This window comes from Lissotriton vulgaris, chromosome 12 (genome assembly GCF_964263255.1).
Source record: "Lissotriton vulgaris chromosome 12, aLisVul1.2, whole genome shotgun sequence".
In the NCBI taxonomy this organism is placed as follows: Eukaryota; Metazoa; Chordata; class Amphibia; order Caudata; family Salamandridae; genus Lissotriton; species Lissotriton vulgaris.
Genome location: NC_141700.1, coordinates 146128856 through 146262915, shown reverse-complemented (window position 1 = coordinate 146262915; position 134060 = coordinate 146128856). Strand labels below are relative to the sequence as shown.

Here is a 134060-nt window from a genome sequence, read left to right as displayed (position 1 = left end):
GTAGGCCCATTGGTCCCAGTTTGTGTCCATGATTGTTTTGAGATGATGCACTTCCTGTCTGTGTTGGGGTATGTTGTCTGTGCACTTTCCTGGGTGATGATGTTGTGTATTCCTGTTCTGTCTGAGCTCCCATTGCCTTTCCACTGTTTTACTGCACAGGTCTGGTCTTGTTGTCCTTCTGTGTATGTTGTTTGTGTGGTTTGTGTTTGGCTATTGTTTTTGTGCCAGCATTGGTTTAGGCATCCCTGAGTGTGTGTGTGATGTTTGTGTATGCCCCCCAGGGAGTGTGATTGTTTGTCAGTGTATTTACTGGACATTATTGTCACCCTTCTGTTTGTTTGACACTGGTGTTGTGTGCTGCAGGTGTGAGGTTGGTGGGGATGTGTGAAGGATCCTATGCATGTTTGACAGTCGTGGCGTATGTTCATGGACTCTGTGTGTTGTGCTGCTGACATACACCTGTCCAGATGTGTGGCTGCTCACTGTTTGACTTCATAGACTTCCTTTCATCCCTGTGCCTATACATGGTTTGCCTTGCTGCATCCCTGAGTTGTTGCACAGAAGTTAGTGTGGTTTAATTTTACTCTCTGTGCCAGCCAAGTGTGATTTGATGTGCTAATGGTGATGTTATATATTCCTTCTCTTGCATGTGATGTACACATGTTTAGTGGTTGTCTCCTTGACCATCCATTTGTGTGCACCTCACTTTAGGTTTGTTGTCCTCAATTGCTGCTGGCATCTGGTCTGAGTATGTGGTTGTGTGTCAGTGTGGGGTATGTGTGTGTGTCTTGACAGGCTGTGTGTCCAGTTGGATAGTTGTTCATATTCTCTGTGGATGTTCATTTTGTGCTTGGACTCTGCTTTCTGGCCATGTGTGTAGTGTGGGTGTGATGTGTCGGTTGCCCTGGCCCTGAGCTTCTGTACCGTGTGTTTCTCTGTAGCCCCCCCATCTGTTGAGACTGTCTCCCTGGTTGTTTGGTGTGTGGTGCAGGGTATGGGTTCACCTGGCTGGTTCTTGTGCATGGGGGTGCACATAGGGGCACATAGCATGTCCTTTTATGTTTGGGTGGGGGGCCTGGTGTGCGGAGGGTAGAGGTGTGGCCCTTTGTTCTTTGTGCACTGCCCATGTCTGGCACTGGCACTGGCCCTGCCTTCTGCATCGTGCCACGTCTTCACCACTGCAGTGACGTGACCGGGACATTGCATCAATATCGCAGTTGGTGGGTGACCTGGATGCGGAGGGGTGATTTGTAGGCAGGTAGACATGTGTGGGTACACTTGTGGAAGTGTTCTTGTCCCCACCAGGGTGTCTTGTGTGGACAGGAACCCTATATCTGCCCAGGTATTGTGTTGTTGTTATGTGCGGAGTTGTGTTATTGTGTACCTGCGGTGGCCGCCGCTATGGTGCATGAGTTGCTGGTAGTGTATCAGGTACAGCACCAGGAAGACGTGTGGAGCTGGATCCACTGCGGTCTGGACCGGGTGGTGTGGACAGGGACTCTGGTTTCGCGCTCCGCTGTAGTGGCAGGCGCTTTTTGATGGCGGTTCACGTCGCACCACGTCAGACGGGAAATAGGTTATGTTTAGCCATACTAATTTGGCGGGCGTCAGGACCACTGCTCATGTGTGGAAAATGGCATTTTCAGTCATCGCCAGCACCGCTGTGGTGCCTCCGCCCACCATCATAATAGGCCCCTAAGTCGTTTTTCAGCCAAAGGTAGGTAACATGTATTTTTCGTTGCAGGAAATTGAAGCTGGTGGTGACTCTGGTTCACTTGGATCTAGAGAGAAGGTATCAAAATCGATGATATACAGATGATATAGAATGACTATGAATATTAAATCAATTAGGAGTGAGGGGAGGGAGGACATTTGACTGACATGTATGACTTGTATTATTATCTTGTATGTTCTCAAAACAAAAAAATAAAAATTTCTTAAACTGAAAAAAAAAATCGATGATATAACCAGACACTGTTCGATCTATCTTTGGTAGCTCAGCAGGTCTTTGCAGAACTGGCAGATGACTCGTTTGAGACATATTTACATAGATTTTGGTATTAGGCCGAATTGAGATCTGAGTTTCATTTGTATTTTATTGCTGTTCAATTGCAACAGACAAGCGTTCCATTCCATTGTTGGTATTCACTTTGTAGAGAAGACTCCTCAAATGTTATGTAGAAATCAAAAATCCACTTCTCAGGGGTCTCACTGATATTTAGTCCATTCAAACCAATAATAAAGAATTTGGCACAGAAGCTGAAAATATAAAAGAAAATTTTTATTAAACTCAAATGAGTGAGACTACGTCACACAGAAGCCTTAGCAACTGAATGAGGCAGTCTGCCCGTATGCTCTCACTTCACATATTATATACTGGTTATCCTGCCCCAGGCATGTAAGGGAGTTGTACCAATTGCATTCCTAAACAAATGGAAAATCTGGAGTGTCAGCAGGTGAGTAGCCTTTGGGGTTTTAGCAGGATATCGGCAAAACATTATAATTACATAGTTCACAAAGGTTAATCTGATTTAGATGGCACTGCAGAGCATGGCATGATTACATGTACAGTATCCCAACCCAAAAGTTAATCATTAAGAATGTCCCAAATTCAACCTCCAAAAGCCGGACAAACCTATAATTGAAAGCATAACCCATGTAATGAAGAAACATATAAAGAAACAGTAACAGATGATGAACAAGATAATGCATGTGCAAGGAAACTAAAAGTTAACGATGTCCTGAACATTGATTGGCAATCTCAGACAAAGATCGATCAGGGAAATTGGCTTTGCGAGGTCAGTTTCAGGTGAAGAGGTCAGTTTCTTACAGTTCAGAGAGAGTGGAGAGAGAGAGGATTTCTTACTTCCCACGGTATGAAGATTCAGCATGGACAGTTGGTGAATGAACTTCTTGAGTCACTTACTTTGCCGACACAAGTTGCGATTGTAAAATGTAGTGCACATAAGAAGGTTACGGATGATGTTGGTCGTGGTAATACGTTTGCGGATGAAGTAGTGAGAGAAACAGCGAAGGATGTGACGAGTCGAATGTATGTTGCAGGCCCTGCTAGATGGGTTCCGGAAAGAGGAATGTGTGAAGATACAATAGAGAGTGTGAAATCGATTCAGGCTGAAGCCAATGAGAAAGAATTGAGTGTGTGGAGAGAGACTACGGGAATGTTGGATTCGACTGGCTGTTGGATTGAGTTGTCAGAACACCAGCGATGGTTGTTGCCTGATGCGTATGTGCTTCCAGTGGTTACGATGGCACATGGAATGGCACACATCAGTTCAAAAGGGATATGTAAGTTGTTGGCTCCAGTATGGCAAAATGCTGAAATTCCTAAATGTGCTGAGAATCTGGTGAAAAATTGCATGGTTTGTTTGGTGCTCAATCCTGGCAAGGGAACTCCAACTCCATCAGGTCATTTTGCTCCTCCAACGTATCCGTTTGAGGTTCTACAGTTGGACTTTATTCATATGGAGAGATGCAACAACCTAAAGTGCGTCCTTGTGGTTGTTTGCGCCTTTTCAAGATGGATAGAGGCTTATCCTCTTAAGGATAATACTGCCTTATCTACAGCCAAGGTTTGGTTGAAGGAGTTTTTCTCCTTCAACTAGGTTTGGATTGCCGAGAATCGTATGGAGTGACAACGGAAGTGAATTTGTCGGTCAGATTATGAAGAAAGTGTGTGCAGGTTTGGGAATAAGGCAGAAATTTCATGCTGCGAATCACCCCCAGTCAGCTGGTTTGGTTGAATGCTACAATGGCACCCTTAAGCTTAAATTGGCTAAGATACAAGCAAGCTCTGGCCTTTCATGGCCTGATGCTTTGCCGTTGGCACTTTTGTCCACAAGAATGACAGTACATTCTCGTGTGGGACTTAGCCCATACGAGATTGTTTTTGGACGCCCGACGAATGTTTGGGGTGTGCCGAGGCCAAACAAGTACAGCGACATCGAGTACCCTATGTTGGTTGACTATTTACATGATTTGACTGCTAAATTGCGTGTTCTTCACCAACAGGTGCACAATACCTTACCTTCAGCTTCTGTGGATGAAGGTCACTCGATTCAACCTGGGGATTGGGTCCTGATCAAGATATTTCAAAGGACGAAGAATCTCGAGCCGAGATGGAATGGTCCTTACAAGATTCTTCTGACGACTCGTACAGCTGTTAAGGTCTGCGGCAAGAAAAACTGGGTGCATGCCACCCATTGTAAGAAACTTCCACTTCCTTTACTGTATGACCGATGGATTGCTGATGGTCTTGCCGATTCAGAAAGCAAGAGAGTTGTGGAGTTTGTCCCCTTTAGTGATGCGCATTTGAAATGGACTCAGTCAGAACGTGAGGATGACAAAGTTTTACAAGAAGCTGTGCCTCCGCGGCTGAGACTCGATACTACAAATCCAGAGACACTTTTCCAGGATCATACTGTGTCTGATAAAGAACGTTATAATCTGCGAACCAGATTGGACAAATAAAGATTGCACATTTTTGGTGCATTATACTCTGTCAGACAAGAGACTTTCTTTTTTTTGTCTTTTTCTTTTTCGAACCGCCATCCGGGTTCAGCTGCAGGGTCACGGTATAAGTTCTTAAGGGGTGACCCACGTATTGACACAAGGTCTGCGGTTCTGGGATGTCTTGGACGCCTGGACGCACACTTAAGTGAAAAGGGAAAATTGCCTTGAGCAGCACGTTAGAGGATGGAGTCTTTTGTAACTGATAGAGTTGTTGAGAAAATGAATTTTAAGATGAGATTGTGTACATTGGTTCATAACAAATGTTTTATTATATTGTGTTCTTTTGTGTTTTTAAGTATCACATTAGCTCGTGTGGGTTGGATTGTATATGCTACACCATTGATTTCTGCACCCACTACCAAACCTATGTTCTCTTCTACTACTGTTTCTTTGCACCAATTCTATACGTTGCCTGAACATGAACAGACAAGAAGATCGGAATTCGTTAACAACTCATTTATACAGCTGTTGCATCAGCATCAGTTGGTAGTCAATACTACAAATTGCTGGGTATGTGGTCTTATGCCTCATATGACAGATAGAGGTATGCCATATCTGGTTTTGCCTTTTTCTTCCAATGGGTCTGTATGGGCTTTGCAGACTATGTTCATCTATGCGAATGAGGTATACCCTTTGCGTTCCATGAGAGACAACCCGAGCAATAGTGCCCTGATAAAGGGAATAGTAGATATGATCTGAGATATTGATGCATACAATGCTATCCCTAAGAATGATTCAGAAAAGGGGGTGGTGATGAACAGAGTGTCTGAATTAAGCAGACCACTCTTACCCAGTCCAAAGATCAGGGCTTGATCCATCACCGTTATTTATCTCCATGCACCATCCCAGCTCAGAACCTGGCTATATGCAAATCAGTCTGTCCCTGGCCCAGTGCATCATGGGAACAGGGCAGACTAAACTACCAAGCCAATTCTTCACCAGAAAGGAGACAAGCTACCGGGGACCGGTTTCTGGCATTTCAGCCTTCTTCGGCCCGGCTTGCTTGAATCCTGATGGTGCAGTGAGAAAGGGACTCATGTCTGAGTATACCCTGCCACACCTATAGTGGCCAAAAACGATTCAGAAAAGGGGGTGGTGATGAACAGAGTGTCTGAATTAAGCAGACCACTCTTACCCAGTCCAAAGATCAGGGCTTGATCCATCACCGTTATTTATCTCCATGCACCATCCCAGCTCAGAACCTGGCTATATGCAAATCAGTCTGTCCCTGGCCCAGTGCATCATGGGAACAGGGCAGACTAAACTTCCAAGCCAATTCTTCACCAGAAAGGAGACAAGCTACCGGGGACCGGTTTCTGGCATTTCAGCCTTCTTCGGCCCGGCTTGCTTGAATCCTGATGGTGCAGTGAGAAAGGGACTCATGTCTGAGTATACCCTGCCACACCTATAGTGGCCAAAAACGATTCAGAAAAGGGGGTGGTGATGAACAGAGTGTCTGAATTAAGCAGACCACTCTTACCCAGTCCAAAGATCAGGGCTTGATCCATCACCGTTATTTATCTCCATGCACCATCCCAGCTCAGAACCTGGCTATATGCAAATCAGTCTGTCCCTGGCCCAGTGCATCATGGGAACAGGGCAGACTAAACTACCAAGCCAATTCTTCACCAGAAAGGAGACAAGCTACCGGATCCCGAAACTGGGATGGTGCAGCGAGCTTCCCAGTGTAAGAATTGGCTTTTGTAGTTTGGTTTGCCCTGTTCCCATCATGCACTGGGACAGGAACAGACTAATTTGCATACAGCCAGGTTCTGAAACTGGGATGGTGCAGTGAGCTAAAAAACGGTGTTGGATCTAGCCCTGATCTCTTGACTGGGTGAGAGCTTTCTGCTTAATTCAGAGACTCTGTCCCTCACCACCCCTTGTTGTAAATAATTTTGTCCACCCTAAGCGTGGAAGGGTATTCTCAGATGTGAGACCCTTGCTCATTGCACCATCAGGATTCAAGCAAACCGGGCCGAAGACGGCTGTAATGCCAGAAACCGGTCCCCGGGAGCTTGTTTCCTTCCCAGTGTAAGAATTGGCTTTTGTAGTTTGGTTTGCCCTGTTCCCATCATGCACTGGGACAGGAACAGACTAATTTGCATACAGCCAGGTTCTGAAACTGAGATGGTGCAGTGAGCTAAAAAACCGTGTTGGATCTAGCCCTGATCTCTTGACTGGGTGAGAGCTTTCTGCTTAATTCAGAGACTCTGTCCCTCACCACCCCTTGTTGTAAATAATTTTGTCCACCCTAAGCGTGGAAGGGTATTCTCAGATGTGAGACCCTTGCTCATTGCACCATCAGGATTCAAGCAAACCGGGCCGAAGACGGCTGTAATGCCAGAAACCGGTCCCCGGGAGCTTGTTTCCTTCCCAGTGTAAGAATTGGCTTTTGTAGTTTGGTTTGCCCTGTTCCCATCATGCACTGGGACAGGAACAGACTAATTTGCATACAGCCAGGTTCTGAAACTGGGATGGTGCAGTGAGCTAAAAAACGGTGTTGGATCTAGCCCTGATCTCTTGACTGGGTGAGAGCTTTCTGCTTAATTCAGAGACTCTGTCCCTCACCACCCCTTGTTGTAAATAATTTTGTCCACCCTAAGCGTGGAAGGGTATTCTCAGATGTGAGACCCTTGCTCATTGCACCATCAGGATTCAAGCAAACCGGGCCGAAGACGGCTGTAATGCCAGAAACCGGTCCCCGGGAGCTTGTTTCCTTCCCAGTGTAAGAATTGGCTTTTGTAGTTTGGTTTGCCCTGTTCCCATCATGCACTGGGACAGGAACAGACTAATTTGCATACAGCCAGGTTCTGAAACTGGGATGGTGCAGTGAGCTAAAAAACGGTGTTGGATCTAGCCCTGATCTCTTGACTGGGTGAGAGCATTCTGCTTAATTCAGAGACTCTGTCCCTCACCACCCCTTGAGCTAAATAATCCCTAAGAATGAAGCGCAGGCATATATTGGTTGGAATGTCTCTGGGTACAGCACTAGTTTGACAGAGAAGGAGAGACGGAAGAGGTCTCCCCCGATTTGGATCGTACCCCATCGAGGCCACCTTTGTTTACGTGGTAATGGTCGAAATCCGAGAGCTCAGCTAGGTGAGAGTGTGTGTGCTCAAACCTATTGTTACATTCTCTGATGTTAGGTAGCCTTGTTCCTTTAATTATATGTTCCATGCACATGCTCTGGCATGAGCTTCTGCATGAGCCAAGTTATTCTTTGAATGTATTCTAAATTCTGATGCCATGGTCTGCAGTGCAAATTTGTACAGTTGTAACATTGGAAGTTAGTCCTTGCTTGGAGCTTGACCTATGTAACGTGCTGCAATAAAGAAAACTACTTAAAGGCTTTATTTCTTCATGAATTGAACATAATTTGGCGACGAGGGACACCACTCTGCAGCACGTTTAAGGAGTGGTGAAGAAGCTATTTTAAAATATTTTTACTATTTCTGTAAAACTTCGGTATGTACAACTTTCTTTATTGTTCTTTTGATTGAACCAGCGGCTGTAACTTTTACCTTAACGTACTTTTGATCGTACCAGCGGCTGCATTTCCTCCCATTTTCACTTATTTTGATTTTATTTCTAAACGTTTTGTTGCTACTCTTAACACCTATGTGTTTTTCCGCTTTGAACTTTCAGCTGTTCTTCAATTGTATCGTACCTCACTGCTTAAACGCTTACAGTTTTCTTCAACTTTTAAAAGAAAATACCACCAACCGCGTTTACATTTTCAGGCGGAATTGGAGGCACTCGACATCTTCGTTACCTGGAAACCATCTCCACGTTCGCAAGTTGGTAACCATTACTCTGTTCTTCTTCTGTCTTCTACGCCAGCTCTGAACGACGTCTCACGTCACACGCTCACGCCACAACGTGTTACATCACACGTACGTCGCGTCAAGCGCTACCATCCATTTTAAGGTTGTCTTGGCAACGCGTTTTTCATCGGAGGAATTTCTTTTTACGATAACTTACTGTAAGTTCATTTTAAACTGTTAACAATTAATCGCTATGATCTCCTGTTTATAAGCGGATTTTACAAAAACATTTTAATACAATTTAACATTTTAACTTTTGACTTTATTTCACTGCTACAAACCAGTTTTTCCAAAAAATGTATTTATTATTCAAAGGAAAGATTATACTTCTACAAAAGTTATATCAACTTACCATACCAATTAACTATGCAATTTGATCCACCGGCCAAGTTTCTTCAGTTAAAAGGTGATCCTCCCATGCCTTGGTCAAGGTGGAAAGAAGAGTTTGTCACATACATGAAAGCTATTGACAGAGAAAGGATGGGTTCAGAAAGAAAAAAAAGTATTCTACTCCATTGTTTGGGTTCTGAAGGGCAAGTTGTTTTTAGGTCTCTTCCCCAAATTGTTACTCCTAATGATGGATCAGGTGATGCTTTAAATGTGTATACAGAGGCACTTGCTAGACTTGAGAAGAGGTTTAAACCTAACGTCAGTATTGCTTTAAATCGTTTTAAATTCTATACAAGGAAACAAAAAGATGATGAGTCCTTTGATGACTTTCTAACATCACTTAGGTCTCTTAGCGTCCACTGTAGTTTTGGTACTATGACGGACGAAATGATAAGAGACCAGATCATTGTCCATGTCAAATGCAAAAAAATCCAGGACAAGTTATGGGTCATGGGTAATCCTAGTTTAAGTGAGACTATTGCCACTGCCAAAGCCCAAGAACAGTCGGATTTATGGATGGATACTATCAGGAAAGATCCTATCAAGAAATCTCAAGAGGAAGAAATTTGTGCCGTTGGGAAAAGATTTAATCCTAAAAAAGATTTTTCTCAAAAGTCTAATTTTAACAAGTCAAAATTCACTCCACATCAAGTTCCCATTTCTCAAGGTGTTTGATTTAGATGTGGAAATAGGTCACATTTTGCAAACTTTCCAGGATGTCTGGCTCTTCAGAGAGAGTGCAAAATCTGTAATAGAATTGGACATTTCAGTAATATGTGTATAGATAAACGTTCTTTCAATAAGGGTTCTGTTTCTTTCATTTCAGAGGAGAATAACAAGACATTTCCTGTGCTACATAATGTTCCTGATAATGGGTTTGTTGTGTCTATTGTAGACTCTCATGCTAAATCAATGTTCAGTTCACCTAAATGTACTTTTCAGGTGCTAGGCATTGATTTATTTTTAATGGTTGATTCAGGTTCACCATGGACCATTATAACTCTTGATTATTACAATGTCACCTTGTTAGATATTTTACCAATTATCAATATCAAAGAGTCTGATATTAATGCCAGTGGTTTCTCTGGTACCAAAATTGATTGTATTGGTTTTTTTAATGTTAACTTAACTTTTAGACACAGAAAGGCTGATATAAAACTCTACATTACTACAAAGGGCATCAATGTTTTGGGGTGGTTTGATCAGTGGAAACTTGGCATATTGCTTAATCCACGTGCTAAAGAACAGATATCATTATGTGATGACAGTTTAATGAATACTATTTCTACTATTGAAGATTCTGATGTTTCCATTGACTCTAAAAAGATCACCAATTTTACATCTTGTTTCAAAAATGTTTTTTGAGATAAGTTAGGTAAACTTAAGAATTTTTCACATAAGATAGTTTTAAAGGAGAATCATACACCTGTTGTACAGAAACTTAGAAGTGTTCCGTTAAACATCAGAGAAGAACTTAAGAGTATGTTGGATGATTTACTTAAAGAGGACATTATAGAGCCAATAGAATCATCTGAGTGGGTTTCGCCAATAGTTTTGGTACGCAAACCTGAAAAGAGTTTGAGAGTGTGTGTGGATTTGAGAGCGGTAAACTCGAATATTGTAATTGACTGTCATCCTTTGCCAAACATAAATGAATTAGTATCTCTGTTTGATGGGGCAAAAATCTTCTCTACCTTAGATCTCCGTTCCGCTTATCATCAAATAATGCTAACAGAGGATTCGAGAAAGTTAACTGCTTTCATAACTCCACAAGGTCTGTTTCAATACAAGAGAATGCCATTCGGTCTTGCTTCAGCTGCTTCTGTTTTTCAGAGGGTTATGTTTCAAATTTTTAGAGACGTAGACAGTTTTGTAAAATGTTTTCAGGATGACATTTTAGTTTTTTCAAAAGATACTATGGAGCATGAGAAACATTTGCAGATTGTTTGTTCAAGGTTAGAACAAAGTGGCCTGACACTCAAAGCACACAAGTGTAATCTGTTTAAGAAATCAGTTGAATACTTAGGGCACACCCTTTCGGGTGAGGGTGTGGTTCCAAAACAATCTAATGTTGAAGCAATTATTAAGGCGCCCGCTCCGGAAAATAAAGATCAGTTACTTTCTTTTGCTGGCCTATGCGAATATTATAGCAAGTTTGTTACAAACTTTGCCACAAAAATGGAACCTTTAAGAAGGTTACTTAGACAAGGAGAAAAATATGAATGGTCTGAGATACAACAACGCGCTTTTGAGGATATTAAACGTGACATTATACATGCTCCTACTCTTAAGCCTTTTCGTATGAACATGGAGTGCATAATTACGGTTGATGCAAGTTTATATGGTTTGGGTAGTGTTTTATCTCAAAAAGAGGGTAACAATGAGTGGAATGTCACTTTTGCATCAAGAACTCTTAGTGAATGTGAACGCAGATATGCTGTGATTGAAAGGGAGTTACTTGCTTGTGTTGGGCTATTGAGCATTTTAGATTATATGTCTGGGGGTCAAAGTTCACGCTTAGAACTGATCACAAGCCGTTAGTGAATATCTTGTCAGTAGCTGGAGGTTGGAATGCAACGGCTAGGATAGCTAGATTGACATCTAGACTGCAAGAATATAGTTTTACTACGATTTATGTTCCTGGAAAAAAAAACGTTACAGCGATTGTTTATCACGCTTACCTTGTGTGCAAGAGGAAGTTAATTCTATAAGTGATGCTGATTTTGTTCTGACAGTTCAAGATGTTGTTTGTGGTAAATTTCAGGATATTTCAGAGACGTTATGGGAAGAATGTGTGCAGAAAGATCAAAAGTGGAGAGAGTTAAGAGAATGTGTTAAGAATGGTTGGCCAAGAAAGGATTTAGTGCAACCAGAATTGATTTCTTTTTACAAGGTTCTTGAAGACTTAGAGTTAGATGGTGATTTCTTATTTAAATCAGGTAAATGTATTCCTCCAGAAGGAATGTATGAGGTAATCTTACGCATCGCACACAAAACACATCCTGGTATTTCTTCTATGAAGAGATTGGTCAGGGACTATTTTTGGTGGCCAGGAATTGATAGGTTTGTAGATAGGGTTGTCAGAGAGTGTAAAGAATGTTGTTCCAGTGAAAAGATGCTCAAGGTACATACACCTCCCATGAAAATTGTTAAATGGCCTTCTCAACCTTGGGAGAGAGTGGCTTTTGATATGTCTGGTCCGTTTCACATGCTGCCTGAAGCATCCCGGTATGCTTTTGTTTTGATTGATTATCATTCTAAGTGGCCAGAGGTAAAGTTTGTCCCAAAAGCAACTACTGAAGCTGTGATTAATTTCTTTAAGGACATTTTAACTAGGGAAGGTTGTCCTTTAGTTTTGGTTACGGATAATGGAGTTCAATTGACTTCAGTAGAAATGAGTGATTTTCTTAAAGAGTGCAATATTTCCCACAGGTTGACATCTGTGTATGAACCACATGAAAATGGTCATGTCGAAAGATTCAATCGGGTCTTGAAGAATTTTGTTGTTGATTCTATCAAGTTTGGTGTGAATTGGGTAAGTGCTTTAAGAGAACGTTTGTGGAATTATAGGATTACACCACATTCAACCACACAAGTAAGTCCTTTCAATTTGTTTAAAGGAAGAAATCCTGCCTCTAAGGTGCTACCTTGGTGGTTAAGAGAAAAATCTCATTATTTTGTTGGAGATAAAATCTGTGTTGATGATATTGCTAAACGTGTTGAATGTAAACAATTGAAAGTTAAGAAATGGTATGATGATAAGTGGAGTGTTAAGACACAATGCTTTCAAGTAGGAGAGTGGGTAAGAATTTGTTAGCCTGGTTTAATTAGTAAAGGTTCGAACAAGTGTAGTGAACCAGTGTTGATCAAAAAAGTTTTCACCAACAGTGCCATGACTCAAGATGGTAGGATATGGAATTTTAAAAGATTAGCCAAATGTCAAGCACCAGATGTTTTGCATAAAGATGTTTTGCATAAGAATGTACAACTTTGTAAAAATGATTCTGTTGCTTCTAGAGTCAAGGAAACCAAACGCACTATAAGTGTTCCAAAAAGGTTTTTACATTCAGATTAACTTCTGTTACCATGACCTTACACTGTAATGGCCACAAATTATCTAGAGTTTCCAGATTCCCTTATCTGGGTGTAGTGTTTGACGATCGCTCTACATGGCTTCCCCAAATGTCGGAGGAAAAAAAGGTCTTGGCACGCTCCATATCAGCAGTCCTTGGCTTCTCACGTAAAATTGGGGTGAAGCCCATAGAGGCCGTCATAAAAGTGTATGCTGCCAAATGCATAGCCATCGTTATGTATGGCGCAGACCTGTGGGGCTTTAGGCCTGTCAAACCTCTACAAGTGATCGAAGATAATTTTTTAAAATCCATTCTTTCCTTACCAAAATCCACGGCAAGCTTCATTGTACATCAGGAATGCGGGGTGGATTTCTTGGAGGATCGAGTCGCTATGGCTCCCCTCCTGAAATGGATATCTGTGTGGCTCAACCCAGAGCTTGAAGTTAATCATGAAATCTTGAAGGACTGCCTTAAATTAGATCATTGGAACAAGATCCCCTGGCTGAATTATGTTGAACAACTGTGTGTTAAGCTAGGAAGGCCTGAACTGTTCCATAACCCCTCTGCCCTTATGAAGGCAGACTTGAAGTGGACAAAGAACACCTTTTTGTTGTATAGTGGAATGGACAGGGAAAACAGGGAGTTGATAAAACCCTCTGTTAGGTTGCACCAATTGATTGTTTCTTCAGACCATGACCCGGAACTTTATTTGAAGGTCGTAAACAACCCAAGCCACAGGTACCTTCTCACTAAGTTCCGCTTGAACAAAGTCCATTTGTTAATTTGTGGCCGCCCTGGTTGGACCAGGGACTCGGAACTGAATATATGTAATTGCGATGGCCATTCAATCATGGACACTGCCCACTACCTGTTCTTTTGTACCCACTTCAAATCTATTAGGAAAAAAATTATTATTCCCCTGCTAAAAGGGAGAGGGTTTAGGCAGGTTAAACCAGCTTTACTATACCTTCAGATGCTAAATGATATCTGGGAAATCTATAATGTGGCCAAATTCTTAACTATTGCAGTCAGACTGGGTAAAAAGATCAATTGGGTGTAGAATACCGATCAACACTTTTGCTTATTGTAAAACTGAATCTAGTTCTTTTTTCCTTTTTTATTCTGTGATGTTTTTATCTGATTGTTAATTGTAACTTTTTAATGATGTACTGTGATTCTTGGACCATTTTTTATGTGTGTCTTCTACTTTTATGGTTTTGAAAATTCGAACCGAATAAAGTATTTCTTGACTTGACTTGAACTTCTGTTATTTTCATTGTCTCTTGCTTTTGCTTTTACATGACCTGTTTCATGTTTTGGGTTCCTGTGTACATATGTTTTGTTAATGGGGAGATGTGTTACATTCTCTGATGTTAGGTAGCCTTGTTCCTTTAATTATATGTTCCATGCACATGCTCTGGCATGAGCTTCTGCATGAGCCAAGTTATTCTTTGAATGTATTCTAAATTCTGATGCCATGGTCTGCAGTGCAAATTTGTACAGTTGTAACATTGGAAGTTATTCTCTGCTTGGAGCTTGACCTATGTAACGTGCTGCAATAAAGAAAACTACTTAAAGGCTTTATTTCTTCATGAATTCAACACCTATGTTTATGCATCCCAGACTTCTCCTCCGTTTGTCCCAGCTAAAGGTACATATTTTGTATGTCACGATAGAGCCTACGCATGGTTGCCACCTGATTTTTCAGGCACATGTTATGTGGCGTTTTTGCTTCCCCCTACATACACGGCTACTATGGATTATCACAGAACAAGATATGTTAGAGGTGTCTTCGATCAGGAAGATACCGCAGCACAGGAAGTAGGAGATTTTTTAAGGGTTTACTACCCTTTTGGGGTCCTATGGCCAATAGTAGACACATACAACAGCTTATGAGAGTGGTTGAGGCCACCATAAATGAAACTGCAGGTGCTCTCAGTAATGTTACAGCGGAGCTTCAGGCTGATCGTGTTATGACATTGCAGAATCGTATTGCGTTAGATGTCATACTTGCTGATCCAATCTATTTGCTGTGTTTACATACCAGATAATGCTCCGACAGTGTACCAAGCCATTTCCAGATTGCATAAGGTTTCTGAGTCTATTCATGTAGACGAAGGTAACTGGTCATTGATTGGATGGTTTTGGGGACTGTTGTCCAAATGGGGATGGAAAGTTCTGATTTTCCTTGGTATGGTTTTAGCTATTCTCTTCTCCTGTTGTCTTTGCATCCAGTGTGCCCCCGCCGTTTGTAGTATTTGTGCTACTACGTGTGTGTGGAGACCTGTCTCGAGAGAAGTAGAGAGTAATAGGATGATGCTCCAACAACACCTCGATGGTCTGTTGAAGATTGATCTAGACCTAGATTCAGATTAACGTGAGTTTAGGTTATTGCCTAAGTAATGGCAAAAGGAGGTCTGTGGTTCTGTGAAAACGGACCTTGTCATGTAAGGTTATGGTTCCGTCATGATTTTGGTGATGTCGAACCCTATTTAGTGAGTTCGGCTAATATGGAGTAAATTTGTCACGTTAACTAGCAAGTTCACCATGTATTTGGAGATTTCGTCTCGAACATGGGTTCCATTTTGTTTAAGTCTCCATTTTGTCCTGCCATCACGCAGGCCGACAAATATGGTCGAGCTAACGAAGCGGCCTGGCCTTCACATATTGGTATACATTAACAGGGTCTTTCTTGACTCCGAGGTGAATTGCAAGGATCTGATTCCTTCACCTGAATATGACCCTGCTGAGTCAATTTCCTTGGTTTGATCGTTGTCTGAGATTACCAATCACTGTTCAGGACATCATTAACTTTTAGTCTCCTTACACATGCCTTATCTTGCTCACTATCAGACATTGTTTCCTTTTTCTATGCTCTTTATTACATGCATTGTGCTTTTCAATTATGGGTTTGTCCGGCTTGTGGAGATTGGATTTGGGACAACTCCCAATGATTAACTTTGGGTTGGGATATTGCAAACTGAGCTTTTCGTCATGTGATACTTTGTTTGAGAATGTACCTCATTGGTTAGATTTTTGCGCATTGGGTGCATGTTTGTAAATGTGAATATTGTGTATAAAAGGAGATGTCTTGCTCTATGATTTGAGCAGTCTCCTGAGAAATACTCCATGCTGTGTTTCTGGGATCACTGTTACTGGCTGCAGCTAATACATTTGGTCTTTGACGCCACCCAGCAGTATTCCGTGTCTCTGTAAACCAAGACAGGTGAATCCGAAGACTTTGGGCGTGCCCCTGGCGCCGCTGGGTTCTATAAGCCTGGTTCTTCAGCACCAACTCAACAGCCATTATCAAGGTGTTTATCAGAAACAAACCAGGGATTGATTATGAAATTGATGCTACATAACCCTATAAATACAACAAGATTTTAAATACAAGAAAGTGTTACGTCCTGATGAAGGTGGAAACTACTGTACTCCGAAACGCTGCGTCAACTGTTTTTAACCTATTGCAACTGTATCACTAATTAAAGACATGATTTTTTATCTGTTTAGACTGTAACCACTATGGAGTCCCCAGGTTGATGATACATGAAAAACAATAAATTCTTTTTTAACTAATTTTTTCTTAGATGTAATTTCATAACGCATTGTGATAACTAGAATATTATTAGAATATTCTTCTGTTGCTAATTGTTGTTCTGCCTGTTTTAACATATTCTATGTAGATACCTGCAAGGAATATCCATTGCAATCGATAGGTTGCGTGTTTATGTAACACTGTGTGACAGGGTCTATGTCATTTTAGTTCTATACATACCCCTTCCCTGTAAATTTTATAGGGGTTCCTTCCTCCCTTTTGATGGTTTCTATTAAATCTCCATTACAATGTCTGAAGGTTAAAATATCCATTAAATACAACAATACCATTTTTAGAAGAGACAATTAATAAAAGACTGTGCTTACGGTTCCAAAAGACATAACAAACCCGTGAAGGACCAGTTTAAATGAGCAAAGAGGATGATGGCCCAATGAAAAATGAAAAGTAAATCACATCCATATAAATTCAAAATGATACCTCTAACCTAGCAAAGAGCTAGGTTGATGGTCAAATGCAGTATGTTTGTGATTGTGCACTGGGCACCTCCTAGGCTAACAGCCCTTCTGGACCTTAAGGCAGCCTGTAGGAAAGATGTAGTCACCAAACATTTATATGGCGATTCAGTTGTTGAATTACTGTAAGAGCTTGGATATGGGACCGCATGCTACATTTTTTCAGCAGTGAGATGATATATTTTTTCCTCTCTGCTTTATAAAACAAATAAAAGAATAAAATATGAGAGATAGATTGCTTAGAAATACCATCACATGGGCAAAAGAATAACCGATTTACCTGTGCCGGAAAACCCAGCATTAGGGTTATATCATTTAAACGAAATCTTATGAAAAGCAAACTATATTAGAAATAAAAGAGAGATAATATGTAGACCCTGGGCCCACCAGAGGGATTACCTGATACCTTCCCGAGAACGCCTTGCCAAATTGGATACATTGTTGCAGGAGTTAACTTTCGATCTGAAAGACCATACACATCTCCCCAAGCAATCGAATTGCTTTTGAATAATGCTTTGGACGAGTTAGACACTAAAAGAAAATATGCCAGAACATATGCATTTAGTATGCTGCGGTATACTCCGAGTGTATAGAACTAAGTTGCACCCATGCAAAGTTTTTGTAACAGCTTTTTAGGTTGAGCCTGTAACAGCGCGCATGCGCTGTTCTGGCAAAGACTTCATGTAGGAGCTTTCGAAAACTAACCTAAGAATCGCACACACTTGTGCGTGTGCTTTTTGCTTTGGCCCACGCTATTGGCCTTTGCGTGCGTCTTTTTAGCAAAGACAGCACGCAATTGGCCAAAGGCGGGCGCATTGCTCCGCCCATGGCCTATTGGTGTCGTTACCCCCACGGCCACCATGTGGTTTCAATTATTCCAGACACAGGTGCCATAATTAAAATCAGATGTCTCGCTGTGGCGCGTGCACACCACTCGCGTGCTTGTTGAAGTCCATAGGTTCGCACAGCGCATGAGGCATTCCAGCCCCTTCCACGCGACCTACATCGGGACACATGAGCAGAGAAATCTGAGAAGGGGGAGGTCGTCTTGTTTTCTTTTACAGGCACGCCTACCATTCTGTTGCACCTTCCTCTGTACATATACCCTAGAATGCCCTGGATGTGCGGCTGCATACTCTACTTTCCCAGAGTTTAGAGAATGCCATTATCAACCCTGGTGCGATGCTTGCCATGCTTGACCTGCTGCCCTCGGTGGACTCCCCTGTGCAGCCAGAGGTAATGTTGAAGAGGCTAACTGTATCACTGGGGCATAAAGAGATATCTTTGGCTTCCCAGGTGCCGTGTAAAATACAGATTATGATCACGCCAATATGTAACTATTTCTTCCTTATGTGTAGACATCTTGTAAGTTGAATATAAGGTATTACATCAGCACTACGAACATGTCATTTTGAAATCTACGCTTTGAATGGCCATTTCTCAGTTCGAAATAGGCAATGAAAAATAATTTTAAAAAGGGAAAGCAACAAAGACCAATGTCTATGGCTGGGAACAAACTACACAAAAGAGGGCCCAGAGAGGTAAAAAACAAGCATTTGCAATGCAACAGGTCTCGCATTTACGCGAGTGTGAGCTATTGGCATTGTAAATGACAATGCCTTTTATTTATGTTTTGGTATTTGAAACATAAATAAAACACATTGTTATTTACAATTCCAGTAGCTTAAACTTGCATAAATGCGAGACCTATTGCATTGCAAATGCTTGTTGAATAATGTGGACACGCCGATAGGCGCTGCTGGCCAATATTACAAGAAAATTAAGGCATCCTTGCCCAGTTGTGTTTTTTTTTTATTACAACACCGCAAGTGCTCTCCCCATTCCCACATAAGCATTCAACCATGTCCCGGTCCTGCAGAGAACCCTGAATTCGTATTGGGTTCTGATACTCGTCGACCTCACCAAGCTAGCAGTATCTACCACTTAACCCATAGCAAAATCGTGCATACAAACAGGACACTTAGGGGCATCCTGTTGTGTCTAGGGACCGCCCGCCATAAGGGTGGGGGTCCCGTTGGGGGCATTAGGATGCGCCCGCCACCGTGGTGGGAGCATCCTGTATCTTCAGCAATGCGGCGAGCGGTGCTGAATGCAACGCCCGCCGCAATGCTGAAGATACATGCAATACATTACAAAGCACAATGTGACAGGCACCGCACGGTGCCTCCCACGTTGTACTTTGTAATGCTGGGGGGTACCATAGGTACCCCCCCATGTGCACCCCCCCGGAGTCCCTGGGGCCCGCAGGGTGTCTCCGCATGCCTTTCCTTGGAGGCATTGCCGCCACAGAAAGCCATCTAACTAAGCCCATGCTAATGTGGCTGGGGGTGTCTCATAGACACCGCCACCATATTAAACCTTTTCCGCCCCGATCGCAAGGCGACCGGGGCGGAAAAGCGGCAGACGTTCTTTCCGTCCGCCGTGGTCCCACCCCCGCCATCCTAATATGGAGGGGGGAATTTAGGTGCGGATGGCGGGCGGATTCCCACGCCAGGCTGGCGGTGGCTACCTCCAGCCTGGCGGGGGCAATCCGCCCGCCATCCTAATGGGTCCCTTAGTCTAGTGTACTGTAGTGGTGTTTAGCTGTTCATGGCAGGTTGTTTTGGTTAAAAAAATTATGTGTACCACCATGCTTCCTTGTAAAAATTAAGGTCTGGTCTGCTATGTGTAATGATGTGATGTCATTAATGTTCTTTTTTGTAAAATTGTGATTGATGTTGTATCATTGAACTTTCATAAATGTGTATCTACTAATTGTCCTTTTCAAAGTCATGAGTTTAATGTTTTTGTGTATTGGTTATTGATACATTGAATCAAAAAAGGTGAAATAAAAACACCAAACCCGCCTTAGACTTCAAGGTGGTTGTTTCAACAGTTGTTGATTATTAATATACGTCCAAACATCTCTTTTGTACTTTTGGCCTAGTTTGGACCTTAATATAGCCCAACCCCTCTAGGTTAAACATATTACATGTTAGTACAGGCACACAAAGTCTTTAATGGCGCTGAGGAAGGGGCTGGCTGCTGCACTCAGCTGGTGTTTGGGGCAGAAGATTTACTGAGTATGACTGAAAAGGAGATGTTTCTTCTCCTGGAAGGTGATAAATCTGCTTCCTTGGCTACTGCAGAGGACCAAGTGGAAGAGCATTTGCTTCAGTTCTAAGGCCTGGGGAGTGAAAATGTGGCTGTGGCAATTGTTTCCGATGCTTTCCTATTCTTTTTAAATTCTGTTGAAAGTTCCTTGAGTGAAAAGAATTTGAAAAATAAACAAAGTCATTTATAAAGACGGAAAATAATGAATCAAATATACAGCTTTGAAGTACCTTATGGTATGTGTTTGCTTTTCCTACAGGGATCTAATTCTTCCCCCCTTTTTAAAAATAAAAAAGGTTTACTAACAAGCATTGGTAAAGTTATTAACGTGGCACTCTCATTATAAAAGCCCGACCTATTTAGTACTTGTTGTCTCCCTCATTCAAAGTGATCTCATTTGCGAAAAGAGATTCGTGACACAGAGATATGCCGAGGATCACACAATTAAGCCAAGTGATCACACCAGGATTCTAACACACTGGTATAATACACAATTCAGCCACTAGATTAGGATTTATTTATTTATTTATTTATTCCACCAAGCAGGACTATACAAAGAGCCTGAATAGATAAACATCTAATTTTATTTGCGCAGATAAAGTGCCTGTAGACACTACAGGATACGCCGAAGTTACAAAAGATACGCAAGTTTGAAAAAGTTAATTATTTGAAAGTAATCCACAGACAGACTTTCTGTGCTAATGAAAACCACACTCTGGCGAGGCTTGGCCGTTAAATATTAAGCAGCCGAGGCCTGCCGCTGACACGCTTGAAGCTCCCTGCTGATAGCGGGGTGAGGTCACGGCCAGGCCTCCCCTTTAAGAGGCAGGAGCGCCGCGGGCGCTCTGGTATGTGTTTGTTTTGGGTCTGAGGACGGGAAGTGGAGAGAGATGCCGTTTCGCCTGCGCCTTTAAGGCTTGCCACACCTGCTCTGGTTCAGCAGGTTTGGAGCCAAGGGGAAGGGAAGCAGGAAAACAGTCTGGAAGAGCGAGGCGTCGCGAGAGGAGAGAGGTAAGGGCAGGAAAAGGGGAGAGAGAGGCCGTGCACTCTGCCTAGTCCGCATGAGAGGGGCTAGTGCTTCGAATCTACTCTAGATCTGGAAATGCCCCTGTGAGGTATTAACAGGGGTCCCTACTGGCCCAGTTAGACATTCACACTAGCTCTTATCATGTGGTGTTTTCGAAAGTTCCAGGAGTAAGGTGCGGTCTTGTCGAAATCGTATTTTTTTAATATTCTTTTTAATTAGTAAAGTGTTTTTTTCGCCCGATTTGGGAAATTAGGTACCAGATAGTGTTATAATCAGGGTTCAAAACCTGATACGTTTATTGGTTTAAATTGTGTGTGTATATATATATATATATATATATATATAATCCTCTGGAATTATGCGGCAGCGTTAACTAAAAAATGTGGAAAGAAAATGCAATCTATGCGGCATTCTGTGGTAACATTGCATAATTTGTTTGATGCATAATTTGTTTGATGCATAATTTGTTTAATGCATAATTTGTTTAATTTAATTTTTGTTCGTGCTACCTGACACTGGGCTGAGATTTCATCTCATTGGTACATGTTTAACAACGAAATGCGACAACTTTTTAGAAGGGCCTTATATTTCCCGGACATAGGCTGCCACGCTTTTTTTGTTTAAGTCTTCAGATGGTAAATTATGTTGCAAATGCGGCAAATCAATAATTATGTGAAAAACGTCACATAATTCCAGTGAGAGAGAGATATTCACCAAAATAATCTTCAATGGATTTATGTGCTTCCTTACCTTTGGGTTAGTGTTGCTCCTTCTTTTCTTCAGAACTTGTTTTAAATCTGGATCATAAAGCAACGGTTTGAGTTCTGGTTCTAAAAAGCAAATCCTGAAAGTTTTTCTTCGAACGTTTAGCGTACACCAGCTTTATCTTTTCAGCTACTGATATGTAGAACTGTACACGCCCCTCCCCCCCACGTCATAGATCCTACATGTATCGATCCTGTTGGTATATTTTTTTTCCACTTTACTGTAAACGTACACATTTTGACATGTTTGATCTTTTCCAGTCAACAAGTGTGTTAACTGGAAAAGTAAGTTGACTCCTAATTAATTGAGAAATCATCCCAATTTGAGGTATGAGACGTTGCCTCTCTGTATGTTGTTAGTTGTTAGTAAAGGTTGATGCTCCTGCTGCAGAGGCCATTTTACAATATGCGGTGTAGCAAGGGTGCTATGGACTATAATATAAGCTTTAAAAATGGACACCCCTCCCCCCATGGGGAGTACAACAGTAGAAACCGGTGTCGGGAGTGTCCCTCGGAGCCCAGGGCCCTGGTGTCACTGCACCTGCTTCACCATTGATAGCTACGACCCTAGTTACTGTTGGTAACGTATTTGAGCACACTTTGAGTTGATGCCCCAAATGATTATAATATAGTTGAAAATATTTCACTATTTACAGTGCATTGAAGCTTCAAGGCTGTGAGAGCAGCGACATTTAAAATAAACAAGAGGTTCTTGCATTTGCAATGGATTTACGGTCTGTGTCCGGTTTGGAGGTCTTTGCCTGTCTGCTGTGACCTAGCTGCCAAGTGAACACAAGGAGATGATGGACGGCGCGCTGAAACTTGTCAGCCACTCGCCCACAGTCACAGATCTGGGTTGAATCCATCATCATTCTTTAGCTCTCTGCCACCCAAGTTCAGACCCAGCCGTATGCAAATCAGTCTTAACCCTGTACCTCATGGGAACAGTCCAGACCGAACTACCAAGCTGGGTGTTCCCTGGACATGAAACAATCCTAGGACCGGTTTCGGGGTAACAGCTGCCAAGTGGCCACACACAATATGCCACCTTTAGCCAATCCATGCTTTTTAGCCAACAGCAGTTGTCATGCAGAGATATGTGAGCCTGTATTTTCAAAGTTAACGGCAAAACTACATTTCCCAGAATGCAGGCTAAAATGGCAGCTCGGCCTTAAGTGGTCACACTCGACAGGGAGCCCTTTAGCTGCCGTGATGGTATATCCGGCCTCAAATCCATTGACGGGCAGATGAGCTCACCAGGGAGGCCTCCCCGTTTGGCTATGTTGGCTTCACATATTTTAATTTTCAAATCTGAATCCTTATAATTTAACAAAGGCATTACAAAACAGAGGGCGAATAATGTAGTGGAATATGTGTTTTTTTCCCCCCCTCAAAAGAATGTGATACTGGATCTACAGTGACCCCTCCTTGGTTTTCGAGAGATTTCTTTCCTTGAGTGCACGGTAGTGGAAATTAACCTTGGTATGTAATTCAACACTGCTTATCTGAGTATACTCCCTTGTGTTCAGGAATAGTTTTTTTCCTGTGTTCTCTTAATTGATTTTATTTCGGTCACTATTGCAATCTGAGGCATTAAAAAATGAGTTGTGTGTTGTAGTTGGAGGTGAGCGAGCCAACAAATTAACAGGGAGAGCCAAGACAGAGCCCTAAAGGTGCTTGGAGGAATTTTAGAGTGGGGGTGCAGCCCAATAGTGTCACCTCAATAAAGGCCTAGAGGATATTTGAGAGTTTATTTTATAACAAAAAAATACTACCATAAGAAAATATTTGAAGGACTTCTTCATTCATTCGCCATCTAAACTTTTGCAACTTTCATGGGGTGCCACAACCCCATAACCCACCCCTTTTCCAGCATGGTCCCAACCCCACTGCAAAGCCCCGGAACAGGTCTTAGCCTGTCCATGAGCTGAGCCCTGAAAAGAATTGACCTCTAAATCATGCATAAACATCATATGAAAATGTTATACTTCCTTTAAAATCAATAAAAAAGTGTTTCTTTAACATACAGAAGAGTTTCACCCAAATACATCAGGGATCTCCAACCCTCGCTGTAATTAGAGCTACCTATGTTAAATGAAACTCATTGAGAGCTACTATTATTATTAGTGTTGTAATAGTGATCACATATGGCAAAATTACATTAATGGTTCCATATGCAAGATTACTCCCAGCAATGCTCACCTCAGTTCATCATGCGTGGTTGCCAACCGTAATGTGAGAGGCTTTGCCAGTGCAGTGTGCTTTTACATGGGTGATATTATGCATTACCGCGATAGCATCAAGGCCTCTGGTATCAAGGTGTTAACATTTCCAGAAAGTCTCCCCCATGCCACATGATTTATCACTCAAATATCCAATATAAATATATTTTGGAAATTCAGCCCAAATTCTCCAAACACCAGCTCATGAGTTCTGATAATAAACATATTTTCGTCTGAAATATACACTTTCGATTTTGGTCCAGGTGTATTATTCAACAAAGCGAAAACTTCTAATTTAGTAGGCTGGCCTGCACAGAGGAGAGCCACTTGCAGATAGCTGGAGAGCTACCGGTAGCTCATGAGGTACTCGTTGGAGAAAGTATGCCATACTTCTCATTTTGTAAAATCAGTAGGACTTGGCTAAGGGCAGATCTTAAAACTAGCAACATTGTGGGAGGAAGCCAAGGATAAATAAAACGAAAGGCAGTTCTGCCTGCAACTTGCCCTAAATGTAATTCTGCAAAAACAACAATTGATGGACAGAATGCAGAACAATGTCATACATTCACCCCAGTCCAGAGATCTGGGCCTAAATCCATCTTTTTTTTTTTTTGCTCACCATGCCATTATAGTTTGAACCCAGCCATATGCAAATCAGTCTTGACCCTGTGCCTCCTGGGAACAGTTCAGCCCGAACTGCCAGGCCATGTCTTTCCTGGACCGGAAACAAGCTTCCAAGGACCAGTTTCTGGCTATCAGCCGTCTTCAGCCAGGATAGCTTGACTCCAGTGGTGTGGAGAGCCTGGGACTCACGTCTGAGCATACCCAGCCCACTCGGGGTGACAAATGCAAAAAGAACATTTGATGGACGTAATGCAGAACAATGTCATACACAGAGGAGAGCCACTTGCAGATAGCTTGAGAGCTACCGGTAGCTCAAGAGGTACTCGTTGGAGAAGTCTGCATCAGACTGTTTTTGTACAGAGCATTCCCTGAACTTGTATATTGGAAGGCATTCTCATAAGTGATAACGTAAGAAAAGGAGGCTCTATAAAGTAAAATATTTGCCTAGGATCACACAATTTAAATTAAGTGGGGAAGCCGGGATTAGTCCCTAGTTTTCTGGCCTCCCATTATGAAATTCATCTATCAGATGAGTGTCTTTCTCTCCTTTTTAACTCCACAGGTTTGCGCTTTGTTTTAACTTGTTGGCGCATGATGGTAGAGCATGGGTGGCAAGCAGAATCCGTATTAAAGCCAGACTCGAGGGTACAAGAGGACATAGATCTGACTCAGGGCCTTGGGCTCGACCTTTAAGTGGTTCGCCCACCTCTGGTTGCGCCAGGAAAACAAACAGTGGCAAGGCCAATAGGTCTGCCAGCCTTTCGACTTTCAGTGCTTTATCATGGTTTTTGAAAAAAAGTTACTGTTGAGGAAGCTGCTGAGTCCTCATCAATATAGGAAATATGGCTTGCATCAAAATTGTGTTTAGTCTCAAAGCACAGAAGGCAACTACTTTGTGCGCGGATGTGCTCCTTGTGAAAGGGCCGAATGCTTAGAGTGAAGTCAGCCATTGGCTGATCCAGTGTCCCATGCTGTGTGGTTGGTTTGGGCGGAAGAGGGATGTGCGCGAGACAACAAGAGATGAACGGGGCTAGGCCCTTTGAAGTAAGTATGCCATACTTCTCATTTTGTAAAATCAGTAGGACTTGGCTAATGCAAGACCTTAAAACTGGCAACATTGTGGGAGGAAGCCAAGGACAAATACAACGAAAGGCAGTTCCGCCTGCACCTTGCCCTAAATGTAATTCTGTGCACGGGTGACTGATAAGCGGTGTCCAGCAGCCCCGGCCTTTGTCATGTTAAAAACACTGATTGTGTTAATTCCCAGCTGACCACACAGATGCACCACACTCGTTTGTCCGCATGCACAGCGAGGCCAGGAGCCACAATGGAGAACCTTTCTTCGCTTCAACTGGTTTTATTTACGTGTCTTGGTAAAAAAATAGACGTAATGGGGTTGGCGGAGAGGTCTTGATGTATAAGAATGGACAAGGGCACTTTGGGGAAAGGGGGAGGCGCCGTCTGCGCTCACACTGACTTTGAATTGTACCGTGTAATGTTGACAGAATTGTATGGCACTTCCAGGCGCCTCTGGCCTGCTGAGACGCTCAGGGCGGTACTGTGCCTGCAAGGGTAACACAGTCAGGACGTTTCACCTAAGCAGCACCTCGTTTTTCTGCCACCACAACCTGTTGCCACTGTGTTCGCTGCCACGCGCACTGGTGTGGGGCGCGTTGTCTTTACCGCTCCCTGCTCCCCCTCTCACGCGCCCCCCGTTTACCATAGAAATATATGGAACAAAACATGGACGCTCGCTTTTCATTTATTCTGCAAATCGATTGTCCTAATGCGTCTGAGGTGAGTTATCGGGTCTTAGCCACGTGCAAGCGCCCACTGTCTTTCACGGCGAACTGTACAGCTGCACATGTTTTATTGTTTTAGCAAACCTGGTGTTTAGATTAGAGATTCAGCTGTTCTCAGTTTCCCAGAGTGATGGCGTCTTTTGTGGTCTGTTTACTGGAAAGCAGCATTCCGATTATGAACAGCACAGCAGTTGTGGATATTACATCCGATCCTTAGAGCGGAAGTGACGCGTTTGTAGGAAGAATGTATGTGTGTGTGTATATTTATGTGTGTGTCTTTATGAATGTGTATGTTTATATGTGTGTATGTATATTTGTGTATGTGTGTGTGTATGTATATGTATGTATTTATATATGTATGTATATATATATATATCATACACACACATCATACACACACATTTTGAATCCCACAGCGCTGCTTTACTGGAGACGGACACGGCCTCCACTTCCTATTGAATTACTTTATTGATAGTATGGCAGGATGACGCGTTTCGCCCACCTCACTGGGCTTGCTAATATATATATGTACTCTAAACAATTTTAACTAGTTCGGTAATCGGGGCTTTAAGTGGACGGGTCTGAGCACCTGCAGTTTTTTGGGGGGTCCCTCGAAACGGGTCTCTATTTTCGCGGCTGGCAAACGTGGTCCTTTCTTTTTTTTTTTTTTTCTTTTTTTTTTCGTTTGTTCTTTAGTCTCTTTTCGAGGGTCCCAAAATAAAACTGCAGGTGCTCAGGACTGGCCCATTTAAAGCCCTGGCGATTGCTTGCTGCGATGTTTTCTACTGAAGTGAGAGCTCAGTTTCCTCACTGAGTAGTGGAGGTCACGGCATGACCACGACGGCATGCCAGGTGAGCTTTGTTGGAGAAAGGGAAATCCTTTAAGAGAGCCATTTTCTCTCCGGATTTCCCTTCTCTCTTTCCAGCGCAGGAGCAACGTGGTCGTGGAGCCAGCGTAGGATGATGAAAAAATGAAGAGGCAGAGGACCCCAGGCAGCCTGCCCCAGCATGACCTACACGACCTTCATTTAATGAATTGGACGCCGTGTTTTGAATTTAAGAGGTCGGGGAAATTCGTTTTAGCATTTTATACCTGTGGAGCCCCATCCTTGATCGGTAAGTGCATTGGGTTATCCCCAAAGTTTGATTACGATCGTCCATCATTGTTATCTTGCTTAGAGGGCACAGATTATAATACGGAATTTTATAAAGCGTGAAAAGCTACCTCGCGAGGAGGTGTCCCGGCGCTACAAGAACAAGATATTTTGACCATGAGGACTAGGGGTGTTGGCGTCTAGCGCGGTTGGGCGAAAAGCCAGGTTTTCAGCATACGCTTGAAGCATAACTCGGAGGGGGCCTGCTAAAGAGCTGGGGGCAGGGTGTTCCAAAGTGTCGCCACATTGGCCGAAAAAGTCCGTCCTCCCAGCTGGGTTCTTTTTGCTCTAGGAACTGCAATCTGAACACGGTTGTTGGATCGGAGGGAGCGAGCTTGGGTGTATCTTGGCAGTCGGGCTTTCAGATAGTTTGGGCAGGTGCCATGCAGAGATCTGAAGGTCAGTGTAAGTGCCTTAAATGTTGTTCTACTTGCTACTGGTAACCAATGAAGTGAGAGAAGATGCAGAGAGACCGAGTGCTTGAAAGGGATCTGCATTAATAGTCTTGCAGCCCCATTTTGGACCAGTTGCAGTCGCTGTATAAGGTACTTTGGTAAGCCCAGATACAGGCCGTTAGCGTAATCCAGTCTAGATGTCACTGTGGCATGGATTACTGTTTTGCGGCAGCTTGCTGGTAAGAGTCGCAGAATCTTTCGGAGATTCCTCAGCTAAAACAGACAGCAGCCAACTATTTGCTGGATGTGCGATGCAAAGGACAAATTGTCATCCCACCGCATCCCCAAGTTTTTAGCCGAATGGCTAGGCGAGGGGACTTGTCCCATCTCTGCCGGCCACCAAAGATCAGATGGAGGAGGGGGGCCTTTGCCGAAAAAGATCACTTTCGTCTTGTTAGCGTTAAGTTTTAGTTTATTTGTGTTCATCCAGCAAGCCACATCTTGGAGACAGCCCTTGAAGCTCAAAAAGGACGCCTCCGACACTTCCGAAACCGGAAACACCAGTTGGGTGTCGTCGGCGTATGAAATTGCCTTGATCCCCCAGTTGGCAATCAGCGTGAAGAGTGGAGCCAGGTAAATATTGAATAAAAGTGGGCTAAGAGCCGATCCCTGAGGGACGCCGCAGCTGAGGGCCTTAGGTGTTGAAGAAACGGTTCCTAGCGCCACCTTCTGTGTTCCTGGGTCAGATACGACTGTATCCACCCCAGTGCCTGCTCCTGGATGCCTATCTCCGCCAGTCGTGACAGCAGTTTAGCGTGGTCAACCGTATCAAAAAGCAGCCGTCAGATCCAGGAGCACCAGCATCGCTGAGTCTCCTGAATCTATCGTCCACCTCACTGACACTGGCCCTGCTTTGTAGGGTACTCCCCTTATCCGTTTGTCTACCATTTGAGTAATGTTCTTTTTCTGTTGAGCTTTTCTTGACGACATAAATCAAATAGGCAAATAAGAAAAACAAGCATTTACAATGCAATGGTTTCGCCTTTGGAAAAGTTAGAGCTATTGGCATTGTAAATGACAAAATTTGTATTTATGTGTTGGTTTTGAAAACAGATAAATAAATGGCATTGTCATTTACATTGCCATTAGCTTAATCTCTCGCAAATGTGAGACCTATTGTACCCTACGGACGAGCTCAGCAGACAGCAATTACTGCCACACACACACACCCAGAGCCAGCCACACACACACACACACACCCAGAGCCAGCCACACACACACACACACATCCAGAGCCAGCCACACACACACCCAGAGCCAGCCACACACACACACCCAGAGCCAGCCACACACACACCCACACCCAGAGCCAGCCACACACACACACACACACACCCAGAGCCAGCCACACACACACACCCAGAGCCAGCCACACACACACACACACACCCAGAGCCAGCCACACACACGCACCCAGAGCCAGCCACACACACACACCCAGAGCCAGCCACACACACACACACCCAGAGCCAGCCACACACACACACCCAGAGCCAGCCACACACACACCCAGAGCCAGCCACACACACACACACCCAGAGCCAGCCACACACACACACACCCAGAGCCAGCCACACACACACACCCAGAGCCAGCCACACACACACACACACACACACACACCCAGAGCCAGCCACACACACACACCCAGAGCCAGCCACACACACCCAGAGCCAGCCACACACACCCAGAGCCACACACACACCCAGAGCCACACACACACCCAGAGCCACACACACTCCCAGAGCCACACACACACCCAGAGCCACACACACACCCAGAGCCACACACACACCCAGAGCCACACACACACCCAGAGCCACACACACACCCAGAGCCACACACACCCAGAGCCACACACACACCCAGAGCCACACACACACACCCAGAGCGCCACACACACACACCCAGAGCGCCACACACACACACCCAGAGCGCCACACACACACACCCAGAGCGCCACACACACACACCCAGAGCCAGCCACACACACACACCCAGAGCCAGCCACACACACACACACCCAGAGCCAGCCACACACACACACCCAGAGCCAGCCACACACACACCCAGAGCCAGCCACACACACACACACACACCCAGAGCCAGCCACACACACACACCCAGAGCCAGCCACACACACACACACACACACACACACCCAGAGCCAGCCACACACACACACCCAGAGCCAGCCACACACACCCAGAGCCAGCCACACACACCCAGAGCCACACACACACCCAGAGCCACACACACTCCCAGAGCCACACACACTCCCAGAGCCACACACACACCCAGAGCCACACACACACCCAGAGCCACACACACACCCAGAGCCACACACACACCCAGAGCCACACACACCCAGAGCCACACACACACCCAGAGCCACACACACACACCCAGAGCGCCACACACACACACCCAGAGCGCCACACACACACACCCAGAGCGCCACACACACACACCCAGAGCGCCACACACACACACCCAGAGCGCCACACACACACACCCAGAGCGCCACACACACACACCCAGAGCGCCACACACACACACCCAGAGCGCCACACACACACACCCAGAGCGCCACACACACACACCCAGAGCGCCACACACACACACCCAGAGCGCCACACACACACACCCAGAGCGCCACACCCACACACCCAGAGCGCCACACACAAACACACACAGAGTCACACACACAGAGTCACACACACAGTCACACCCAGAGCCACACACACACCCACCCACCCAGAGCCACACACACACACACCCAGAGCCACACACACACACCCAGAGCCCATGGGTTAGATGTGTTCTGTAGCAGCCTCTATTCGAGTAAGGCTTTGGCTGCCACACTACGTGTTTTTCCTGCAATGCTTACCTCTGTTCTCCGGGACATTTGTGGTTCGGAATGGGGTGGTTCAGTGAGTTAAACGGCTGTTGCTGACCTATGTGATAATCTGCAAGCCACAAGTTTAAATCCAGGCACTGTTGAATCCAACCACCACCTGAACTTACATCAGCCCACCAGAGTTCCTCCACTCCATGTCCCTTTCTCTGATCCTCACCCTGCATCCTATGTAGCAGAGGTTGCTGCTTCTCCTACCTAGCAGCGAAGACAAAATGAGCTACCCTTTCATCTGCAGACATCCCATCTCTTCCAGAGTTCCGAAAGTCCCTAAAGACATGGCCATTCGGCTAACCAACTGGACCCTGCCAGCGCCTGGATACCCTCACGGGTGACAAGTAGCACTCTACAAATCTACCAATTGATTGACTCAGTCTTCCATCGTCAGTTATAGCAGCATCTGGCATTAGCAGGCATGCAGTATTAAAGCGCTGAACAAAAAAAACCAAATAATTAGTATTACATTTCCGAAATTAGGGTGGGGTTGCTGCTGGTTTGGGACTGTGTTTTCTGTCTAGGTTCTATCTGTCTCGCGGCTTGCTTTCCGTGTCCCTGGGTTGATATTTCCACCACTCTTGCCCTTGATGGTGCGCTGAGCCCGGATGCGGTGCAGGGGAGGCCCTCCGCCCAGGCCGCGAGCTGGAGGGGTAGATCCGAGGGAGGCCTCTGATTAAAAACAGTCTTTGAAGGCGCTGCACGGTCAGCTACCTGTGGGTGCCAGGAGGGGAGTTGTCTCCTCTGGACCACGGCTGCTGTTGCTGGGGAGGCAGAGGAGAGGCTTTTAATGCTTTCACGGGGGGTGGAAGGAAGAGGTTGCCATGGAGAACGACACCTCATGCGGCAAACTGATGGGAGGGAGGGGAGAGAGGGCCAGCTCTCAAAGACATCTGCTTCCTGACAGCACCGGAGGGGAGGGGGAGGAGAGGTGGTATGTCATGTGCAGCCCCCCTCCGCTCCCACACCCGGGGGAGATACGCGTGCTTGTGCAGCTTGGGTGAGATCTGGGCTTTTGTGCAACAGGATCGAGTCCTGTGATCTATGAATGTGCACACTGCGGGAGGCCTGCGTCTATGCAACCTTGGGGGACAGCGCTCGTGCAGATGCAATTTACGCGCAAAATGTTAATCGGGGTGAGGGGAAGGGGGTTATGGGCATAACAAGAGAATTGAAGAGATGTGTGCCCATGCCCCCGGGGCTGGAATGTGTGCAGATGCAGACTGGGCGATGTCTGCATGAGCAGTAAAGAGACATCTGTGGAAATTCTTCTTGGGACGCAGCGGACCTGTGATGCCTGCAAAGAGAAGGCGCAGGCGCTGCCTCTGGGAGAAGCGTGCAAGTGCAGCCGGGGGTTGGCATTCCCCTCTCTCTCATATCCTCTCTCTGCTCGAGGAGGACGGAAAGCGAGCCTGGACATACTTCACCTGAGTATCACAATTTCTTATGAAAACGCCCCTTTCGTTACATCCCCACATGGAGGTGGCCTCGCCCGAGAGCTCCTTAGAGGCTTCTTTCAATTTAGAACAAGCAACAACATTGACGCCTTCGCATTAAAAACCGGGCGGGCCTTCCATCGACGAGGAGTTTCAAATGACGCCACACAGGGGGCAGGATCGCATACTACACCAATCACAACGCACTAAAGAAAAAACACACACGACTTTGGCTTACCAAAAAAAAAAGTCTTTAATCATTGGCCATTGACCAACGACGTCACAGGGGGGTAAACACGAACAAAAAAAGCCGTCATTTCTTAACGGAGAAACTCAATCGACTGCGCATTCACAAGACTTTCCTCACATCTTGCGGACAAGATAAAACGCTTACAATAAGACATACGAATAGCGAAAATAACACAACTGCCCATAATCACTCGAGCACTGCCAGGACTTCACCACACAATTGACAAAACGAAAGGGAAACTTCTTTGAAGGGATACAAAAACAAACACACGGAAAGAGCCTTCGAAAGAAAAAACAAGATCATTTTGGGATTCGGGGGAGTGTTGTCATGTTTTTTGTGCTCTTCCCTTCCCATTGGCTGGAAGGTAAAATTCCAGCCAATGGGAAGAGGAGAGGGCGCCCCCGAATCGCGTCTTGACGGGGAGAGAGTCATTGACAACCAATCTCTTCCAATGGCTAGCCTCCATTTATGGAGCTAGCCAATGGAAGAGAGAGGCGGGACAAAGCCCCACACTGTACATCAAAAGATTTCGCCTGCGCGAGCACTGCTGCGCAGTGCTACGGCCAGGCGAAACCTAAAAAGCATATTCTTAATGTTTTGTTCATGGAGGCTGGTATATTTTCGAATTCAGTATATTTCCTAATTTAGCACACTGTATGTTTCTGGTACGGCCTCTTGATGCTGAGGTCCATCAGAGAATCAAACTGGGCCGGATACTAGCAGGAAGCAGCATGGTAAATGCACCCCTCCTTTCCAACTACAGCACCCTGGCTCACAGGCAGGCCTTGTATAAACCTTTCACACCACTTGGCAACAGGTCAGACAAAAATGGAAATGTCTCAGGAATTATTTAAAGCTGCACACCAGCAAGGTGCACCGAAAATTCCAGGCACCGGAAATAGCTTCAATCGCAGTCCTAGATTACAGCATCAGGAGTTAAACTGTGTCCTGTCTTACACAATGTGTGCAACTCCACATCAAGGCAATGAGCCCATAATCCACTGCCCTGCATGAACGCCAGCACTGGTTTTCTTGAAACGCTGAGCTCCGCACACAGCACAGGGGGCGTATGCACCGGGCCGGGGAAGACAAACAATTAAATAACAAGCTCTAAGAAGCTTGAAGCGATCCCGGAGCTAGGGGAGGAGTCGATAGCCGTCATCAACGATCAAGCCCTAAGGGCATTGCAGCAATCCCAGTGGAAGAGGAGGAGTCGACAGCCCTAGTCACACGTTCAAGCCCTCTGTGCCTTGCAGCGATCCCAGAGCTAGGGGAGGAGTTGAGAGCCCTCATCACAAGATGCTAACAGCTCTTTTCAAGCACTTGTGCTTGCATCCTGTCAGGGGCACGAAGGGGATGTAACAAGACCACGCTAATGTACACTTAGGGATGTTTATTATGTTACAGTCTATGATTGAATCTGTGTTTTCGGGAATACAGGCTTCTTGATACTCCGTCTGGCTTCTTCTGGCGTCCCCGGGGTCTCTGGGCCTCGGAAGGGAGAAGAAAACCTGGGTTATAAACTGTCCTGGACTGTTTGTAATACCGTCAACAAGTTGTGTGGGAAAACGAAATAAAAAGGGGATCTCAGGGGTGCAGGGCTTTTTTGTGGGTTTCACCTTCCTGTGTGTGTGTGTGCCCGACCTCCCTCCTCCCTCTGGTTCTCTACCTACCCCCTCCCCACACGCCCCACCAGAATGCCCCTTGCAACGGTACTTGCCTCTGGCTACGGCCCGCCTCTCGGACCGCAGCGTAGGGACCCGGGGCGTCTTCTCCCTCCTTCAGCCCAACGGGTATGGAAGCAGTACACCGGACGCCTCGCCGCCTCTCCACGTTGTTCTCTCCGCACTCTGCTCTTCGGTCCACCTCCGCTCTCCAGTCTTCCTCCTCCTCTGATCTCCTCACGCTCTCCACTCTTCGGTCTTCCACCTCCTCCGATCTCCTCACGCTCTCCACTCTTCGGTCTTCCTCCTCCTCCGATCTCCTCACGCTCTCCACTCTTCGGTCTTCCTCCTCCTCCGATCTCCTCACGCTCTCCACTCTTCGGTCTTCCTCCTCCTCCGATCTCCTCACGCTCTCCACTCTTTGGTCCTCCTCCTCCTCCGATCTCCTCACGCTCTCCACTCTTTGGTCCTCCTCCTCCTCCGATCTCCTCACGCTCTCCACTCTTCGGTCTTCCTCCTCCTCCGATCTCCTCACGCTCTCCACTCTTTGGTCTTCCTCCTCCTCCGATCTCCTCACGCTCTCCACTCTTTGGTCCTCCTTCTCCGGGTGCTCTGCTTTCTCCCCGCTGTCACCGCACACCGTCCGTTCTCCTCCTATGCCTCTTATCCCCGCCTTCACTCCATCCACTTCCGCCCGATGACGCAACTCCTCCCCCTTCGGCCAGCCGAAGGCTAGAGCGCTGTGGCATGCTTCCGGGTTCGTCTGTGACGGCAACCAGGAAGTCCGGGTCCTTGCCACGGCAGTTGGGTTCCCCTGTTCCTCTTCCTCCCCACACATCCACATTGCGGGAGCGAGCAGCAGCACACGGGCCAACTGTTTTCAATTAGCGTACGTGCCACTGCTCGCTCCCGCAATGTGGATGCCAGCACAAGCTCGAGTACTTGAAAAAGACCTAAAAACTTGACAGCATAAGCTTGATAAAGCTTTATGCACCTTCACTTCCATTGAAAAGCCTTCCTATCTTTAAAGGGGTTTCTTCACCAAACAAAGAATGAGGGAGTGGGCAGGGATTAATGCTATGGGAGACCGTTTTTGGGGGGGGAGGGGCCTCCACAATATGGAGACTATGATGGAGGAGGATGGCTTACCCCAAACGCAATTCTGACTTATGCTAAGGAGAACGATATCTCAGATGTGCGGATGTCCCCCTTCTGAACCACAGACGGATGATTTATTACAGACACTGCTCACTTTTGGAGTGTGAAGTAGATTCATATATTTGCTTTACAAAATGGCTGTGTTTGTGGCTCTCCTTGAACTGACAATCCTCCGCGAAAGATGGGAGCGACAGCTCAAAAGGGAATTCCAGGTAAAAAAAAACTGGTAACAAACTTTAGAACAAGTACACAAGGTCCATCGGAACACCAGATACAAGTATACGCAGTTTAATTATTTACTCATAGCATACCTCCCCCCTCAGATTGAATATAATTAAACAAGCGGATACGATGTCCCGCTGTGCAGTTAGATGGCGATTTTGTGCCTCTCGTGTGAACCTGCCCAATGATAGAGAGATTTGGGTTCTAAGTGGTAGAGGAGGTAGAGTGAACACTCAACAGATAAAATGTACTCCAAGTGGAAATATGTCTGATGGCTTATGTGTGCACCGGCCAGAAAAAGCAAAAGAATGTGAGAAATACAATCTTGGCCCATGCTGTAGCCTGGAGGGATATAGCATTACATTGGAAGTCGACTGAGGACATGGAAAACCGGGCTGTTGTGGTAGGGGCAGCTCTGAGAAGGGGCAAAGGGGATTCCGCAAAAAGACCATTGCTGAACTCTAGTTGGAAGTATTGACAGCCTTCCTGAATAAAGAGACTGGGGAGGAGCCGAGGGTTTAGACCGCTATGTGGCCAAGGCAGGAAGGGTATAAGGGCCCAAGGGTGAATTACCCTGCTTCATCAGCACATCGTCTATGTCCCCTTATTAGCAACACTGGTAGTATTCGGCGTTGTACTAGAGTCTAAGGGAGGTGGAAGGAAAGAAGGACGAATAGCAAATGAGAACTATCTAGAAGCACGAAGGTGCAATACTTATCAAGGTTATGACAACTTGTTTACAAGCTATGATTATAAAGCTCTGAACGGACAAGCAGAGATGTATAAATGAATCGATGGCAAGCTCCCACAATGTGTACCACCACCAACATCTGGGCTGACAATGTACATTTGGAAATGTTGCAGTGCCAATGCTTGAAAAAAAATCAACAAATACAGTTTAAACAAAAACATGTCAGTGATTTGAGACTCTCTGAAGAGCACAACCCCTTCAACAGGCCTAGGTAATGTTTCACTCAGTTTCAATTTCAGAATTGAAACATTTTCGATATTATTTTGCAAGAAAATAATTGTTTCTAATTTATTGTAGACCGCTACAGCCACTGACAAAGACAATAGTCCTGGCAGGTTTTAGATTTATGTCAGTTATTGTGCTATACATCTGGTGCAGTAACAAAATGCTCAGAGGGGTACCAAAAATACCAGTTGGGTGAATGACACGCTATTGAAACCACAAAAAAAAGTCTAAAGAGAGACGCCCGGCACCACCTTTTTAGAGATCCAATCCACTTTTTCATCCCACTAGTATAAGAAGGGTAAAAGAGGAGGAAAGAGGGAGGAGAGGGAAGGGGGAGGAGTAAAGAGGGTGTTAAAGAGGAAGGGAAGAGAGAAAGGGAAGGAAGGGGAAAGGAGAAACAGGAAGGGGAAAGGAGAAACAGAAAGGGGAAATAAAGAATTTAGAAAGGAAGGAAGAGAAAGAGTCAAAGGTCAAGAAAGGAGGACACATTTCCACAGACTTTGGTTTTCACGAGTATGGGAGCTCGACGTCAGTGTCAATTACACAAAGCGACACTGATGCAAAAGAACGCAACCCGTCCCCTACTGTCAAACTTAGGGAAAATCCCATAAAAGCCACTCAGTATAATGTAGTATTAAAATGCGCAAGAGAGCTGAAGTGCTGGAGTTGAAATTCAACTATATAAAGAACATTCTGATAGTTGTGATGTGAATCAGCAAGTTTGGAAAACAGAAATGTTTCTGCGTCAAGGGGATCACGGCTGCACACAAACATTTAAATCGAAAACATACAAGTAATAAAAAGTAGTCACTAAGTTGATCACTGTTCATGTCTATCATACATTTCCATACATGTTAAGAAATAGTTGTGATAAACAAATTACATTTTTGCATCTATATCACTGCTGCTTATATTTTTGGGATTGGATTTTACTTTTTTCGTTCTACGCTATAACTCCGGTCGCTGTGCATTTCCTTGTGTGTATGTTAAGAAAGTGAACACCCCCTCCCCCGACAACCCTAGTGCGTTCCTCCTTTATGCTTTCACCTATTATGTCCCTTTTATTTTGTAGCTTTAATAATGGGGCGGTGAAGTATCCTTGCACCAGCCCCGTTCGCCTCAAATCACCATTCACGGTGGGCAGAGGCAACCTCACCGGCTAACGTGCAATGCGCTTGCCCGCTTTGACATGGCATTAAACTTTTCCCAACTCTAGCGCACCTCCCCTTCTCCCGTACCTCTTCTTACCACTTTCGTCGTCCAGCACTCTCATTCCATCGTACATTTTTCCTTCAGCCCCTCCTTTGCCGTTTTCACCTTTGCCTGCTGGGAAACATTTCGCTGTAACCATCGTAAAGCGCGGCAGCCATCTTTTAGTGTAGATGTTCTGCATTTTACAATGTGTTGATTACCAATGTAAATGTCCTAAGATTTACATTCTTATAAGTAACAGCTTTTTACATGTTCTGACACCACGACCTTTCACTAGACTGCCTTGCAGATTTTCGAGGAACGATTCTTTGTATAATGATTTTATTGTTCCGACTTTTTATTAATCCCAATTGGGATTCAGCTATCGGATATTCACCCAGGTTGGCTCTTTTCCAGTTAAAGAAGGTGGGATGACAAGAAGGGGTAAACAGTACAGGAAAGTACTATCTACGAAGCGGAAAATAACTTGGGATGGTCGAAGTAAATTACAGTGGGGCGGTTATTGGGGTCGCGTTCAAGCACGCAAGGAACTGTATTTCACGGCGCTCTCCCGTACAGCGATTAGTTGGCTGAGACGGTCACGTACAAAACAAGTCAGGTCCCGGGCCGCGCTGTGATTGGCTGACGTCACGGGGGTGTCCCGGGCCGGCAGCCAATCACAGCGCGACCCGGGAATGACGTCACGGGGGGTGTCCCGGGCCGGCAGCCAATCGCAGCGCGGCCCGGGACAAAGGGGCGGGGCTTAAAAAAAGCACCAGAAACTCCCCCGAATCGCGTTTTCAAGAGAGCGCGATTGACAGCCTCTGTCTCCCAATGGCTAGTCTCCATTTATGGAGCTAGCGAATTGGAAACAGAGGCTGTCCAAACATCCCTACTGAAAACAAAAGTTTTCAAACTGGGAGGGGCACTGCCCCTCGCCAGGTCGAAACCTAAAAACAATCAATATTGAGGCACACTTCAAGGTGTTCCTTTGCTGCCCATGCTACGGAAATGACCTAGATGTCAACCCTCTGCAAACTCACCTTCAACTTGTAAGATTCTGGGGCTACAGCCTCACATCTTTTATGGTTTTTACTACGCTCTGACAAGTGGTTCCACTTTTATGCCATCCACATCATTGCTTCCAGTAACTGATCAGCCTTAAAACGCTCTTTTTCCACAAGCCCCTTAAAGGCCTATCATTTTGAACATTCCAGATGCTAGCAAACCTACTCACGCTGGCGAGTGAGAACACTTGTGTTAATTGTATAAGAAAATGTCCCCATAGGAGGTGTGTGGCCAGGACTTTGAGTGGGTCGGGTCCCTCTGAGTCGGACATGAAATGGGTCCCTATCTGCCCCTAGATTAATTTCTTTAACTGTTCTGGCAAATAACACTGATGGAGTTTTGAACAATTTGTGTGAAAAAAATGTTAAAGTAATCCCTGTCACCGGTTTACTTCCTGTTCAAATTTTACACGGTGTGCGTAATCTTGCACTCCCCAAGAGTGTCAGCTATTTTCAGGACGTTGTTTTTCTATTTTTTTCTTTGGGTAGCTTATCATTCTTGTGTAGAACACATTTTGAACAGTCACTTCGAGAGTTTATAACGAGCACTGATTGAGAGCCCTAAAGTGGATGCTGAAGGCCTGTTCGTCTCAGTTTCGGACAGTGCCTGTCAGTGTGTCAGAATGATGTTCAGAATACATGGTCATCCAATCCTTGGCCTCTTTGATAGTGCATAGAGCAGTGATCACATATTACAGTTGCAACTGTGCGTGAAGGAGGTACACAGATGTCAAAGTATTGACAAGGGGAAAGTAAATGAAAATTTGTGTTTACACTGGCAGTTAGATTGCCCTGTAGTTTTTCGAATTTGATTTCCTCCCTGAGCCATGTCAGGTGGCGAGCTGTAGTGCACATTATCTTTCCAAGATCGTGCTTGTACTTGTAAAAATGCAGTTACTAATGCCTGTGGTTTGTCTACATTGGAACACGTGACTTTTGGGATTTCACGAATTTTCCTGCAGTAAAAAGGGGTTTTAGCATTGTACAAACTTCAGCAGAACTTAGATCAAGGTTTATGTTGAGACAGAGATCCCCTCTATATTTCCCAAAGATTCCTTAATGCTTTCATTTAATGGAGCACCATCCCACGCGGTCATTCCTTGCAACCCAGATGGTAATTAGGACGTTTTTGCGTTTCAATCTGCCATTGGCATAGTTAGTTGGTCTGACTGTTGAACCGACATGCTTGTTAGATAGCATGTTTGGTATATTTATGGCTTATACTTAATAAAGATAGCTTTTTGCCTATTTTATTATCCTTTGCTGGATGCGACTTCATGATTTTCTTAAGCATACAATGCTAGTTATCTTGATTTAGACCACGCCACTTTTGGATAGGCCACACCCCTTTAAGAGATTTATCACACCCCTTTTAGAGCACCCCCAGTTTTTTTCCCACTTAAAGCCCTGTCGCTAATGAAATTATTTGAATTTGTAGATGCTGGCCCTTTGATTTTCGACATTAAAGGACGCGCTAAATGGCTATCTTTATTTTTTTTAAAAAAAATTTTTATATTTTATTTTTTTGTCCTCATTTGCCACATTGGTTTTGTTTCCATGATGAAGTCCAGAGGTATACAAGCGGGAAGCTGTCTCAGCTAATGAATAACTGGTAGGGCCCAACTTAACACTCGATACTCGACCCTCAGCTCCTCCGCCTCAACCAACTGTAATCACCAAACAAAAACCAATCAAGAAAAAAGCCCTTTGATTTTCGACATTCAAGGACGCGCTAGATGGCTATCTTTATTACAAATACAGATAATTTTTAAAGTGTGTCAAATGTGAGTAAAAGAAGGCACTCATATCGCCAGGGACTCCTGTTCCAATTTCCAGCTTCCATACTTGCCAACTCACACGGTGCCACAGTGTGACATGTGATCTCTGAGCCGAACCCCTGTAAATTGTGGTTTCCAGCTCGTCTTCGAAAGGCTTTTAACTGCTGATGTCCTTAAGGGGTGTGAAAACACCCAGAACATCGATACCAGCCTCAGCAATATTATTTTTGTTGGGGGGAGGGGTCGAAGGGGGGCTTGGTGCGTGGTGGGGTGCAAAAGTGCCTGTTAGGTACTTCTCGGCACGAGGCCCCGCCCCCTCCTCACACTGTGACATTGTTCTACAAGTTGGCAGTATAAACCATTACACTAAAGTTGTCAGTTGATGTAAACTGGAACTACAGACCCCAGAATGCACCTTGTTACTAAATGAACTTCCAATGCTGAAACCTGATGACATGAAGTTTTCCGGCAGGAGTACTTGAGACCACTCACTCCTCCGGAAGTCGGACACTTAATTCGATCTGGCAGTTTCTTGAGTTTCTGTAGGCTTCAAGGTAAAGATCAGTGGGGTGCCCGAATTTCAATCCAGGGTCCCACCTTTTCTTGCAATAACGCTTTACTGCGTGTGGCTAATTGATTCAAACGAGGCTTGTCGGTGTCGTGGAGCAGGACTTGAAATTAGTTGTTCGAAGCGTAAAAATGGAGCAGGTAGGGAGCCTGGACACTTCAGCGAAGTTTGAGCGAAGAAACTAACAGAAGAAAGATGGCTTTAAAAAGGGAATAATAAATACAGGTAAGGGACAATATAAACAAGCCGAGACCAACCCGCTTTCAAAAGAAGCACAACACGAAAGCTTTTAAATTATGCCTTGGCGAAATTCCCTGTATACTGGCATAAGCGTGCATACTTTCAAGAATTTCGCGTTTATCTGTTTACCATAATTACGCCACGGAAACGACGGAAACGACTGAAAAAATCGAACGGCTGTTGGTCACAGCACTTGTGGGTGCTTTTTTTTTTTTTTTTTTTTTTTTAGGCTTCTTTGTAAAATGTTTTTTTAAACACGAAATGGGTGATCCCGTCATAATGGACCCGATTTCGCGGTGAGACATAGCACTAAATGTCAGTTTGGCTTAATTGTTGTGGAATTTGACTTCATTACGCAAAATCCATTTTCAGACCCCCTACAAATAATAAAAGGGAATAATATAATTATTTGGTGAGAAATTGGAATTGCATTAATGCATTGTTTTCAGTGTTTTATTTTTAAGACGAAGACCAGTGGCTTTGTAGGTTTTAATACATACTTACAGAGACCAGAAAAGAATCCTTTTGTAATGGGATATTAGTTTGCCTCGATTTCTTACTTCGAAAGGGCGAATCCTTTTCCCTGTGTAATAGAAGCACATGCACATATCACTGCCATCTTTATGAGGCCTTTAAGAATATTTGCAAAAGGTGTTTTCCATTCTCGTCATCTCCTGGTGTGTATATATACTTTAATGTATTAATCATTGCTCACTGGTGCAGTCAAAGTGGTAGTTTTAGGAAAGAACTATGGCCCCCATTAGGATGGCGGGCGGACTTTGCTCGCCCGCCATCCTCGCTGTACTAGGGACCGCCCGCCATAAGGGCGGGGGTCCCATTGGCAGCATTAGGATGCACCCGCCACAGTGGCGGGCGCAACCTGCATCCCTACCATTGTGGTGGGCGGTGCACTCAGCACCGCCCGCCACAATGGCAGGAAAGCATGCTGTGCACTTCCATGCACAGCATGGCAGGCATCGCGCGGTGCCTACCATGCTGTGCATGGAAGTGCTGGGGGGTACCATAGGTACCCCCCATGTGCACCCCCACTCCCCCCGGAGTCCCAGGGGGCCTGCATCTGGCCCGCAGGGATTCTCGCATGCCTTTCCGTGGCGGCATTGTCGCCATGGAAAGGCATTCGATTTTGCCCTCCATAACATGGCTGGTGGTGTTTGTTAGACACCGCCACAACATTATACATTTTCCGCCCTGGTCAAAAGCGGTGGACGGTCTTTCCGCCCGCCACGGCCCCCCCCCACCCCCGCCATACTAATATGGCGGGGGGCTTTAGAGCAAGGATGGCGGGTGGATTGCTCCCGCCAGGCCAGCGGTGGCTACAGCCAGACTGGCCGGGGCAATCCGCCCGCCATCCTAATGGGCCCCTATGTGTTCATCCGTTCCTCAAACTTGCGCCCACATCTTGTGCCAAGTTTGAGGAGCAGATGAACACGTTTGAAAAGGAGTTGTTTGTTGTAATTTTTTTAAATTCTTCCTACAAACTAGCTCACATCAATGACCGATGTAATTCTCTTGTATGTTTTCTCTCTTTTAAATTATTGATTCTGTGCATTTGCTATGCATTTTTAAAGAATTTTGTGTCTAGCTCTGATATTGAATTGATTTTTAAACATTTGAAAGTCTGCAATGATATTTGTTATATAGACTGTTTTTATTAAAGTTTCCGACATACATTTCTAGTTAACCTTGTAGTATTTGGCTCATTCAAGATTGGGGTTATTTTATGAGTGCTTGCTGTGTGGACGTCTGTGTGTAGAGCTGGTGGAAGACCAGTGGTCCCAAAGGGAAATATTTATAACTTCACAGAGCCCAGTCCCTATGCATTTATGGTCGCTAATATTATACTGGTGCTTCATACAGCATGGTCGGCGCTCAACAAATAATCCAAGTGGCCAGTCTGAAGCCCAATGCGTTTTTTTAGTTACCTCCTCCTTGGCTACTGTACTGAACACCATAATTTTACTCCCAGAACCACTGGACACTTTTTTAAGGAACATTGTGGCTTCACTGTCTAGTGAAACCCATGTGATGCCAACCTTCCTTCTTGGCCAATAAACATGCTCCCCTGCACCATCAGAACTGTATTTACCAATAGTAGGTAAAAGTAAGGCCTAACTGTATGTGGAACAAGAGACTGAAAACACAGAACTGTGCTATAAGAACTTGAGTCTTTTGCGTGGTGAACTTGAATTGGCCGTTAACTTTGGCCACACGAGGGGACTACCTGTCCCAAGATACAACAGGACAAGGAGGTGGAGCCCTGCATCATTGCCCACACCTGTTGCTAGCACAAATATGCATATTTGGAATCCTGTGGCGCAGGGGCCGCAAAATTTGCTCACAAGAGGGGACTATCTATCCCAAGACACAACAGGGCAAGGAGGAGGAGTCCTGCATGATTGCCCGCACCGTTCACCAGTGCTTATAAGGGCGTTTGGAGTCCCACATCGTGGAACGTGTGCAGGCCATGTCTGGGCGGGCCTGTCCTGCGCCAAGAAGAGGCATGGCATGGCATGGCAGGGCCACCCTCCTTGGCTCAGCGGTTGGACATAACCGGATCCTCCTTGTGCAAAGGTACTGTTATTTCTTCCATCACATCCCTGGCAAACCCCCCATTGGCTTTACAGCACTCGCTTAGCCACTGGGCCTGCCATTCCTACAGTATACCTATGGTGGGACAGGTCCTTTTATACTATCTATATCAATCAGGGGCTGCTCCATTGTCTACAATATCTGCCCCTCCCTAAGCCAGAGAGAAACCCTGACTACTTTCTGGTATTTGAAGGAATTATTGGTACTTACAAGGTACGATCTTCAGTAAGAGGCAGTTGTTTTTTGGACTGCAATTAACTATTTTACTGGGGCATGCACCATCCAACGTACTAGAGATCCACAAGGGGAGTGGGCCTTTACCCGACCATCGTGGTCCTGATCGCTCGAAGTGGCTACAGCATCATTGGGGAGAAGACCTTCGGTTTTGTTCAGTAGCCTCTTGGTCCTGCCACGTTTCTCCTTAGATTTGTACATATCTTTGTGGGATGGGGGCTGACCTGCTGAAATAAGTTACATTAGCTAAGATGGGTAAGGGGACAGCTATGGACAGTCACCCCGCCTATACGCCTGCGACCAAGACTACATCCATTGACTGGATGCTACACCGAGCATTCAGGGTTATTAGCACAGAGATCGAGCTCACTGAACTACTTCCAGAGACTGCAGCTGAGTTGAGATCTGAACAAGGTACACCCTCCCTCTCCGTGCTAGAGCCCTCGCCCATGCCACCATACCCATCTCCAGGAGAAGTTGAATCTGCAAGTGCTATTGGGCTATGTACAAATAGCGCTGGCCAACCCACAGGGAGAGACAAGAAAATTAGACAGCCTGCACGCCGTAGAAACCAAGAGGCATTTCGTTCCACAGCCCCACCTGGTCGTATCATGGGAAAGAGTCGCTCCATGCACCCCTGCAAACTTTTGAGGTGGAGCTTTGCCTTAATGCTTCGGGCAACTTATGGATGACTGTTTGTGGAAGGTTGGGGAGCTACTAGTGGAGCATCTAACCCCAATATTTTCCCGCCTAGCAGCTATAGAGAAGGACCTGGCTGCCAGTAGACAGGGCAGACTCCGCTCAATATAACTAACTCCAATGTGACTAGGGAGCCTAGAGATGTGCAGGGAGCTAGGAATAAGGAGTATCCTATACAGAGTGCTCAGTGGTCGCCCTCCTTTACATCGCACCTCAAGGTCAGAGCCGCCGGGGACCCCCTTGTCGAGCCCAGAGACGGCATGGTCCAGACTGTAACAACTCCAGCTCCTCTTCATGCACAGGCTGCAGCAAGGAGGAGCATATTGCTGATGGATCGATCCATCCTGGTACCTTTAGATCACATAACCCTAGGGGGAACACCAAGCTGCCGGTGATAGATCTTCCTCCGGCATCTTGCCCATATGTAGCTGTCCTAATCAGAGTCCCCCATTTGCGGGAAGGACAACGTGAGTCATATGATGAGCTCAAAAATAAAGCCTTGGGCGGCTTTTACGATTCAGAGGATTTCCTCTCACACAATCCAATAATGCTGTTGACAAGAAAAGTGGCTTTGATTGGGTGCGAAAGAGTGGACCGAGATGGCTATTATTATTATGATTATTATTATTAATTTCCATCCTTGGCCCAGAGCGTCTTATTTGGCCGCACCAGTACTCCACTAGTAGGGACCCATATGGAGCCCCAACCCCTAGGCGACTTCTATCCCGCCTCTATTTGACAACATCCTAAAACCTACCAGCAGTGCAAAGGGAATATATACCAGCTCTATCAACTATGTTCTGCCCCTACCAGAGAAAAAATGGTGACACCTTTTTTTTTATACTGACACACAATCGTTTTGACTGCTTGGCAGGGGTAGACAGTCGCTCTGTGGGGAGGCAGTGGACAGTCCCTGGCCCTAATGTTGTGGAATGTCTTAGTACAGAGAGACGGTTCACCAGGAACTCCACCCCCCATGTGAATAACATTAGGGGTGACCAAGGCCCACACACCAAGGCAGAGTGTAAGTTCCGCTTGGCAAGGGGCGGCACAAAGAAAGGCCCATGAACACTGACTTTTGTCATGATAGTAGCAACGACTGCCCCACAGCATACCCAACAGTGGCAGGGCAGCAGGTAGATGACTATGAGAGTCAGAAAACTTGCACAACTGGTCACAGTGCTAGACAAGTTGATTTTAACTCCAGGAGGCACAGTAATGCCATCAATCTGCCAATTAACATAGCAGAAATTGACAGGGCTTTCTGCCCCACCACACCAAAGGACCGGTGTATTTATTTTGAAAGTTTTATAGAGCGCGAACAAGATCCTTACGGATATCAGAGCGCTTTACAAACAGAGTGTGAAAAAAGCATGCAAATGAATAATAAATAAACAAAAACATTTGAGAAGATTTTTGTCTCTTCCAAGAGACATGGCCTCTGCAACCCCAGTACCATGCAGGCTATGCCAACTTCTCAAAGGAACATGTAACAGCAGGAAAGGGTAGGCCTTCGGAGGGGGGGGACTCACAATTTGGGCGAGGACGACAGTGTGGTGTGTGTAGGTGGATTCCCCAGATTTACTCTCCGTATGCCTATCAGTTCCCCATGGCGAAACCTACTACGTCTATAATGTGTATTGTAGTTCTTCTGGGTACAACAAGGAACCCGTTGTATTAGAACAACTAAACGGGTGCTGCGCTTCACTGCCAACCAACGCAGGGAGAATTGTTGAGGTGACTTTAATTGCCAGCTTGAACCATTGAGCTATGATATTCCATCCCTCTCAACAGATGAGGACGACTTATGGTCAGTCACAGTTCTTGAGATTCCTTTCATCAAGAAATGGACACCTACTGCAGTAAAAATGAACACATTCCCTCTAAACCAGGAGTTACGAGCCTGTACCGGCAGAACCAACTCCAATCAGTCAAGGTCTCGCACATTTAATCACACAAACTCCACTAGCCTAATCGATTACATCCTGCTGGATTTTAAGCTATGGCCATGCCTGGAGGATATGGTAGTGATGCCTCGCCAAGATAGTGACCATAATGCCCGCCCTCTCAAGCTTTGTTTAAATGTTAAAGGCCAACTTGATAACGCAGGAGAGCCATTGAGCAGAAGACTGAGAGTTGCCAGTAACAGACGTAGGGTCAAATGGAGTAACATTCAGTCGGATCTATTGTCTGGTGGCCAATGTATAGAGGGAGTGGTGTCCCTGTCTTCGGCAGGGGTCACCATAATATCACTGTGGGCCAATCTCTGAGATTCATAATGGGTTTTTTGAAAAACGTTGTTTTCTTTTGCTGAGACCAAGCGAGTGTCCACTAACCCGGTACAATAAATACTGCAGAGATGTGAAGACCAAGTTGGTCGAAGTGATAAAAAAACAAGTCAAGGCCCTGATCCCGGCAGCAAGGGGCACCCAGAACAAGGTTCTCTCTACTGCTAAAAAAGAGTAAGAGCGGGGAAGGTGGGAGAGCCTCCTAGCTGCCGCTAAGCAGTAAGACCACTGTGCTTTCTGGAACCTGGTGTCCTCTGGCAGCAGGGAAGGGTTTAGCTCCATTGAAACTAACATCTTAGCCAGTGATTGGGTAACCCACTTTTCCAGCTTATACATTCAGGTAGGAGAATTGACCACTGTTAGCGATCTGATGAGCCAGAGGGACTTTGCAACAAGCAATTAAGGGTACAAGGGAGGTGGCGGATAGCGTTTAGGATGCCCCACTTGAAATTCCTGCCGCTGGGCGTGATTTCAATGAACAGGAAATCACAGCTCAGGAAATAAGTATAGCCATCAATGGGACTTGTACCAAATAAAGCGCTGGGACTAAATTAAATTCAAGGGGATTTATTCCGAGTGAGGCCGACATTTGGAGTGCCTATCTTTGCACCTTTGCCAGTCAACTGTAGACCCATAAGTCTCCTCGACAGCTCACAAAAGCTGTTTAGCAGGGTTACTCCTAGGTTATTCTCACTTTGTGTCAACAGCCGTATACATTTTTTTTAGGACAGAGCGATAACAAAGCCCCTAGGTTGACAAACATGAGGATCTCCGCCCTCATGTTTGCAGACAATACCCTCCTACTTTCCAAGTCTCCCATGGGCCTACAAAGACTCTTTGGTCATTTCGAGTACTTCTGTAAGGTGTGGGCCTAGAAATAAAAGTGGGCCAGACAAAGTATATGATTTTGAACCCAGGCTACTCAACTAGGGGCAATAAGACACTAGCAGAGACTCTCCTTGAGAGAGAGTGCACACTTTTTTATGTATCTGGACATCACTTTAACTGAACATCTGGATGGCATGCTCACGTTGTGCAGCGCGGGCTAAAGCTAGAGCAAGTTATGGGAGGCATAATTAAGTTATCGCACAGCTCACTGTTTCGACCTGCACAGCCGGCTCTACTGGTTTAACAACATCAAGCCGTAGGGTCCGCTTCCTTAAGAGCAGAGCTGTGGGGTCATTTGGATGTATCCACATTAGATTTAGTAGAAAATGTATTTATGCATCATCTATTAGGCGTTCCTATAAGCACTCCCCTCCTCCGCCTCAGATGTGATCTCGGGTTGTGAGCCCTATCTGACAAAAATTGTCCTACACCTTATCCTGTGTTTTTTTGGGAGGATGATCTGGGCTACCCCAAAGCTACCCTCATATCGGGAAGCCGTTTAGAAGAAAGACCCAGTCTAGTGGGATTCCTCAATATACCCTGGATGAAGAGTGTCGAAACCACCTTGGGATGACAATTCTGTGGAGCGCCCGGGTGAGGCCGGGGCAGTCTCCCAAGACCAGCAATAAATGAGTCTGTTGTTAGCATAGAGATTCTTTACAGCACAGCCAGACAAGCCAAGGCACCTTGATCGATGCCTTTCTCTTAGTCAGAGACTCTTTCATTGGAGGAGACTTCCTGAATGAGTTAGAGCGCCCCTAGCTAGGCGCCTGTGTTCGTCTTTTCAATATAGGACCTTACCCCTCCACTCGTTCACTGCTAAGTGGGAAAAAATCCCCAGGGCTGACAATTGGTGGTGCTGTAGAGCATGCAATTTTTCTGCCCAGCCTATATGTACAGCAGGCATTGCTGGATACTTCTGCTATGCCAGATTTGGCACAGAGAGCATAAAGTTGCCCTATGCATATAAATGACAGTTTCCAATTAGCCACTGATTTACGCACTTACCCGCTATTTGTTGGCCATGTGGAGAGTCGGGTCAAAAATATGAGCCCCCCCCCCCCCCCACCCCCCCCCCCCTTCTCACCCCCCAACAAGCAACCGAAAACCATTATGGTTGACATGTGATTCATAATGCACATACTACGCAAAACAGTCCCTAGTCTGACCCTAAATGTTTTAAAACCTGATTGGCTTTCCCCACCCTCCCTTTTTTTAAACCTCACTGATTAAACATATTTATATTTTAAAGTTTTAATGGAACCGTTGCATGTAAGACTGCCTCGTCTAAAGGCTGTTATAATTATAAGTCTGGTACTATATCTTATGTGTATTTTCATTATAGCGTGATTCATTGATGATTGTATTATATTGTATATTGTATTATTGATAATTGTATGATTGTTGTTTATGTGCTTTTATGGCTATTGAGCCGAAATAAAGGTATTTTTCAACTGAATTGAATTGGTGAAAGATGTTTGAACTGATTATCCTATCTTGACCTGTGCTTGATGCATGCCTATATCCAGTGATTAAGTTGAGCTGATAATTGCAGTTGCGGCCCACTGGCACTCCTTTTTATTCATCAGACTCTGCCCCAGATAAAGAGAGAGAAAAGCAGAAAAGCTGTAAATAAGATTAAGAGAATTATAGAAAAAAGGGGCATAGGGAAAAAGCAGTGAGAAAAACATGTAATAGTTAGTTAAAGGTGCAGGAAGTGGAATCAAGATTGTAACCAAAGACAAGGGTTTGCTCACATAACACCACAGAGCCTGGTATCTGTTAAAACAATAGAATATGGACTGGCCCAATTGGGGGACAAATATATACAGAAAATAGTCTGATAGGTTTGCACTTTTCCATTGGAACGCAACCTGTTCATAAACAATCAATTGTGATGCTTAAAACACACCACCATCAGAGATTAAAAAAAATGCTTATGCATTTTGGCCAAAACAAGGTGCATCGTTCAAAACATAATTTCTACTTAGACTTTTGTTCTTTCTTCATCAACATTTGATGTACGACTGCATACACGTAATATACATGACCATGAAATGAACCTAACGTAAGCACTTTTCCTGAAATTATATACACATATATTCATAAAAATAGACTTACCATACAATACATATTTCTGGTCTCTAAGTGAGCTATTTCCAAGCTATGGTGGTGCAAATGTCGTTTTAAAACCAAATCCACCGGGATGGGGTCCATTCATGAAGCAGGGAATACAAAGAGGAACAGTCACTCAAACTTCTTTAAATGTCTGGTTCATAATTAATGTGCATATTGTTTTCCATTCATAGCTTCCTACATAAAAGGTCGACGCGCTTGAGCCTCAATCATTATTAGCCTCCTCAGGACCACGGAAAGACAAAGTTACCTCTAGTCACAATCATTGTCAAGAGTAACATTGTTCCTTTATACCGTGCACAAATTAAACATCACCAGAGTGAGCAAATTGCAACTATAGTCCTCCATTTCTGTTCTAAAGTGCTTAAAAGTTGATCTGGCCACCAACATTTCTAGGACTCCACCATCATAGTGGATTAGTAGTGGGAGTATAGTGTCCATGACGTCTTATATCTGTCCCACATACATGGAAACACCAAGAATATCCCACCTTGTTACTTTACACCAATGCGGTATATATTCCCATGGCAGATCTCTGCATGTGTGTCCGAGATAGAAGAGAAATATACATGTAATATAAATATCAGAGTGAATGACTTGCAACGACACAACTCCTTTCCATTGTGCGGTATGCAAGACAAGTGCGCGCCACCACTTGCGTCAACCCCAACTGTAACTACTTGCACACCATGCCAGTCAATTAGCAAAACCTTTCTGACCACAGTAAGTTTAGCAAAGTTGTCACTGGCTCTAAGATCTTTTCCTCTGGTGAATATTAATGCACAAAACCAGGAAAGAATAAACTCCTCCCTAAGCACTCTGGGTATAACCCGACTCAAATACTATGGACCCCTGAATGTTTACCTGCACTTGGTGTTGAGTATCTTAGTTCCGCACCATATCCTTTGAAACCTCTCCGCCACCCGGGCATTCTCTAATCCTCCTGCATGCAGTCATAATCTATTTTCAAAGCTGATGTGCCCATGGGGAAATAAACATGCGTGCGCTCAAAGGAGGCAGAGTAGTGTCCAGGTAAACAGGTGAATGTATGCAACTGTGGCACCCATCTTAAGGTGTACAAATTCCTTAGTATTATATGTGATATACCTTGCATAATTATAATCGTTCCACCAAAGTATAACGCAATTTAACATGTTGCCGGAGGATTCACATTTACTTTGGCACAAACTTCAACACTAGGGGTAGACCGCTCTATTCGTGAATTTTGAACTATCTACTGAGAATTACACAAATCAAACACATTGGGTGAAGCGCATATTATGGAATTTAAATTGCTCCTTGAGATCCTCTAAAATAACAATTACACAATGTAGGGACATTAACAGCGTTGGCTCTCTGCATGTGGGTAGGGACCTTAACCTACACCGGACCTAACCATGTACCCAACCAACTTACGAAGAACGGACTGTATTACAAGACTATGGAAAGGATTTAACAAATCAAAGACCACATTTCGTAATAACATTCAGGCCCAAGGTGTGACATTTTTCAGTCCTTCTTGGATTGTTTAAAAAAAAAAAAAAAAAAATTATATTGAGGATACAGATCCCCCTTTCTTGTTTAGTTGTTAGAAATAGGTCAGACCATTTAAGATGGTTTTCCTAGTGCTTCATCTCTTGGAAATGTTGAACCAGCGGATAACCAGGAGCGCAACACTTTATACTTCACCTATGCTGCTATATCTAGGACTGTTTTGTCTGGACTATATATACACCTTGTCACAGGGGCACTTATTACAATTAATTACGGTTTTCGTATTGCAGTTAAAAAATTCAGTTTGTGTAATTGATATACCATTAATTGAATTTTACTTTTTTTTATTTTTAGCATTGGTGAATTTACATGCCAGTTTCAGCATCTGAAATTGCCCACAGGTTTAGGGAGGCCTAACACGTAGGAAAGGTTTCTAGTCTGCTTTGGTCTAGTGGCTTTCACTAGGGAATCTCACAAAGATTTTTTTTCTTGTGAAAGAGAATAAAAGCCCAGATAAATAAAAAAAATTGCAAGAAGTTTTTAATTTTTCTTGATAATACTTATGATCTTCGCTTTGGGATTGAAAGTTAATACACGTCAAAGGGTTCATACTTTCTCTAACTTTAGACTTGAGTAGTGTCTCCCTGGGAGTAAACCATGCTCTTGTCATGGTGTATTAAACTAATTTTTTAGGGTAAGCCTCTGTGTTAACTTTATTGCAAAGATGTTCACGTTCAAAAAATAATTCTCTTTGAGGAAACCATTTCTCATGATCCTCAAGAATTGTCCGTTCGGCAAATTGTCGTTCAGAGACTGTGGATGTCCACTCAAAAAATGTAATACTGCATTACAGTCTGTTGGTTTGGTTAACGGATTCACCGTCATAATATTCTCATGTGCTTGTACTATTAGGTCCAGGAAATTGAGCCTGGCTGAATTGAACGTCATTGAAAACTTCAGATCTAGGGTATGTTGGTTTAGCCATTCAAAACATTCTTTAGTTGTGCCTTAGTCCCGACCCACAATTAAGATGTCGTCAATTTATCGATACCACTTCTAAATTGATGACTTAAAGGGAATATTTTCTTCATCATATATCCATTTATTCTCCAAAAAGATTAGACTGCATTGGCATTTGGCAACCTCAACATCCTGCATTGCTGGCCGTGGTCTAAGAAAATCTTTGCACTCTGACACTTATTATTCAAAAATGAAGATCCAATTATATCTACACTCTAGTTCAGTGTCTTTTGACATTTCGAAGCTCCATAAGTGGGGAGGGGGTACTTTGAGGGGTGACGCACCTCATTGAAGATTGCAAATTGAAATTGGAAAAGCATTTATAAAGCGCATAGCTACCCTGAGGCATCCCAGCGCTGATTTCAGACGCGGACTGAGCGAACCAATGATTAAGTTGAATTTTGGAAAAAACTGGATTTGAGGAGTTTTCCAAAGGGCATCAAGTTGGGCTCCCCCCGTATGTGGGAAGGGAGAGCGTACCATAATTTAGCTGAGTTGTAAGAGAAGGAACGCCTGCCATATCTAGCTCTCTTTATTTTTGAGAGCATGGCGAGAGAGCCGGAAGCCGAACTGAGGTTTCTGCTTGGGCGGTAGGGGGTGATCCTAGATCGACTGATTGTCGGTCCATTCCCGCAGAAGGACTTGTGTGATACACATAGCCTTAAATTTGATTCTCTCCCTGATAGGCAGCCAGTGAAAGCTCCTCAGTTCAGGCTTCGCAGATTGCCAGTAAGAGATCTGGAGGAGCAGGCGAGCTGCACAATTTTGGAGGATCTGGAGCTTGGAGATTGTGGATTGGGGAGCTCCTAAATAGAGGGCGTTCCCATACTCCAGATGAAATAGGACAATAGCCTGGACCATTATTATTCTTGCCTAGAACGGAGGAGAGTGAGTGTTTTGGCGAGCATCCTCAGTAAGCCATAGCACGTGGCCGATAATTTTGCTGCCTGATAATCAAAACTCAGTGAGCGATCCAGCCATATGCCCAAGCTTTTAATCTGGTTTTTTGGTTCCAGAGCAGGGCCAAGGCAGTTAGGCCAAAGCCGCTCTGAGTTGAAAGTTGTTGAGTTACTGAGGAGTATAAGCTCTGTCTTGTCCCCATTGAGTTTTAGGCAAGCGAGCTCCATCCATTTGGCTACCTCCTCTAGGCAACGTCTTAGGCCGCCAGATGACTTTCTGGGATGGTATAAAGCCACCACGAGCTCAGTGTCATCGTTGTAGGTAATGATTTTTATGCCAAATGGACAGACTATCTCTGCCAATGGACTCTTAGACATTAAACAGTGTGGGGCTCAGGGAGGATCCCTGGGGCACACTACAACTGAGGGACATACGGTTGGAGATGATATCACCTTCAAAGACCTGAAAGGACCTGTCTTCTAAAAAGGACTGCATCCATGTAATGACACAAACCGTCACCCCAAGACTCCTAAGTCTATGGGTGAGCGTATTATAGTTGACGGTGTCCAATGCAGCGCTGAGGTCCAGGAGGATGATAGCCGCCGTACCACCTTGATCCAGAATTCCCCTCGAATCCTCAATCACTGCTAAAAGAGCGGGTTCAGGCCCATGTTGGGGACAGAAGCCTGTCTGCGAAGGGTGGGGTAGCTTGTTGGATTCTAAAACCCTGCTAAGACTGTATTGACGTGCCTCTCCAGGATTTTACCAAGCATAGGGAGGAGGGCGATGGGGCTATAATTCCCCAGATTATCCTGGTCAAGATTGTTTTTTTTAAGAAGAGCTTTCACCATTGCACATATCCATGCCGGGGGAACCACTCTAGTGGAGATGGAAGCATTGACCAATTCGAGAATTACTGGGAGATTGTTTCCAGTGACTGAGGTCAGAGCATGAGAGGGGCGGGGTCCCTGGGGGAGCCTGAGTTAACACCAGCTATGATGGCTTCTAATGTTTTAAGGTCCAACGGAGGGATTTGTTCCTTCACTGCTTGGGTACAATAGGATGGGGCAGTGATAGGAGCCAGGGGGTAGATGTATCAAGAAATCGTTTTGCACTTCTCTAATAGCGATTGGTAAGGAATCGCTATTAGAGAAGTGCAAAATGGTATGTATGTAGGAATTCGCTATATTTTAGCGATTCCTTAACATTCCTTAATTGCGATTAGCAAATTGCTAATCGCAATTAAGGAATAATTTTCCCATTCATTCCTATGGGCCAGGAGGCCCATAGGAATGAATGTGCAGTAATTCTCAAATTGCGAATTCGCAATTTGCTATTCGCAATTTGAGAATTATTTCAAGGGTGCAGGGGTGTCTTATGGACACCCTGCTGCACCCCTGAAACTTACATGTGTGTGCATATGGCACACATACATGCCCTATGGGCATGTATGTGTGCCACATGCCACCTTCAAAATAGTGATATTTTGTTGTTTTAAAGGATTTCGCAAATTAACACGAACCTCAAGTTCGTGTTAATTTGCGAGTCCTTAACCTCAATTCGCTAAAAAAAAAAGCTTCATACATGGCATTTAAGGAATCGCACATTTGCGATTCCTTAAATGCTGATGCAAAATAAGGAATCGCAATTTATTGCGATTCCTTATTTTGCTAATCACACATACATCTCAAAAGATGCAAAATTTCAGTTTACGATTCGTTAAGGCCGAAATTCTGCGAATTTCGGCCTTAACGAATCGCAAACTGCTTGATACATCTAGGCCCAGGTCTTTATGACTGTCTGTGGGAGGGAAGGTTGAGTGTATATTTTCCCGTGGAAAAACTCAGCTAGATTATTACAATGGGCAAGGGCACCATCCGTGGTTATTTGTTGTGGAGGCATTTTTAAATGAGAGCTCTGTAGTCTTAGGTTTTGCTCTGAAATTAAAGAAATTTAAAAGATCAGCTGTGGGCTGGATATTACATTATTCTGCCTGTTGGGTGACTGTTGATTTCTGAGATCTATCCCCACCACACTACCTCCCGAGAAGCCTCTTTATCTTGAGATTCGAGTGCGGAAAGGGTGTACTACGCCCAGTTTGCAGAAACATAGGACGAATCCCAGGACACCAGTGGCAAATGATGTCAACTACAGTGGTTGGAGCTACAGTTCAGATTTGCACGTGCACACCCACCCAGCTTCAGTTTTAACGCCGCACCCAGAGTAATTTGGATCACCCACAATGACAGGTCTACAACTTAACTGGCCTCTTACACCATTTCCGTGCCTTTTAGAAAAGAGTAAAGTGACCTTGAGGGATGTATTAGCGGTAATTCTGACCAGTTTGGTCAAGCTAACTGAGTTCAGCACAGCAGTCTACGGAGACTTGTGCACTGGTCAGAGGCAGATGGTGAGGTTTGGCACCAGAATCTCACTGTCAGACTGTCGTCTGAAATGCGTATCTTGCCTTAAAATCTGCATCCAATGGGTCAATCGTTCTGTAAAGAGTATCTGATCCTTACGACAGATGACATTTCTATGTACAATATTGTGACATAGAACCAGTAGAGAGGAACAGATCTGTGTGGCACAAGTGATCCCTCAGATGAGTGCAGATCAATGCAGTCTGTCCTTCATTCATGTTTCTCCACACCCTTCTAGAATCTCCTTAATGAGGGCCTAACCTGAAGCTGATTTATGTACTACTTTAGGCTTTTCTTATACAGAATAGCACAAGCATTTGCAATAGTTTTAGCTATTGGCATTTTAAATAGCAATGCCTTTTATTTATCTATTTTGGAAATGCGAGACCTATTCAAAGAATCGGCCGCCATTGTCCCGGGCTTCTTAGAAAGTGAAAGCGCTCATGTTACAGGAAATTTTGTGCCTGCAGTCGAAGAAATTATTTAAAGAAAATAGTGCCTACAGACTAAAAAAGAATACCATGTAACAACCAAAGTAAAAGGGCCAGTCCTCATGGGAGCTTACAAATGAAGACAAGGCGGTACTAAGGAGGGACTAACAACCCTATCAATGAATCAGAGGCCAGCATTTACGAAGGACAATGGCACAAGCCAATGACAAATATTGGCAGAGAGTGGGCGGGGCTTTTATTCCGTACTCCAAAACAGCATGCCTCGCAGAGCAGCACATGCGCTGCCCAGGCTCGACCGAACATTGGCCTCCACCATCAGGAGAGAATACTTCAGCCTCTGCTCACAATGTCTACCATTCCCTGCCACCCAGTTATTCCCCCACCACTCATCAGATGGCCACGCTTTTGTGGACTCTACTGACGTTCAGGAGAATGATGTGTGTTCTAAATAATCCTTTGGCAGTGCTGTGATGGGCATTGGCTGAGACCGCTCTGTACTGATCAGTGTACAGCGAAAGGCAATCCAGAAGAATCTGGTAGGAAGTGAATGTGAGTGTTTTTCATATTTAACACTTTTAAACATATAATGTACATGGTCACCTTCAGCTGAATTATTGGGCAATGCTCTCTCTGGGTATTTAACAATTTCTCAGGTGAATTTAACCCAGTCTTCATGAGCCGGAATGACTTCATATCTAGAATCGATAGCAGATCGGTGCCGAGGTATTCTCAGTGTGGTGTGGGGAAGCATTAATTATTGAGTAGCCAGTGGTCGGGTTATTTCACCACAGATAGGGTTCTAAATTATTTAACTGCATTCCTGTGAGAGCCTCGGGATGCTGAGAACATACCCCTGAGTTAGACACAACTTGGATAATTCCCCCATACAGATCTGGCTCAGAAGGGAAAGATTGCTCACTTTGAACACTCCCAAAGCAAATAGGGTTGTTTCTGCTCAGATTGTAGTCGAGCGTGCACAAATAGATTTGGTTTCTGCACACAGAGAAAAAGCATTTGTGGGAATACTGGTTTGAGCTCAGCAGCCCCTGTCTGTCCTGTGGCCACCAGAGCTGATCGGCCTGTCATTGCGTGGATGGGCTCTCATCATTTCCATGGGATTCTGAAATGGTTACTTTATGCCATTTGTGTTCGCATTAGGTCTTGATGATGGTGCTTCAGCTAGTCCTTTTGTTACGCTCACATGGGATATGACCGGTAGGTTGAAATTAAGACGCAGTGCAAGTTCCTCAATGTATTTACTTTGTAGATTTATGGCTTTTTGATATAAGAAGTGCATCCACTTTGGATGTGTTAGGTTGTCGCTTAGACACCACGGTACTCTCAAACCACCCTTGCTCGCTCATTTGCTTCGCTTTGCTGTCACGTGTTGGATTTGCAGTTTTTTTGTTCAAAAAAGGAAATACCTGTTCTTACAACCTTAAAAATGCATCCAAAACACCGGACCATGTCAAAAGTATCTAGTACGTATGTTTGGATTACCACCTTCAAAGGAAACTTCATCTGCTGATTCTTTTTATAATACTGTTCTTAGAGGTTGCAGCCTGTCTGCTGATGAGGGCTATCCTGAAAGGGGGCACCACGCCAATTGTGGTTGCCCAAGATGTTTATTTTTTATGTAATTTTGTTTTCAATGACAGCTGTGGGCAACACACAAAACGTTGCTTATTACTGGGGAAGTCTTTTCATATATTAAATGTTTGCATTCACACAACAAGATTTATGTTTCTAGATAGAACTTGTGTTTATCTACATTTAGATAGCTAATGTAGTCTAATGTTATTTGCCAACTTGTTTTGTGACACAGTACCATTTTATTTCTAGATAAGCAGGAGTTCTAATTGTTGAACACAATGTTCTTTTTTCTGGGAGAGAAAGGTGTTCTCACTCTGCATTGGCTATTCCTTTTGTAGGTGACCCCGTGCCGGCTCGTCCTCTAATTTATAATTCTTTGATTTAATCTGATTTGAATATTATTTGATGCTTATGATTCTGATTAGTAGATGCTAATAACCCGATATTTGCTTTATTAAAATGAACATATTAAGTGTTTGATGATAAAATATTTTATGTCCTTTTGGTGGAGACAAATGTTCTTCACGTAATATTGAAGGTATTGATTTGTTGACCAGGGTTATGTGTGGCCCACCAAAATCCTCAGGAGATTAACACAGCTCCCTGGTCTTTTTAAGATGCACTCTATATCCTTTGAATTTGTCACTAAGAAAAGCACCAACGTTACCAAACACTTCCCCTTACAAAAATCCAGACCTATTGGCTTTTCCAAACCTTGTTGTTGAATGTAACTGCATCATATCCCACCAGCACCTTTTAATTAGTACTATGAAATACAAAACCACTGACCGGATTCACCTCAGATGGTGGAGGAAGTGCAGTGAGATTGGAGAGAGTAGAGAGTGGTGGTTGATCAAAGGATTGCAGAGTTTGGTGGGAAGGATTGTTGTATAGGGAGTGTTTTAGAGAATTTGTACAGTGGGGAAAAAAATACTTGGACCTCATTCATCATGGTGAATGTGTGATGGAAATATTGGGTAGAGATCTGTGTAAAAAGGACAGGTGGTCCAATTGCAGGATCCCCAAAAATTGGGGCAGGCCATTTTAGATGAAGTGTGTAGAAAGTTGGGTGCAACGGAGCTCTGCATGATGACCCACCAGTGCGCGAAGTGTGAAGAAAGCAACCTTGGTGAAGTTCACTGCATGAGAGTGGCACCTCAGAACACTTAGCAGGGCTTTTAGGTGAGCGTTCAAAGGGTACGTTGATTGTGATACACACAAAATTAACTGTGTTGTCTGTAAGCCGCTATTGTAGAGTGTCTCTAGAAACTGGGTAGGATGATGCAGTGCAATCAATAGCTCCTTGGAGATGGGTGGTTTGTGAGGGTATGTAGCGATGAAAAGTATCATCATTTTGGTGAAGAACTGTGGCAGTCTGTCACATTAAGGCCAATTGGCGCCAGCATAATGACCTTGTTTTGTTTCCAGTTCTTACTGACTCAAGATCGGTTTTGTTTTTTTGCAGGATGAAAAGGGCAGTAAACCTTTTTTGAAAACCTTCAGACAACACAGAAGCTAATCTTCAAAAAATAATCACATCAGTGAACCTTATTTTTCTATGACGGAAGAGCCCATTTGGTACCTGGAAGATGGCATCCACTGTTGCCCCTCAGCCTGCCCACGGTAGCGAAAGCCCAAATGTTGGAGAGGGAAGAAGTCCCTTCTTGAGCCATAAAGTGAACTTCAGCGACCAAGACCAGGAGGCTGAAGAAGATTGTTCATTTGACCACAATAACAGTACTTTGCAATGGGAACAAACCATGAACAACTCCTTAAGCGATGATGTCAAGCTGGCCACGGTTGTGGCAGAGGGAGGAAAGGAGCTACCTGAACTGGATCGAAGGCTCAGTGCAGACGAGGGGCTGGGCACTTTGTCCAGTAACAAAGAAGATCTGCCAGATGGTCATCAGGCTGAAAATGTCAAAGAACAAGAGGAAGAAGAAGAGAATTTGATGCCTGACCTTGCGAGTCAGGTATTTGTGCCGAGTGTTCAGGTGGTATCCGGGAGACATGTCATGGCTCAGAACCACGATCAAGCATCCTTGAGCAGCATTCAGAAGAAGAAAGGGCAGTTTGAGGCATACGAAATGGGACCCATTGACTCAGAAAAGCAACCATTCCTCTGCCAGAGCCCCACCAGCGACACCCAGTACAGCATGCATCCCTGCAGAGCTGGCTCTGACTACAGCCTGGTTGAAGAGGCCGCCCCAAGCCCCAGATGCTGTGGTTGTCAGTGCTGCACCCGTAGTAGCCTGAAAGCTGTGGCCTCCTTTCTCGCAGCTGTTGTGATCTTCCCTTGTTTCCTATATGGTGCTTATGTCTTCCTGCCTTTTGATGTCCCACTGATGCCGGCCGTTGGCACGAGGCTGGTATACACCATGCGGTGTGGAGTGTTTGCCACATTTCCTATTATCATAGGTAAGTAGAACCACTCAGTTCAAACTGTGTTCTGGAAGTAGCATGTGGAGCAGGGATTGTTTTCGGGATTTGATTTAGGACTCACCAGTTGTTGCTTGCAAATAAAATCGGATGCTCAAATGTAATGGAGCCAATGGATAATAAGTTAACATATTGTCTATGTACACATGAGATGTTGAGAGGGAGGTTTAGAATATAGGTTGTAGTCTTGATGAGAGATGCCATGGATATATTTGGATTGGATGATGCCAGTTTCTTTATTTGTCCTGATTTTGTTTATTTCTGTGTGTCTGTGATTTGCGGGGATTTGGTGGTATGATTGTATAACTGGTGTACGTTGTTACATGTTCAGAGGAGTAACTGAGCCACAGAAATGTGTTGCATTTGACTACGTTGGGCGGAAAGGGCTGGGGTTTACCCGAGCCGACTAACATTGGTAGTGTTTTCCTTAGTTACTGTGAAGGTTCAGAGATGTACCTGAACTCACTGGCACGGGTTGAGTTGCCCTAAATTAGGTGGAAGGTTCAGCTATGTCTGAGAGAGCCTAAAGTGTCGAAGTTCCCCATGGTGTCTGAAAGTTGGAATGAAATGGTATCCTTATAGTATTATAGTAGAAACGTGTACTCTCAAACAGGTACACCCTTACCCTGTAGCTTGTCTGGCGAGTGTTGTGTGGTCCCTCCGGTGATCAGCTGACCCAAGTAGTTATGTGATGGATGTTATATGCATTCTCTGTGACTCATTTGGATTGTAATGTAGGTTGGCCGCTGTTTTTGCATATTGCGTCTCATGGTAGGAGTGCAACGAGATTGGTGGTCCTGGGTAAATATCGGCAGTGTTATTGGGATGTGTGTGTTGTGGCGGGAGGGAGGAGTGTGATATCCTGTGTGCTACAATTTACCTGCATAACTGAGTATATGTATGGAGTGTGGGGTGTTAGTGCATGGGATGTTTCTCCTCCCCACATTCCTCCCGAGAAGGTTGGGCCCAGGCTGTGTAGTCAACGATGCTTATTAAGACAGACCTTTCTCCCAGTAGGATTTCGGCCTGAAACCCCGTACTTACAGAGCAGAAACCTACATTCGGCTTGTCAGATGTGGTTAAACCAACCAACTTGTAATTCTGTTCCAACTGAATACTTAGTAACTTGGATGATGTCATTGATGAGATATATGATGTAATCTGTGAAATGCTTATCATAACAAAATGTATTGTTTTTTATGTTTTGGACATAACTTTATCATCTCCCTTTTTAAGTGAAGTTTGTATGGGCTGTTATTGGCTAGTTATCGATTTAAGATCCATAACTTTGCTTAACAGATGTCTTGATGATTAATACATTTTTGTATGATCTACTTAATCAAGTGCCTAGAATCCGACTCTTACAGGACATAGGCCCATCCAGTGGCCAATGTGGAGTTAAGCCTACACTTAACTTTGTATACTTCCCTTCCCATTGTCGTTGCTTTTTCGGCCATGATGTTTTTGTAAATTGATATTCTGACCAACATATTCAGATGGAGAACCTATTGCAGAGTTGGGGTAAGAATGCATTGATGTGTCTCCTCTTTAGAACCCGAACTATAAGTTAGTCTTTGGAAAAGCATTGCTGGATATTGTCGATGCACTGCATGGCAAAATATAGACTATTGTCTGAGGGGGACAGGGTATTTCTATCCCTTTGTGTGACCAACCTTCTGTCAGGGGTCTGCCCACCTCGTTCACCCAAACCCAGAGGAAAATTATTTCAGAACAATCTTTTTAGATGTCTGACATTGGGCATGGCTTAGAGATCTATTTCATCAGATCTACCACCTGATACAAGTTTTTTCCTAGAAATGTTTGTTCTGCGAACTACGGATTGTTGCCCGACAAATTTAAGCCAGCTGCATCACTTTACACCACATTTGAAAAGGCAGAGATCGGAAAGTGGACCCTTGGGTTATGCCACCTCTGGTGTCATTCTGTCCATCAGCTGTACTGAGTGAGTCAGAACAATATGATTGCCCAGCGTCTCAACCATCTCATCAAATGGAATAAGGTTTTGATCCGCAATCATGTGAACCCAGTAGCCTTTGGTTTAGAGCCACATCCCGATGTATGTCTGTGTTGACGGAGTTTGGTAAGGCGGGGGCAGACTGGAAATCCTCACAAGGGTTTCTTTCAGTCTTCCCTTTCTTGCTGCTAGTATTGTCACAAAGGGAACGATCCAAAAGGAGGGGGTGTAAATGTTCTTCTTTAAAGGAACTCATTACAATTCAATTTATTCGGGTTGTCCTTTCCTGCCCTCTATGTATAATATCCTTAATCAAAATTGTTCTTTATACAGATGTTTTTTCATTTTTTTAAAATTCAACTGCTTGTAGTTAACTGAAAAAATAAAGCATGACCGAGAGTAGGTACGGGTACAAGAGACATATGGGTCTATCACAATCTACATGGTAATGGACGTGGTAAGTCTGTAGCCAGAGTTGCTCTTCCAGTGCAATATCACCCTGCCATTACGTTGACTCTTTACCCCCCCCCCCCCCCCCCACCCGGAATGTGGAATAACGTTGTGTATTGAATTACTGCTCCAGTTTCAGTATGGTTTGGCCATTTACTAGGCACGTATTCTCAGATGTGGTAACCAACCAACTTGTAGTTCTGTTCTTCTGTTCCAACCGAATACGGTAACCACCACCTAACTTGTGCAAAGGCTTGTAGTGTTATAAGTAAGGACTGCTTCGATCCGCTGGCCTTCTGTGAAGTGTGTGCTTGACTTTTTTTCTTTCTCCTTTTTTATAGGCTTGATTGTTTATGGCATTTCACGGATTTGTGCCGCCTCTTTAGATCCCTTTGGTAAAAGGGAGAGGGAAGTGGAGATACACCGACGCTATGTGACGCAGTCGGTCTACCTCTTCGTTCTGTACTACTTCAACTTGGCCGTGCTGGCAACCTATCTGCCCCAGGAGCTCATGAAGTTGATTCCCTTGCTGACTGGCCTCTTCGCACTAGCACGGTAAGAAGCATGTACTCCTAGCATGTTTAGCCATTTTTTTGATGTGCAATTTTTAACTGCAGTCTGGATCTGAATTTAAAACAGACACTGAAATTGCCAAAATGTAGGAAACCGGTGAAATCCCAGAACATTATTCAGGGCCGCCTTCTACAAAATGTTTAGAAATGCAAGAATTGCCGAAACCATCATCAGCAAAGCCAATCAATCGCACCTTGTTGACCAGGGGCCAGTACCCCTGCATCTTTTCCCCTTAAACAGTACCATTACTCCAACACCCAGTTCAAATATCTTAACAGAGCCCTCTGAATCATTTACACCCACTCCATCTCACCGAAAAACTGTCCCGAAAGATGCCCTCATTGCATGAACAAATTTCCTTCTTATAGCTCAGGGCCCACTACATCACACGAGCAGTTCAGAATTCTTCTATTAAACTGCAGTTCCCTCCCTAAACATATCACAGAGATCTGGATGCTCCTTAAAGACTTAAACCCAGATGTGCTGTTTTTCACGGACACCTGGCTTAATGCCAGCTCCGAACCAGATATCGTACAAGCCCTACCTCAAGGCTTTGTGATGCAAAGGGTCGATCGTACTACAGGCAGAGGGGGCGGGATTGCTATAATCCACAAGGAACAATTCACCTGCCATCTGCTTGGGAACCTAGTCGCAAACTGAGAGAATGCCCACTTCAACATAGAACCTACGCCACTCCTATCATTCACAGGCATCCTCATCTATTGTGCCCCGGGAGTAATTGGATCCTTTAACGAGTCATTACTGGAAGCAGCAGCCAATCTGGCAAGCTCAGCAGCTAATTTTACTCTAATCTATTTTGATGACACACAAGCGGCTAATGCAGCTGACAAGAGACCTTACAGCTCTCCAATTGTCCCAAAAAATCCTACATACCACTCAATGTGAAAGGTCACCTTCTGGGCCCGGTGTTCTCTAGTTTAGAGGACCTCAAAGGGTCCGCTCCTACCCCTCTCCCTTGGTCAGACCATTTTTTGGTCGCCCTTTCCTGGTCCCCTCGGATTACTAAATTCACTATTCAATCAACATCGACCCAAGGACGCTCTTGGGCCAAGCTCCCCTTAGAGAAGTGGATCCAGGAACTGGAAAGGACCAAAGCCAGACCCAATCCTTGCCCAGCTAAAGCCAATGAAGACTTCTCTAATTGAATAGAGGAATCCCTCGACTCTGTCCTTCCAAAAACTAAGATAAAAAAGATTGGCGGGTCTCACAATTCTCCCTGGTTCTCCTCCAATCTGCGCACATTAAAACAGCAATGCAAGATTAAAGAAAGGCAGTGGAGGAAAGAATTCCTTCCCTTAAAAAAATTGGAATACAGGGCAGCTATCCGTGCTTATAAAGCAAAAACAAAAAAGGCCCAGGCCTCCTATTACAAATGCAAGATTCTATCAGCCGCCAACTCGACCAGAGAAACATTTACTATTATAAAAAAACTACTGAAAACCCCTGCACGACGTATAGCACTCGACCCCTTCAGCCTATGGTGCAATAAACTGGCAAACTTTTTTTACCATTAAGGTACAACATATTCTGGAATCCCTGCCACTGAGGGATGACGAATTAGAAATCCAGACCAACTCTGACCCTCAACCCCCTGAACACATCCTAGAGACCTTCACCCCCGCCCCCCCCCCACTGTCCCAGGAAACTCTTCTTACCTTGTTGTCCTCTGTCAAGAGCGGATCACCAAGGGATCCAGCGCCACTCAGTATCCTGAAACAAGTAGTTGCTACAATAGCCCCTAACATGACGGACTTGATTAACGCATCACTAGGCACAGGAATGGTCCCTATTAACTGGAAAAGGGCCATGGTCAAAGCCCTACTTAAGAAACCTAACCTAGACCCAGTAGATCTGGACAACTACTGCCCTATTTCTCTTCTACCTGGAATAGGTAAAGGGGCAGAGAAATACGTCAATCACACCCTTTCAGGATTCCTCGAAACCTACAATCTGCTCCACTCCTCCCAAACAGGGTTTCGAGTTTGTCAAAGTACCGAAACGGCCATCTGAAGAGTTTAGGAGTTACATGCACCTTACTCCAATTGCTGGGCTCCTTTCTGGAGGGTAGAACCTTTCAGGTTTTTGAGGAAAACACCTTATCCGAACCCACCCTCTTGACGAGTGGTGTCCCCCAGGGTTCATTGCTTAGTCCAACCCTTTTCAATGTGTATATATGGCCCCTCTGGCAGCCATTGTAGCCCCCTCGGGAATCTGTATAGTGACCTATGTCGATGATACGCAATTGGTGGTCGCACTCAATCAAGCGGACAATAAAATCAACAATCTCCACACTTGCCTAGAGGACATCTCGAACTGGATGGACATGTCCCAGCTTAAGCTTAATGGCGGAAAAACTGAGATCATGTTGGTGGGCAACCCCCTCAGCATTAACCCCAGTTTGATGTGGCCAACCGGCATGGACTCCCCTCCAGCCCCTAAGACGGAGATCAAGAGACTGGGCATCTGGTTGGACCAGGTCCTGAACTTCAGGACACAGGCCAGGAAAACAGCAGCGACCTGCTTCGGCCTTCTGACGGGATTATCTAATAGACAATCAGCAAAACTGGCAATAATCTCTCTTCATTGGCTCCCAGTGCAGGAACGCATTAGATTCAAGACCTTGTGCATAGCTCAGAAATCAATGCAAGGGAGATGTCCCCCCCCCCCCCCCCCCCCCCCCCCCCCCCCATTAAGTCAGCCATGATCCGCCCCTACAAAGAAAATAGGAAACTTCGGTCAGATGAACTGCAATTTGCCGAGGTCCCCAGAATCAAGAAGGCCAGAAGTGGCGGATGGCTTTTTCCTATAATGCCGCCAAACTTTGGAACTCCCTGCCACCTCACCTTCGCAGTATTCCCAATCACCAGGCCTTCCGTAAACAAATCAAGACTTTTCTATTTCCTTAGCTTTCGCTCCCCCCGTGTTGGTTCTTAGCGCTGGGACGCTCCCGGGTAGCCATGCACTTTATAAATATCTTTTCATTTCATTATTTGCTTGGCCAATTCTTTTTGCCTATTCAGTGCAGCATTGGCAAAAAAGAAAAGGCATGAAGACACAGCCACGTCTTTCCGTACAGGCATGTTATGTGATTAACTATGCACTTGCATGGACGATGAAATATGCCTACAGAATGGCATGAGTGCCATATATGTGTATGTGGGTTTATTTGATTTATTATTACTTTTTTTACTGATCCAAGATGGTTACATTTTATTTGTGCAAAAGTGCGTTGGCAATGTGGCGCAGCCCTGTAGCAAATACAAAAGTTAAAGCCATTTTAAAATACCGGTCGGATGGGATGACGGAACAGGGAGTGGGTGGGCGAGAGGGAACAATTGAGGTTTTTTTTGTGAAGTGGCCCGGCAACAAATGGCAAGGTTTCATTGCCCTTCCACGCCAAGCCCCAAGTCTTTCATTCCAGCCTATTTCCTTCCTGCCCAGGTCGCATTCCCCTCTTCAAGTATGTCCTGCTTTCCATTCCTCTGCCTGTCCCCTTTTAATGCTTTTGCTCTTATCCTCCATTATCCTTCTCATCACTCCACTTGTTCCCACTCCTCACTTTCCTGTTCTCTCCCCCTTTTTGTTCTGCTTTATTTGGATCAGAGAAAAGAGACATTGAACTAAGAAAGCAGACCAATAAGAGTGTTCCAGAAGGTAGCAAACCGTGGGAAAATAAACTTCAGAGGTGGTGATTGTGAGTGGTTGGCACCAACCTTTTGACAAAATAAACAGCCGCAATGCAAAATAAAGCAGCATCCACACATTTCCAAAGGCTCCAAATGGAGGACAAATGATTTGCTAAAGATTGAGATCCAAGTCAAAGTGATATTTCGTGACTAGCTGCTTTCAGGTCAATGATCAAAAATTATATAGCATAATAATTAAGCAAAAAGGTTGGAAGTGTGTGCAAGTCCACTACAGTACACAGAAATTGTTTTATTTTATGAGATTGGTCACGCATAGCTTTGCCTGGCATCACCCTGTTGTTGGAGGTGCGCCTCTCAACATGGCGACCTGCGACTGACAAACACTGATGCGGCATGAGAGCGGTGTCGGATGCCTGGGGCGCCAGATCCCGGACCGCAGAGAGTACCACGGCAAGACCGGTGACCATGAGCCTGGCCGTGTAGGTGGACGGTGACCTCCTCGGACGCTGGAGTGAGTGGTCCGACTGTCCCGGGGTTGGGCCCGAAGCTGAAGCGGCACTTGGTCCAGAGTGCTGCACTGAAGCTCGGCTGCAGCTGGGAGGAGTGTGGCCTGTGCCAACCCCCTGTGTTTACTGGAGCTACAGACCTGGCGCAAGCCACTGCGGGGGCAGAGGAGCCCTGACTGCTGGAGAACGGCCTGTCCCACCTGAGCTGTGGCAGGGAGTTGTGAGTGAGGCAAGGGAAACCAAGATATGTATAATCCCCATCACATCTACAAACCCCAAGAACACTCCATGCCAACCTATTTCTAGTGGCCTATTCACATGAGCACCCTTGGAAAGAAATCCTATCTTGTGAAGTTGCCGGATGAGATAGGTAGAGGAAAATGATCTTTCCTGTATGAAGTAAAACCACATATCTTGTGGTTGACCACACGAGAAGCAAACTTAATGGAGAAATTCAAAGGTTTACAAAAGTGGTAGATAAACTGAATCTGGAAGATGAACTCTAACTTTGGTTATCCACGGTTGTGGCATCCTTAGGAGTTGAACAAAAATGGTTTGCCATTGCATATGAGGGACTCTGAGGCATAACCTCTTAATAGATATATATTTTTTTTTTTTACCTATTGGTGACCTGCTATGGCTCGGTCAGTGGACATTTCAGAATGTGGAGAAAGAAGCATAAAACTATCCGTAACAAACCGAGCACCGATTAAAAATGCATGTAGCAACTATAGCCGGGAGTAATAGTACGCATTCGAGGACCTTTTGCACATAGATTTTATCTCAACTAAGGTGTTTTTTAAAACAAATGTTATCAAATGATTCAAACTTTTAAAGTAGATTATTCCTTATTTGCAGATGTGGCACTTATTATAGCAGTTAGATAACTCTAGTTCTTTGTTTTGAACCAGCGGATGCAGCTGGGCTACTGCTGACAATCATTGTAGACTTCTGGCTTGGTCAGAGCTCCAGTAAAGGGTTCTTTAAACCAGCCCCACATTTGACATAGACATGCCACAGGACCAACATGTATTCCTGTGGATATGATGAATCAAGGCTTTAGTTCTTATCGAGTTTCCAACTTGTGCACAATTACTGCAGTGACCTGTTGGTTTTCGCTGCAAAACCAATACTTGGTAAAGCCTAGCAAATTTTGTGTCATCTGGAGAGCATAATATTCTGCATTTTATACCTAGAAGAGGGGCATGCAGATCTACCATATTATCCTCCAGTCTGACCTCTGGAACTCTAATTGATCTGGTAATATATCATCCAGGAAAAACTCAACCCTGTGGTAGTTCTAATTTCCTGTGTGATATTACTGCATTGTTTTACAAGGGCTCTAGGAGGGAGTCCTCTGGTGATATTGGCATACAAATCAGAGACTTGCTGCCTTATGCCACAGCAAAGACTTCCTCTGGGAAGTGCCTGCTCAAGGAGGCATATGAAGACATCTCGTAGGAGGCAAACATGGTGAAACCTCAACTTTTTGGCAGTGTTTTTAGTGAAATAGATTTTACTCTCATTAACTATTTCTGGCATTTTTATCTTGGGATGCCAAGGGGCCAGTATTTTTGTGATTCCCGTGGCTCAGTCTCAAGGAGGGTAGCCTTTACAGTACACTAAACCATAATACAGCTGAGTTGTGGGTTTTATAACCTTACCTTCAAGTCTCCCTTACTGAATGAAACCATTTTACTTATTGTGACTGATTTCCAGCACTACCTGTAGCCTCTCAGACCAGTAGGGCTGAAGGGACAGAGCGAGTACAGCATCAACCGTGCAAAGTTAACATGTGCCTTTCACTTTGACTCTTCACTTAAAAGGAAATGCATCCCTTTGCTGGGCACCATTGTCACTGTATTGGTTCTTGGGACTACTTTTCCTGACATCACTTCCTGTTTCAGGGATCAGCGTTAGCTTTTGAAATGCAGGCATTTCTCTTAACGGGTGGCGTTCTTAAGAGGGTGGGACGTGTGTTTTGGAAGGTGAACCCATTTTTGTTTAGGGGGGAGGTTAGCAGGGAGGGATATTCAATTGAAGCCTGTAGTGCGGCATCTGGGTTGTTTTGAAGGTCAGTAAGATCGAATGTTGGTGAGCATAAAAGCTAAGATGGAAAGACAATCAAATTAAGAAATTCTAGTGATAACCTCAAGAACCATCTGCAGATCGAGGAATGCTACTGCTTTCTTACATATGGTGGTTTAAAGATTGCTATATGTACTCTATACCCTTGGGTTGAGACTCTGACCAATGGAGAGTCAGGGTAGTTGCTAGGCAACTGGGGAAGACTGTGTGGTTGGGCTCGTGGCAAAACCGACTGAAAAAACATGTTCTCCTATATTTTAGAGGAAGCGAAAACAAGGGAGCGTTCTTCCTCTTTCATCCCTCTACAGTCAAGGATGGTTTGTGTAAGTGAGTTATTTAGCCTTGCACATTTAGTATTTTGTACTCCTTGGGTTTCATAGCCAAGCGAGCTTCGAACAACGGAGTCTTTGAGCTGCTGTAACCTTACATGCCTTCTTTAGCCTGCCTCCACCTGCTTAATTTGTGGATTGGTGCACCATTGCTAGAAGAAAGGAAGCCCAGCGGCAAGAGAATGGTAAATGGGAGATTAAACCCAATGAAAAATTGCAAAAAAAAATACTTTGAGATAGAAAATAGGCCTATTGTTATAGCACCAACAGTACTATATCATCCGGGGTGTTTATTCTTTTCTTTTATATGCTTCCCACATAGAGAGGTGAATTTCTGTATTCTTTTTTTTTTGTCTGAAAGGTACGTAGGCACTATAGTAAACTGTATCCGAAAGAAAGTTAAAACTGATCCAGTGTTTTTCTTTTCTGGCAACGGTGATTTGTTTTCAACTAAAAGTCTGGTCATTCTGATTCTGATTCTTCTTTTTTTTTTTTCTTTCAGTTGGAAGTACACAAATGTTTTAACCCTCAATATACCCGAAGCTTTTAGAAAATATTTTAAGAACTTGCCACAACTGCACAAACCTAGCAGTGATAGACTTTCATCAGCAACACATCTGGCGAGGCGTCCCACTAGCGCCATTCTAAATCGTCTCATCTTGTATGTTATCGAATTGTATGTTTGACACCTCTGTACATCTCATACTCATTATTAATAATATAGGGAAAAGGATGGAGAGTGAGGGGTGAGAGGACAGACCCACACACACACCAACCCCCCACCCAATAAAGATCAGTCAATTTAGCTCTAGAGAACAGAACCTTAGCCGTTCTCCTTCCCATAGAATCAAGTTTCTTCACACCTTATCCTATCCTCTGGCTTTCCAATGAGTCAAGCCACTCCACATCTTTGTCCTTCCCTGTGTCTTTCCATTGGGTCAGTTCACTAGGGTTCTGTCCCTCCCTCTGACTTTTCGATCAGTTAAGACGGTCAGTTTCTTTGTTCTGCTATACTGCTTTTCATAGGGTCAAATCGCAATGCAGCGTTGTCCTGCCTCCTGGCCTTCCAGTGAGTAAAGTCGCTTTGCACCTTTCCCAGCCCTCTATCTTTCTAAGTAGTCGAGGTGCTCGCCATCTTTGTCCTGCCCTACAGCTTTTCATTGAGTCAAGTCGCTCAGCCTCCTTCTCTTGACCTACGGCTTTTCATTGTCTGGAGTCGCTTGTCATCTTTGTCCTGCCCTACAGCTTTTCATTGAGTCAAGTCACTCCGCATCTTTATCCTGCCTCCCAGCTTCCCGTTCCTTTCTTCGAAATTAACTTAACGGTCAGCCTCTGAAGCATTAACGGTTCTCTGACATAGGAAATCTCTTTTGTGATTTTATACTGGGCCATTTTTCACTTGCAATTTTTTAGTTTTGCAGCATTTTCCCATCTCTCGATTTACCGAGAAACTATCCACAATAAGGACTGTCCAGTTACCTTCAAACCTCACCTCACATTATTTTCTGTGGAGGGATCGAGCCTTGCACCGTATTAGGCTGTGTTGCCAGATCTCCATGTGGTAACGCCGTACCACTCTGCAGTGCAAACGTTTAGACGACCATGAGATGTTGCCTGAGAGTACACAGTGAACACCTATTGGCCAAGGCAGAAGCATTCCCTTTATGAGCCACATCTCTTTCTTGCTCTCTATTGTGACTGCGGCAACATAGTTTCCTGAACTTAGTACTTGTTGTTGACAACGGTGAGTCCTCAGTTAAGGTGGAGGAGTGGAGCGTCTCCCAACTGGAAAAATAAAATGATAATAACATGTTATCATTTTTATTTTTTAGTTTTGGGGGGCTCGGCGGGCTGTGCTATCCTGACAGACCGCTGTAGCCATGACAGAGGAGGGGTGACGGGCACCATAAGTGTGCATGACAGTTTGGCCGGCCGTCTTAGGAAGGCCAAACTGACATGCGCACTTAGCATTTCTGTGTTGCATAGCCAGTGGAGAACAGTCCCAGGCACCCAAGCACTGCTCTGAGTGGCCTGGTTTGCCGCTCAGACAATCACAACGCTGTTGTCATGCTTGTGATAGTAATACCAGCATGACAGTAGCGTCCTGATTGGCTATGGGGAGTCTGGGAGCCTGTGTACTGCCGGGAGTTAGAAACCAAAGAGGACGGACAAGAGGTGGTTGCCAGCAGGTAAGTTGTATTTTCTTTTTTTCTTAGAGTTTTCTGCAATGATTTTTACTGCACTGCCCAGCCTATCAGGCAATGTCAGACTGGGCTAGAAAATACGCCCGGGCACCAAAATAAGTAGCTCCCATTAACGAATTGGATTGCTAAGAAAGTGGGCCACATTTTCAAATTATGGCAGGTTTGAACTTGGAAGGACAGGCTGCATAGGTGTTTTACAAGGTGTGGGAGAGTGCATGCATATGTGATTGCTGCTGGCAATGCTTATGGTAATATCACATTAACCATGAAACTGGCCCACAACCCAAACAAACGGCCCACACACTGACCTTTTATACCATCCTTTCTGGTACTGCCTTAATGCGCTATTGGTCAGTCCGTCCTTACATATCAGGAGCTACAAGTTCTTTCTTCGTAGATTGGTTTTAGCTATCCCCTTAGCACGTCTGACTGCTTCTTTCACTTGTAAAGGATGAAAGGTTAAATTGGCCATATATGTGCTGTTTAGGCATTAGCCCACCAAGCTATTTCTCAAGTTTACATGCAGTAATAAGTTACCAATTGCTGAGAAACTGCACCCACCAGGATTTGCAGTCCTCACAGCAAACACTACACACTTTTAGAAGGGATTTTCTCTTGCACACGTGAAGGCGAGGCACTTGGAGGTGAACTCACGCCATGAGTCAGGAGCTGAGGCTGTCCTGTCACGGCACCCGCGCAGACCAGATACTCAAACAAATAGCTGGCACGTGCCGAGTCAGACTGCCTGTGACCTGCTTGCACTAACTGAGAAGAGCTGGTCATTGGAGAATCAGTTTGACTCGTTATTTCGGACCTATTGAGAATGTAGGCCAAATGGGCGAGGCCAATGTCAAAACACTGATTACCTGATGGGCCACTTCCTTGAAAATACCAGAGTCCGGGGCATGTCGGGTGTTCCTAAAGTGGCACTTGCCAAAGTCAGTTTTGTCTGCCCTAGTTGCCTCTGGTGACAGCTACCCAAATGCCCCAATCAGTAATCAAACAACAGGGGGTGGTGATGGACAGAGTTTCTGAATTAAGCAGAATACTCTCACCCAGTCAAGAGATCAGGGCTTAATCCAACACCGTTTTTTAGCTCACTGCACCATCCCAGCTCAGAACCTGGCTATATGCAAATTAGTCTGTCCCTGGCCCAGTGTATCATGGGAACAGGGCAAACCAAACTACCAAGCCAATTCTTTCACTGGGAAGGAAACAAGCTACCGGGGACCGGTTTCTGGTATTTCAGCCGTCTTCGGCCCGGCTTGCTTGAATCCTGATGGTGCAATGAGCAAGGGACTCACGTCTGAGTATACCCTGCCACGCTTATGGTGGACAAAATAATTAAACAACAGGGGGTGATGATGGACAGAGTTTCTGAATTAAGCAGAATACTCTCACCCAGTCAAGAGATCAGGGCTTAATCCAACACCGTGTTTTTCAGTAATCAGCATAGGTCCCCCACCAGTATCCGCGAGGGGGGCATATGGAGTGCCAAAGGCCACTTTGCTGAGATTGACTAATGTAAATGTACTAGACCGCTAGCAGATCAGTGGTATGGATAGGAGGGGTTCCAAAAGCCTTACCTGCAACCTTTACAACTGATTTCAGAGGCTGGCTAGTAAAATAGGTCAATAATTAGCGTAACATTGTTACTGCTGCACATTTCCACAACCTCGCTCTAGCAGTAGGCATTGCCCTTACAGGGTGGCTAGTTCTGACACATGATGACACAAGGAAACTATCGTCAGCAAATTTATAAGGATGTTCAGTTTCTCGGCTTAGCATAATTAATTCTCATGAAAATTACAGGTTTTGCTAGTGTAATTTCCATATTATGAAACAAATAATGCTGCGTTGTCGCGCAAGTTTCAGTAAGTGGTAGCGTCCAACCTCGCGTGGCTTCCCCTGTTGATCTGATTACACACCCCATTCGGGTATCGGGTTGTACAGGGAGTGTCTGATAGCCACAGGTCCTGGGTGAGCTGTGTGGCCAGTCTAACTCCGGCTACATTCCCTCTGTACCCTGGAGCTGTCTTTCCCAATATTTAACCGGTCAGTTAATGACGGCTGCTTATTAACTCCGATGATAGGCACCTGTTTATAAGTACAGTACGTGGCCTTCTATCTCAAGCAGGTAGCCTCCGCATCTGTAACAAGGGATGGTTGACCGGTGCCTCGTCTTCTCGTTCCTTGTAGAACTCTTCCCAACTGGCGAAAGTGTACTAAGAAAGCGTTGCCATGGATATCTCTCCCTCTTTGGGTTTGGAGGCTTTCACACTATCCATGTACCAAACACGCACCAACCGGCCAAGCTGCCTGTACTTCCTGTCTATGTACTCTGAGGTTGTTCACTCATGGTCCATCCACGCACCCCCGACCCGCACAGCTCCGTGGAGGCTTCTGTAACCAAAGTGGACAGTCGAAGCCCCTGTTCACTTCCCTCAATTGCCCAGGCCATCTTCTGTTGATGCATGTGCTTTGGTTAAACTGCCCGTCTCTAGAGGGCAGAAGACAGAGCAAAGTGATTGGGGGTGCGTAAAGCAGGAGTAACCAGAGACCGGATAGAGACACTCATGAGTTTAGAAGATGGCAACGTGTGTGTAGATTACAACAGGGAAACCAAGCAGTGTGCAGAATACCAGAGGGAGCCACAATTCAGTAGAAAAAAGTCATGAAGAATTGCGAATGACTGAAGGTAGTTGCTATATTGGCCGGACTCAAAAACATTTTCCATACAGAGTTCCTAGCCTGCAGAGGCTCAAGGGTACCAACCCTTTGCAGAGTGGCGTGTGCACTGAGAAGGCTCTGTCTCTGTCTCTGTGTCCTTGGGCAAGAGGACGGCGTAACCCTGTCCACCTCTGTCCTCGCCCACAATCTTGGTCCGAGATGCAGGGCTTCCAGGAAGAACTTTGCCAAACTTCTTTAGGCAGCCAGTCCATGGGACCGAATCATAGGACTGAGCTGCTGGGCCGACCCCATTGAGGTTCCTGAACCAACAATTCTGCAGCTACTACGAGGTGAATGCGGTCCGAGACATGGCCATAACCAGTGTTCCACAGGACGGTGTCCTATGACTGTTTCTTCAGATGGCTACTGGGCGTCCGTACTGTGAGTCCAAGACTTTCTCGTCACCGCTCTACCTAAGGGAGGCATGGCTTCCCCTTTATTAGATGGGGCTGTGATGAGGTGATAAAGTGATACAGCATCTGAGTGTGGACGAACTACCCCTAGGGCCCAGTGCACGCCACTCAACCTTTGTCCTGGGGAGAGTTCTGTCTGAAACTGTGGCCCGTAGGACCTGCCAACAGATGTTTCCCCCTTGTTCACCAGGAGGGAGAGTCCAGGGCAGGATACCGGGATGACCAATGTTCTATGAGATGCGCATTTCGAGTTATGACTATGCCTCAGTAAAGCAAGTTGGACTGGTGCTGGGGCAGTTCTCCAGCTGCCTTGCTTCTGAAAGACCAGCAGCAACCTGACATGTGACATACTCGTGTGCTGCCTTCTTCCTTGTTGGGTATGATTCCAGTTTCGCCAGAGGCCAGGACGCCTCCGACTATGGCATGAATCTCCCAGACCAAGGTTAGTCTGTTGCCAGCCAGAGTCCCTGAGTTGGCATCTTCCATCGAGGCGAGCCGCTCCCTTCCGGCCTTGAATCATCAGCCGTAACCGGTTTGGGCGGAGGCACGTGCCAGTGATGAAATGCTTGCCTCCTACTGAACACTGAGTCTTTGTTCACCGACTGCTACTAGGAAAACACCACATGAACATGTATTGGTGTGATTTTGAAATTAGCCTTAAAAAAACACGTCAATGGCATCATAGCTGTCAATCAAAATTATTCAATTTCTGTGCAGTAATTCCTGTGAGGGTCAAACCATGTTATGGGATCAAAGCAGGCCCTAAATAGGCAGGTTTAACGCTGGCTTTTACACTGTTTCTAAAAGCTTCGAATTTTGTACAATCACTTATGCCAAAAAGCGATTTGTGAAATAATCACACTATTTGTTATTTTTTTGCGTCTGTGATTGCAGCTTAGGACTTTAGGCTTCACAGTCTCCTGTTAAAGCCAGCTTGGTTGGTTGGTTGGTTGGTAAGGAAGTGTCTGCTGCCGGCAAACCTCGAGTATGAACCAATCCCTGGACTCCAAAAACTCGGAGATGCAAAACTGACCTATTGTAATTGGATGACCTTTAAGGAAGGGAGTGCTGGTTCTAAAGTAACCTCTAATAGCTACATGAGTTTAGAGGCTAGCAAGATAGGCTGGCAGCAGAGCTCTCCACACCTTTCAAGGTTGAGTTTGCCTACAAAGGCCAGAGCCCAGGAGGTTCTGGCCCCTCCAAGCATTAGCAACATTCCTAAATGTGTTCCTTTCCTTCCAATCCCAGCCCCACTTCTTCCAAGAAACGGTGGGATTATTCAATTGCAGTGTTAGTTTAGTCTAGGTTTGGTGTTCATTGGTTGGTTACAGATTGTTTCCTATTGGCCCGTGTGTCTCAAGCCTGATGGGAAGTGCAGTTTTTCTCTGTTCTACTCTTGACAACAGTTTAATAAAACAAGGAAGTTTGGTATTATGAGTCTGTCGTGCAAATAAATTGCTGCACAAATCTAGAAATAAAATACCCAAAGAGACCACAATAAGTAGGGATCATATGTCTCTTTTAATAGACGAGGTAAATTTACAGCTGAACGGCTTCTGCTGAGGAGCTGCCTTCACAGGAGAGATGAAGGGAGTTGATTATTATCAAAAAGGGTGGCACCTCCATACCCAAACTTGATGTCGCATCACCCGTTGGTACATTCGAAGTTCAAAATGACAACTTTGCACAGCGTCAGTCCCCTTTTTGTTTTTCCATAACCCGGGTCAATGGAAACGGAGGTGATTTGTTTGCTTTGTAAAAGGTTGGAAGCCTAGTTAATTTTTTCTACAAATCAGTAATAATTTTGTACCACAGGAGTATTTACCAATTATCTGTTGCAAACCCAAACATGCATCCATACCTAGGCAACAGGAGAGTAGACATTTTATTATTCTTTGGATACACTGTCCATTTCCACACTGCATTCTACAGAAATTTGTATGAGCGATACTATGAAAGTGATGGTGACTGTAGCGCGAGAGATAGTGTCCTCTTTAAAAAATGTCCGCCTCCGACATAGACAACGGTGAAGAAAGTGTTGATAAGGATCATATCCTGCATTCATTTGATACTGCAGGTAAGTTCCAATGTAAGCCCCACCAGGAGCAACCTCCTGGCTGCTCAGCCCATCTTCTCCAACTTCCCCCCTTCAAGTACAAACATCCATAACATTCCAAATGACCTCACATAGCTATGAACTGCCAGAAACCGGTCCCCGGTAGCTTGTCTCCTTTCTGGTGAAGAATTGGCTTGGTAGTTTAGTCTGCCCTGTTCCCATGATGCACTGGGCCAGGGACAGACTGATTTGCATATAGCCAGGTTCTGAGCTGGGATGGGGCAGTGAGATAAATAACGGTGATGGATCAAGCCATGATCTTTGGACTGGGTAAGAGTGGTCTGCTTAATTCAGACACTCTGTTCATCACCACCCCCTTTTCTGAATCGTTTTTGGCCACTATAGGTGTGGCAGGGTATACTCAGACATGAGTCCCTTTCTCACTGCTCCATCAGGATTCAAGCAAGCCGGGCCGAAGAAGGCTGAAATGCCAGAAACCGGTCCCCGGTAGCTTGTCTCCTTTCTGGTGAAGAATTGGCTTGGTAGTTTAGTCTGCCCTGTTCCCATGATGCACTGGGCCAGGGACAGACTGATTTGCATATAGCCAGGTTCTGAGCTGGGATGGGGCAGTGAGATAAATAACGGTGATGGATCAAGCCCTGATCTTTGGACTGGGTAAGAGTGGTCTGCTTAATTCATTCACTCTGTTCATCACCACCCCCTTTTCTGAATCCTCACATAGCTAGAGCATCAGGCAGAGAACCAGGGAAAGGGAGATGCATTACATAAGAAGCAGATTACTACAGTTTCGTGTGAGATGGATCCAGGAATGACTCAACAAATCGTGGTCAGACACTGCGTTTATAAAGCGGAAGGCACAGAGCAGTCTATGCTGGGGCTCCCTTACCTTTAGGCTCAGCCTGGTAAACGTCTGCTGTCCAATGATGAGTTTAAATCGTGTAAACTCTTTCCTCCAGGCGCAAAACTTGTGACACGCAAATAAGATAAACTTGGAACTGTAGTTCTAAAAACAACCATGCATTTCACACTTGGCCTCGCTGCTAGAGTGGAGAGCATACTGTCAACTTTTCACTCAGGACACAAGTTCCTGAACTTGGCTGCATGGGGTGTAAAACTTTGAAGTTCGCTTACTTGGTCACGTATCCTGTAATTGAATATTTGAACCAGCAAACCGGGCGGACTATGGAATCAAAAGCAGCCATGGCAAAAATGCTCAAACCAGGCCAGGCTCTTCCTCTCCTCGCTCCATCTCTCTCTTTCTATCCATTCTCGCTCTCGCCTCCTCTTGTCTTCCTCTTTGATCTTTCTCTCTACCTCCTGTTTCTCGCTCTCTCTTTCTCCTGAAACCTCCACATGTCTGTTGTAATAAACCTGGAGGAGCAAGTGAAAGGCACAGTGACACCAGGGGGGTGCCCGGGGCTTTCAAACGGTCTCCAAGGGTTCCAGGCTGCTGGGGAAATGCCCGGTGGAAGCAAAGTCCCTTCTGCAAACATGACTAATGTTTTATGAACATATCCTGATGTAAATTACAAAGCGACTGATTTCCAGGACATAATCTAGACTGGTTACTGCTGTCTGAGGACTCTGCTACTCTTATCTAACTGGCCAGAGAGCGATTGATCCGTGCAGGAACCCTAAGAAATTGTAGGCCGGCTTGTGCCTCTGATAGGGCTGCGACGGAATCAGTAGCTTTCCTATATGACTTACCGCTACTTTTGCTTACTGTGTTTTTGCTCCATTTTTCCTTTCAGAATACCTATTGTTTTGTGTTATATAAGTAAAGGTTTGCTTTCAGATATGTGCATTCCCATATTTTGTTTAAAAGATTTTACATCCATATTTACGTGCAATGGTAAACATTATAATTTTTTATTGCAACCCTGCCTACTTAGATGGTTAATATTTTTTTTGACTCATATCTGTAACTTCCTGCAGCCTCCTCTTGTCCTCCTCTGCCTTTTCCCAGTTGAGTTCTTGCCCCATGTCTCTTGCCTGTGACTGACACTTCTCTTCGTTCTCCTTTGTCGCGCAGGTTGACGTACTGGCTGGCGTTCGCCATGGGCCGGTCCTTCCGGGGCTTCGGGTACGGCCTGACCTTCCTGCCCCTGGTGGCCATGCTCCTGGCCAACCTCTACTACATGTTCATCCTGGACCCACAGAATATGTTTGCCATGGAGAACTCTGGGTCCCCTGAGGCGGAGACCCCGGCCCCTGCCCCTTCATCCAAGCTGAGGATGTGGGGCTAACACCGTGTAAAAATGGCCGGTTGTGCACCTCTTACCCGTTTTCATAACGAAGAAACTCTTTTTGTAGCAGTGGAAATACTCGTGCATATCTCCCTGTCTTATATTTATTTCACCCTACTGGCCTTTTCGATTGTACGTCATGTAAATGGATGAGAGCATTGTTCTTGCTGTATGCGATGGAAATCTATATGATGAGCTACTGAGGTATAGCGCTGCAAAGCCTTCATAGCGGTCCCGTGTGACTATCAAGGAGGGGCCTGGCCTGTAGCCTGCCAGACTTAAGATTGTGGGTCTTGAGATCCTGTACTTATGAAGAAAGTGCAACTACAAGTCCCAGAATGCAAAGTGCTGTTAAGGGAGAAAAAAATCTGGGACTGGCTGACACATTCCCACATTTCCCCTTTCTGTAAGTTATGGTGCAGGCTTGGCCTCAATTACGCACGTTCCTTTTTTAAATTCTGTTTTATATATATATATGTTCTGCCTTCTAGGCCTGCCTCTTTTTCTTCAGCTGATTTGAAGCACCAGAAAGCAGAGTATGAAAACATGAACTCTAACAACTGCTCACATCTGACCTGGGATACCTTGGATTCTGTCGAGTTCCTTTACATAGTGTTTTTATAGCATGTAAATTGTCTTCTCGGGCCCTTGTTGTATTTTATTAACTCCTTCATGTGTATTCAGTGAAATGCGTGGAGGGAAAGTGGTACAGGGTAACTGCTACCATGTGCCACAATAACCATGTAAGTGTACTTTATTTTTAATTTTAAAGAAATGGTATAACATGTATGTTTAATCATCTGGTTGCGAACACGCATTCAGGAGGCATGGAGCAGAATAAACCTATGAGAGTTTGTTTCCGGTTCTAAATAAACCATAAGCAATGGCGTCTTCCACTTGGAGAGAACTGAAACATCTGTGCCATTTAGTATAGTAAATACTGTACTCTCTGCATTTTTTTGCATGTCTTCTGCCTTGCAGCTTTCTGTAGAACCCTCACAATTGGCGTAATGTGCATACTTCTTATGGAGACCACATCAGAGAGGCCATGGAATGAATGGGAGTCTAGTCTAAACCCACCGCTGAGGGGTTGGAGCACTCTGGTGGAACTCGTCTGAAGCTAGCAGTGCTTTAGAGGCCTCTAGGCCACAATGGCCTCAGTTTGACAACTTCCGCTCATACCGTTCCAAACAGCTAAATGAATACCAGTGCCTTGTGGAAAGAAAAGATGCTGAGTAAGAGGAGCAGTGGAAGGCATTGGCACGTAGAAATGGGGCTCCAACCATCTGGAGAGTCCTTGTTTCGAAGTCTCCCTGTTTTTTTCTCCTGAAAAACACAAAGAACCTGGAGAACATGGCCATTATATGAATGTTTTCTTTGTATAGCGCTTGCTGCAACAGTCTTGTGGATTGGTATTACCCCTAGCTCCCTCCGTCCTAGACACCTTCATAAACAAAGTGAGATTATCTATCTCACTGACAGAAAAAAAGACGAAGGAATGCTGGACCTACACTCCCCCCTCCTGCCGGGAGTACATAAGCGTACAGGTCCCAGCATTCCCTCTGAAATACCAAGCCAAGGATGAAGACCGGCATGTCATTCTGACACAGTTCTTGACGTGACAGGAGCATGTGAGCTCCTGTGGAATATCGTACTTACGTTTGGGGCTGGTGTTCGGTCCCTTGATGTTTTGCCTCTCCCTCCCTGCTTTGTTTGAAGGGAGTGGCACGGGCTGCCTGGAGGATTCCCTGAGCTGCGCGGCGGTTGTAATACCGCGTGGGCTCCATATTTGCCCGTCGGGCGCCCCTCCTGGTCTGCCGGGCTTGCTGGGGTGCGCGGCCTCTCCCTGTGTTCCCGGATTGGCTGCTGGTGATGATGCCTTCCCGATTTTCGGGTGCCTGGCTTCTGTCCTGGGACTCGGTCAGGCGCCTCGGTCCCGGCGGTTTTTCCTGCATTTAAAAAACGGGACGGTGGGGTGAGTACCGCGTAGAGGTTTTTTCACTGGTTGCTTGCTGGGAAGTTGTTGCTTTGGTGTTTCTTTCTCCTGCTGTTGTTTGCGATGGGAAAATGTTCAAGGAAACTGCGTCACCGTGACCGGTCTTCCTCTTCCTCCTCTGAGTCTTCCCGGTCTCCATCTCCTGCCAGGTCCAGGCGCCATGGTGGGGGGAAGGATGCACATCTTAAGTGCTTGATCAGGTAGACTTTGTCGGAGTTGGGTGATGTGGGGGCCAGACGCAGGGGCTCGGCTCCGTTGTCTTCTGAGCCTACTGGCGATGAGTCTGCCTGGGCTGGGGATGCTGATTTGAAGGGCAAATATATTGATAAGGACGCACTGCCTGGCATTTTAAAGCATGTGAAGGAGAACATGAGGTTCCCGGATAAAGCTGTTCCGAGTACCTCTAGGGGACCTTTGGTGCGTCAGTTCCAGAGTTCGGCCACGGTGGATGTGCCGGTGCATCCCTTCATCAAGGATGTCCTGAAGAGGGAGTGGGCTGATCCGGATCGCATTTTGGTTCCTAGGTTTATGGCTCGCCTGTATCCTCTGCATGATATGGCTACTGAACTCTCGGATTCCATCCCTATTGACTCCTTTGTGGCTAGTTTGGTGAGTCGCACTTCCTTGGCTGAGGACGCCGTGCTGAAGTTTCCGATGGATAAGGCGGCGGATGTTGCCCTCCGGAAGGTTTATTCCGGTTCCCACCTGGCCTTGCAGGCCGGTGTTTATGGCACTTATGTTTCGCAGACTCTGCTGTCTGACATTAAGTCTCTATATCAGTCGATGGACAATGCCACTGATTGTTCCAGTCTTCTTGAGCACATTGAGCGTCAGGTGGAGCTTCTGTCGGATGTCTCTTTTGATGTTGTACGTGCGGCTGCACTGTCCGGTGGGGCTTGTGTGGCATTGCAGTCTTGTCCTCAAAGACTGGAAGACTGACTCTGCACAGAAGGCTTGTGCTTTGCGTTTGCCCTTACAAGGTTCTATGCTGTTTGGGGGGGGGGAGGGGGGGGGGAGAGGGGGGGGGAGTTGCAGTCCAAATTGCATAAGCTGTTTAAAGAAAAGAAACACTCTTCTTCTTTTAAGGGTTCTTCTGCTGCTGCTGACCCTTCTAAGACGAAGTCTTTCTTTCGTCCTTCCTATCGTAGGCAGTTTGGGAAGGGCCAGGGGAGGTTTGCTTCTGGCGGGGGTCGGGATCGTAAGGCTAGGTCCCCTCCTCCCGCTAAACCGCGCTCCTGACTCTTTGGCTGTGGTTCCTGGGTTGTCGGTAGGAGGGCGGCTGCACTTCTTCCTGGATGCCTGGGTTCAGTCCTGTTCCGACGCCTGGGTGTTGGATGTTCTTCTGGTGGGATAAGTGGTGGAGCTCTCTGTTCCCCCTCCAGATTCCGGCATTCGCCCGACTCCCTGGCCTGCTTGCCATTCCAGGAGGGCTCATCTCTCTCAAGGGGTGGCGGATCTTCTTCTGAAGAGTGCCGTTCAGGAGGTTCCTCCTTCGGAGGTAGGGTCGGGCTTCTATTCCCTGATCTTTCTGGTGCCCAAAATTACGGGGGAGTTTCTGCCTGGTTCTTAATTTGAAGGTGATGAACCGGTGGGTGATGCGGGTTCCCTTTCGTATGGAGACTTTGCAAAGGGTGATTCCTTTGGTGCTTCCAGGCCACTTCATGTGTACCCTGGATCTTCAGGATGCGTATTACCATGTCCCGGGGCATCCTCGGTCCCGTCTCTTCCTGAGGTTTTGTGTTCAGGGGTGTCCCTATCCGTTCCGGGTTTTGCCCTTCGGTCTTTGTTCTGCCCCGAGGGTCTTTACCAAGGTGGTGGCTCCCTTGGTCGCCTGGCTTCATCTTCAGGGGGTGATGGTGTATCCTTACCTAGACGACTGGTTGATCCATGCTCCATCTCGGGTCCTGTTGTTGGAGGCCAGGGAGTTGTTGTGTTCTGTGTTGTCGGCACAGGTTTCTGATCAACTTGCCCAAGTGCCAGCTGACTCCGTCTCAGGACCTGGTGTTCATTGGGGCTCGGTTTCGTACAGATCTCAACCGTGTGTTCCTGCCCGATCCTCGGATTGTCACCCTGGTGTCCCTTGCGCGGCGATTCCGGGCGGGGGTTCCTTTCCGGTGCGCCTCTGGTTGCGTCTTATGGGTCTGATGGCAGTGACTGTCTTTACAGTGGCCTGGGTTCGTTTTCACCTGCGCCCCCTGTGGGGGTATCTTCTGTCCCACTGGAATCCGTTGTCCTGCGATTTGGAGTTTCTTCTACCGGTGTCTCCTGTGGTCCTCCCATCTCTTCTTTGGTGGTCGGCGCAGTTCCATCTGTCTTGAGGTCTCCCTTTGCAGCCTTCTCCTTCGCTGGTCTGGACAACAGATGCCAGCTCCTTGGGGTGGGGGCGACCTTGGGGTCCCGGTCCCTTAAGGGTCGATGGTCTGTCCTGGAAAGTCGCCGGTCTTCCAACTGGAGGGAGTTGACGGTTGTGCCCTCTGCTGTGATGGGGTTTCAGGGCTGGTTGCTCGGCCGACACGTTCTGGTGAGGTCCGACAATATGGGGGCTGTGGCTTATCTCAATCATCAGGTGGGGGTCCGTTCGGCCTCTCTGAACGCGGTGGTCATTCCCCTGTTCTATTGGGCGGATGGTCATCTGCTGTCTCTGACTGCAATACATATCAGGGGAGTGGACAACTGTGTGGTGGATGTCCTGAGTCGTTGCTTTCTGGGTGCTCTGGAGTTGTCTCTCACCCGGGTTGCGTTTTGACCTGTGTGCGGGAGGTTTGGGCGTCCCTTTCTGGACCTCTTTGCCTCCTGGCACAATGCACAGCTTCCCCGCTTCTGCTCCCGGTTTCTGCAGGAGGGTTGTTGGGGGGGTGGATGCTCTTTTGATTCCCTTGGCCGTCCCGCCTACTGTATGCCTTTCCTCCTCTGGCACTGATTCCCCGGTTTCTGTCCCGCCTTTGTCTGGAAGATTGGGAGGTGGAGGTGGTTGTGATCCTGCCCTTTTGGCCTCGGAGGTCTTTGTTTCCGACGGTTCGTTTTTTGGCGGTGCGGGCCCTTGGTTTCTCCCCCTGTCCCAGTCTCCTCTGAGGTCGTCCCCGTCTTTTCTCCGATTGTGGCTGTCTGTGTGGAGGTTGTGAGGCAGGGGTGGCGGCGGCGCGGTTTCCCGGAACATTTAGCGGTGGCCCTTCAGGGTTCCCGTAAGTCTTCTACCCTCCGGTGTTATGATCGGCATTGGGGTAATTTCAGTCGTTGGTGTTCGGCGTTGGGCATTTACCCTTTGCCCTGTTCTTTGCAGGCTTTGCTACAGTTTTTGTGGGAAGGTTTCGAGAAGGGTTGGGCTGTGTCCACTTTGCGTGCTCAGTGGGCAGCTGTTCGGGCTTTTTGTTCCCCGTGGGGTAACCTTTCTGATGGTGAGGACTTGGTTTCTTGTCTGCTCAGCGGCTTTTCTCTTCCCATGTCCCGGCTTTCTTTTCCCCTGTGGGATTTGCCCTTGGTCCTTCGGGCTTTGATTGGTCCTCCTTTTGAGCCCTTGTCGGAGGTGGACTTGAAGTTCGTTATTTTCAAGGTTGTCTTTCTGGTGGCCATCACCTCTGCTCGTCGCCTTGGCGAGTTGGGAGCTTTGATGGCGCGTGAGCCTTTCTTGTCCTTTTCGGAGGGTGGGGTGGTGATTTGCCTTAATTCTTCCTTTGTGCCGAAGGTTGCTTCACAGGTGCCAGGAATTGGTCTTGCCTGTGTTGGGTTCTGTTCTGGATTGCTCTGGTGGTCCCTGTTGGTCCTTGTTGGATGTGTCCCTGTCTTTGCGCGTTTATCTTGAGCGCACTGCGGCCTTTCATGTGACTGATTCCCTTTTTGTCTCCTTTGGGGCTGCTTCCCGTGGGCGTAGAGCTTCCTCTGTGTCTGAGTCGTTGGCTGAAGCAGGTCATTTCTTTGGCCTACTCGCTGTCTGAGCCCCCTCCTCCTGTGGGTGTTCAGGGTCGTTCTACTAGGGGGGTGGTGCCCTCTTGGGCTGAGGCCCGGGGTGTTCCTCTCTCTGAGATTTGTAGGGCGGCCACTTGGGCTTCTTCCAATACTTTCATCAGACATTACCACCTTCTCAACTTGTTGGGTGATGAGGACGGTTTTGCTTGGGGGGTGTTGGGTTGCGTTCGCCCTTGATTCTTCTGTTTTCTCAATAAACCTCTGGGTTTTTGTTTACTGTCCTGGTGGTTTGTTGTGTTTTTTCTGGATGAATGCCGAGGTCTGCTTTGGTATTTCTCACTTTGTTTATGAAGGTGTCGAGGACGGAGGGACCTGGGGGTAATGTCCTATTACTTACCGGTAATCTTCATTACTCCGGGTCCCGTAGTCCTCGACACCTTCATGGATTCCCTCCCTCCCTCCCTCCCGAGATGCCGGTCTTCATCCTTGGCTTGGTATTTCAGAGGGAATGCTGGGTCCTGTACGCTTATGTACTCCCGGCGGGAGGGGGAGGGTAGGTCCAGCATTCCTTCGTCTTTTATTCTGTCAGTGAGGTAGATAATCTCATTTTGTTTATGAAGGTGTCGAGGACTACGGGACCGGAGTAATGAAGATTACCGGTAAGTAATAGGACATTACTTTTAATTGGTACTCCTTTTATCCATTGTACAAGGTTGAGTTAAACATGGGCAATAGAAACCTTTGACCGGCTTGATGCGGAAGGTTCATAAGTGTCTACGTGGGAAACACACCTGCATAATAAGTGATTTATAGGAACTGCAGCATTTTTTGCATACTGCACATTTTCATTTTATGGAAAATGTTATTGAGTGCATCCTGCGACAGTAAATTCGAATTTGCCTAACATTTTATTCGAATTTTTACTAAAGTTGAGAGGGCCTTTGGAGTGCAGTGCTGTGAGAACCTTATCCTGGGATATCCCGCCTCAATTTCAGAAGTTCACTTGCAGATATCCAGGGTGAATATAGTGGTTAAAGTGCCTTGTTGCAGGCTGCTATGAACTGACTGGTGAAAAGGGGGGTCAGAAGTAGTGCCTTGTGCGGCACTGGCAATAGACACCACGCCTGTATTCTGGTCTGGTGGCTCAGTGGGTTCAGCATCTACTGCTGAGATATGCAACGACCTTCAGGTCATGAGTCTGAATTACAGAAGACAACTTCGCCTTCTACACATTTGACATGCGCAAAGTTATACAATTAGGAAAGTGTGCCATCTGCTTTTAGAAGCAATTAAAACAATGGGAGTTGAGGTATGAACAATAAATTAAAACAAATTATTATTGAAAGTTATTATACTGGTGATTTGACTTCAAGGTAGAAGTGAGTAATGGAATTCTATTTAATTTTGCAGCAAGTTTTATCCAATCATATTTCATCAGTCCAAATTGAATTAAAACTAAAATTACTACTACTTATTCAAAGATATATTTGTAATTTCATTATATTAAAAATCATCCAAAATGTTACATTCCAATTTAAAAAAGGTACCAAATCTTTGTGAGGGCCAACCAATTCTGTCCTTAATTTAAACTATAGTATTTATTGTACATCGTGTGTTACTCCCTTAACCAGTCCTTTGTTTTTACAATCTGGAAATTAGGTGCCTTCATTTTAATAATGTTGTCTTGTCTTTGTTTAAATTCTAAAATTGTCCCCCCACCCAAGATAATGTGGAACACGAGTCCCCTCATTATAAGCTTCTGCGGTTTTTCAGGTACAATCTTGTATTTAGTAATTCTTTGTACTCTGTGTTGATGGTGTAAATAAGGAGATTTTTATGATCTGTGTTTTAAAATGTTTATTTTTGAATAGATTTTGTGAGAATGATTTTGTATAGAGATGTTGTGCCTAAGATGAATGTACTGAGACTAAGGGATGTCTTAACCTAGCCAAGAAAGACTGCTCAGACCACATTGGTCAAACTCTTTAATGAATGATTCCTACATAAGTGAATCATATTATTCCAAATATAATTCAGCGCCATAAAGCTGCCCATGGACATATAACAACATACTTCTTTTATGATGACAGGAGTTGCCACTTGACAGCGTGTGCAGCATTCAAATATAAGTAATATTCCCTGAGTTTGAAAAGCCTTATTTTGGGGAACTGAACATTTTTCAACTTATACTTTTAAAATGTGTCAAATCTCAGCCTTGGCTCTTGTTACATTTACATGAAGGGAAATAACTGAATGGCAGGCTCTTTTATATGTGAAATTAAAAGGGTTGGATGTGACCAGGTGGGTGTGCCCACAGGTTGTGTTTTTAATCTGTACTTCATGTTATGGTTGAAAACCTCAAGAAACTGGTTGACTGCTTTATAAAAAATTAAATATGATGGGAGGTGAGCTCCCTTCTGCCTCCCAACCCCTTAGGTGGCTATAAATGTCATCTGTGGGTGAATGGGTTTTAATTCTCCATCACTTACAGGCCACAAGCCTCTATAAACTTCTACATTCCAGAATCAGACCAATACAATTTGAAATCTGAGCCTGCTCATAGTTTCTTATGGACGTAGCCCCATTGTACTTCAGAATCAAATCCAAAATGGTATAGTATCTTGGGGCTCCAGGGAAGCCAAAATTGAGCAGTTTCGCACCATCAACGATCAAAGGGAATCTATGTTTCACTGTTGCTTCTTGCTGTGCTAGGTATGATGATGTCATAGAATGTTGGGTATGTCACGGTATTGGTCGAGTTTGACGATAATGATGGACTGAGCAGGGCGGATGTTTTTGTTGTTGTTGGGGCTTTGTGTTCACTCACCTTAAATCTGTCTTCTTTAATAAAGTCAATATTATTTTTCTACATGACCTAGTCTAATTTTCTTTTTAAAAAAATATATTTTTATTGATTTTTTTTTTTCTGCATCGTGCATAACAAACCATAAACAATCAAGGTGTACATTAAAGTCTGTCAATTGTGCTGAATACATTACATCACCATCCGACCCCCACCATACAATAGGAGTTCCATTCAATGATCGTCCATCATTACCCCTTCCCGTCTCACTCGTCACCTCATTCGTGTCTTGGTCCCGCCACCCCACTCGCAGGTCAGTAAGGCTTGTCTCCATCTGACCTAGTCTAATTTTTATTACAATAAAAGCCTCCAAAGATTTTCATTTCTGGCCTTGTGTGAAAATGGCAGCTGTTGCGGAAATTGAAATCTATGCGTACCTTTATGTACTGCCAAAGAATTGTGGGGCAGTTAACTGCTTTTAAAATTAAATACAAATCTACCTGCCTCATTACATACTGCCGCTTTTAAAATTAAAATCTACGTGTACCATTATGTACTGTCAAAGAATTGTGGGCTAGTGATCTGCTTTTAAAATTAAATAAAAATCTACCCGTCTCATTATGTACTGCCAAAGAATAGTGGGGCATTAATGTACTTGCACATCCAGTTCCCAAGAACATGATGCAAAAATGCTGATGCAGTGTGGTTTTAGAGGAAATATGTTTCTGCAACAGTAAAACATGCTAAATAGTGAGAAAATATATATGCGCACTTCCGCAACAACGTGCACCACTGTTTTGAAAAGCTGCTGAAAGCAAATGTTCACGGGTATCTCTATCTTCATCAGCTCCTCCGCTTGCGGGAAAACTTCATAAAATGGAAGAAAGACTGAAAAGAGAATGTGATGACCTGTTGCTTAAAGATGAGGTGTTAGAGTAAAATCAGTCAAAATTGTAAGCTACCCATAAGATTCTCTTTGCTTCACTAATTTTAGTTTGCGTCCCCATCAAGCACTATGGAGTGTGTTTTCTGACTGCAATCCCAGAAGAGTGGGTGTTTTGTCTACCTCCACAGTGTCAAAAATTTGAAACTGATTGGCCTTCCTCGGGGAAACTAAAAACTAAAATAAAACCAGCATTAGCAAAGTCAACATATGGTGTTGGCTGCCTCCTTTTGTCTTTGTCAATGCTTGCCTTGTTGGGTTTTTGTGAAACTTTGTTTTTGAGGAGCTGCCAGGTCCTCACCAATATAAGAAATAAACCTTGTCTAAAAGCAAACAATGTTTTCCTCACAAAACATACATTGCCATCTGGTAGTGCAAGGAAGTACATTGTGTGGATGTGGGCCTTGTGAAAGAGCAGAATGCTGTCACTCACAGTGAAGTTATAGCTCGCCTATGGCTGAACGGGACTGATTCACTGCCCTAGGTTTTATGCTATAGTAGACGGAAGAAAATGTGAGAGTCTCAACTACAAACCAATGGATGAAGAAGGGTGGCTGAAGCGCCTCTAGGTATATTAAATATAGACATTTTCATAAAAACAAGAATTATTGGCTAAAGCAGTTCTAAACAAACCTTGGCAATGCTAATATGCCTGGATTTGAAATGCAGAGTCAATGCTTTTGCTTTTTAAAAAAAAAACATTTTTTGCAAGCATATGCCTCAAAAGAAAGGAATGGAATGGAGCGCCACATAAATGTGGCTACCGTATAATTGTAATTAAAATGTGAAATGGAAAAAAGGAAATAATTGATTTGGTGTTTTTATTAGTGCTGTATTTCACACAAAAAACAAGCTTTACAGTCATGGCATGCATTTTACCAGTGGCGTAGCAAGGGCGGGCGGTAATCGCCAGCTACCCCCCTCCACCTGCTCTTCAGTGCGGCAATCCGAGGAATCGCCTGCATCCCCCACCCCTCCCCGCTCTTCAATAAGCCCGCCCCTGGACCATCCCGGGCGTTCATAGGTCTAGCTATGCCACTGCGTTTTACTATCCCTTTGTATGAACGTGGCAAGAACAAAAAGTCCCTTAATAAAGCACTCCAATTGAAGGCAGCTACAATGGTACATGAACACTTTTTATAATAACCTCTTCAAAAGGAGACAGTAAATAAATTAACATTTAACTTGGTACCTGATGCTAAATAAATTAAAAATAATACACAAAAATACAATTTAAAAAGCGTACTTTAAAAGTGTTTTGTGGATGAAGAGACAAACTAAGTTTAAGTGGATGTGAACAGTGTGCACAAACAACCCTTGTGCAATCACTGAAAGTGAAAGTAGCCAATGGGTAAATTAGGCTGATCAGTGACCTGTGCTGTTGTGGGGGAAACAAAATGTGAATGGCAATTTAATAGACTAATCAGTGGATGAAGCCTAGTGACCAAAAGCTCCTCTATGTACATGATGTATGAAATATTGGAAAAAATAGACTGACAAGACAGCTAAAGCGGTCTCAATGGCCAGACTGAAAAATGATTTCTGTTTGAAAAATGTGCCCCCATAAGAAATCCTAAATCTCTGGATGTGTTGATGCATGTGTTTGTTTTATTTTGATAGGAAGAATGCCTGCTGCAGATTTGGATAAATTGAGATATGAGAAAAAGAAGAGGAATCTGGTATTTTGTTCTCAATTTCACATGGGCATTACTATTTCACCAAGCTTTCACAAAATACTAGTAAAGCGTTAGTGTAAAATTAATTGTTAATTTTCATTCTTAAAAAAAAAAAAAACCTAAGAAAAGAATCCTTTACTTGCGCTGCCCCCCCTCCCTCCTCCCCCCCCCCCCCCCCCCCCCCCCCCGGTGAACAGCAGCACGATCTGCTGTTTATTTGCTGATCACTAACATTCAGATTTTTTTTTTTAAATGAGCAAGCATTTATTAACCTACAAATAATAGCTTGCCCATTTATTTAACTTTTTTTTTTAGACCTCCTCACGCAATCCATGACGCACCCAGACCCCCTACCACCACCCTGCTAGCATCAGTGCTGCCCTCCGTCACACCGCAGACTGTACTTTGCGGCCCCAGGGCAAATATTTGCGAGTACCCATTTTTTTAATTATCACTAAAATAGGCAGTTGCTCAGGCTTCCCCCTTTTCAAGCTGCCATTGTTAAGTGTGCAGGCGGTCTCACCAGCCCTGCAATAAAGAGATATTATCTTTTAACTTTCTTTAGTTTGCTTCAGTTCACAAGCTACCTCAGTTACTGCGCAGATGCTCAGACTTCCAGTGAGATTTGGTGGTGCAAGGGTTAACCATGTTTGGGGTTAGCCTGGGCAGGGCCGGCCTTTAGCATGTGCGAGCTGGGCACAGACGTTTAAAGGGCCGTAAGAGACACCTGCAACAGTTTTCTTCCAATGTGGCTCCAATTAAATGTGCGTTTAAACAGTTTCTGGAGGCTCCTGGTGCCCATGTCTGCCATTTGACTGATTTTTGTAGGTCTCCCCCAGGCAGCGCATGCTGTATCTAGAATATGGGCTTTAAGCACCGCCCATCTTTCTAATTTGCTCCTTTTACTGTCCTTCGTAAAAAGCTGCTTTCCATTGGGGGAGAGGTGTGGTGACTGACGTTGGAATCTGGGGATCACGGTTCGATCCTCGGCCCCGGCTGCAGATTAGCCCAGCACCATGTGACTCTGGCCAATAGCTTGCTTAATCTTCCCGATGGCCTCCAGCGCCTAGAGACCCTTACGGGTGATTGTTCGCGCTTTACAAATGTGGATTAATATTATTATTATTATTGGTTAATAAGCTCATTAGTCCCTCCTTTTCTACTTTTGTGACCACCCATGAGGACTTCCCGTTACATGTGCTCTCAATCGTCATTTCATGTATTACTTTTTTTCCATGTATCACTTTTTTTTGCTTGTTTATGCTCAGGAACTCGCACATACCTGCGCTTGCTCCCGCTCCTAGGCTGCAGGTACATCCCCATACTCCCTGTTTGCTCCCTTTCTTCGGCTGCAACTGCCTCCTCCTTCCCCCTGCTTTCCAAATGCATGGCCTGGCGTCCTGCCTTCCTTTGGCTGCTGCTGCCTCCATCTAGAATACATGAGCTCTCCTACTGGATAATCTATAATTAAGTGAGCGGTGCCCAAATAACAAACAGTAAGACGCCACAAAATCACCACACCTATAGTTCAAAAGCACGGCCTGGCATCCCGATCCCTGCCTCCCTGGTCCCTGCCGCCCTGGTCCCTGCCTCCCAGTAGCTGCTGCCGCCTCCATCTCAGAGCTGAATTAATTTTGCAGACTGTGGTTCTGACAATGCTGGGTAATTACTGATTATCCAGTTTCCTGCTGGGTAATCAATAATTAAGTGCACAGCGCCAATGTGATTGCAGACTTTGCTTTTCAGTCAAATGTAAAACTTCGTTAAAGTGCCCCCGTGTCTGTTCGGGGGGCCACTCTTTGTGAAAAACAAATGAACAGTGCCAACAGGAAGCAAACGCCTACATGTGAAGACACCAGCCAGTCCTTCAGCCTGATTTTGCAGCTGCCCTGTATTTACAAAAAGCCCATGAGTTTTGATACCCACAACCAGTCCTGAAAGCGTGACACCATTTTAACAATTCAAGGTTCCAATATACAGACTTGATGACCAGAGTTCCAAACTCTTTTTTCCTGTCTGTTTTTGCACTCATTGTGAAACAACAGCATTTCCAGGTGCAAATGTATAAAATGAGATAGTGCGTGGGTCTAATGAGCTATAACCAAACGAATGAGCATATTTAAGGGCATACTGATGCAAGAAACAAACCTGTGTTAATGCGCTTTGCGTGTTAAGTTGATTAGCTGCGTTCACATTATTTGGCAGGGGACGGAGGATGGCAGGCACAAAACTGCAGCATTGCTTATATAGTCTATTTTATTAGGTCTCGTAGAGAGACCTATTGCAGTCAAACCAGAAAACTGAGGATTTGTAGAAGTGAATATGCTTGTGAACGCGCTTCTATCCCCCTGCCTTGCTCTTCAAAGGCTCCCCTTACCATTTGCTTGCTCCTGCCTCCCCGCCCACTGTTTCACACTTCACGGCCGCCAGGCCGTGACTCGCACTTCTGCCCAGCAGCTTCAAAGGGATCTGCTTCCCCGCCCACTGCTTCACACTTCACGGCCTGGTGGCCGTAACTCGCATTTCTCCTTCCCCCTCCCCACTGCAATGCCAAGAGCTTGTTTTCTCTTTGCTTGCATTTCACTTTCTCCATTTTTTTTTTTTGCTTTAAGCTTGTTGTGCCTTTCTGCTGCTGTTAGACTCTTTTTTTGTGCCCTTCTGACCCTGTTAGACTCGTTTGTTGTGCCCTTCTGCCCCTGTTAGACTCGTTTGTTGTGCAGCCTCTTGTACTAGCTCTGGTGCAGTTTCTTAAGAACGCTCATCACTGCAGTCTATCGTGCACTCTGATCCAACCCCTGTACACTCTCATCTGCACGCCCTTTCTAGCACGCTCCAATGCGCCCCTGCTCTCTGACTCTCCTTCAGCCAAACTGTTGCTGTCTGTAATGCTGGCATGTGATATCTCTTCTCTCGATGATGCTGTACTTTTATTAAAACCATCGCTCTGAACAATAGCCTCGTAATTGATTTCTGGACTCTGCAATTGATCTTTCCAGCCCTCGAGAGCTGCTGCGCAGTGAGTCAACTCCTTTGCAATCTGCTGCTACTCGGGTCAAATGCGCAAGTTACCAGCAGTTTAACAACAATCGTCCCACCTGACATCCGGGCCGTGTTTATTTACTGTGCACTGACATCACCTTAAAGAGATCTCATTCATCAAGGTGTGCTGCTCTGCAAGACTGTTGTCGTGGAAGGGGATGTCAGTGTGTGTGCCTCTGAGTATGTGTCGGTCTGTGTCTCTCTGACGTGTGATTGTGTGTCAGTGTCTGATTCTGCCCGCACGCCAAAGCTGGTCGGTCTTGCTTTAATATACTAATGCAGCCAAGATTTGTTTTGTTTTAACTTACAGTGGGCTTCTGGTCCAGCCCCTTGAGCTCCCTACTTACGATCAGCCCCCTTCAGCCATTGCTTTGTGATCATGTTATAATGCGCCACAAGTGCCAACACCTAACACGGGGCACCGTGCATGCCCCTGCTTTTGCCTTTCAGATCTCTGGACGTGGTGCATAAAGCAGGATACAGTAGCCATTTGACCCACTATCCAGCGCTTTAAGTTCAGTTTTGTCGTTAATGTATTGTTCCACAGACCTGCACTTTAAACTATCCTACACGCAGCTTGCCACAATCCAAACACTTCATTGCACCATGGCCCCTGACTGCTTGCTCTAGCAACCTGGCACTTCAAAGTTCTCAAGTGCCAAGAAGTGAGCGTGACATCCCTGCGTACTTCTGGGTGTAGATTACCCATCAATGGTGCTTTTTGGAACAAGTATTGAACGGGCCATCTTGTTCTACTATGTATTAGAATCAATGTCCATATAAAATTACGTGTTCCCTATACAGGTTTCCCTCTAAGTCACAGACGTTACAATATAATACCATTTTATGCAAAACCTCTGTGCGTGGGAAGAACTTTTATTCCTATCGGGGTCGCCATCAGTTTCAACTTGTAGACCGGACATATACATGCCCTGAAGCAATTAGTTTCACTAGCTCCAACGCAGGCCTTTCATGCTTATCTATCTCGCCATCTCTTAGACAACAGGAATTAGCAGCTAAAAGCTAACTATTCCGGACTGACTTTCAGCCACATGCAGTGACTATTTACACTTTCCTATCAACTTGTGAGTCGACCTTTCCTCTCTGGGAATTGTACCCCGAGGTTTCTTCCATTAGCACTATTGGACATACAGACACAGAAGAGGACCGTTCCTACATCCATGCGCCACTAGCTCATTGAGTATATTTAATTTATTTACATTTTATGCTTTATAACTGGTTTTGAAGTACTAAAGCTGCACTTTAAAAAAAAGCTTACCACAAATACGGAAACACTCAGAGGGCCTCACACCACACCTAGTTTCTTTTGTGTGCTGCGAGAGTCCTGAGCATCTCACTAGGAGCCAGTGGGGAAATCACTAGGAGGAGGAGGGTTAGCCTGCATTAAAACATCTGGTGGGGCTCATAGAACTCACTGAAGATTGTACCGTAAATTGAACATGGCTAAACACAAGATTTGAGCTGGGCCTGCTAGTATGACAGCCAACACTGCGCAGTTATCAACATTTTCTGCACCGCGTTGAAATTTCTTCATTTCCATGTCTTCAGAAGTTAAATAGCCATGTCAGTAATGTATTGGAGGGCACCTTGAACAGCACACAATAGACCGCATCCAACACTCTATACAATGTACTTTCACCAGTGCAAAGATAATACGTCTCCTCTTTCACAATGTGTGTGCTGGTGTTAGGATATGCCACACTGACATTCCAGGCCTTTTTTACCCAGTGTGCAAGTTGGAGTGTAGGTGCATGTCTCATGCGCTTAGTATGGTAAGCTCGTTGCATACCAATATTTGCCCACTTGTGCTGCTGCATAGCAAAGATGTTTATGCTCATACATACATTGTAATCTGACCCTAGCCGTGCATTTTATTTAACTGAACCCCCCAGTCATAAGCTTTCTCGACATAAGAGTTGTAATTTTCTCCGGATATATGTTGTACCCCTCCTGCCAGATTCAACAGCTGTGTAAAAGCTTCATTCTTTAATGCTCCTTCCAGTTGATGCTCATGAATGAATTATTTGTTGTCTCTTACCTTGTTTGTCTAACTTTCCGTTTCTCATTTCTTGTCAATAATAGAACACGTTTATTAACTTTCACGGTGAAACACCTGAGGCTTCCTTGTTTCTTTCTCTTTTCCACCATATGCCTGCTCCCCACTCCCCGCCCCCCACGCCGCGCAACAGACTCCCCTTCCCTCTCACTGGAAGCCTGCGGCCACTGATCACAGTAAACGCTTTGACTATCTCACACCCCTCTCCCACTCCCTCCTCCCACTTGCTCCTACTGACCATGTAAAGGGGACGACACTGGAACAATGGCTGCCTCGCCAGGAATGGCCTTCTGTCGACTCCTTCTTACATCCTCCAGACATGGCTGAGGCAGCTTCTTCCTGCAGTTTGTTCTTACGTCCATGCACACCACAACTTCGCCTTGCTTTGTTGTATTTTTGCATTGTTAATGTTCACATTTGTTCGCAATTCGCCATGTACCTTTAGTTTCTGTCTCACTCTCTCCTGCCCCTTCCCTGTCTTGTCCTCCCCACTCTGTCTCACTCTCTCCTGCCCCTTCACTGTCTTGGCCTCTCCACTCTTCCTCTATTTCTGTCTCACTCTCTCCTACCCCTTCACTGTCTTGGCCTCTCCACTCTTCCTCTATTTCTGTCTCACTCTCTCCTGCCCCTTCACTGTCTTGGCCTCTCCACTCTTCCTTTGTTTCCGTCTCTCTCTCCTGCCCCTTCACTGTCTTGGCCTCTCCACTCTGTCTCACTCTCTCCTGCCCCTTCACTGTCTTGGCCTCTCCACTCTTCCTTTTTCTGTATCACTCTCTCCTGCCCCTTCACTGTCTTGGCCTCTCCACTCTTCCTCTTTCTGTCTCACTCTCTCCTGCCCCTTCACTGTCTTGGCCTCTCCACTCTTCCTCCATTTCTGTCTCACTCTCTCCTGCCCCTTCACTGTCTTGGCCTACCCTGAGGTTCCGTGATTCTGAACCCGTTCAACAAAGGTCGTCTTATCTTTGGGACACGTACACCTATAGCTGACTTCTGTGTGACCTGAGCAAACTGACTCCGTTGCCCGAAGCTAACTTGCTGAGCCAGTTCCTTGTTCGGCAGCTGGTCAAGATAGAGATCAAAGAGCAGGACATTGCTGAGTTTATGGTACACGCACACACCCTTCTATCTTGCTTCTCATCTGTTTCTGTTCCTTCTTTTATGGCCTATTTATGGTTTGGGTTGAGGTCTTTTATTATGGGTTTGTCCGGCCTGTCCGAGCAAGAATGTTGGGTTTTCTCTTGTAATTGATGGTGGGTTGGACAACTGAAAGTGGGCTTGTCGTTATGCGATACCTTCTGAAATGTCACTTTGTGATTGGACAGTTTTTAAGTAATTGATGCTAGTCAGGAATGTGATTTTTGGCATAAAAGACGATGTCTCGCAATACTAAAATTGTACAGTCTCTGATGAACCACCCGTGTCGTGCTTCGTAAACTTCTGTTCCTGGTTGCAGCCAATAAATTTGATCTTTGACGTCACAGAGAAGTATCCCGTGTCTCTGTATTCTAAGACAGGTGAACCCAAAGACATTGGGCGTGCCCTTGGCGCCGCTGGGTTCTAAAACCCGGTTCTTCAATCCGCTCTTCCTCTATTTCTGTCTCACTCTCTCCTGCCCCTTCACTGTCTTGGCCTCTCCACTCTGTCTCAATCTCTCCTGCCCCTTCACTGTCTTGGCCTCTCCACTCTTCCTCTATTTCTGTCTCACTCTCTCCTGCCCCTTCACTGTCTTGGCCTCTCCACTCTGTCTCACTCTATCCTGCCCCTTCACTGTCTTGGCCTCTCCACTCTTCCTCTATTTCTGTCTCACTCTCTCCTGCCCCTTCACTGTCTTGGCCTCTCCACTCTTCCTCTATTTCTGTCTCACTCTCTCCTGCCCCTTCCCTGTCTTGGTCTCTCCACTCTTCCTCTGTTTCCATCTCACTCTCTCCTGCCCCTTCACTGTCTTGGCCTCTCCACTCTTCCTCTATTTCTGTTTCACTCTCTCCTGCCCCTTCACTGTCTTGGCCTCTCCACTCTGTCTCACTCTCTCCTACCCCTTCACTGTATCTATCTATCTATCTATCTATCTATCTATCGCCCTCACTCTATCTATCGCCCTCACTCTATCTATCGCCCTCACTCTATCTATCGCCCTCACTCTATCTATCGCCCTCACTCTATCTATCGCCCTCACTCTATCTATCTATCGCCCTCACTCTATCTATCTATCGCCCTCACTCTATCTATCTATCTATCTATCTATCTATCTCCCTCACTCTATCTAACTATCGCCCCTACTCTATCTATCGCCCTCACTCTATCTATCTATCGCCCTCACTCAGCACCAACACTCAGGGGCACCACAGCATCAATCTGTGCAACCATTCAACAACAACTGGTTCAAATATGTTCTCTCAATGTCTCAAACTTTATTTCAAATGTCACAAAAAGATGTTAATATTTCACTTCTGTTGTATTTTCGTCACAATAAAATACACTTAACACAATCTTCACAAAAGTTATTTACAAAAGTTTAAGCTATTGCCATTATAAATTACAATAACTCTTATTTAAGTATTCATTATTTAAAAAGATTAAAAGCCATTTTTATTTATAGTAGCAATACATCTAAGTCACGTAAATACAACACATATTGCATTACAAATGCTATAGGTGTCACATTTGCGAAAGTTAGAACTATTGGCATTGTAAATGACAAAGCTATTAATTTAGCTATTTTCAAAACAAACACAGAAATAAAAAAATTGTCATTTACAATACCAATAGCTCAAAATTTCCTAATGCGAGACCTATTGCATTGCAAATGCTTTTTTCTTCTGTTGCCTTAAAGGCTACGGGAGCTGCTTGCGAGCCAGCTCCAATAATGTGCGTGGCGCTGTGGCAAAACTCTGCTTTCTAGATGTGTGCTGTGTCGTGGGCATCTTCCATGCCTCAGCTTCGCAGAGACATTAAAGCATTGCACCTTGACTTTTAAATAACATTATCAGAACCAGGGAGGTAATATGCTTTGCTCCAACATTGTGCGTGGGACTGCTGCAGAGCGGTAATATGCGTGGCTCCAATAATGTGCGTGGGACTGCTGCAGAGCGTTAATATGCGTGGCTCCAATAATGTGTGTGGGACTGCTGCAGGCAGGTAATATGCGTGGCTCCAATGATGTGCGTGGGACTGCTGCAGAGCGTTAATATGCGTGGCTCCAATAATGTGTGTGGGACTGCTGCAGGGAGGTCATATGCATGGCTCCAATAATGTGTGTGGGACTGCTGCAGGGAGGTCATATGCGTGGCTCCAATAATGTGCGTGGGACTGCTGCAGGGAGGTAATATGCGTGGCTCCAATAATGTGCGTGGGACTGCTGCAGGGAGGTAATATGCGTGGCTCCAGTAATGTGTGTGGGACTGCTGCTGGGAGGTAATATGCGTGGCTCCAATAATGTGTGTGGGACTGCTGCAGGGAGGTAATATGCGTGGCTCCAATAATGTGCTTTGGACTGCTGCACGGAGGTAATATGCGTGGCTCCAATAATGTGCATGGGACTAATATGCATGCTCCAATAATGTGTGTGGGACTACTGCAGGGAGGTAATATGCGTGGCTCCAATAATGTGCATGGGACTGCTGCAGGGAGGTAATATGCGTGGCTCCAATAATGTGCATGGGACTGCTGCAGGGAGGTAAAATGCATGGCTCCAATAATGTGCGTGGGACTGCTGCAGGGAGGTAATATGCATGGCTCCAATAATGTGTGTGGGACTGCTGCAGGGAGGTAATATGCGTGGCTCCAATAATGTGTGTGGGACTGCTGCAGGGAGGTAATATGCGTAGCTCCAATAATGTGTGTGGGACTGCTGCAGAGAGGTTATATGCGTGGCTCCAATAATGTGCCTGGGACTACTGCAGAGAGGTAATATGCGTGGCTCCAATAATGTGCATGGGACGGCTGCAGAGAGGTAATATGCGTGGCTCCAATAATGTGTGTGGGACTGCTGCAGAGCGTTAATATGCGCGGCTCCAATAATGTGCCTGGGACTACTGCAGAGAGGTAATATGCGTGGCTCCAATAATGTGCATGGGACGGCTGCAGAGCGGTAATATGCGTGGCTCCAATAATGTGTGTGGGACTGCTGCAGGGAGGTAATATGCGTGGCTCCAATAATGTGTGTGGGACTGCTGCAGGGAGGTAATATGCGTAGCTCCAATAATGTGTGTGGGACTGCTGCAGAGAGGTTATATGCGTGGCTCCAATAATGTGCCTGGGACTACTGCAGAGAGGTAATATGCGTGGCTCCAATAATGTGCATGGGACGGCTGCAGAGAGGTAATATGCGTGGCTCCAATAATGTGCCTGGGACTACTGCAGAGAGGTAATATGCGTGGCTCCAATGTGCATGGGACGGCTGCAGAGAGGTAATATGCGTGGCTCCAATAATGTTTGTGGGACTGTTGCAGAGCGTTAATATGCGTGGCTCCAATAATGTGTGTGGGACTGCTGCAGAGCGTTAATATGCGTGGCTCCAATAATGTGCGTGGGACTGCTGCAGGGAGGTAATATGCGTGGCTCCAATAATGTGTGTGGGACTGCTGCAGGGAGGTAATATGCGTGGCTCCAATATTGTGCGTGGGACTGCTGCAGGGAGGTTATATGCGTGGCTCCAATATTGTGCGTGGGACTGCTGCAGGGAGGTAATATGCGTGGCTCCAATAATGTGCGTGTGACTGCTGCAGGGAGGTAATATGCGTGGCTCCAATAATGTGCGTGTGACTGCTGCAGGGAGGTGATATGCGTGGCTCCAATAATGTGCGTGGGACTGCTGCAGGCAGGTAATGTGCGTGGCTTCAATAATGTGTGTGGGACTGCTGCAGGGAGGTAATATGCGTGGCTTCAATAATGTGCGTGGGACTGCTGCAGGGAGGTAATTGCGTGGCTCCAATAATGTGCGTGGGAATGCTGCAGAGAGGTAATATGTGTGGCTCCAATAATGTGCGTGGGACTGCTGCAGGCAGGTAATATGTGTGGCTCCAATAATGTGCGTGGGACTGCTGCAGGCAGGTAATATGCGTGGCTCCAATAATGTGCGTGGGACTGCTGCAGAGAGGTAATAGGCATGGCTTCAATAATGTGCATGGGACTACTGCAGGGAGGTAATATGCGTGGCTCCAATAATGTGTGTGGGACTACTGCAGAGCGGTAATATGCGTGGCTCCAATAATGTGCGTGGGACTGCTGCAGAGAGGTAATATGGTGGCTCCAATAATGTGCGTGAGACTACTGCAGAGAGGAAATATGCGTGGCTCCAATAATGTGCCTGGGACTACTGCAGGGAGGTTATATGCGTGGCTCCAATAATGTCCGTGGGACTGCTGCAGAGAGGTAATATGCGTGGCTCCAATAATGTGTGTGAGACTACTGCAGAGAGGTAATATGCGTGGCTGGCTCCAATAATATGCGTGGGACTTCTGCAGCGAGGTAATATGCGTGGCTCCAATAATGTGCGTGGGACTGCTGCAGGCAGGTAATATGCGTGGCTCCAATAATGTGTGTGGGACTGCTGCAGAGAGGTAATAGGCATGGCTCCAATAATGTGTGTGGCACTGCTGCAGGCAGGTATTATGCGTGGCTCCAATAATATGCGTGAGACTGCTGCAGGGAGGTAATATGCGTGGCTCCAATAATGTGCGGTGGACTACTGCAGAGAGGTAATATGTGTGGCTCCAATAATGTGCTTGGGAATGCTGCAGACCGGTAATATGCTTGGCTCCAATAATGTGCGTGGGACTGCTGCAGGGATGTAATATGCGGGGCTCCAATAATGTGCGTGGGACTGCTGCAGAGAGGTAATATGCGTGGCTCAAATAATGTGCGAGGGACTGCTGCAGGGAGGTCATATGCGTGGCTCCAATAATGTGCGTGGGACTGCTGCAGATAGGTAATATGCATGGCTCCAATAATGTGCGTGGGACTGCTGCAGAGAGGTAATATGTGTGGCTCCAATATTGTGCCTGGGACTACTGCAGGGAGGTAATATATGTGGCTCCAATGTGCGTTAGACTACTGCGGAGAGGTAATATGCGTGGCTCCAATAATGTGCGTGGGACTGCTGCTGGGAGGTTATATGCATGGCTCCAATAATGTGCGTGAGACTACTGAATAGAGGTTATATGCGTGGCTCCAATAATGTGCCTGGGACTACTGCAGGGAGGTAATATGCGTGGGACTGCTGCAGGGAGGTAATATGCGTGGCTCCAATAATGTGTGTGGGACTGCTGCAGAGAGGTGATAGGTGTGGCTCTAATAATGTGCGTGGGACTGCTGCAGAGAGGTAATATGCGTGGCTCCAATAATGTGCGTGAGACTACTGCAGAGAGGTAATATGTGTGGCTCCAATAATATGCCTGGGACTACTGCAGGGAGGTTATATGCGTGGCTCCAATAATGTGTGTGAGACTGCTGCAAGGAGGAAATATGCGTGGCTGGCTTCAATAATATGCGTGGGACTGCTGCAGCGAGGTAATATGCGTGGCTCCAATATTGTGCGTGGGACTGCTGCAGGCAGGTGATATGCGTGGCTCCAATAATGTGCGTGGGACTGCTGCAGGGAGGTAATATGCGTGGCTCCAGTAATGTGTGTGGGACTGCTGCTGGGAGGTAATATGCGTGGCTCCAATAATGTGCGTGGGACTGCTGCAGAGAAGTAATATGCGTGGCTCCAATAATGTGTGTGAGACTGCTGCAGAGAGGTAAGATGCGTGGCTTCAATAATGTGCGTGGGACTGCTGCAGGGAGGTAATATGCGTGGCTGGCTCCAATAATATGCGTGGGACTGCTGCAGCGAGGTAATATGCGTGGCTCCAATAATGTGCGTGGGGACTGCTGCAGGCAGGTAATATGAGTGGCTCCAATAATGTGCGTGGGACTACTGAAGAGAGGTTGTATGCGTGGCTCCAATAATGTGCCTGGGACTACTGCAGGGAGGTAATATGCGTGGCTCCAATAATGTGCGTGGGATTGCTGCAGGGAGGTAATATGCGTGGCTTCAATAATGTGCGTGGGACTGCTGCAGAGAGGTAATATGCGTGGCTCCAATAATGTGTGTGGCACTGCTGCAGGCAGGTAATATGCGTGGCTCCAATAATGTGCCTGGGACTACTGCAGGGAGGTAATATGCGTGGCTCCAATAATGTGCGTGGGATTGCTGCAGGGAGGTAATATGCGTGGCTCCAATAATGTGTGTGGGACTGCTGCAGAGAGGTGATAGGTGTGGCTCCAATAATGTGCGTGGGACTGCTGCAGAGAGGTAATATGCGTGGCTCCAATAATGTGCGTGGGACTGCTGCAGAGAGGTAATATGTGTGGCTCCAATAATGTGCGTGGGACTGCTGCAGAGAGGTAATATGTATGGCTCCAATATTGTGCCTGGGACTACTGCAGGGAGGTAATATGCATGGCTCCAATAATGTGCGTGAGACTACTGAAGAGAGGTTATATGCGTGGCTCTAATAATGTGCCAGGGACTACTGCAGGGAGGTAATATGCGTGGCTTAAATAATGTGCGTGGGACTGCTGCAGGGAGGTAATATGCGTGGCTCCAATAATGTGTGTGGGACTGCTGCAGGGAGGTAATATGCATGGCTCCAATAATGTGCGTGAGACTACTGAAGAGAGGTTATATGCGTGGCTCTAATAATGTGCCAGGGACTACTGCAGGGAGGTAATATGCGTGGCTTAAATAATGTGCGTGGGACTGCTGCAGGGAGGTAATATGCGTGGCTCCAATAATGTGTGTGGGACTGCTGCAGAGTGGTGATAGGTGTGGCTCCAATAATGTGCGTGAGACTACTGCAGAGAGGTAATATGCGTGGCTCCAATAATGTGTGTGAGACTGCTGCAGAGAGGTAAGATGCGTGGCTTCAATAATGTGCGTGGGACTGCTGCAGGGAGGTAATATGCGTGGCTGGCTCCAATAATATGCGTGGGACTGCTGCAGCGAGGTAATATGCGTGGCTCCAATAATGTGCGTGGGACTGCTGCAGGCAGGTAATATGCGTGGCTCCAATAATGTGCGTGGGACTACTGAAGAGAGGTTATATGCGTGGCTCCAATAATGTGCCTGGGACTACTGCAGGGAGGTAATATGCGTGGCTCCAATAATGTGCGTGGGACTGCTGCAGAGAGGTAATATGCGTGGCTTCAATAATGTGCGTGGGACTGCTGCAGGGAGGTAATATGCGTGGCTGGCTCCAATAATATGCGTGGGACTGCTGCAGCGAGGTAATATGCATGGCTCCAATAATGTGCGTGGGACTGCTGCAGGCAGGTAATATGCGTGGCTCCAATAATGTGCGTGGGACTGCTGCAGCGAGGTAATATGCGTGGCTCCAATAATATGCGTGAGACTGCTGCAGGGAGGTAATATGCGTGGCTCCAATAATGTCCGGTGGACTACTGCAGAGAGGTAATATGTGTGGCTCCAATAATGTATGTGGGACTGCTGCAGGGAGGTCATATGCGTGGCTCCAATAATGTGCCTGGGACTGCTGCAGATAGGTAATATGCGTGCCTCCAATAATGTGCGTGGGACTGCTGCAGAGAGGTAATATGTGTGGCTCCAATAATGTGCTTGGGAATGCTGCAGACAGGTAATATGCTTGGCTCCAATAATGTGTGTGGGACTGCTGCAGGGATGTAATATGCGGGGCTCCTATAATGTGTGTGGGACTGCTGCAGAGAGGTAATATGCGTGGCTCAAATAATGTGCGAGGGACTACTGCAGGGAGGTAATATGTGTGGCTCCAATGTTCGTTAGACTACTGCGGAGAGGTAATATGCGTGGCTCCAATAATGTGCGTGGGACTGCTGCAGGGAGGTAATATGCATGGCTCCAATAATGTGCGTGAGACTACTGAAGAGTGGTTATATGCGTGGCTCCAATAATGTGCGTGGGACTACTGCAGGGTGGTAATATGCGTGGCTCCAATAATGTGCGTGGGACTGCTGCAGGGAGGTAATATGCGTGGCTCCAATAATGTGTGTGGGACTGCTGCAGAGAGGTGATAGGTGTGGCTCCAATAATGTGCGTGGGACTGCTGCAGAGAGGTAATATGCGTGACTCCAATAATGTGTGTGGGACTACTGTTAAAGAGAGACATTAAAAGCATTGCGCCTCTGATACTGTATTCAACAGAAAACAATGCGGAAACAACATCCTTTAGTAGGCTGCATTAAGGTTACAGTACCTTATTTGGTTAATAGAGCTCCCTTTAGGACTTCAGAGGGGTACCTAGTAACAGTGAGTGGTACTGCACCCTTTCCTTGCTTCTTGGATTTTTTTTTTGCTTATGCTACTGCTGGGATATTTTTTTCTTCAAAAAAACATAACTAAGAAACTTCATTTGCTGCGCCTATATCTCTAACGTTCACTAATGCAAGACCAACTGCATTGCAAATGCTTGTTTTCTTCTAGCTCTTCTTCCTCGTGACCTTCCACCAACCCCTCCCATATTTTATCAACACACAAACAGTTAAGTAGGACAACTGGGAGATGGCGCCATATTTGATTTCAACCAGGCCGCTCACGGAGTGAATGCCAGCTCTGGGCATGCAGACGGAGAGAAGAGTGTGTGTATACTTGTTGCTCCTTGTGCAATCCTGCTATGTGGAGAATCACATCAAATCCTTGCAGAAGCAAACAAAACAGTATGTCTGCCAAAAGGCGAGGCACCAGGCCTAGATGCCAGGTTTTAAGGGTTTGTCAAACATGGCCCTACCTGTACCATTGGTGCCCAAGGCTTGGGCAAGGACCTTTCACATTGTGTACTGGTTGAATGTGCGCAAAGGCTCATGCATTGGCAGGCGCCTTCTTTCAGAAAGACGTCATAAGGTGTGAAAGAGTGATCAGCATTTTTAAAGCTGATTGCAGTGCTGTGTCAGGGAGCTATAAGTCTGCAATTAAGAGCCAGCCCTTATACCCTTAACGCCCAAGCATAACCACATTCAAATACATGCCAACAGACCCGATTCAGAAGGGAGACTACACATTATTTAAGTCGAAATGGCTTTATTTCAGCTGCTTTCTGCTTAACATTGCCTCCATTTCAATGTATGGCAAGGAGGACAATACATCTCTCGATTTGTTTTTCAAAACCTCCCACATTCTGCTTGTAACATGTTGGCATGTGTGCATTCAAGGCATAACATTAACTTCAAGAGGGCCCACTTGTTTTAAAATGTCATTTTGACTCATTCCTAAAATCAACTCCGAAATAAATGGAAAATATGCATGTGATTTACATTAGTAAAATAATATGTTTTCACATTTTCATTTAGGATAATTATTCATTAAGTTTTTTTTAAAGTGCTCAAACAGTCAGGAGGACTTTTTTGTTTATTTTTATTTTTATTGGAAGAGTTCACACAAATTAATCATATGACAATATAGAGATAAGGTAGAGCCACCTTCAGATGAAGCCCCCATACATCAACCCCAACACAAGCCCTTACTAATCCAAAAGTACAAAAATTGTCAGATGTGATTCAACCCACGTACAAAAGTGGCCGTTATCAGAGATCATTCAAATTGTAAACAGAGTTTCTACGTTCACAGACCTTCACACAGCCCAAGATATTTAGTATATGAGCCTGCCTGCAACAAATAGCAGGGTTCTAAATCCTTTGTTTTCGAAACTTTAGTCTGCCAGTGTTCGAAGGTGTGGATTTCTTTGGACTTCCAATTTTGTAGGACTGTGGACCTATCAATCAAATTAACTAAGAACAGTTTCTTCTTATAATGCATATTAACACTAACATTTGAAGGGTTACCCAAAAGAATTACCTGACCATCATTAAAAATATATATATATATATTCAGCGTATGTTTGGAATAATCTTGAATAGAGGATATACATACGACAGATTACGTCGGATTTATTTTATTCAATTATCTACCTCTCATTAGGAGGATTACCACTTTTCTCAAGAGGATAGGTTGACCTATATCTTTAATGGGACCAATTGTGCTGATTTGCGTGTCTGTGTTACTCTGTGAATCATGGTACACCTCCTAGTGTTACAATCTTAGCCATTGCTCTGTCACAAGCACCTAAGTGCTGCACTTGTCAAATTACAAAAATATGAAATATCTAGCTGCCCATTTTATTTGGCTGCCAATAATTTAACAAACTAAGACCAAAATCACAAATAAGATGGTCTACATCTTTTAATTATTCCTTTTCCGAAAATTATTATGCATATTTTAGAAGTACGCAGGGTAGAAATGGACAACACTTCACAATTTACATAGTGTAGAAATTAAGCTCGAAATGTGGAAACACAAATATAACACAATCAATTAGTGATTTCTCAAGGCAATACTACACAAGTGAAAGATAAAGTGAAGACATCAAGACACAACATACATAAATCAATTGGAACTATTACCAGTCAAAGAGAAAACAATAGTCAGGTAACCCATATAACCATCAAAACTTATTTAAATGGAACAGAGTCGGGATACCATCCAACCGGGGTATTTACATTTCATGCAAAAGAAGATATACATTTTGGAACAAATATTCCCTCAATTGCTATACAATTTGTAAGACGAACTGGTCTCCTGTTGGTAAAAATGTGCAAGCGCGGTTCGAAACCCTTTTTAGGTCTCGCCTAGTGCAGCGCACATGTGCTGCCTAGGAGAGGGCCTCTTGCAATCACTCCAGACCTTCATTTGTGCATGTGGCGGCCTGCAGCTTGCAGGAGCGAGCAGGGGAGCGCAGGGCATCTGTTCTGAATCATGCTCGCTTTCACTTTCGCGGCCGCATGGCTGCACTTGTTTTTATGAGGCACCAGAAGATTAAGTGATTTGTCCTTTGTCACTGGATGGTTTAGATCCTCCAGCCAAGCTCGAACCTGGTTTCCCAGCTTCAAAGCCAGCTGAAGGTGTGTGAGAGGCAGGTAAACTGGCACGGGTAGAGAAAAATAGTAAAGTGGTTTAAACATGTAAAGTTTGCACCACCAATCGTCCGAGATTCCAGCGCATCCTCAACAAACTGATTTCGAAAACTTCCTGTGTTAATGCTCCAGAATGCACAAGTATCTCAGCCTCTCCAGTGTTGTGTGTGTTTTTTTGTTGCAGTCTTGGACTTGTCGCGTTTATCCCATTATGATGTCCCAGATGCAATGGTAAACCTCCCGATCTGTATGAGCTGCACCCACATGTAGGCAGCTCTTCGAAGCTCCCAGACTGGTTTTATTGATCTGTTAAATGACTGGGACTTCCAGTCATTTAACAGATCAATAAACACCAGAGTACTGACCCATGTCATACCTGTGTTCTTTCTTGTTTGTTGATCTACATTATACCTGTCAACCTTTGAAACATTTACACAGCATGATGCTTCTAGGAGGTGGGACATATGGTGCGCGTATAGTGAGCACATCTGAGCCCTTGGGGTAAGCGGTTATCTGGAGGCCTGCAAAAAAAAGCAATTAACAGGTGCAAGTGATGCAATATATTCCAAAAACTTTGTCTGAAAGCCAATGTTTTTGAGCTAAAAACTAAGGTTGTAGGACCTTTCAGGAGAGAGCTATTTAACTATTATCATAGGGCTTGATACAGTACTGGGGACCAGGTGACTCCATTTCACGACAAAGACCTGGCTCCATTCTCTTTACAAATCTTTGATTTTATTTGAGTTGGTACTATTGGTTGAGCTGAATGAAGAATACAACAAATCTCAGAATGCATTAGGTGCTTAAATGGAAGCCCAGGCCTGGAAAACGCTATTGATGATAAGATGGAGCCATCGGATAATCTTAACCAGAAGCTTTATAGCCCCAACTCTGCCAACACTCACAGTGCTAAGGTGTGTCATAAGCAGGGCCACTGGAGTAATGCGGCAGGAGTTTGCCAAGGGTTGAGTAAATCATATTGCAAGAAAAGACAAATCATGCGGCATAATGCAGCACATTTTTTAATGGTATTGCTTCTGTTTTTCAACCTGTGTAAACTTGGTACCACTGTCTGGGCATTGCTTGTACCTCATTAGTACCAGTTTAACACTCAAATATAGCAATAAGCAACAGAAAGGTGACCAGTCCAGCTTTGTAAAGAGCCTTCCACTGCGCAAAAACGTGTTACTGCATCTTTATTAACTTTTGAGCTGTTTGAGTTAGAATTATTTAGTTTTTGTTAAAATCTGCAGATTATGCGACAGATAATTAAGAGGCAAATGGGACAAATCTACAGTTATGTGGAGATCACTGTGACAGCACAATCTCATAATTCCAGCAGCCTTGTTCATAAGATACTTGCACTCTTCACATGGTTATCCAGTGAAGAGCTGATCTCACACGGTGAACACAACCCTTTCAAAGAATGAGTCCTTTGAAAGTTGGGTTCTTGTAGAGGGTAAGACCTTTTCCTGCACCAGTTACAGGCACAAAAATCCACCCTTTCATGTAGTAGCGTTTCATCTGACAGCGTAATTTAACGTGCTCAAGGAAATCAAGTTAGTGCTTATGAGGAAATGTGGGCAGTGCGGGAGTCAGACTAGCAAGCACCTTTGGCATTTACCTCTCATTTACAGAAAAGAGGTTCTATCTGGTGCCCCCTCTTGTTATCCATGTATTTGTGTGCGATATAAGGCAGCCCGCTGTCTTGTTTATGGATTCACATTTTCAAAAGTGGTTTGCTGGAACCTGAAAGGCAGCGTGCCTTTTAAGATCATTTATTTGTTTAGATCGGAAAGGGTTTTGTTGGTAACAAGCATGTGTGCACACTGTTTCAAAATTTTATTTTCACAAACGCTAGAAAGTTTCATAATTTCTTAGAAAGTCGCCATTGTGCATTTTCAAAATGTTTTCATTAATATTTGCGGTGTGTTATTACATTACTTTATCAATATTAACAGATTTGGTACAATCTAACAGTGATTTATTTTGAGTTTGCATTTCTGCATTCCAGTACTGCACCTTTTTATACTTACATAGTTTTGCAAATACAAAACCTACTGGCATTGCCAATAGTTGTACATAGTATGGATTTCATCCAATTGTTTAGGTCTTGCATATGCACAGAACTTTAAATGTGCTAACGAACACTTGTGACCCATGATCCAAACACACTACATATATACAATACACACAACATAATTATACATTGCACCACAACATTAAACAGTGCATCACATTATTAAACACCACTACATTACACTTCACAACACAAAATACAATACCACATAATTTTCTCCATAACACACAGTCCCACTCCACATAATTCCTATACACTACATACCACATAATTTCTATCCACATAATTCCACTGCACAACATACCACACAATTCCACTTCACGCAACATACATTCTCTCCACTCCAAAACTCAGAAGTAAAAGAAAGCATTTCCAACGTCAATAACTCTAACTCTTGCAAATGCGAGACCTATTGCCCAGAAAATGCTTCTCATTTAGAGGGATTCTCTTCAGGGCTGTGACTAGGGTCTATTGTTCTTTTTAGAAATCTTTTCGCAATTGTTGAAAGCCCAATTTATTCAATGTGATGACCGTGAGCCTTGTGGCTCCTGTTAATGTAGGCTGGGCTAGAAGATTATTAAATGAGGCAGGTTTTGTTGTTTAAAAGGCCAAAGTGCTGAGCCGTCCATTGTAGTCATTTCTTTAACCAATGCTGCACTGTAGTTGCTTTTCACTGTCCCAGCAGAAGTTTAAGCGTTTATTTTGCTTTAACGGCGACTTGTGCTCCTTGCGGAGCTCACTCCCTGCGGTGGTGTGTAATTATTCAGAACTGGGAAGTCTGGTGATTCTTAAGCGCAGTGTACGAGTGCAATCATTGTACATGCTATGAAGGTGTTTATTTCCATGCGACCATCCTTCACTCTTCTTGCTGCCATCTGCCCAAAGAAAATGTAATAATCTTCTAGCCCAGCCTACATTAACAGGAGCCAAAAGCCTCACGGTTATCAACGTGAAATCACTAATTGATTGTGGTATATTTGTATTTGTTGTTTCCACATTTTGAGCCTTATTTCTACACTATGTAAATTGTGAAGTGTTGTCCATTTCTGTCTTGTGTACTTCTAAAATATGTTATGTTATGTTAATGGGCATTTGTTGAGCGCACTGTCACCATGAGTTTCCTGGCGCTGATAGGACACTGAAACTGAGCAGGAGGGATTTTATTGGGGGTGTGAGAAGAGCAGAGTTTTTAGAGACTTCCTAAATGATACAAGGGAGTATGAGGACTTAAGTGAGAGTGGGAAAGAGTTCCATAACTTGGGGGCCAGATGAGAAAAACTGCGGCCACCTAATTTGGTAAGTTTGGACCGGGGAATGGCTAGAAGCTGAAGGTGAGTGGACCTCAAAATTCGGGAGGGGCAGTAGGGGGTAACCAGAAACTTCAGAAAAGCAGGAGAGGGACCAGTCAAGGCTTTGAAGACCAGGCAGCCGACCTTAAAGGCTATTCTTTCGCTAACTTGTAGCAAATGTAGTTGATGTAGTAAAGGTTTGGCCGACTGCCATCTGGGGATTTTAAATGCCAGTCTGGCAGCCTGGTTTTGAATGATCTGTAACCTAGACAGCAGGGATTTGGAAAGGCCGAGATACAAAGAATTAGAAAAATCCAGACGAGACATCACCAATGCTGTTAGGACTTGTAGCAGAGCTTCAGGGGTCAAGAGGTGGGCAGCTTTCCGTTTCCTGTGTAGTTGGAACATGCAGGAAGATGTTACGGCGCTCACCTGGGCCTTAAGAGTGAGCTCAGAGTCAATAATGACACCGAGACTCTTTACGCAGCCAGCAGGGGGAGGGGATGGACCGAGCTCAGATGGCCAGTACTGTGGGCCCCAGTGGGAAGCGCTTCTCCCAGGGAGGAAGAGCTCAGTTTTCCCAGGGTTGAGCTTTAGTTGATTTTGGTTCATCCAATGCTGGATGTGTATCATGACCGCCTTGAAGTTGGTGACGGCGTCAGGGGAGGAAAGGGGAAAAATAATTTGTAAATCGTCCGCGTAATTTAATACGGTGACGTCCCAACTGCCCAGGGAGTGGATGAGAGGCTGAAGTTACAAATTAAAAAGGAGGGGGGAGAGAGAAGAACCCTGAGGAACCCCGCAAGATGAAGGTGCACTGGTGGCGCTGAAGGGACCCAAACTGACTGCTTGGAATCTACCCTCCAGGAAAGACTTGACCCAGGACAAGGCAGGCCCGCGGACTCCGGCGGACTCGACACGGTGGAGTAGGATGTTGTGGTCCACCGTGTCGAATGCCGCCGACAAATCCAGTAGGACCAATGCCTGGGGGCGACCTCTGTCAGCATTACATCTGAGGTTGTCCAGCACGGCAAGGAGCACAGCCTCGGTGGAATGGGCTGGTCTGAAGCCGGCCTGGTTCATTTCCAGGAATCTGGACTCCTCGATGAATTGTGAGAGGCAAGTAGTCACGTGTGCCTCCAGGATTTTAGACAGGTAGGGCAGGAGAGAGATGGGCCGATATTTGGCAAGGACCGCTGGGTCCACGCCAGTTTTTTTTAAGCAAGGGCACCAGTACAGCCTCCTAGAAAGATCTAGGGACTGTGCCGGAATTGAGGGAAGTGTTGAGTAGGGGTAGGATGCAGTGCGGAAAAGTATGACAGATGTCGCGGAACACAGAAGCGGGACAGCAATCCTTGGGGGAGCCAGATTTCACCCGAGTGGCCAGCTTAGCTAGGGAATCGGGGTCGAGTGTGAGAAAACAAATCAGAGTGGAGGTGTTAATGGGAGGAGCTGCAGCTGTTACTGAGAGAGGGGAGTGAGGGATGGAGTTTTTAATTGCCAAGATCTTGTCAATGAAAAAGGTGTTCAAGGCATTGCATATGACTGCGGAAGGGGGCAGGTTCGGGAGTGTCCTGGTGTCCGATGTTAATTCGCCGAGGACCTTGAATATCTCTTTGGATTTGTTGGGGGCTGCTGATATTCTGTCCGAGAAGAAAGCAGACTTAGTTGTGATAATGGCTTTTTTATATGCTTTGCGTGCGAGCACGTACACCTCCCTGTCTGTACTGGAGTAATTACGCCTCCACCTGCGCTCCAAATGGCGCAGCTCGAGGTGTTGTAATTTCAGTGTTGAGTTGAACCATTTGTGGGATTTGCTATGGCGTGAGCGGGGGAAACGGGACAGGGGGGCGAATTTGTCACTAGCGGTAGTAAGCCAATGGGCAATATTAGCGTCCAGTGTGTTGACGCCTGGATTGTTACTGGGTGGGGAAGGAGAGAAAGGCAGAGGAATCAAGAGCGTTCCATTTCCGAGCAATCCCGCCCTCCAGCGGGGGTGGCTTGACCAGACCCTTTACAGAAATGGAGGAGTCGATCAGCGAGTGATCAGACCAGACGCAGGGAGAGATATTCTGGCTAGTGAGCGATACCCCCTGCGTCCAAATGTGATCCAGGATGTGGCCCCCGGTGTGAGTGGTTTTGGAGACATGCTGGGTCAGGTTTAAACTGAGGAGTGCCTCGAACAATTCAGTAGCGTGGGGGCCTGCATCGGCATGGTTGAACCAGTAATTGAAATCACCGAACATGGCGATGCGAGCGGAAGAGGTCATCAGAGCGGCGAGCTGTTCACTGAGGGCTGTTAAAGAGAAACAATGGTTCTGGGTGGCCTAAGAAGGTCCTAGTAAGGAAAAATATAGTTCTAGTAAATGAGTTAATCTTGGGAGACAGTTTTGTAAGGTAACAAACAAATAAAGGACTTTATTAATGTTTTCACAATTATGTTTTCTCGGTTTTTCAGGTGCTCACACATGTGACAAGGTGCTTATAGTGACTGAGTGAGATATTAAAAAACTATATACAAAGTGTCACAAGCAAGGGTATTCCCCCAAAAAATATATACAGTAGGGAAGGGGAGTTTCCTTGCAAGGGTCGACGGCGTTTCGATCTAACATGACTTTAGATCATCATCAGGACGTGAGCTTTCCTGAAAGAATTAAATTAAAGTTTTACTACTACAGCCTTACAAAAACATAGCTTCTAAGAACGAAGTGAATGGTGCTCCCAGTGGCATATAATTCATGCACATTTCTATAGATGTAGAAATAGGGCGAACCGTGAATGTAACGCGCTTTTATTTACATAAAAATGAGAAAAAACTTTTGGTAAAGATTTAATTTACGCGCTTTTTGGTATTGAGCGTACTTGCTTACTTTGCACAAGATGATAGATTGATTATCTGACTCGGCGATCAACTTGTTGATACTGTGAGGTCTTTGGTCCAACTGTTTAAAGCAGGAGGATCAGAAAGAATTCATTTAAACATATATTCAATCACTGGAATTGGAGTATGATGCGTTACAGCTAGGTGACTTACTCAATTTTATTTTGGCAAGAAATTTAATTATCCATTCTTCTAGGGTAGTTCTAGCTCAAAAGGTTCATCACAATCTGAAAGTAAGATGAAACCAAAGTTTTGGGCTTTTTTTCGGAAACAGGGTTTTATTAAAGAAAATTAAGAATAAAAGGATCAAAAACGTTACCAATAATGGTCCAATTACTCGTATTGCAGAGGTAGATGTATTGAATGGGAGCGGGTTATTTTTCTGAAAAGGAATTAAGGGAGTGAGGATTAGAGTTACGATCTCATGTGATACACGCTTATGCTATCTGGATTTTAAAGGGAGTACACAATGCCCGGTATTATTTGGTGTCCCACGTTCCGGCGGGAACTGCAAGAGACAAAAGGGAGGCATTTAGGGATTAAATAATACGATCCCGTCACAAGCCAACCGTAATGTGTAGGCATGGGATACCGGCCGGGGTGGCGCATTCACTTACTTGATCGCCGTGGTCCGTGGCTAAGCTACCTCTGCTTCACTGCTACGGCGTCTGGAAGCGCTGCAACAGTTACTTCCTGGTTCGGTTTTAACGCATGCGCTGACTCGTTATCGCTTACGTAACCCTGATTGGCTTAGCAAACGCGCATGCCTGGAGGTAAAGTGTCTTTAAGAAACGCGCCTGCTCAGTGGAGAGGTAAAAGCAGAGCGCAAGTGGGTGATTGCAGTTGCCTGTAACATAAATGCTATACATTTCAAATTACATCAGGATCTTCGTTTTAAATTATAAAACATTGTGCTTCATGCTCATAAGAGTCGGTAATTAGCCACAGCTGTTCCACTCATCAAGAGTGTTGAGTCCTTTCTCAATACTTTTGCAAAGAAAAATCCATTTACACTCAAGACGATTCAAGATTGTCTGTTGGTTTCCTCCTCTGGTATTAGGCAAAAGCTGGTCAACCACTTGCCACTGTAGCTCGTTTTCTGAATGTCCTTTTTCCACATAGTGTTCCACTAGGGGTGCAGATAGCACCTTGCAGCGAATTCTGCTCCTGTGTTGCGAAATCCTGGTTTTTATCTGCTGTGTAGTTTGGCCAATGTACAGTTGTTGGCATGGGCATTTAACACAATATATAACATTCTTAGAGTTACAACTAGTGAAAGTTTTCAATATGTGTTTACAGTTCTCATATTCAAACACCTTAGTATTTTCCGTGAATTCGCATGCAGTGCAGTTGTTGCATTTGTAGTGCCCTACAATAGGTGGTAGATTTAGACATGTCTCTATTGTTGTGTTTTTTTTGGTTATGGTAGCTGCTCGTACTAAATGATCTTTTAGATTAAGGCCTCTTTTGAAGGAGAAAAGGGGCATTCCTGTGTTAAGTTCCAGGGGAGATAATACAGGCCAATGTTTCTTAATCGCTTTGCACAGTTTATTACTAATTGTGCCAAACGTTGTCACACAGGTTATTCTTTTAAGCGCTTCTCTCTTTTTTGGTTGTAGGAGATGTTCTCTATGGGCGTACCAAGCTCGCTTCATAGATCTTCTCACCAGTTTTCTGGGGTAGCCTCTGTTCATCAGTTTTGAACATAGGGTTTCAGCCTCTAAGAAGAAATCCTGTTTGAATTTACAATTACGCCTGATTCTAAGGAATTGGCCGTAGGGAAGACCATCCCGGAGGGCCCTTGGGTGTGAACTGTGGTATTCTAGGAGCGTATTACGCTCTGTAGGCTTTCTGAAGAGTGTAGTATATAATTCCTCCTCATGACACTTGATGGTGACATCTAGATAATCAATCTGATGTTTATCAAAATTAAAGGTGAATCTTAGATCTGGTTGGCTGTTGTTCAGCCACTCACAGTATTTTTTTTAGGGTGTCTTCATCCCCTTTCCAAATCATAGGCACATCATCTATATATCTGCGCCAGCTAAGTATGTTGTCTCGGTACGGGTTGCCTGTGTTTAGAATGATGTTGGATTCTAAGTCATCTACAAAGAGTATGGCAAAATTGGGGGCAAAAATAGCCCCCATAGACGTCCCCTTACATTGTCTGTAGTATGTATCTTTAAAGAGGAAGTAGTTCATGGTAAGGGCAATCTCGAGTAGATTCATAATAAAATCTGTGGGGACTTGATGGGGTGCTGGGCGCTTATTGAGATGGTTACGAATTACATCCATTCCTTTTTGTTGTGGAATATTCGTATATAATGACTCTATGTCAAGGGTGACAAGGAGTTCTGACTCAGGGTGATATGGATGGGATTCAATAAGGTTTATTAGATGTGTGGTATCTTTGATGTATGTGGCTGTGTCTTTTACCAAGTCTTTTATGAAGAAGTCAATATACTTCCCTAGAGGTTCTAAAATAGAACCACATCCTGAAAGGATAGGTCTCCCTGGTGGTGTTCTCAGGTCTTTGTGTAGTTTGGGAAGGGTATACAGTACTGGGATGCGGGGTTCCTTGTTGTTTAGGAACAGATATTCATTCTTACTGATATAACCTTCTTCTAAGGCATTCTTAGTGATCTGTTGGATCTTTTCACTAATATCTTTTGTGGGGTTGTGCCTCAGTTTTTCGTATTGTGTTGTATTGTTTATTTGACGCTCAATTTCAGCTTCATAGACGGTACGATCCTGAATTGCAATCCCACCGCCCTTGTCACAAGGTTTAATCACAATAGTGTCGTTCAGTTTTAGTTCAATGAGACTATTTCTTTCTTCTCTACTGATATTATATGGTGTGTATCTGTAGTCTTTCTTCAAAATGTCTAGTTCGCGGAGGATTAGATGTTCAAAAGTAATCACTTCGGGAGGCATAATGCTGGTTGCTGGGTTAAAGGAGGAATTAGGGCGTAGCCCTGTGGTGTCATATTTTAAGGTAGCTTCTCTGTCTTTGAAAAAAGTTTGTAGTCTTATTTTTCTAAAAAACTGAAAAATCTCTGACTGAATGTTAAACCAGTTAGGCTTTTCTGAAGGGACGAAGGAAAGTCCTCTACTTAGCAGGGAAATGTCTGTAGAGTTTAGCTGGTGACTAGAGAGGTTAAATATGGGTATAGTTTCCATATTAGGTTGCATATTGGGTTGCTGAGAAATTTCAGTATTCAATATTGGTAGCCCCATTGGTAGAAGCGATTCCTGGTTTGGCGCTCTCCCGGGGGAAAGTTGTACCTCGGTTTGGTTCTGCCTCTCCCTCTCCCCCTCCCTCTGGGGGGGTCTATATTCCTCTGTTGACCCCTGCCTAAAAAATGCGGAGGTGGTGGTGGATTGCCGTGGGATGAGGTACTAGGACCCTCTGGTAACTCAGAGCCGTCTGATTCGGCTGAAGAGACCGAGAAAGTTACGGGGGCTCTGTTTCGAAAACGTCCCCAAGTACCTGTAGGAAATTTTTGCTGTTCCTGGTGGTTTTCAGAGAAGAAATCTTCCTGGAGGTAGGGATAAGTTTTTTCTTTGCTATAGTTCTTAATATCTTTTGTCACTTTGGTTGTTTTCTTGTGGATTTCAAAAGCTTCAAAATCCTGGATAGTTCGTTCAATCTTTTCAAGACAAGTTTTTGCGTCTGCCAAAGTGTCTAAACCTTTTATGGCCTCTTCTAGGGCTTTGATCTCTTCTAGTTCCTGTTTACTATGTTCTATTGCTGTGTCAATACCGAGCACCATCCAGTGGCGTGAACAGGTGGTGCCGATATGAGCGAAACCTGCTTTGAATTTTGGGTCTTGGATGAAAATGGCAGGGACGTTTCGCACTTGGAGGCCGACTGGTATAATTTCTGCTCTTAAATAATCAGTTAGCATACAGGCATGCAGCTCTGTCCGTACATGTTTTTTCTTCAGACGCTCGAGCTCAGATAGTTTGTCACTGGCTGGGTCTGTGGTTGTTCTCGTGTTTAGAGTGGGGCCCTGGAGTAGAGATGGCCCGGTCAGTTTACTTGCTATATATTCTTCTGTGTAGGTAGTACCTACTTGTATAGACATCTCCGATTTAGTTGGTGTCTATGGTGCACGAGGGCGGCAGGGAACAGGGGCATAGAGGTGGGGGGACGATATAGGACGATGAGAGTCAAGGCACCTGCTTCCGTTGCCAGGCTGATGACAAGATTATCAACCTCAGGAAGACATAGCGAGGAAGACGCAATGAATGTCAGATCCTTCCGTATGATTGCCGCCACCCCCCCCCCCCGCCACAGCGAGCTGTAGGCCGGTTGGCATTCAACATGTAGTAGTTAGGGGGCAGGGCAGCCAGAATGTCAGGGAGGGAGAGGTCAGACAGCCAGGTCTCAGTAAGCAGCAGGACATCGGGGTTCTCAGCTGTCAGCAGGAGAAAGATATCAGCGTGGTGTTGGGGAAGGGAACGTGTGTTAAGGTAAAGTATACGAATAAGAGTCTCGGACGGGGTGGAGACCAACAAGGGTTTATGGGTAAGCCTGGGAGAGGGTATATCAGCCGAGATGCCGAGGGATACAAGGCGGTCCCAGATTGTAGACAGAAGGGTGCAAGGAGGGTGCCGTAGGCCTCTAGGTGTTGTAGAAGAGTAAGTGATGGAGGGGGCGGCACCCCGGGGCCCTGGGCCCGTCTGGCCGCGGACGGGCGCAGACGGGCTGGACTTTGGCGCGACTTTGGTGCGCTGACGGCGTGCCCGCTGTGCCCGTCCGCTGCGCTCCCTGTAGGGGGGCGCCATTTTATAGGGCTGATGGCGTGAGGGGCCGAGCGCTATACCGCTCGCCTAGTGACCCTCCTCACCCAAGATGGCGGCCAACTACGAGTCCCGGCAGGACTTTGATCTCCTGCAGGGGCCGAGTGGTGATGCATAATCATTTCCTGAAAAGGAATAATTAAAAGATGTAGACCATCTTATTCGTCATTTTGGTTTTAGTCTGTTAAATTGTTGACGGACAAATAAAATGGGCAGCTAGAGATTTCATTTTTTTAAATTTACTGGCCCAATCTAGCTGTGTGGTATAGGGCCCACCCCTTGCGATACTGAGCACTTGTCAAATTGGCATCTAACTTCAAAATCTAATTTTAAAGGGCATTCTTACCTTGTGTCGTCCCCCCATTTATTGCTCCACACTTTGTGACGTAGCGAGGAGAGGCTGGAGTTAGAGGAGGGGCTCTGTCTACTGGGAGGCCCCATCTTTGATGGCAACGGTCTAGTGGTTCCCTACTTAGGTAATGGCTGCTGCACGGACATGCCGCTGGGGCGCCTTTGCCAAGCATTTCTACGGCAGTCTGCTTGCCCACTGCGGCCAGCGCCAACCATGATGCTGAGAGGAACCCAAAGGTGAACTCTCATGTCTACTACACCTCTGAGACTCTATTGAAATTACGGTCCTCCTTTTTGCATTGAAATAACCTTGGGCTTTTAGAAGCAAAGGGTCCTCTCTGCTGCTGCACTTACAAAGCGCTGCTTCACCCTCATAATCGGGGAATCTGTGATAAAAGGGAGTGCAGAAATATCCCTATGACTCTCAAAGCCGCACTTATTAACGTCCTCTCACAACCCAAGCACGCCCTGGACATTCATAATTTGATAGACAAAGGCCAACTCAATGCCCTCTTCATAAAAGAAACCTGGCTATACGACGACTCTAGTCCTGATCTGCATCTAGCACTGTCCCTGGATTACTCCTGCCTACATATAGATCGCACAGGCCGAAGATGTGGCGGAGTGGCAAGTGCATTTAAATGCAACCTTAAATGTACCACCTTTCAGGTGGAGGAGTTAGTTGGCGCTGAAGACTTAGGCCTAATCAGGGCACAAGTAGTAAAAAAGAAGTGGAGGGGACGCTGACATCATGACAGGAAGTGACGTCATGAAAAGTGGCTTGCACCATCAGATTCATTGACTCCCCTCTCTCACCCCTTAGATGCAATTGCATCAGAGAAGCCAGCACGTGAGCAGCGTTCTGAATGGGCTCCGATCTCGCCCCAGAGAGGCCAAAGAGTGAATGTGTGGCTCCATTTGCTCCAGTTATCGAGCTCCCGGTAAAATAAGTGGGGGACGCCGTCCACCCGCGTGGTACACCGACTCGAGCCCTGGGCCTAATTATCTCACCCGATGCCTAATGTTCCTTTCCGGGGTCTTTGTATATCGCCCCCTAGGCTATGTGGGAGAATTAATCAACTCAATTCCCTCTTGCCCTTAAAACTACTCATTATGTTATTACTTTAACTTTACTACCTTGGGTGATTTTACTGTCCAACAAGACAATCCTAAAGACTCTACGGCTGCCAAGCTAATAGAGGCACTGTCTGGTGCAGATCTCATTACCACACAATACCCACACATAAAGCTGGCCACACGAGTGATGCCATATTTACAAACTCCTCTCTATGTTCCCAGAGAATCCAAAAAAGGTTACCTGGTTCTATCACTTTTTTCTACCATTTTCTTGGTCCTGGGCCTGGAAAATCAGGCTGGTAGAGTGTCATCTGACCACTAATCGTGCCTGGTTGGTACCAGGCCGACTCTTATTGGTGACACTACGGTTGACATAAGCAGGGTTAGTAACTAGCTTCATAAGGCTGCCTATATCCGCCCCCATTGCCACCAACAGGACCCCCAGAGTCATTCCCTCTGCTCCCTGGTACACTAGGGAATTTGCAGAGGAGGGTACATTTTGTAAAAAAACGTGTACGTGCCTGGTGCAAAGAATACAGTGCCTCCAGCAAAGGACCGTACAAATAAGCCCTTGGCACCTACCACTTCAAACTTAAATTGGCGCGCCACACCTTTTACACTAACAAAATTAATAAAGCTAATAATGCGAAATAATATAGAAAAAATGGTATCCACTTTGACCCAGGACCAGTTTGAGTCTGGGGTGTGTGGCTGGACTGCCTGGGATGAGTTTTTTATTAACTCCTTGGACGCTCATGACGAGCTGAGCTCGTCATGAACAATGGGAATGAAGCAAAGTCAGCACAGGAGGAAAATAACACTAGCATCGATGTGGTTAAAGTAATGAGCTATTGATGTTTTCTTCACTGATTCTGAAATACCACCCTTGCTGATGCCACTGTCCTTATTGCTATCCCTGCTATCCTTTGCTGTAGATGTGGGTGTAGCTATAATTGTTAATGGATTGGTGTAAAGTGCACAAGCTTCATCTTTGAGGTTTTTGTGGCCTTCTTATTAAGGTTAATTGCAGCAAAGGGAACTAGGGGGGGGGGGGGGGGGTGTATTCCTCCCTGGTTAAACATTGACCGATCAAATGCATCAGATGGTGTTTAGTCCGCCTTTCTCTGGTTTCCCCAATAATAAAGAACAAGGTTACCTCAAACCTTGTTATTAAGTTGGTTATCTATTTTGTCTGACCTGTTGATTACTTTGTAATTGTTTTCTCCTGCAGGTGCATTCACATAAACAAGTTAATTATCAAATAAACAGGACTTCCTTACATATGTAGTGTCTGAAAATAAAAAAATATTTTTTCAGATGCCAGGTGATGAAGCATAATAGTGTTACAAAGCCATAATTTTGATTAAAAGCAGTTTTAAAATGTATAATTAGCAGAAAAAAGTGGTTAACCATGTATAAATAGTGCAGGAATGTCATTCTAAATATATTTAAAACAAACAATAATTTGGCATTAAAGCATACTAAAGGTACGTTTCAAAAGTCTCTAAACAAAGAAATTCCTAGGTAACGGTGCTGCCCAGTTTCTCTGAAAGAGACCTTGTTTTATTCCTAATAAATACAACAAATGTCAATGTACCACCTAGCTGAGACAAAGAAAAAGTGTCTGTGAAGCAAAGTGAGTTTACATGGAGGACAATGCCTGATGGGCCATTGGAAAACTGAGACTGCCACGTATGCAGTGCCGCAGCATTATTTCACATAGCAATTGCTGTTTTTCCACCTGGGCTTAGTAATTCTACATATAGCATATGAATCACATTTCATATAAGGGTGAAAGCTAGTTAGCTCCACCAGGGTGCAGCTTTGTAACCTAAAGATCACACATGAATCTGTGCAGCAGGTGCGTAAATCCACTAAGCAACCTCAATAGAAATTATGAGGAGCATTTGTTTGTTGTACTGCAAAACCAAAAACAAAATAATCTACTGAAGCAAACACTGTATGAAAACTGTGCCTTTATGCAGCTGTACATGAATGCTGATCCCAGGTGCATCTAAGGTATTAAGAAGCCAGAGCTTGGCATTGCACTTATATCCTTTTAACTTGGTAATGAGCTACAGCAGGTCAGGAGCTGGTCAATGGTCACAATTGCGGCACTGTCCTGGGTGCGCTTTAACTTCCACCTGTGCCATAAAATATAAATTGATCATTTGACTGAATTGTCAAAAGTGCTAAAATGACATAAATGGTTTAGATTGCAGACCTCCTCCTACAGTGTTCCGCTTGCAGAGTATTTAGGTACAACCAACTCTCTCTTTACTCTGAGTTTGTTTGACGAGTTTGGGTATCAATAACACCTTTTATTCAAGTGAGATTCTCTTTGTTGTGTTTGGTCTCTGTGAACTTTGTATGTGCAACAGCATTTTTACTAAGCACTCTAAGGCCGTAGACATGTCAGACATTCCCTGTAACAAGTAGGCCTTTGTTTTTTGAGGGTGGAGGTTTCTTGTTTCCTGTCTTTGAATAAGGCAGAGGTTTTCTTTTCCAGTAGAGCAAAGGTTCCCAAACATTTTAGAATCATGACCCACTTTTTAGAACAACAAACTTTTTTGACCCACTACCACATGAGATGGGGCGTGTGGTAGCACATTTTCATTTACAGGCAGCACACTTTCCAGTGAAATATGCACAGACCTGCAGTTTTACTGATAAAACTATATGACACACAAACGATAATGTGTGGAAATCGGATGTTCAGTCAATGTTTTTTATTTGTGCATCACCAAGTAAAGTGTCTTTGTTTTAGTCCTATTAAAATCTTTGTTTCCAGCGCACTTCAGAATTACCGAATAATGTGCTTCATTTTTGCTCCCTTAACTGCTGAATGCATACAGTTCATCTACAGGTATTTACATCTTGGTGTGTGTTGCAAAAAATAATGTTGTTCCCCTTCACGCTTCCTGTATTCCAGCAAGATTGTCACATTATTTACTTTAAAAACTCTTCTTACTTTGCAATCAGAGAAAGAAAAGTAAATATCAGTCTGATGTTAAAAGAATAAGCAGAAATTCGTCAGAGTACACAGTTTGACATTTGACCTCTGTCCCTAAAGCACCAGCACATGTAACAAGATAAACACAGAATTTGAAGGCATCTTTATGCATAGCTTGGACTTTCCCAAACCACCAAAAATTGACTCGCGCCCCACAGTTTGGGAAACTCTGCACTAGAGCCATTCAGGAGCCGCATACAGAGGGTAACCAGGACTCTGCTTATACCTGCACTTTCACTGTTCTCAGAAGCCTGAGAATGTGAGATTACTGAACAAGCCTGTCAATTGTAAGCGCATTTGGTAACACAAGCCACGTCTGTGCAAGCACTATGAGGAATGTTTTTACAACACAAACATGTGACTATATTCGTGTGAAATTGTTTTGCGAGTTCTTGTTTATTCCCTTAGTGTTCATTTTGGTTAATGCCTACTTTAGCTATTATATTGCCATGTTCCATATCATTTATTTCTACTTACAGGTCGCACTGTTAGGCATTACTTTGGGTCATAGTGCTTTACGTTACAGTGTATTCTACAAAATGCTATGAACTATATTTCTTGTAATGTTACGCTGTTTATTATGCTTCAAAATGTTTACATTTCTTTTTAAGGGGGATGGGGGATAATGCTATTCAATTGTATTTATCTTAACCATCTTTTCTTGTTTTTGTGGTTCGATTTTCTTTGATGCTTTGTCCATTTGCTGCATCTTTGAGATTCGTTATGTTATTCTACTTGGGCTTAGTTCTCTTGTTTCTATTTTGCTTTTGTTGAAAGAAAAAGGGATAATGTTATATCCTTCTTACTAGTATAACATGTACTCTAGCCCTGCTGCCTCTAGCTGCTCAGCCAGAGAGTGAATTGATTGAATTAGAATGTTGGTTTGCCTGTGATGCGTGAAATGCCTGGGTGTCTGAGTGGGATGAATGTTGCAGTTAGAGATGGGCTGAGCAGCTAGGCAGCTGCTCCTGGTGGGACTGGTACCACACTAGGCTGGCTGGAGTCAAGACAGATGTATCCTGAAATGAAGATTAATAAAGAAGACCTAAATATACATCCTGGTGTTTTTCTACATAGGACACAACATATAGCTTTTCTGTCACAGACCTAAAAGTGAAAGCTCACTGTAACCTGAGAGCAACTTTCCTGTTAGCTACTGGGTCTTAAAGAAATCTGTTCCCAAATGTATGAATGTGAAGATCTGTAGCATGTGAAATCCTTCTCACATGATGGATGTGATCTCGCTGAGACGCTGAAGGACAGGTTTGCTGTAAAGATCCAGAGGCTGCAACATCTGTGTAACCTCAGAGTAATGATGTACTATGTCATAACCAATGCATAGCTCTGCTGTCCTAGGTTAGGCCCAAACCTGTAATGTGTGTTTAACCTGAGAGATAGCTTTGCAATTAGACTTTGAGAAAGTAACGCCTAATTCATTAGAAAGTTTTGTAAATCTTGGGAACTTCGAGGATGGTTTTGCTTTCAGAAGCACAAGGATATAAGCGCTCTGTACCTTGAGAGATGGCTCTGCTGCTGATCAAGAACATGTACAATCTTAGTAGTCTGAGGGATAACTTTGCTGTCATAAGGCTGAGCCTTTAATTTCTCTCTGGTGGGTGCTTTTAAGATAGATGTAACCTGAAGGTCGACTTTGCTGTCCTAAATCTGTGCAAATTATGGGGCATATTACTAACAAGTAGCGATAATTATCGCTATGTTGGTTTAGCGGCGATATTTTTATCGCTGTGCTGCGGCGATTTTTATCGCTTAGGAACCTTGCTATTATCAAGGTTTATCTGCTAAGCGATAAAAATCGGCCAAAATGCATGAATATCGCTGAAAAGTCAGCGATATTCATGCATTACCGAGCTAATGCTCTTAGCCATGTTATCCACCTCCCATTGGATAACATGGCTAAGAACTGCTCAGGGCAGGTGTTAGCTTTTGGAGATAATCGCGCTTAGCGCGAATATCTCCAAAAGTTGGTAATAGGAGATAGCGATGTTAACGACTGTTTCCAGTCGCTAACATCTTGGCACGCCCACTTTGCATGTCATTAGTGATAAATTTCACTGACATGCAAAGCGGGGCCCAAGATGGTCGCTATCTCCTACTAGCTGTCGCTAACTGGTGTTAGCGACAGCTAGGTAATAGGGAGATAATTTTATCTCCGCTTTCTTGGCTTTTAAAGCCAAAAAAGCGGAGATAAACCCCCTTGATAATATGCCCCTTGGTTCTTATAAACTAGGGGTAGTTTAGCTCTCTGAAGCCGGAGCTTATGAAATCTGGGTAACTTCACAGATCTTTTATTTTAGGAAACCTTATCCTGTATGGTCTCCATTATTTTAGGATTGTATTAGTTGTAAACCTACGAGGAACGTATAACATTTAAGATGGCTCCTCTCCCTGAGGACTGAACTTGTGTTGGTTCTTCAGCCTGAAGGGCATCTCCAAGCTTATCAGATCTCTCTAACCTGCGGGACTACCATTGAAGTATGTATGTGTGCGTGGAACTGCGGGGCAGCTAAGCTCGTAAGGTCTGTAGAACGTGATGATATGTCTTTAGTAAACATCCTAGACACTGAGATTTCCATAATCTGAAGGGTAGGTGTGCTGAATGGAGCCTGGGAAATAGTGGCAACATTGGATGGCTCAGCTGTCTGAAATAATGAATTTGTATAAGCGCTGTAGCTCGAGGAGCAACCTTGGGTCCTTATTCCATACCATCTCTGTAACCTACAGGGTAGCTAATGGAGCCTTTAAACTTAGTATCGCCAAAGAGGAAGCTTTTCCGTTCCAGGTGTTGAGCCTGTGAGAGCTTTCTAACCTGAATGATAACTTTTCTGTCTGAGACCCTAACCTGTAAGATCTATTCTGACTAGATATGTTTGTCCTCAAAGCCTGAAAGATTCCCATATCCTTGCGTAACTCTACAGTCTGAGCCTATACGATCTTTGCGACCCAACAACATCAACTATAGCCTGGACTTCTAAAATCTTTGACGGACCTGCCAGAGACTGTAAGATCTGTGTTATATGAAGGGTAGCTCTGCCTGGGGAGGCTGATCCCATATAGAAACCTCTTCGCTCTAAGACATTCACCTGATGGTGAAAGTCTAAAAGCGCATCTTGAAGTGTGGGGAATCTGAGTGTTTGGGTGAAGGAGCAATAGGTGACAGTTTTGGTGTGAGCAGTAACCGAGCAGGGATATGAAAGACATGGGTATTTTAAGTTTAGAAGGGTCTTTATAATTGCCTTAAGAGAACATTTTTTGAGTCTAATTGTAGATTTTAATAATGCTGGTAACATTAACTACGTTTTTATGATTTTAAAATTTTAGCTGAATTAAGCGATACTAGTATAAATTTCAGGGATCATAAGCTTGCGTTTAGAATTCTAAGAAGCGATAATAGACAATGTATTGCATTTGCTGTCTCGGGTTTTGATGCACATGTGGAGACTTAGAAAAGGTTACTTAGCTGATGGCTTCGGTTTTTCTTCTGTTTTTAATTCAAATTTTAAACTGTAATTTTATTGTGCTACTGTTTTTTTATTGTACAAATTGGATTTTTACAAAATGCATCCAGTCTAATTTGTATCTCAGACTATATGAATTGGCAGTTAGTCCGAAATGATTGTATTGTTTCGTTGATTTTATCTACAGAGCTTTAACATGCTCTTTTATAGCCATTGAGCCGAAATAAAGACCTTTTGACTTTGATAATATAGCACACACAAGGCCCATACAATATGACCCTTAAAGCTAAATTGGTTTCTGAAAAGATTTCAGGCATACCTTTGGTAACATGGCTCTGGAAGCAAGCCTCTCCTTTAGAACATGCATGTAGCATGCATGCAGACACTAGTAAAGCAATAATACTGTTAAACAATAAGGAACTTAAAAGGCACTAACCAGACATTAAAAAATGCAAGCGTTTTATTAAGAAAGGTGTCCCAAAACGAAGGAAATCAAATGAAGAGATTAAAATGTATGAAGAAAAGAAATGATGCATCATAGGAAGTATTGGAGAAAGGCTTCATGAGCCCTATTACTTGTGCTCTGGAGAGGTGCCCCAGGCCATTCATAGTGTGGGTGTGGTGTCTCTGGGTAGGGGATTGTCTGATCCACAAACACTGGCCATCCAATCGCATTCATACTGCTGTGCAGGGGCGCAACCAGACCCGAACTTGGAGGGGGGGAGGGACTAACACTCCCAACCTGGGCTGGCCCTAGCACTGGTCGCACACAGTTCAACAGTCTTTTTGGCACCCCCTCTCCCATTTCCTCCTTTTCCATGAATTCTCTCACTACCACTCACCAACAACACACCTCATCTCTCTATAGCAGCTTTCTGACAAACATTTCAGTTAGTGCTGCTCATAGTTTACTCACACTCAGTGCTTTGATCTGCATGGTACACGTTTTGTAGCAGGCAGATTAACCCTCTGCGGGTGGCAGGAGTGCCCATGTGAGTGCACGGTAAGCGATGCGCCAGTGTGAGAGTAGGGTAAGAGGAGTGACTGGAGGGTGATTGAGGTGACTATATTAATTTGTCTGCAGATGTAAGTGCAGAGTGGGCTGAACGAATGCATGGTTAGTGATGGGCTTGTTTCACTGAGATTGTGAAGGGAACAGGTGAGTGAAGTGTCACGACTGCAGGGTGAGTAGTGTGCTCATGTGACTGCAGGGTGAGGTACAGGATAAACGGAACAAGTGCATTGTGAGTGCACAGCGATCACTGTGAGTGCAGGGTCGGAGGGTGATCAGTGTGAGTGCATTGTGATCGCTGTGAATGCAGGGTGAGCGTAAAAGTGAGGGGCGAGAATGAGGAGTGAGTTGTCTGAATGCAGGGTGCATTCCCAGACACTTGAAGTAACTCAGTATGTTATTGACGGCGGTGTAGGGTTTCAGATGTAAGTTAAACTATTGCTATTATGGCATTAATCAGGGATTGAGGGTGGAGGAAATAAAGAATGTACTGATCCTGCAACAAACTTCTAGTCTTATGATTAGGGTTGCCAGCTCATTGGTTTGATGTCCCAGACGGTACAAAAATAAACAGTCACCGTAACCCTATTTTCAGCTCTTATCTATGCATACTTCAAACAGCAAATATAAATAGAAAGCACTTTTAATTGTGTTTTAGGGCTGCCTGAATGACCCATGACTGATAATTAAAGGGAACAAAGACAGAAAAGTCTCATTACAAATGCATACATATTTTTTTATTTATAACCCTATTTAGTGTCAAGACAAGGTCTTTGCAGGCTCCTCAAACACATGGCTGGCATTCTTTTGCCAACCCTCCTTTATATTCCTTTTCATGAAAGGCATTCTCACACTACGGTGGTAAATGTAAAATTGAAATGTAAGGAATAAGCAGAGTGGGGACCCAGGGGGTACTGTAACCAGAAAATAAAACTAAGCCTCAGTAACCAGTTTACAAAGGTATGTAAATATGAAAATGGTCTTTAAAGACCTGTGAAAAACGTGGGATTCTTGGAGATAAGACTCCAGACACTGCCTACCCGTGTCCACAGCAGTTCGAGCCGCAGCAGCCCGGGCTGAGACTCACAACCGGGGGTGGGGGGGGGGGGGGGGGCTGAAGCTCTTTTAACCCTATGGGTGTTGCACGCCTGCTGCTGTATGCGGTGTGCAGACAAAGCTCTCCTACTGAATATAAACCCGCTCTGCCCCTTCACTGCCCACCCCCACTTTGCACAATGGGTGACATAAAGCCTCCACAAACATGTATCACCAATGCCAAGCAGGTGCCAATTATCTGTGGGTATGGTCAAGGCTTTAAGTGAGATGAAAAAACTGGGGGGGGGGGGGTCTCTTTAAGGGGTGTGGCGGATGTTATTAAGGAACTGGCTTAAAACACAGAAACTGAAAATCTTGGTTTAGCATAGTGCGCCACCTGACTGGCATTTTTGCTGCTCCTGTCACTGCATACACTTATACAGGACAACAAGTAAACATTACACCTACAACAAGCTAGGGCTATTGTCTTTAACAATGGTTGTTAGTTGCACAAGACAAATAAGCAACAACTATGGCTTTGTTGTATAGAATATTAATAATGCTTCAGTTCTGAAATAATCAGACTGTGAAAGAACTATTACGAGTCTCTGGAGTTACATCCAGGGCACAAGTCGTAAAAAAAGAAGTGGGGGTGGGGGCGCTGTCACCGGAAGTGACATCACGACAGGAAGTGACACCACAAAAGGTGCCGAGCTCCTTGTCCCAGAGAGGCCAAAGAGTGAAGTCCAGCTGTTTGGCAGGGGGGACAGCGTCCCCCCCGGTAAAATAAGTGGGTGGACGCCGTCCACCCGCGTGGTACCCCGAATCGAGCCCTGGTTACATCAAAGGCAGTGATGGGTGGTTCTGTTGCAGAGTTAAGATTTTTTTTTCATGGTGAGGGCAAAAATGGGGAGCCCGATAGAGACCCCTCAGCAACCTGCCTCCAGGAACAGCAGGACCCGGTCCACTTAAAGCCCTGGGTATGGTAATTCTCACTGCAAGGCTGCAAAATATGCGAAATTGGATCTAGTGTTCCCAAATTCATGTTTTTCCTCATTCCGGGGGGGAGGGGGGGTGCGTACGGACTCTCAACTTCTTCATAGAAGCTCATTACTGAAAATAGAACTATCGAAAACATTTAAATAAATCTGCCATTCTAGTCTTTTCTGTATGTTATGTGGACTCAGTCTGATCTCCCTCGTAGTTTTCTAACTTGAAACACCTACGTCTAAATGTTAGGAACAGGGGACTCTATAAATTCTTACTATACTTCCATGGTCCTTGTTGCGGTATTGAAAATCAAAGATTCTTTAAAAGAGAGTGTTTTTCCCATTAAAAACAAAGTACTTAGTATTTAGTGGTTCTCTTGGACGGACATTTGTCAACAAGACGCCGAGCCGAACAGGTGAACTTTTCGATCACCTGTTTACAGGCAGATAAGGATGGGGTCAAACCAAGGTAATACTGCATGCGTACCAGCAGAGGGCACCAACGTGCCGCAACAAATCACACACAATAGATAGTCTCTTTGACCACGTGACAAATATCTCACAACCATTTAGAACAAGGTAGTACAACAAACCACACCCTCGTGTCAACAGCATTTCATTCAAGAGATTACTTGGATGTGGATGACAACAGTTTACACAAACTGGCAGCCGGCTAACTCTTCATTCCTGTGAAAGGAAACGAAAGACCAGTCCCGCGGAACATGCAGCTGTTCATATTTAATGCATTTGTATATAGAGCGGACTTTACCCAAAGGTGTCAGAGCGCTTTACAATAGAACCAAGGGGCATATCAGCAAGGTGGCGCTATGAAATTATCGCCGTTTTTGCGTCTGTTTTCGTGCGAAAAGCGGCGATAATTTCATCGCCTTATCAGCAAAGACACGCTATCGCAATTTTTGCTGATTTAGCGCCCCTTACACTAACGCCCAGCTTTGCGAGATGCAAAGTGAGCGTTCCGTGCCAAAATAACTCGAGAAATGTCGCTAACCCACATTTCTCCAATTATCAAGCTGCACGCAAACAAGCAGAGCGATAAGAAAAGTAGCGCTAACCACTGTTAGCGCTACTTTCCTTACGCCTGCTTGTAATCTGATTTAGCCATGTAATCCAATGGGAGGTGGATTACATGGCTAAGACCACCCTGCCCTATCAGAAAGGTATCGCCAGTCGCAGTGCGATTATCGCTGTATTTCCAGCGATAATCACACTGTTTTCCAGCTAACGCATGGATTCCTATCGCTTGGGAGATAAGCGTTGCCGATAGCACGCTATCTCCGCGATAGTATCCAGCGTTAGCCTGCGATAATTATCCTCGCGCTAAAAGCGCTGAGCGATAATTATCGCAGGCACTTGCTGATATGCCCCCAAGTAAGTTACATAAGGAGATTTACACACTAACAAGTTAGATATACAACCGGGATTATTACAAAAATAAAGGTGGAAAAATGAGATTAATACAGGTATAGAATACCCTTTTACAAAGTTGAGTCAAGTGATTGCCAAGCGGCTGTGAGGGTCATGAAATGGGTTGAATTATTCCTGGAAGTGTCTTTGGAAGAGAACGGTTTTAAGATCTGTTTTGAAAGTCCAGATAGAGGCGGTGGTTCGGAGGATTGGAGGAAGCGAGTTCCAAATTCTAGCTGCATTGCCTGAGAAGGATTGAGCCATATGTCTTTCCCTTTTTTTTACATAGCCCAATGCAAATTTCTCTAACAGAATCTGACACATCTTGTTTTCCACATTAACCTGTACGAGCCATTATAACCAAAGCATTGGGCAGACCAAAGTTCATTAAACAAAGACAGGTCGATGTTAACACTAGAACATTCTGGAAAGAGTTCCTGGAGTCTGAAAGCACTCTACATATGCTGATGACCGACATCACATCACTCCTGGTCCTCTGCGTCTCCAGTGAAGTCCGAGAGCAACACTAAAGCAAGCATTGTCAAAGCAACTCTGGGGCATATGTACAGGCCCCTATCGCCACGAGAATGTCACTTTTTGTGACGTTCCAGTGGCGAGAGGGGCCTTGCCTTATTTACAAGGCAGCGTTAAGCCGCTTAACGTGGCTTAACGCTGCCTTGTAAATAAGGTCTCCTTTCATGCAATGCACAGCGTGAAAGGGGTGGGCAGTGGGTGTTGCGGTGGGCGTTCCACTGCAACACCCACTGAGGGCAGCGTAAATAGGAGACAGTGACAAAATTAAGACCAGGGAAAACGTGGTCTTAAATTGGTGAAACAAGGAGAAATACTTTATTTCTCCTCGTTTTTGCATTTTCCATGTATTCTGGCCTTTGTAGCACACATGGAAAAAGCAAAAAGCCTTGGATTGTTTATGTGTAGGAAGGTGTCCCTTCCTGCACATAAACAATCCTTACAAAAATTACATTTTGTAACTTCTATGTGTGCTGCATTAAGCAGCACACATAGAAGTGACAAAATGGCATTTCAGGATTGTTTATGTGCAGGAAGGGACACCTTTCTACATATAAACAATCCTCCCCTGCACGCAGACACTCTTGCACTATGGCGCAAGGGTGCCTGCGCTGGCGCGACACTGCCAAGGGTATGCAGCGTTTAGAACGCAAGCATTACCACGGAATACCTTTACAACGCGGGCGTAACAACAAAAGTTGTTACCACGCATTGCACTGGGGGGCGCTCAAGGATAGTAAATGATTTAATTTACTATCCCAACACCTACCCTACTATCCACGGGGACTGGTGTTGGAATAGTAAATTAAATTAATCAATTTTGCACCCCCCAGCGCAATGCGTGGTAACAACTTTCGTTGTTACGAACGCGTTGTAAAGGTACGCGTTGTCAATGTATGCGTTCTAATGTCATACATCCCTGCCAAGTGTAGCGCCAGCGCAGGGGGGATCGCATGCTGAACCATATCCTTTTAAATATGGTGCAGCCTTGTGTTTCAGAAGTGGCGAAGTGAGGCGTTAAGCCACGACGGCTAACGCCTCACTCCGCCACTTCCTCGTACATATTTTCCTCAGTGTGAAGTTGGCTGCCAGCTTTCTGGCTTTTTCAACGCCTTTTTTGTTTTGGCTTGTTTATTTTTACAAACATTTTTGGGGAAGCTGCAGAGACCTCATCAATAAAAAAAAAAACATTGGCTAAAAGCAGCAAAAATATATGTGTGGCTCTGAAAAACATACATTCCAATCAGCAGAAATATTTTTTGATCTCAAAAACATATGTTACCATAGTAGTCTGTAGTAATGGAAGACAACTACTTTGTTTCAGATGTATTTCTTGTTAAAGGTCAGTATTCCATCATTTACCTTGAAATTAGCCAATGGCTTAATGTGGGCTCATAATATATGGTTTAGTGGAGGGAGTAAAAATGTGAATTACGTCACAATCAGTGGTCGAAGTGCATTAAAAAAAAGTAAGGGAACTGTAATGTGGATGTATGACGTTACAACGCATACCATTACAACTACCTACCATTACAACGCGACCATTACAACGCATACCATTACAACGCATAGCGCTTAGAGGTGCTGGATAGTGGTAAGTATAATTTACTATCCCAACTCCAGTCCCCGTGGACACTAGGGAAGGTGTTGGATAGTAAATTAAACTTATTCCCTATCCTAGAGCGCCCCCCAGCGCAATGCGTTGTAATGGTATGCGTTGTAAAAGTTGCGTTGTAATGGTAGGTAGTTGTAAAAGTTGCGTGGTA

The 134060-nt window shown here is 45.0% G+C and overlaps 1 protein-coding gene across 1 annotated transcript; it reads left to right on the top strand.

Moving 5' to 3' along the window:
* The first annotated feature begins 20879 nt into the window (after positions 1-20879).
* Positions 20880-81657, top strand: TMEM79 (transmembrane protein 79). Its single transcript, XM_086947625.1, has 4 exons — positions 20880-21016; positions 59717-60669; positions 63457-63670; positions 79736-81657. The coding sequence occupies exons 2-4, from the start codon at positions 59841-59843 to the stop codon at positions 79947-79949; spliced, it is 1257 nt and encodes a 418-aa protein (XP_086803751.1). The 5' UTR covers positions 20880-21016; positions 59717-59840; the 3' UTR covers positions 79950-81657.
* Positions 81658-134060: the final 52403 nt, after the last annotated feature.

Bases quoted from the DNA above. Each gene is read 5' to 3' on its own strand.
- TMEM79 (XM_086947625.1), top strand. From the start codon at position 59,841: ATGGCATCCACTGTTGCCCCTCAGCCTGCCCACGGTAGCGAAAGCCCA. The intron at 60,670-63,456 runs GTAAGTAGAACC...CCTTTTTTATAG, and splicing joins CACATTTCCTATTATCATAG to GCTTGATTGTTTATGGCATT. The intron at 63,671-79,735 runs GTAAGAAGCATG...TTTGTCGCGCAG, and splicing joins GGCCTCTTCGCACTAGCACG to GTTGACGTACTGGCTGGCGT.